At 35.4% G+C, this 142,534-nt stretch overlaps 12 protein-coding genes across 17 annotated transcripts in view; 8 read left to right on the forward strand and 4 right to left on the reverse strand.

Moving 5' to 3' along the window:
* Positions 1–2,019, reverse strand: part of LOC115956247 (uncharacterized protein At2g29880-like) — a 6,160-nt gene extending 4,141 nt beyond the window's left edge. Inside the window, exons 1-3 of the mRNA XM_031074680.1 lie at positions 1,708–2,019; positions 716–1,299; positions 24–129 (exon numbers count right to left, since the gene is read on the reverse strand). Coding sequence (XP_030930540.1) covers positions 24–129; positions 716–1,299; positions 1,708–2,019 — 1,002 coding nt within the window. The remainder of the gene's footprint in view (positions 1–23; positions 130–715; positions 1,300–1,707) is intronic.
* A 9,101-nt stretch (positions 2,020–11,120) lies between these two features.
* Positions 11,121–19,107, forward strand: LOC115957254 (EH domain-containing protein 1). 2 transcript variants are annotated; one of them, XM_031075453.1, is made up of 16 exons: positions 11,121–11,504; positions 11,637–11,716; positions 13,054–13,122; positions 13,223–13,280; positions 13,448–13,503; positions 13,590–13,632; positions 13,714–13,772; positions 14,576–14,689; positions 14,876–14,978; positions 15,082–15,131; positions 17,055–17,183; positions 17,289–17,540; positions 17,624–17,703; positions 17,974–18,100; positions 18,337–18,480; positions 18,567–19,107. In XM_031075453.1, exons 1-16 carry the CDS (start codon positions 11,420–11,422, stop codon positions 18,750–18,752), a joined length of 1,635 nt encoding a protein of 544 aa, XP_030931313.1. In that variant the 5' UTR covers positions 11,121–11,419; the 3' UTR covers positions 18,753–19,107. The 2 variants fall into 2 exon arrangements, with proteins under 2 accessions (XP_030931313.1, XP_030931314.1); XM_031075454.1 differs by lacking the exons at positions 11,121–11,504; positions 11,637–11,716; positions 13,054–13,122 and having other exon boundaries at positions 13,223–13,299.
* Positions 19,108–31,202: 12,095 nt separating this feature from the next.
* Positions 31,203–32,117, reverse strand: LOC115956249. The gene has a single exon (XM_031074681.1). The coding sequence runs from the start codon at positions 32,115–32,117 to the stop codon at positions 31,203–31,205; it is 915 nt and encodes a 304-aa protein (XP_030930541.1).
* Positions 32,118–34,836: 2,719 nt separating this feature from the next.
* Positions 34,837–37,347, forward strand: LOC115955094 (upstream activation factor subunit UAF30). Its single transcript, XM_031073146.1, has 3 exons — positions 34,837–34,976; positions 36,008–36,209; positions 36,938–37,347. Exons 2-3 carry the CDS (start codon positions 36,036–36,038, stop codon positions 37,064–37,066), a joined length of 303 nt encoding a protein of 100 aa, XP_030929006.1. The 5' UTR covers positions 34,837–34,976; positions 36,008–36,035; the 3' UTR covers positions 37,067–37,347.
* Positions 37,348–37,859: 512 nt separating this feature from the next.
* On the reverse strand, positions 37,860–40,453 carry LOC115957602 (GDSL esterase/lipase At4g26790). Its single transcript, XM_031075892.1, has 3 exons — positions 39,945–40,453; positions 39,016–39,505; positions 37,860–38,118 (listed from the first exon to the last, which is right to left on the reverse strand). The coding sequence occupies exons 1-3, from the start codon at positions 40,308–40,310 to the stop codon at positions 37,922–37,924; spliced, it is 1,053 nt and encodes a 350-aa protein (XP_030931752.1). The 5' UTR covers positions 40,311–40,453; the 3' UTR covers positions 37,860–37,921.
* A 9,180-nt stretch (positions 40,454–49,633) lies between these two features.
* Positions 49,634–53,291, forward strand: LOC115955152 (mitochondrial pyruvate carrier 4-like). Its single transcript, XM_031073206.1, has 5 exons — positions 49,634–49,793; positions 50,570–50,668; positions 50,822–50,874; positions 52,537–52,610; positions 52,875–53,291. The coding sequence occupies exons 1-5, from the start codon at positions 49,739–49,741 to the stop codon at positions 52,918–52,920; spliced, it is 327 nt and encodes a 108-aa protein (XP_030929066.1). The 5' UTR covers positions 49,634–49,738; the 3' UTR covers positions 52,921–53,291.
* A 136-nt stretch (positions 53,292–53,427) lies between these two features.
* On the forward strand, positions 53,428–57,222 carry LOC115955154 (mitochondrial pyruvate carrier 4-like). Of its 2 annotated transcripts, XM_031073207.1 has the most exons (5): positions 53,428–53,766; positions 54,933–55,031; positions 55,170–55,222; positions 56,384–56,457; positions 57,028–57,222. In XM_031073207.1, the coding sequence occupies exons 1-5, from the start codon at positions 53,712–53,714 to the stop codon at positions 57,068–57,070; spliced, it is 324 nt and encodes a 107-aa protein (XP_030929067.1). In that variant the 5' UTR covers positions 53,428–53,711; the 3' UTR covers positions 57,071–57,222. The 2 variants fall into 2 exon arrangements, with proteins under 2 accessions (XP_030929067.1, XP_030929068.1); XM_031073208.1 differs by lacking the exon at positions 57,028–57,222 and having other exon boundaries at positions 56,384–56,461.
* A 15,190-nt stretch (positions 57,223–72,412) lies between these two features.
* LOC115958235 (grpE protein homolog 2, mitochondrial-like) lies at positions 72,413–75,849 on the forward strand. 2 transcript variants are annotated; one of them, XM_031076632.1, is made up of 6 exons: positions 72,413–72,741; positions 73,953–74,175; positions 74,254–74,447; positions 74,622–74,789; positions 75,204–75,332; positions 75,549–75,849. In XM_031076632.1, the coding sequence occupies exons 1-6, from the start codon at positions 72,598–72,600 to the stop codon at positions 75,633–75,635; spliced, it is 945 nt and encodes a 314-aa protein (XP_030932492.1). In that variant the 5' UTR covers positions 72,413–72,597; the 3' UTR covers positions 75,636–75,849. The 2 variants fall into 2 exon arrangements, with proteins under 2 accessions (XP_030932492.1, XP_030932491.1); XM_031076631.1 differs by having other exon boundaries at positions 72,426–72,741; positions 73,953–74,447.
* Positions 75,850–78,134: 2,285 nt separating this feature from the next.
* Positions 78,135–81,499, reverse strand: LOC115954855. The gene is made up of 3 exons (XM_031072817.1): positions 81,028–81,499; positions 79,990–80,112; positions 78,135–78,614 (listed from the first exon to the last, which is right to left on the reverse strand). The coding sequence occupies exons 1-3, from the start codon at positions 81,361–81,363 to the stop codon at positions 78,456–78,458; spliced, it is 618 nt and encodes a 205-aa protein (XP_030928677.1). The 5' UTR covers positions 81,364–81,499; the 3' UTR covers positions 78,135–78,455.
* Positions 81,500–109,426: 27,927 nt separating this feature from the next.
* On the forward strand, positions 109,427–115,879 carry LOC115955633 (65-kDa microtubule-associated protein 1-like). The gene is made up of 11 exons (XM_031073838.1): positions 109,427–109,614; positions 110,554–110,603; positions 110,700–110,794; positions 110,895–111,098; positions 111,274–111,531; positions 111,628–111,843; positions 112,714–112,869; positions 112,960–113,271; positions 114,084–114,171; positions 114,928–115,076; positions 115,248–115,879. Exons 3-11 carry the CDS (start codon positions 110,723–110,725, stop codon positions 115,554–115,556), a joined length of 1,764 nt encoding a protein of 587 aa, XP_030929698.1. The 5' UTR covers positions 109,427–109,614; positions 110,554–110,603; positions 110,700–110,722; the 3' UTR covers positions 115,557–115,879.
* A 4,180-nt stretch (positions 115,880–120,059) lies between these two features.
* LOC115956250 lies at positions 120,060–121,008 on the forward strand. Its single transcript, XM_031074682.1, has 3 exons — positions 120,060–120,143; positions 120,206–120,287; positions 120,482–121,008. Exons 1-3 carry the CDS (start codon positions 120,060–120,062, stop codon positions 121,006–121,008), a joined length of 693 nt encoding a protein of 230 aa, XP_030930542.1.
* A 1,925-nt stretch (positions 121,009–122,933) lies between these two features.
* Positions 122,934–125,482, forward strand: LOC115957838 (putative uncharacterized protein DDB_G0282133). 3 transcript variants are annotated; one of them, XR_004084411.1, is made up of 2 exons: positions 122,934–124,166; positions 124,961–125,482. XR_004084411.1 is itself a non-coding variant. In XM_031076170.1 (2 exons), exon 1 carries the CDS (start codon positions 123,063–123,065, stop codon positions 124,077–124,079), a length of 1,017 nt encoding a protein of 338 aa, XP_030932030.1. In that variant the 5' UTR covers positions 122,934–123,062; the 3' UTR covers positions 124,080–124,085; positions 124,961–125,482. The 3 variants fall into 3 exon arrangements, 2 of the variants coding, with proteins under 2 accessions (XP_030932030.1, XP_030932028.1); XM_031076170.1 differs by having other exon boundaries at positions 122,934–124,085; XM_031076168.1 differs by having other exon boundaries at positions 122,934–124,085; positions 125,224–125,482.
* Positions 125,483–142,534: the final 17,052 nt, after the last annotated feature.

The following is a 142,534-nucleotide window of genomic DNA, read 5'->3' on the forward strand; positions in this document are numbered from 1 at the left end:
CAAAAATCCTCACCTGTAAATACCGTATATGCAGATGGTACACTCCTTTGCTCTGAGACCCAAAATGCACCTGATTTATGCAAGCTATATAGACCTGGATCAATTATAACAGACGTGGCTCTCTCATACCTGCAGATTTCATAGAAATTACAATCCTTTTATTAGCCAAAGTTGTATACAAAATTTGCAGACAATTCATGTGCTGCTTTCAAACTAATTCCACCAAAACTACAAATAACTAACAAAAGAGAAAGGATAAGCCAAATGCTCATTCCAGCCAATGTCACTTGTATGCTCAATAAAATACTACATTCTTAAAATAGCTGACAACGTCTGAAGCAGATATGTGACACAAAAAAGAAATTTACAAAATGGAATGCAGCAACTTACTTTTTAAATATATATATATATATATATATATATATCACCAAAGTTAGAAATTCATAGAAGACACAACAACCACAAAACATATTTCTTACATAAATACCATACATGTCCCAAGGAGGTTAACATAATAAAGGAAGGCATAATGCAAACATTGTTCATAGTATTAACATAATACAAACTTTGCGTATTCACATTAAACCAAACTAAGAGTACTAATTAACTTCCTAGGCTGTCTACACGGCGCACATCATCAGTTAACTTCCTAGGCTGTCTACACGGCGCACATCATCAGTTAACTTCCTAGACTGTCAACCACAACCACCACTACTGCAATCCACCCCCAATAAACTCAATCCTGGCCCTTCTTCTATCAACCGTCATGGCAAAAAAAGCGGCTCTACTCTTGGCGTTATGAAGCTCCTGCACGACCTTGCAATACGTGACATGATAGACATCGGTGTGCTGGTTCAGAAGAGTTACAACTGCTGTAACTGACTCATTGGCAGCCCCTACAGCAGAGTCTCCAATGTCGATGGACTTTTTCCCCCGACGGTTCCTCATGTCAGTAAAACCCCATATTGCCTCAGTCATGGATTCAAGGGAGTGCCCTTTCTTCCTTTTTCCACTTGAATGAGACAGTTCAGCTGGCCGCTTTTCAGCTTGCCTCCGGCTTTGGGCTTCACTCGGTGTGGGCAGCTCCTCCACGTCATCCAAACCATCGATGCTGACATTGACATGTACCCCCTCAGATAGAAAGGCTACATCAAGTTCTCTCTCTTCATCACTAATGGGAGCTGGTTGGGCAGATGACATTTGGAGGAAACCCGCGGCTGTGTTTGAATTGAAAAGAGTGCCCAACAGCTCATAGTGTCTCATCCCCTTTCTCTTGAACTCCTTGAATCTATGATTGACCTATTAACAACCATATATATTGGGTTAGATGTTTTATTGATATAAAACCCAATACAAAGTAGATGGCTAATTTATAATAACCGTATAACAGCACTCTTTATTCCAAATTTCAGAAAGCCAAAAAGGTTTTTTAGGAAATTGTAGACATTGAGTAATTTCACAGATGAATAATATAAATAAAATAATATAAGTCAAAGATATAAGTCAGAATTTATAAGTCACATTAAACCCCATTAAACCCACAGAAAAGTTACTATATAAGTCAGATTTTATTCCATTCCTAAAAGTATCATCATGGGAAAATGCTACAAAACAACTATTTAAAGCCACTATTATTAATACACTCATAAGCCAATAAACCTAATATTTTTGATATTTTTGATATTTAAGTCAGATTTAAGGACTTACCGCAAATGCAGCAGCCCAAGCATCGTCACTGGCCGTCACCGTATTTGAAATGGGGTCCCATCCCATTCCTGTACGTATGATGAGCTGGGAGAATGTGTGGTGTCTCTGTTTCAGTCGTTGATATTTTTGTGTAAGTTGTGCCTTGGTGTAACTTTTAGACGCACGCTTGTTAAACTCATTGACAACTGTTGTCCAAGTTCCAGACTTGAACTGGCCTTGGGGCATATTCCCTTTAACATCCTCTTCTAACAAGATATCAATAAAATGTCTCTCAACTGCTTCAGGCCACTTCTTATCCTCGGCATCATCCATCTAAATACATGTTGGTATACTTACATAGACTCGTAAAATGGTCTTCTATGATATGGATTTAAAATCTTTAACTTACTACTAGACCCAAGCAGCAAGCATATAAGAGAAAATTCACCCCATATAAAGGAAAAATACAAAGATACACATTCTATACATATCAGTTTTAGCTCAACTTGTAGTGGCATTGTATATTTATGAAGGCATAGGAGCATATCTTTATCTTGACCTTATATATTTTTCACAAACTGAAGAATATAATTTCAACTCCAAAAAAAATCTGTTTCGTATATAGTTTTCTTGTACATTTGCTCAAAATCTCTATCCAATAAATCTTGATTCTTATTAATGTAACTATACTACTGCCCTCTAGGTTATATGATAAGAAAGATGCTTGTTTAATGATAAGAAACTCTATTTCGATTTAAATTTATATATTGAGGTTACTTCACTAATTCCAGTAGTTTTAAAAGCTCAGATTTGTGTTTTTAATTCTAACATGATACTGTTTAGATGGAATTTAATTAGTTTGGACTTGGGAGTGACACACATCTATGCCAAGGGCACACTCATTTATTTAGCCCATGGTCAGATTGAGTTTTTGATTATTTGACCTTCCTTGACACCATCCTTCCGCTGGGTTGGATAACTTCAACCGACAAGGCAGCCGCTTCAATCACTGGTTGTTGGGGCTCGGCGGGCGGATTCTCAGGCTGCGGCTGCTCTTGAACAGGGTCCTCTTGTTGGATAGCTTCGTGGGCTAACTCTCTAAGGCGCCGAGACACCCGTTCCGCGGACTCGTCTCGCAAAGGGGCTAGCTCGTCCGAGCAGGTAAAACACCGTCCAAACTCCCTCGCCTCCCCAGTTGTAAGTTTTGGTGGCAAGAAGTTTGCGTACCGGACGTCTATGTATGACAGCAGAGGGCTATCAACTAGAAGTGCCTGCTTAAAGTTCTGCCAGGTAGAGTAAACTGGCTCTACTCCAAGGATCAGGTGCGAAGCCCGGAGTTGTCCGTCCCAATGCACGTATATCTCGGAACGAAGAATGAAGTTCAAATCCTTGGCGTGGATGGTTCTGATGTCCGGAACAAACACTTTGCCGTCTGCAAAAGAGCAAGTGTCATATCAGTATCTAATAAAAAAGATTTACTTCAATAAAAAGAAAAGGAAAGGTGGAGGAAAACAATTAGATCAAAGGATTGGTACAAACCCACTTCACGCCGTGAAAGGGGGCAAGGGACGTCCCCGGCAAACCAATTGCCGCGCACCCGAACAAACTCCCCGGCGGAGTTCCTGTTCGAATTAGGTAGGCACGATATCAGCCGTACCCGATTATCTCTTGTCTTTAGGTAATAGTTGGTAGCTTTGTTCCCACAGAGGCTATACATATGGTTAATGTCATGATAATTTAATTGTAAATCAAAGGTATGGTTCAACCTACTGACGCAGCTAACTACCTGGTAAAAGTTGGGGGGAAGCTAGTCGGGACACAGCCCGTAGTACCTAAGTGTATCTGTCAAAAGGAGATCCACGTGGAACCTAACCCCGCCTTCTAAAATTGACATCAAAGGAAAGAAGGCTATACCTAATCCTCGGTGGAGAGCAATATCACTCTCATGGCAGTAAGCCACATCCACGTCATCGGGAATACTAAATGTATCTGTCAAAAGGAGATCCACGTGGAACCTAACCCCGCCTTCTAAAATTGACATCAGAGGAAAGAAGGCTGTATCTAATCCTCGGTGGAGAGTAATATCACTCTCATGGCAGTAAGCCACATCCACGTCATCGGGAATACTAAATGTGCTCCTAAAGGTGGCCAAGGCAGCCGAGGACTCTAGAAAATAAGAGTAACCCATCTATAACGCTTAATGCTATAGAAGGGAACTTGAAGAAATAAAGCTGAAGGAATAGAAAGGGGAAGAAAACTTACTTTGGGTTCTAAGGAGGAAAGGAACACTGGGCAGGTGAGTAAGTGCACAGAGAGTTGGTCGGCAGAGAGTAAGCGCGAAGAATCAGAGGTGGAGGAAAAATGAAAGAATGTTCTGAGGGAAACTATTTATAGAGTCAAAAAGGGGGGCAAAGAAACGTTTAATCAAGCAATAAATGGGCACGATTTACGAACGGCCCTGCGAATACCAAACGTAACCGATACGCGCGCTGCTTCGGTTCACAAACCGTCAGGTAATAATGACAACTGTACCTGGCGTCGCGAAACGGCACGTCTTTTGAGATGAGCATTAATGAGAAACCATAACCACGAGTCCCAGGCCATAAGATCTCCGAGGTCAAAAAGCTCAGCCAGCTCCTTGATTCTTCCCGGCAACCGGGTATGAATCAAGGGGGGGCTAATGTACGGCACCGAGATCCCAAGACCCATATGGGCCCTGGGCCCAGGCCTAAGGGAACAGCCCCATTGCCCTAAGCCCTTCTTGAAACCGCCTTAGTGTAAAAACAAGTTTTGGGCCTTGAATTTTGAGAAGTGTTCGGCATAAGCTTTCCTAAACAAGCGTATGAACCGTGTCCGGGAAAATTATGAAATGCTCGGGAACCTGCATTACTGAGCACAATCGACTAAGCTGGAACCAAGTTCCAAGGCCATAATTGTTGCACCCCACTCTCACCTAAACACCCATTTAAATCAGATAATATTGGACCTTCAATAGCACTAGCGGTGGCTGTAATCATAATCTCTTCACTAACCTTAGCTATAAATAGCAGAAGTTTGGGAGGAGGAAGGGGTTCAGAAAAATAGAGAGAAAACAGTCAAGGAAGAAGAACGATTGAGTGTTGCTTTGAGTCTCTCTGCCGAGAACGACCCAGAGTAGGAAATCTTGAAGCCCACTACAAATAAATTGTGAGCCAAAGTGAGTTAAGGCCCAATAGTCTCATCTCTGGTTCCCACAATATTATTTTCGTCTATAGCCGTGGGAAACATAATTTTTTGGTGCATTCTCTCTCTCATGGTAAGTTTTCTCACTTTTTCTTTCTTCCCTTTACTTTTTCTCTCCTCACACCCTCATTGTCACTAACTCTGGTCTCTACTCTTCCCATAGATCTATCTCTCTCTAACTGTCTCTCGCCTCTCTTTTCTCCATGTCTCGCTTCCCCTCTATAACACAATTCTCTGATTAAATTTTTTTTCCCATTCTTTGATTAAATTTTTTTTTTCCCTTCACTAATCGGTCAATAGCTCCGACTTGTAAAGGAGAACAAATTATTTCATCTCTCTCTACCAAAATCCCAATTCTTTGCTTTGAATTTCAAGCTCGATTTTCTTTTTTCTCTAAGAAAATTTTCAGTTTGATGGATTCCAGGCAGAAGTTATTTCTTTTTCGTACATAAAGTGAAAAAAAAAAAAATTAAAAGAAGAAGAAGAAGAAAGAATGTATGAAGTAAAAGATGAAAATTTTAAACATAGTACCTACATTGCTCTAAATTGCTTTTACATGAGACAATCTTTATCGTGGACTAATAATATTGTTATATAATGAATGATAATTGTTTAGAAGAATTGCATTTGTTGGCAAATACTTTTTTTGTTGGCAGATATTATACAGTGATGATATATTACAGTACATTATGTAAATACATAATTTATAGTAATATTGAAGACTTGTGGTTGACCATAGTAAACAATTAGTATACCAACAAAAAGAATAGACAATTAAAAGTTATTGTTATTTATACTTATTGAAAATGAATTCCCCTGTCAAATTTATATATATATATATATATAGACAAACGGTTGATATATGTGTGTGTGTACGTACGTTACTGTCTATATATATGAGCAAGATGAGTGGTAAAGATTATGAAAATTTGACAACTAATTAATTTTGATTATATCTATTGTCAAAATTTTAGTATGAAAACCAAATTCATTCTTGGTTTTTTATTTATAATGATTACATTAGTTAGTTTACATAATATACATGTTTTAAATTATACAAGAAATATTTAAAAAAAAAAAAATTGCATACCAAACACCAGAAAACATTCTCAAACTCATTTTCAAGGTCGTTACCAAACACTGGAAAATGAGACAGTTTTCTAGAAAATGCTTTTTGAAAAATGAACAATTTTCCAGAAAACGTTAATACTGAAACAAACAAAGTGGTAATACCTTGCTGTCACCATCAATACCCAAAGACATTACCCACATCAGAATCACAGCATTGCAAATTACCACCAACCCTAGCCGAGACCCATTCTACCACCACCAAATCAAGCCACCAAAAATCAGAGAAAAGAAATCTTGCAATTGTCGGCGAAGAACCTAGAATCATTGAACTCTTACCTTTTATCCAGTCAGGCTACTCCACAAAGTATCGCTCTGCTACTGAGATCCTCCTAAAAGCTTTTCTCCTCACTTAGGTTAGGCTCTTTGCAATGTGCTCAGTGTAAGAGAAGGTAGTTTGAACAAGGGTGACGTTGCAGAGGGAAGAGAGAAGGGGCAGAGAAGAGAAGAGAGAAGATAGCTTGAGAAATAAATGGGGTTTGATGTGTCCTTTCTCCTACCTTTAGATCATTTATGTGCCACATGTCATTCATCTATTTTAAAATGGGAGAGAATGGGAGATAGTTGAACGGGAGGGGAGCCGGACCCACACCAAAAGCCATACTAAAACACAAACACAAACACCAAAAATGGGTCAGCGATGGGCTTGTATTGGAGGCGAGTTAAGGAAGAAAAATGGTTGGAGTTAGGCAGGGATGGAGGAGGAGAGAACTGAAGAGCTTGGGGGAAACGAAGAGTCTGTAATGGGAAAAGAAAAAAAAAAAAAAAAAAAAAACATTATTTTAATGGGAGGTTTAATAATTTTTTTTTTTTTTTTTTAAGCTTCTTGCTATAATGCACAACTATAGATGGTTGTGCACCGTAGATGAGGAGCTAAAATTTTTAAGTTTAACTCCACCATTGTAACTTACTTTTTAGAATTGGTGGTGCTAAAAATAGCAATATGGCTTTTTAGCATCACCAATAATAATGATCTAAATAAAGGGGTCCACGTAGTTATTGTGCCTGCCCCTTCTTAGTCGATGAGGCTAGCAAGTTAGGCCAAGTACTCTTAATACCCTTATGTATGGAAAAATATACCCTGTTTCAAGTATATATATCCTCTCTTGCAACAAGTGGATAGTAGGGCTCACCTACTGTGAGTGAGAAGATACATATACTCGTAATAGGGTATAACTTCTCCCTGTATAGAACCAATGTCATAAATTTTTTTTTTTTTGATGGTAAAGAAACCGACTTTATTCTTTATTTAGAATGAAAGACAACAAGTACATTATGGAGATAAGTTTGATCTAAAAAAATAAGAACTCTCTTCAATCCAAATGAAGAAATTGATAATGCTGAGAGCATGTTTAGCTAACAAATGAGTAGGGCGATTGCCTTATCTACATACATGGGAGATCTTTACCTGCCGAAATTCATGCATAGAGGATAACATACCATAAACAATTGGTGCAACAGAAGAAGGAGATGAAGATTATTTACACAAAGCCTTGGAATTAATGAGAGAGTCACATTCCAACATAAAATCATGAATACCGCTTCAAAAGCTTTTGCTGCAGTATCAAGAGCCCCAGGTGGAGCCTTAATTATTATTTTTTTTGCTAAGAGCAGCTATCACTCTTCCTTCCACATTTCGGATAATAACACCCACCCTAGCTTTCTTATGGTTTGAAAAAGTAGCCCATCCACATTAATTTTATAGAAAGGAGCTGAAGGAGGTGACCAATTGACTTCAACCTTCCGAGATGGCTTCGTGGGAACCACCTGTGCTGCATGATATTCATCTAGATAATGACCACACCAATGTATTAATTCCAGCCTACTCTTCTTCTTACCACCATGCCGAATTTCGTTTCTATTAGTCCGAATTGCCCACGCTGTCATGACAATAAAAGCAACACTATCTTCTTCAAAGTGTTCCACCATAACCATGTACCATTGAAAATGCAGGGAACCAGCAGTGGGAAAAACACCGTAGTAAGCCCAGACTGCATGGGCTCGTGGGCAATCCCAAAAGGCCTAAACACATTACCACATAAATTCTCTAGCAATGTCACAATTTATTGTGTGTATATATATATATATATATATATATATTTTTTTTTTTTTCCTTCTTTAAAATGGCAATGCAACTGCTGATTTTAATTTTTTAATTTTTTTTAGATAATTCAATCCTATGATATTTGCTCCTAATTTTTTAAAATATAAAATTGTACTTGTAGGGTCTCAATTCGGGGTCCAGGCCCAACAGGTATGGAGTTCTGGTCCAAGGAGCCCGAAACAATGAATTTATAGAGAGTGAGTCACAGAACTAGGCCTAACGAAGTGCATACTAGTTAACATTGGGCCATACAACAATTGAAAATAAGAAAATCTCCTTCATGTTCACTAGATATACGGTCCGAGGAGACGTGGAGGATGTATCTCTAATCTCTGTTCCTGCTCAAAAACTATGGTTCTCACCCTGTTCTTCTGTTCTAAGTTCCTGTTTTTTCGTCCACTTCTTCATGGGGACTCCCCTCTCTTATATAGTCCCTTTGAAGTCATCAGGGCCTTACATTTGTTGATCATTTGGACCTTCACTTGAGTGTTTGTTCCATCGGACATCTCCCCCATCTTTCTGTGAGTTGTGGTAGCCAAGGCAACACTGTTTGCAAGTCCTCTCCACATTAATGCGGCCAGAAAAGTAGCTGTCATGCATTTAATATGGCAGCTGTAGCCTCTCCCTTGGCATCCTACACTTTCTTCCCTCTTACGGGCTTGTGAGACTCATCCTTGTTACTAATACTCATAGGAGTGGATCCTTATAGCAGGCAGAGTGCATGTTTGAGCCATATTTGGTACGTCCGAGGAGACATTTCTCCTTAGACCGCCTTTTAAATAATTTTGGGCCCATAAGAATTGGGCCAGGAGCCCTTTTGGCACCCACACCTTCTCCTCGGACGTGGTCGAACTTTTATATGGGACCCAAGACCCATTGTATGATCTTGGGCCTTTGCCCCTACAGTACTTTTTTGTTTAAATTTTGAAACTGTGTTCAAATACCCTTAAACCCGGACTCTCCATATAGAGCCTATCATTGTCATGATGGGCATTTAAATATCATCATTTGTAAAATTTTTGTGTTATTACTTATTAAAACAAATTATGTGTTATTAATAAAAAAGAAATGTTGTCTCTCAAAAAAAAAAAAAATGTTATGTTCACAACATTTTTAAAATATTTTCACAATAAATCTTATGTAGCAAATTGTTATGAGTTGTTATAGGTAAGTAAAAAAGTAATTTCAGTAGTAGGTTCAATTTATAATTAATAATAACTAACCACTTATGGTTTGTTTTGTTTCTAAAATAAATAAAAAAACCTATATTTTGTTGTGAACATAGCACTTTTCATTTAAAAATTATTCATAAGATAAAAAGGCTTTTCCAAATCCAAACCCTCTAAACATTTTACATACCATATTTTCACTAACCTATTAAAATTTTAAAAATTCTATTCCAAATCTATCCCATATGTATTTATTTTTTTTATTTCTTTATCTGAACTTGAACCCCAACTTATCCACCCATCCACCTTAGTGATTCTACAAAAATTTGTATTTCTGGAATGATCATCACACCAAAGTTTTGTGGTGGTATACTATCCATATGTATTTGAAAGACTCACAACAGTCCAAATTCATTCATTTATTAAATCATGAGCTGGATTAAAATTTAGCATTTAGATGAGTTGGATTAAAATTTAGCATTTAGATCATATGGGATTTAACCTAAAGTTAAACATCTAAAGTTCTATTTAACAAAATTTAATTATTAGTAAGCCCTAAACACTTGTGCACTAAATTAAACAATATTTTAAGAGAGAAATAGAAGGATTTTTAAACCATTCCCAAGCACAAACCTATCCTAAATGCTAGTGTGTTATAAAATGTGAACCAAAATCCACTCTAAATCCATTTGAAAATTTTCAAATCCTTTTACAATTTAGGCAGTGTTTGTTTCATGTAAGTGATTTTCTGGAAAATACTTATTTTTCGGAAATGCTATTTTCAGGAAAGGAAAATATTTTTAAGTTTTTGGTTGCATTTCAGAAAATGTTGTGAAAAATTTTTTCTGGTGTTTGGTTGTATTGTTGAAAATACCATAGAAAACACATTTTCTCAGCTGCCAAACAAATATATAATTTCATTCTCAATCTAGAAACACAAATAAACCCTGAAAAAAAAAAATTCGTAATCCGGCCAAATTGAGAGAAGAAGGAAGAGAGAGAGGACGATCGGTTTTGGGGTGCGACGATCGCGATCGGGGACGACGAATCGGTGCTGCGACTGCGATCGCGATCGGGGACGACGAATTGGTGCTGCGACTAAGATCGCGATCAGCGCGAAGACGAGATCGCGATCAGGGACGACGAATTTGGGTCGAGGACGATCGGTTTTGGGGTGCGACGAGAACGATCAGTTTTGGGTGGATCGGTATTGGGTTGCGACGATCTCGCTGGTGGTGCAATCGACGTGACGAACAAGCTCGGTCTTGGGTTTTCTGGGTTTGTCGGAGTCGGTTTCTGGGTTCATCGGAGTTCGGTCTCTTCTCTCTCTCTCTCTCTCTCTCTCTCTCTCTGCGAGCGGGCGCGTCTCCCTCTCACTCAGCTCTCTCTCTGTTTTCCAGAAAATGGGTATTTGAAGGTAAAATAAAAACGAAAATCAATTTACACCCGTTTACAGGCCAACTGAAAAGCATTTCCAGAAAATGCATTTTCCGTGCGCAACCAAACACCCGTAAATAACGAAAAGCATTTCCGGAAATGATTTTCACCTAAAACAAACACAGCCTTAGAGTTGAATTGAGTCCAACATCCTCATTTTTAAAGCTCCACTTTTTTCTTCAACCAACCTATTTTTAAAAATTTGAGAGAGAGAAGGAAAATATATTCCGTACCAAACGGCCAGAAGAACGTTGGTTTTCCATTCTGTAGGTGCAAGCACAGCTTATACTTTTCTCTCTTTGGCGCGTGCCCGTTAACATATACAGTTCAAAACCTTAAACTTTTAACCGTAAACTTTACTCTCTCTCTCTGTAAACGCTGTCGTATGTGCATTGAAAACGACGACGTTTTCGTGTAACACACCTCGTCTCGAGTCACGATCATGCATTCACATTTTGCTGTATTCTTTGGCAAATAGGCCTCTCTCTAATTCTCTGTTCCCCACAAAATCCCGAAACAAAAGCTAAGAAATCAGAGAAAGTGTTTTTCTTATTTTTTTAATTTTTGAAAAAAAAAAAAAAATTCATGCTTAAATTTCCATTTATAGTAGACAAAGTATATCTCCCATTTTCAAAATTTGAAAAAATCCAGAAAGTAAAGAATCTACTTTACCATGGAGATCGCTTCGATTCCAATCACTACGTGTTCCAAAGAGCACCAGCAGATCTATCAGGAATGGTTCAATTACGCTGATGCAGGTACGTACTACCCGTACATGAATTTTCATATCCGCTCCTCTGTTTGGTTCCCAAGAAAAAAAAAATGGAAGAAACGAAAAGAAAAATTTTTAATTTTAAATGTTTAAACTATGCGTTTCATTTTTTGTTCAGATACCGATGGCCGCATTACTAGTAATGATGCCACCAAGTTCTTCGCCATGTCGAATCTGTCCAGGCAAGATCTCAAGCAGGTCTGATTTCCTTAATTTTTTTTCTTCGCTAATTTTGATTATATTTTTAAGAATAGGTTTTGCAAGTGCTTTCATTTCTTGTTTTTGCTTTGTTTTTTACTAGTACCAATAGTTAGTATTATTTGATAATTTCTTATACGAATAGCTTTATAAACGCTATTAGTGGTTTAGTTACTGTGATTTTGTAAAACCCTAAGCAAATGTTTGACATATGTTGTAGCAGAGCGAGCTTTATTGGAATCTCATAAACTATAGATTAGTTGATGTAATAGCTTTCTTTGGCTTATATGTTAGATGTCAAGGTTTGGAGAAATTATTTTGTACACCCAGTGCATATGACCTCTCCCGCACATATGAGTTAGGAACATGTGCGGGACCCACGGCTCACATTTATGTGAGAGGATGGTGTAGTATACTAGGTGCATTGAATAATTTCAACATGGTTTGAACGTCTCATTTACCACCTTATGGCTAGAAAATCTAGTACCACAAGTTATCTCAAAACTTCTTTGCCACAACTATGATGTGACAGAGTGCGAGTGGTGTAAGAAAAAAAGTGGGTCCATGTGTAGGTGATAGGCAACCACTTACAATCTGCCAGATCAGAGTTATGGTAAACAGTTCTGAAATAGTGTAGTCTTACAACTAGTCCCTTATGGCCAGTTTGGGTGGAGGGGGAGGTAGGGGAGTAGAGTTGGCTGGAAATTAGCCTACTTTACTCTAATTTCTGGCCAAATCTACTCTAATTTCTAGCCAACTCTACTCCTCTCCCTCCCCCTCCATTCAAACTGGTCATTAGTGTTGGATTGCTTGTGTTTGTTCTTTGAACTCTTTCCATACTTTTTTTGATTGGTAAGTTACACACACACTCCCCCGATGGGTCATGAACCCACAATCTCACCCTCCACCTTGCACTTATAAGGAAGAGGTGCTGGTTGAATTAGAGCTCATTAACTACCATACTAACTGTTTTTTTTTTTTTTTTGGCTGAATCTATTCTAACTGGTTCAAGACTATGTGGATTAGTTTTCTTTGCTTCTTGTACTTCATTTTTAAATTTAACAACACAACAATAACAAGTCCCAAATTTTGGTGTTGGCTATGGATCCTCAACAAATTAGTTAGGGTGGGCTACATGTATATTTTTTTCCTATATTCTATTCTATCCGGAGTCATACTCTCTGCTACTTCCTTAATTGACATGCCTTTTTTTTGTTTATTACTTTTACCAATGTTATTTTTGGTCTTCATTAGTTCATCTACCATTTTTGTTTCCTTAAGTTGAATAAGCTCACTCTTTTACTTAACTATTTATTTTTTTATTTTTTATTTTACAGGTGTGGGCAATCACAGATTCGAAGCGACAGGGATACCTTGGTTTCAAGGAGTTTATCGCTGCTATGCAGGTTGTAATTAGTATGCTTAGATGACATAAACCTAGTCTAGTCCTTTTTTCTTTTTTTTTTCATTCCAGGACCTGACCAGTTCTTTCTTCTTAACATGTAGCTAGTGTCTCTGGCACAAGCTGGTCATGCAGTAACACATGATCTCCTGAATAGTGACGGTAAACTGTTTATGTTTAGGTTTGTCTCTATAGTGCATGATTAGATTGGTTGAGCCCTTGAGCCTCATGTTTAAATTAGCAACTGTGACATGTAGTTATTTTGCATAGAATTATCTGTCTAATGTTGCCATTTAGCTTAAAAGTTGAAATGATTTTATTTATTGCAGTTGACTTGAGCAGTTTGAAACCTCCTGTAATGGAGGGTTTGGATGCACTAATAGCAGTAAGTATGCTATTTTGCCTCAATTTTTGTCTCCCATCAATTTCCTTTTAGGCAAGTTCTTATGTTTCTTAATATCATTCATTCAGAAGAAAAAGCGCAAGGAAAAGACTAGTGAACTCGAATCAAATGGTAAGCCATTTTTTGTTACAGATAAGAAAGCATTTTGGTGTCTTTGGATTTTTTGAAATGCACTGATTTGCAGTGATGCAGGTAGTTTGCATGGGCCATCACCTTCAGCTAATTGGTTTTCATCAAAATCAGCAAAAAATGTATGTTTTCTTGCCTACAAGTTTGTATCTGATGCATTTATTGAATTAGTCTTGTGCTCTTATTTCAAAATACATATATACTTGAATCCAAATGGAGTTGTTCTGAACACAACTTGGTGCATCACTTTTTGGTCATATATATATATATATATATATAGACATATAAACTTAAGTGACTTTTTCTTTAGTTGCATTTTCTCATTTTGACAGTTTTGCTCACTTTATTTCATTTCACTGTTGTTATGTCGGCCATTTTGGGTTATTTTACTTAAGATTTGTTGCACCAATGAAGCTAGTATTGACTATTGTGTAATATTGTTACTACTTACTAATGATCAATTACTTTTATGTTTATAAAAATAGCCTTCTTTCTCTCTGTGATGCATTGTTTGTCTGCTGTTAGTATCTCATTCTTCTCGTTTGGTGGAGGAGGAGGGGATCTGATGTAGGACAAATTAGGGATTTGTCTACGTTTAGTTGTGGTGGGTTTAGGGTAGGAAAGAAGAAGAATTAGTGAGAAAAAAAAAAAAGGAGAAATGATCTCCTCTCTCTATAAAGAGAATAGGAAACTCTGTGAATTGAATATATAATAGAAACGAGAGTATTTATACTTCATTTTGCTTTCATCAAATTTGTCATTTTTTTTCAGCGATATTCTCAAGCAAAATTTCTAATTTCTATGTGGTCCTTTCTGGCCCTTTTTTAACCCTTTTTTTTTCACATGTTCTTTGGTACATTAATCCTTATGTCAGAATCTAGTCATTTATCTTTTGCCTTGCTGATTTTCTTGGGTATGTTCCTAGGTACCACTTTCCTCGGTTACATCAATCGTTGATGGATTGAAGAGACTGTACCTTCAGAAGCTGAAACCACTAGAAGTTACATATCGTTTTAATGACTTTGTATCCCCATTGCTGGTGAGTGAACAATGTACTTTATCTGTCTTGCTTCAACCCACATAAAGTGCTAAACTAGTATTTAATTCAGTTTATTATTTTGTTGGATTTGTGTGAAATTTATCCATAGTACTGTTGATGCCATACTGTAGAACTGAGATGGTGGTGGACGATGAGCTTATTATTTGCTGTTGAACTGTTGTGTAGGCTAATAGTGATTTTGATGCAAAACCAATGGTTATGCTTTTGGGTCAATATTCCACTGGGAAAACAACATTCATTAAGCATCTGCTCAAGAGTGGTTATCCAGGCAAGTTTCTTCTGTGTGTATGTGTGTGCACACGCAAGCAAGCACATTTTAGTTTAAAAGATTCTATATATGTGTAATTGATTTTTCATATTGCTCATCACAGGAGCCCACATTGGACCGGAGCCTACAACTGACAGATTTGTTGTTGTCATGGTACCTTCAAAACCAACTCCCGTGGTGTTATCACCAATGTTGTAGTCTTAAGTTATTTACCTTTAACTAAGACAATGTTTTGTGGTTCATTTTATTTTAAAAGCAACATTTTAATATTCAGAATCAACATCAATTATATGGAGTGATTTTTATTCCTGTTATTTTCTATTATTTATACTCTTTTTCTTTGATAATGTGATGATTTTTGGTGAGTGTTGAACCTTATTTGTTTTCTTTTGTCACTTTTATCTTCTTCTACTTTTTTGTTTTTGTTTTTGTTTTTGTTTCTGTTTTTTTTGCTTGCCTTTCTTCATCTCCATCATTATGGAATTATTTGATTCTGGTGGTGCACTAGTTTATGTATATTCCAATCAGGGGAAATAAACTATTATCATGCATGCAAAGATAAGTTGTAGAAATGGCAATCAATAAACTAGTGGTTTTACTTTTATGTACCTTATCCTCTATTATGTAGGGCCTCTATTATTTAGGGCCTCTTTCATTTGCATGAGGTTTGTTTTCTGTGAGGAACGTTTTAAATTCCCTGAATCCTCAAGGAAAAAATTCTTGACCAAACTGATATTTTTTTGGAAATGCAAAAAGTAATATTACTAAGATGACTAGTATATGAACATTTGCTTGTAATTCATATATTGACATGTTGATACATTTACCTGATAGGTATACAACTTCGGCTACTTATCCTTGCATCATCTCTTTTTTGCTTTTCTTTTCTTAATTTTGATAGGTAAACATAATTCATACACACATATGTGATTGAACCCATGATCTGACTCTCCACTCTTTGTTTACTTGTTTCTGGGTTCAGGATCTGCATTTGGTTTAGAGTCTGTTGACATCCTTTTAGTCATTATCCTTGTGCTTACAATGATTGATATTAATGAGAAATTAGTCAATGTGCCTGCTAACCTAACTTTCACTAGAATATGAGCCTCATTGCTTTATGAGCTTCATCATTATCATGTCCATGGTAAAAGTAGATTATTATTCATTTGTGTTAGCACTTAGTGTTTGTTCTTACCATGCATAGTACTGCTTTCTTGTTTTGATGGAATTTTGCTACCTTGCTTTATTCTTTCTGCCAAATTGTAAATTTCTTTTCTCCAGAAAATTTTGATATTCAAAAAAAAAAAAAAAAAAAGCTCTTATAGCTCCCGTTGTAAATGTTTGCGAGAAAAAAAGAATGTAAACAGAATAACGAATATAACTATACTGATCATCTTACTGGAAAAAAAATGGGGAAGAGTTTGTACCCTTTTTTTTTAAAGTATTGAATGCATATCTTGCTCTTGAAGTACCTTTCTTTTATGAGGTCTGGAACTTGGAGATATTTATTAGAGTTTGACCTTCCATTTTGCTTTCTCTTTTATGCTCATCATAACTGTTAGAAATATGTGGTTAAATGATTAAATTTACTGTATCTCAATAGCTTAAGCTTTTGGTACAATCGGTAATTTAACATGGTATCAAAGGATGATATCCTAAGTTCGAACTTTGTCTCCTCCACTTTACCTCCCATTTAAATTCCTATGTATTGGGCCTCACCTATTAAAAGGTAGTTTCGGCTTACACATGAGGGGGAGTGTTAGAAATATGTGGTTAAATGATTAAATTTATCATATCCCAATAGCTTAAGCTTTTTGGACAATCGGTAATATAACAATAACTAAAGAAGCTGCTATTATAAAGAGAAGGGGAAAAAGGGACACTGTATGAACATTTCTTATTAGTTCCAAGTCCTTGTAGTTTATCTTAGTATTGAAATGGCTGTCTTATTACTATGTGACTGGGTAACCTTTCATACATTTTTTTTTCTTTTAGTATTCTATGTGCATGATATATTTCTGCTACTTCCAAATTCTTATTTGCAATGGTGTTGACTAGCTAAGTTTGCTCTTATAGTCTGGTCCTGATGAAAGAAGTATTCCTGGGAACACCATAGCTGTTCAAGCTGACATGCCGTTCAGTGGTCTGACAACATTTGGAACTGCTTTTTTGTCAAAATTTGAGTGTTCTCAAATGCCACATCCTGTGAGATTTTTTTCTTGAATCACCATGAAGATTCTCTGTATTGTCATTTTGTGGCAACTGAAACATACTCTTTATTTATTTATTTTTTTAAATTTATGTTGGAAGCTGCTGGAGCACATCACTTTTGTGGATACTCCTGGTGTTCTGTCTGGAGAGAAGCAACGAACGCAAAGAGCGTATGATTTTACAGGCGTAACATCATGGTTTGCTGCAAAGTGTGACCTCATTCTACTTTTGTTCGATCCTCACAAGCTTGATGTCAGTGATGAATTCAAGAGAGTGATATCATCTTTACGTGGTCATGATGACAAGATTAGAGTGGTTCTAAACAAGGCAGATCAAATTGATACCCAACAAGTAAGAGTTTTCGCTGCTAAGTGAATCCTTAAATTTGCATATTGGATGGTAGTAATCTGCTTACCCATGTCCCTACATTGCAGCTGATGCGTGTTTATGGAGCATTAATGTGGTCTCTTGGGAAAGTTATAAACACTCCTGAGGTTATGCGTGTTTATATTGGGTAGGCTCTCTATTATTTGGTATCTAACTTACCTGTTACAGTCTCCTGGTATTCCACCAGGCACCAGATATATGTATATCACTTCAAGTTTATTTCCAATGCTTGTTCTCATTTTGGGTATTATCTCCCATAACTTCGTATCTAATATACTATTAATGAACCCATTAAATGTTGTTTATCCCTTTTTTTTTTTCCACTTTCCTTGTGAACCTGAGTTCCATCATGACTTCATGAGTTGTGTGTAGTTGACATCTCTCCTCACTTTGGCAGATCATTCAATGACAAACCTGTAAATGAATCTGCTACTGGTCCAATTGGTAAAGAACTTTTTGAAAAAGAACAGGAGGACCTTCTTTCTGACCTAAAAGATATTCCAAAGAAAGCCTGTGATCGTAGGGTGAGTCACTGCATCATTTCTTTTGGAATTTCCTATTTTGCTGAATGATTTCAGATGTAGTTATGTCGTTTGTGGGTAAGAAAATCACATGTACTAAAAGTAGGCCAAAGTTTAAGTTCCTTTGCGCTGAAATGTCTCCTAGGTGGAACCTCATTATTTGATTTACAATGGTCAATTTCTTGTTTTTCCTTGAAGTTGCTTGTGAAGTGATTCTCTATGGTGTTTCTATCTGGCAGATTAATGAATTTGTGAAACGTGCCCGAGCTGCAAAGATACATGCTTACATTATTAGTCATCTTAAAAAGGAGATGCCAGCTATGATTGGAAAAGCTAAAACTCAGCAGAGACTCATTGATAATTTGTTAGATGAATTTGGAAAGGTTTCAACTCTCTGCCCTGTCTGCTTAAAACTTTGTTGTCTTGTTTTTTTTATCATTCTGTGTATACTTCAATTCTGTCAATCCAGGTTCAAAGGGAGTTCCATTTACCTCCGGGAGATTTCCCAAATGTTGAGCACTTCAAGGAGATCTTGAGTGGCTACAATATTGATAAGTTTGAGAAGTTAAAGCCGAAAATGATACAAGCTGTGGATGACATGCTAGGTTATGATATCCCAGACCTATTGAAGAATTTTAGAAATCCGTACGATTAAAGAATGCCAGTATTTTCCAAGATAACTGGCCAGGTTAAATATTGAGTGGAGTACATGCCATAAATCAATGGTGCGGGAGCCTTGTCAAGTATGGGCAATTTAATCTTCACTGTTTAGATCAAATTTTGATTTTCCAGGTCCCAAACAATGTCCATTGTTATAGATAAATTTATCGGCTGCCCCTTCAATAGCTCTGTTTTCGTATGAAGACCATGGAAGTTAGTATAATAAATTTCTATAGAGATCAGCATGTCTTATATATATTTGTTATGTATATAATTAAGAATTTTCTATAAAGTGTATGGTATTTTGGGCTATCCATGAAATTTGGATTGAACCTACAAGCATTTGCACTTCATCAGTATCAGATCATCTGCTAATGGTATGTGTAGTGGATGATCTAGGTGGAAAATTATGAGGTGATAAGTATAATTAAGAGTTGCAAACAAGAGTCCATTAATTGTATGCCCGTGCCCAGCCAATTTTAGGCCCATGCACTGGCCCATTTATCTGCCCAACAGAAATAAAGTATTCAAGAGACTCAAGACCCATTTCAATCTGACCATGAATATACTGAACTCTCTTGGATGACTAAAATAGAATTCAAAAAATATAAAATTTCTTTTACCTTCTACTTTAATTGTCATTTTTATCTTTGTAATAGGAAATTGAAGATACTTTGAAAAAGCCTTTTTTATTTTTCTGGAGTTTTTTAAAGCTATATATTTTTTGGTTATTTAAGGGACAGTGTAAATACTCAACACTTTAAAGGCGGTGAGTGTCTTATTATAAATCAGAAGGGAAGTATGTGTAATAACAAAAAAAAACCTAAGGAAGAGTGCAATTACCTCATACTTGAGTCTGTTTAGCTTCGGCTTTAGCTTTTGGCTTTTAATTTTTATGTATAATTTTTTAAAACCTCATTTTTTTGGGCATTTTCTCCCTTTTTCTAAATTTTGAAAGGTACAAGTATACTTTTTTAATATACTTTCAGCAAAAAGTTTTCAGTAAAAAACTAGATAAGTTATTCCCAAACGAACACTTAGGCGAAAAGTTTTTCATTGGTTTGTCACTATCACAAACCAATGTCCACTTCACAAGGGAGTCAATACCATTTTGATTTGGTTAATCAAGTTCAATACCAATCAATACCAGTGTACTATTTTAGAATTATCACTGATATATATATCTTCATCAGTCAAATTCCATATAATCTATTAACAATATTTAATATTATAAATCCATACTTTATCTAAAATCGTAATTTTTAGTTAGAATGTTATTTCATCATCATCAACAACAACAACAATAATAATAATAATAAGGGTACAAAATGACAAGATAAAATCATTGTTTCTTAGATCTTTTAACCTTGGATCTTTCTTTTAGCATCTTGTTCCTTAAATTTAGATTGTTCTCTTTATCAATATTTGGTCTTTTAGTTTATTTTTTTTAGTTCTCCCGTTGTAAACTAATTATATATCCAGATCTCAACAAATTAATTGTGCAAGTGAGAGCTCTTGAGGTTCACTTTAAAAGTTCTTACCCCACCAAATACCGTTTCGATGCTCATTTTGATTTGTCTGTAGAAATGAAATATTTTTTAGTACCTGTCTATTTCAGTGCAGTGATCAAAGTATCATCATTGATCATTCACATGCAGGCTCAAGACTTGAATGCAATAAACCGAAAACGCAACACAAATAAAGGCAATTGAAATTAAAGGAGCAAGGAAGAAATCAGAAACGACTCTGAAGAAGTAGAAAAAAAGAAGAAGAAGGTGGTAAGATTTTTGAAAATTTTGCTATGAAAAACTAACCAAAAATAAAAGCCCCCAAAGAAAAGAAAAATACAATGCTTTTAATGTCTTTCCCGAAAGTTTTCCAAAAATATCTGCATAGTATATTTTTGTGGTACTAGTCGCAGAGATTTTCGTACATATATATTCTTTTTCGAATCTTGTTTGTCCTATTTATGGGGATTCCCAGATTTTTTCCATGTATATAGTATATATTGAATTGCTTGTGTCATGGCCTAGTTTGCTATAAGAAAAAGGGCACCGCACAAAAGATGAAAAAAACCTATTGTGCGTCTCACTTTTCAGAACAAACAAGAAAACAAAGCAAAGCAATTCGATGGCTTGGTTAACCCCTGTAGAAGAAGTTCCATACCCTAAAAAGGTATGGAAGGTCATCACTTCTACGTTCAAATCTAAATTACGTTGTTTAAGGAGACCCAAATGTTTGATCAAAACCACAAAAAGCAATATTCTCCCCCGTTTTTTGGCCTCTAAACCTAGCTGCCACCACCACCACCACCATGTTCACTTGTACTATCATGACCAAGAGCTACCGACTCAAAGGAGTTTTCCTAGCGTGCACGTTCCTAAGAGTTTGCTAGGGAATGTCACGGAGAATCAAAAAGACAGAGCACCTGTTAAGAAAAACAGTGTTGAAAGTGTGGAGACCATGGACAACTATGATGAGGATGATTGGCAAGATACGACTGATCATTTTGATGATGATTATGATTATGATGATGATGATGAGGAGGACGAAGAACAATATGTTTTTGTTGAAACCTCCCTCAATTCTAAGAGCCTGGTATTGTGTGGAGTGAATGCAAAATCAGAAAGCTTTATCAGGAACTTTTATGAAGGTTTGAAGCTTGAAGGACAAAGCAATTGAAGAGGTCTACCAAGTTTTGGCTTGTGGTGCTTAGATATATAAATTTTTATTAGTACCCCGTTTATGAATCTATGAACGGGTGGATGATGCATAGAGATTAGAGAGTTTAGGTTGTTTGAGGATGATTTCTCAATTGTGCAGTGATTTCTGAAACATTATGTTTATGGATTAAAATGCAAATTTCTTACTTAATGCTATCTAACTTTATTAAGTAGTGTGTGCCTTTCGTGCCTTTGTTTGAACATAATTTTTAGCATTATTAATTTCTTTTCATGATGATTTTATTAAGAGAACACATAGCTGCTTTTAACTCTTTAATCATATATGTGGATTTACTTCCAATTGTTTGTGAAGAAATTTAGAATTAATTGTTGATATTGTGGCTTTGCTTTCCTCCAGCATCACACAGAGTCATGGTCCAATTATTAGGGGTTTAGTATGTGGGATGTAGTTCCTTACAAGACGAGCCATATTTTCATCTTTGAAAAGACAAAATATGAACTTAAAACCTGAATGGTGAGTGCAAGTGAGTTATTAAGTGCAGAAATCAAAGAGTTCAAGATTTATGAACTGTAAAAAAAAAAAAAAAACAAGTGCATTGCCTCATGTACCAAGATTTCCTCACCTTCCCCATGTTTGAAACAAAGGAAATTATGTCCAAGCTTCTTCGTAACTCTCTGTGTCTTTGCTCAGAATTTGATAATGTGTAGCAGGTAAGGTATCACTAATCTTGTAAATTATTTACTCTTCGGATCCAAGTTGATTAGCTGTTTGTTGCAGGATTCATCCTTCTAAAGATTGGATTCAGTCCTAGATTCCTGAAATTGTCCAAAATGTTGTTAAAAGCCTCAAGGATGATTATGATGATATGGATGCAGAAACATTTGTCCGAGCTTATGTTAATTTAGGTGGTGTAAGCTGTCATGTCTCTTTGTCTTTGTCACCACGTTGGTTTAGCTTACATGATTTGACTTTTTATGAGGTTCTCATTCTTTTGCATTGTTTTTCTAATAAAAAGGTAGGAGTATTCAATACTACCCATAATTTAAACTCAAATAAAGCAAATAAAAAAGGGTAAATGACTTTTCAAATAAATTAAAAGGGTAAATTTGGGAAGCTTCTTAAAATTGTGTCGATTGAATTTTTAAATGAAAAATATTTTACAGGATCTCAAATGGAATAAAGGGTTAATACAGAGGGAGTACATTTTTTGGCAATCTAAGGATGGATTTCCTCGGAAATTAACTTCTGGTTTGAATTGTTTGATCATTATGATTGTTGGTAAATAGTGTTAATTAATTTATTTATACTGTTGTCTTTGGCAAAATTATTACACTTTATTGCTGCCTTGTGTATATAATTGCAGCAAATTAGTAGAAGTTAAAGTCGATGTTTGTTAATTTTTATCATTAATTGTGGGAAGGGTTGAGGTTTGCTGGTACAAAGATTGGAAATGCACAGGAATTACTGTATGAATATGCTGTCTACTTCCTTAATGAGGTCTGACATTAGGCATGGTGCTTCTCTATTTCAATATAAATTTAACTGTCTATTTTAGAAGTAAATACAAATTTTTATGTCACATCATCGTAATATGCATCACATTAAGGGCACATTAGCAAACCTAACACCCCCAAAAAGTATTGTCTCACTACATTGATCGGGGCACATTGGAGACATGCCTTCACCTAATTGTTCTTTCCCTCTCTGTGGTAAATTGGATTACTGTATTTGGTTTTAAATTTTTATCATTGTTATCATCATCATAGTTGTTGTTGTTAGTATTATTATTATTTTCTTTTCTCTGTCTTGGAAATAATTATCGTGGCTAAATCCTGGTATGAATGTTTAGAGGGAGCAGATTATGGTTGCTTCTTGACATCTACTAACTGTTTAACTGTTGAATTTCTCCGCAGCAGAATTCTGCTGATGAGCATGCCAATTATAGTATTCGGCAATAAGTGTTTTTGTTTTTGTTATTTAAATTTTTTATTACATTATATCTCATATTACCTCTAGCTCATATCATTTTTTTAAATCATATCCTGAGACCTGAAATCCAGTACTGGATTTATCATAGGCTTTTATGGTTTTCCTGGAGCATGTAGAAAAACTTGCAAACCATTATGAGTACAAAAATTTCTATTCAATCAGTTGCATGAACTATAAAGTCATATACCAAATTACCAATAAATGTCTATTACAAGAAATTAGTAAGGATGAATTGAATAGATTGTTTGAACTAGGATAATAGGTTTTGCCGTTTTGGCAGTTCACCAAGCATGAAGGAATAAGATGCTTCCTTTTGTTTCAACCATGTTTTCTAGGATATTGATCAAGTTTGAGCTGCCTTGTGAAATGCCTTCATTTTTTGATGAACATGAAATGCCTTCATTGATTACTATTCCTTCATTTCCATGAAGTCCTAAATATTGCTGCAACCTTGACCAAGCAACTATCTGCTCTCTCCTTCATAAAAAATTTCTGCCTAAGTTACCTCTAATCAATAATTTTTTTTTTACTAAAATCAAATATTTAAGGAATTGTAATATTAGTGGCACAATTTTTTTTTTCACAATTTGATAAGCTGGCAAGTTACAATTAGTTAGCATATGGACTTACTATTATCCTTATTTTTTACTCACCAATTATTATTTAACATCTTATTAAGTTGTAAAAAAAAAAAGCATAAAATATATTATGGTATATGGACAAAACCTAGGTACAGTACCTTAGATACTATTTCTTAAATTCTCATTTTAAGATTCAGCTATGTGGTTATTTAACTAAAAAATACACTTCCATCTCATGTAAAAATATCCACATGGTAGAATCTTAAAAGGGGAATTTAAGGAATAATACCTAAATACTGTTTCTAAGTCTTGCCCTATATATATATATATATATATATATATATTTTATTTAGACAGAAAGGGAATTGACGTTGAAAAATTATAACATGGATTGATGGATAGAAAAGGGAAATACCTTGGTCTGATATTGGTTTTGTGATTTGCATTGCAAGAATTCTATTGTGATTTCATGAATAATTAGTAGTGGGCAATAAATTTGTTTGAATTATTTTTGGCTAAGAATATATTCAATGAAATGTCTTGATTTGAATTTGGGCAGAGTCATGTAAGATGTAACTCGGTCCTAGGCTGATTCGTGGCTCATGTTCAGCATTAATAGTAAAAATAAATAAATTTCTGTCCTAACTCAGTGTATGATTTTCCGCAACAGTGCATTACATGGTCTGTCTAAGATCTATTGGAAATGTGCTAGATTTTTTACAAAAGAAATTTATTGTGAGATTGTTGTTCCTTAATTTGACAATGCTATTTCCATGCAATTGATAGTCACCAAAGAAATTGTAATTAAAAAACGAAAGGGATCTGTGAGATTGCCAAATAAATCCAAGATTAATTTTGGTTTTTGTTATATTGAAATACTACATATTTTTAAATCCTAAAGTAACTTTCATTTTGTTAGTTATTTCTAAAATGTTTAACATTCAGCTTAGACATTATTGTTTACATTATTTATTTGTCACTCAATATTGATAATTCTAGCAGGAAGATTTATTGAACAATGAAATTTTCACAGGCCAAAACAAACGTGAGGAAAGGGCTGTCATGTCAGGGCTTTCATTATGCTGTTTGTAAGGAGTAGTTAATTTGTCTTTGTTGGAATGTGCAAAAACAGTTCGTACTTTTTTTCAATTACCTAGGACTTTTGCATTTCCACTATAAATATGAAAAATACTGATGTTATTAAGGTAATAGTTAATAATTTATTTAACGAAAATTTTATGAAAAAAGAAAAATAAGTAATTAATATTTTGATAATTTTTTTTCATTTTTCATATAAGTAGTGTCAAGATTTTCCTAAAATAGATTGTTAACAATTACCTTAAAAGCACTAATTAGCATAACCTTATAAATATAATGCAATATTTGTACTAGGGCAAAATTTAGTTACAAAATTTGTTGTAACCTAAGGATACAACCTTACTCAATAAAATAAATATTATTACATATTTTGAAAATCTAACCGTTGAATTGCATGTTCTTTACATTTTTAATACACATGTCAAATTTTATGTCAATCTTATATTATATATGTAGGGGCCCGAGGACCGAGGAAGGGATCGTTGAGTTGTTAGTATTACTATTGAGGCATCCAGGGGTGGCTTGATGCATTTGGGGGCCTAAGAAAAAAATTGATTATCTTGTATTAGATGAAAAATTACTACTAATTAATATGAACTACGTAGATTTTTTTTTTTTTTTTTTTTTTAGAAATTTTATAAACAGAAAAAGTTTGACAAAATTTTTCATACTTGTTGATGTGGTGGATTGATAGTGGTAAGTAAAAAAGCGGTGTTAGTAGTAGATTTAGACGAGAACTAGTAAAAGTTTGCTAACTCAACTCTTATTATTATTCTTTTTTTTTTTTTTTTAAAGAAGTGCAACATTCATAATATTTTTTACAACATATCCTAGGTTTTAAGTTGCTTTTTGTTTTCTATTTGAAAATATCACTATAATTATTTTTTTGCCATCAATAACAACCTACTACTTAACATTAGTTGTAAAACTGTTGTGAAAAATATTGTGGACGTTGCATTTTTCTCTCTTTTTTATTTGTTTTTCATCTGTTAAAAAATATTATTTTATTTATTAATTATAAATAACCCTATTGGTTAAAATTTGGGGGCCTTTTTTTTACTTAGGGCCTTAGGCGACCGCATTTTTTCTCTAGCATTCAGCCGGCTCTGGAGGCATCATAAGCTCGAAGAGGGAATCCACCCGAGGAGAGGAGAAGAAACAAAAGACTTTTGGGAGCTCCAATTGGGAAGGATAGGGTGTGGAGAGAGAATCATAGGGGGTAGGAGAAGTTTCCAGTGAGAAGTAGTTTACTGCCTCCACATTAAATGATTGGCAACAGTTTTATCAGCTGCATTGATGAGGAAGTGACTTAAACAGTGGATTTCACAGCTAAACAGCTCATTCTACCACTTCCATCAGAAGCTTAAGAGGGCAGGTGTCATGATTAGAATTTGGGTAGGTGGAGATAAGGGTTCAAGATTTGAAGTGCTAAGAAGTGTATAAGGGAAGAGAACTTCCAGATGAAAAGGATCCAACATAACAGATATCGAAAAGAGAGGAGTTAGAACAAGAACATTGAGAGAATAGCATGAATAGTATATCATTCTGTGTATCACTTGCCTCCTCGGGCAAGCTTGTAACAAGCCATATAAATACATAGTTTGTGTTCTGTAGTCTTTCTTCCCCTATTTTTGTCCTTTGGCTAAGCCCTCTTTTTTGTTGAACCCACTCTCTTATAAATATCTATTGATTTGGGCCTAGTTGAGCTGCACAATCCTCACTATTCTAAGTGGGCTTGGACTGTTTGATTTCTATGTCCTTACAATATATTATAAAATCTATAAGCTTATATTTTATACATAATTTTAAAATATAAAAACTAGTAATTTAAATAATTTATTGATGGCATAGCAATTGATGTTTAATTTTCTAAAAATTTTGCAAGTATGGAGGATATAAGAAGAAGATGTAATCTAATGGTGAAATTTTCAAAATTCACCTCCAATAAAAATATATTGAGTAAGGTTGTAACCTAAGGTTATAATCAATTTTGTAGCTAAACTTTATCCTTTGCATTAAGTATATGGGTGACAAAATTGATAATAGTGTAAATAATGGAAAGGGGCCTTCGGTTTTTTAACTAAATGATCAAAATCATCATCAAATTGATTCTTCATTTCTGTTGAAGGGTTGTAGCCAGGATTTCCCTCCACTTCATATATTTGATACAGATAATGTGGTTAAGAGCACGATAAATTATTTTTCATGTGATTAAGAAAATGATGGCATTGATCTTTGATCCCGAAATTTTTAACTCTCTAATACAAATGCTTAACAAAACAATGTTTTGCTTTACGTATTTAGAACGGCCAAGGATCGTTTTGCAAAATCTAATGCTGCAAATGTGAAATTACGTCTCATCAATGGTAGTATTTGTCAATCTTCACAATACAATGTAGTCACATTTACTATAAAAATATTAACATTAATAATAACAATTTTTTTTTTTTTTTTTTACTATTGTTTAATATTTCCATGTGTAAGCGTAGGTTACATGCTAGTTAGTAATTAAGTGTAAATTATGTACTCATTGGTTTGCTTATTGTAAACCATAGTTGGTAATTAAGCGTATTTTATGTACTCACGTTAAAATTCAAAATAACTTGTGTGTTATTCTTCAATTGATTGCACAAATACAAAGTGAATTTGTTAATAAACTAAAATTATAAAATACTTTATCTTTGAAACATGTAGTCCTTAACCTGTTAAAATGTGTTTTTTGAAACATATTTTTCTTGAAACTTGAAAGAGGCCAAGTTATATCCATCACCATCTGTAGATTCTCAAAAAAAAAAGAAAAAAAAAAAAAGTTATATCCATCTGTATGCTTGGTGCATTATACGCATACCATATTTAATATTTATTAAGAAAAATTACTAGTTTTTTTTTTTGAGAATCAAAACTGTGAAACTTCATTAAGGTAGGCTCTTAAAGTCAGCCAAAAATACAGATGCAAGGTCTGGTGGTACTTCTTCCATCCAGACGGACATATTAGGAGTTATAAATGCTCTCCTTGCAAGTGAATGTGCTAATTTGTTACAATGTCTCTTAACAAAAGATAATGTCGCTCTAGAGAATTGAGACAGTAGGAATAGAATATCAGCAGCAATGTTTCCGTAGTGAGTCAGTTGGCTGCTACCACTCTTCAGATTCTTTATAAGGAGTTCGGAGTCTCCTTCCAATGTTATATCGTCGAAACCAAGCTCCAAAGCAAGTTCTAAAGCTCTTCTTGCCGCCAGCGCCTCCACCTCGATGACTGATACTGGCAGAGGTATTTGTTGAGTCAAGGATGCCATAACCAGCCCGGCATCATTCCGGATCACCACGCCTACCCCTGCCTGATCTCTTTCAGCAAATGTCGTGCCGTCAAAATTGATCTTGAAGCCGTTAGTTTCAGGTGCAGTCCAATGGGTTGTTTCTCGTTCATGGGGCTTCGAAGATGGCACATTGGTAGTTTCAGACCCCTCTATGCGTTCCTGGGCAAACTCCAACACTTTGTCTAGTGGTAAGGCTGGTTTGCCGAGTCGAAGGTTGTTTCGCCTATTCCACAATGTCCAAATAACAGTTGCAAACAGCTCCGATTCTCTGTTTCCTGCAAAAATAAAGTCAAACACGTCAATAAAAGAGGAGCACGCAGAGAGCGTGCCATGGTTCCACTTTGGCCGTTTGCACCACAGGGGCGTCAGTTCTGGGCAGTGCAGCAAGGCATGCACGGCGTCTTCATGGTGCAATTTACAACGATCACAGGTGGCTGTGGCAGTGATCTTACGGCGAACCAGATTCGCTTTTGTAGGTAATGATTCCTTGCAAGCTCTCCAGGTCAGATGTTTCACTTTATTTGGGACATTGAGACCCCAAATCTTCTTCCATAAAGGCTTTAAGGTGATGTTCTCAGACGGACCAGGCTGCTTGCCCAGTTGTTCCTCATGCAGAAATTTGTATCCGGATTTTACAGAGTAAACACCATCCGGGTTGAAGGGCCAAATCAATACATCTTCCTAAATTGTCCTGCATAGGGGAATATTTTTTATTATACTTGCTTCAAAAGGATAGAACATTTGTTCTAAGACCTCCTCCCTCCATATTTTCTGCCCGTGGTCGATCAAGTCACTGACCAGAACTTTGTCACTGTCTTCAATCCTTGGTGACAGCAGCTTCGGATTTGCTTTGCAAGGCAGCCAATTTTCCCCCCAAATGTGTACTGAGTTCCCAGACCCAATTCTCCACCTACTCCCCTTTTTAATTACATCTCTTCCCCTCATAATACTCCGCCATGCGTACAAAGCATTAGCAGGTATTTTGGCCTCCATCACTGATGTTGTGGGGAAGAATTTTGCTTTAAAAACACGATAGAATAAGGAGGTTTTGTCATGAAGCAGCCTCCAAGTGTGCTTTGCCAAGAGTGCATCGTTAAAAAGGGAGAGACTCTTAAAACCCATACCACCTTGAGTTTTAGGCTTACACAAATCTTGCCACCTAACCCAATGAACCTTCCGATTATCCCCTCTTTGACCCCAAAAAAATCTGCATATCATCATCTCAATCTCATGGCAAAGTGTTGATGGGAGCTTAAAGCAAGCCATGGTATAGGATGGGAGGGCTTGTGCCACAGCCTTAATTAAAATCTCTCTCCCCGCTTGGCTAAGGAGTTTAGCTTCCCATCCTTGAATTTTTTTCCAAACCCTCTGTTTGATGTATGTGAAGCTCTCCTTCTTATTACGGCCAACAAGAGAAGGGAGGCCCAGGTATTTTTCATACTGTTGAACCACCGGAACCCCAAGCATCTCCTTTATGGCCAATTGGGTTTCATCTGAGGTTGACTTACTAAAGAAGAGGGTGGTCTTTGCTCTATTTATCTGCTGCCCTGTTGCTCTTTCATAACTGGCCAAAATATTAAGTAAACTTTGGCATTCCTCAATTTTTGCCCTGCAGAAGACGAGGCTATCATCAGCAAACAGGAGGTGTGTTAGCTTAGGCCCATTACGACAAAGTGAGACTCCTCTAATCTCTCCATTATTGGCTGCATTTCGAATCAACCCATGTAAACCCTCCGTACACATGAGGAAAAGGTAGGGAGACAGTGGATCGCCTTGCCTTAGTCCTCTAGTTGGAGTGATGTGACCATGGGGTTCTCCATTGATTAATACAGAATATGAGGCTGTGGTGATGCACGCCATCATGAGTTTCACCCACTTATCATGGAAACCCAACTGCACCAGAACTTTCTCCATATAAGCCCACTCTACCCTATCATAAGCTTTGCTCATGTCGAGCTTCAAAGCCATAAAGCCCGACTTCCCCTTGGTATGGTTCCTCATGTAGTGCAATGTTTCAAAGGCCACAAGAATATTATCAGATATCAACCGTTCAGACATAAAGGCACTTTGGTGCTCTGAGATAATCTGAGGCAAAACATCTTGCAAACGGTTTGTTAGAACTTTAGCAAAAATTCTATATAACACGTTACTCAAGCTTATAGGTCTAAACTCAGACACAAATTTCGGGTCCTTCACCTTAGGGATCAAAGTAATAAAAGAGTGGCAAAGTGCAGGAGGTAAAACACCCGAATTTAAAAAATGCAGGATGGAATGTGACACATCAGAACCAAGCAAAGACCAATAATTCTGGTAAAATAGAGGGGGCATACCATCCGGGCCAGGTGCTTTCAGAGGGGCCATTTGTTTCAAAGCAACTTCCACTTCTTCAATTGTGAATTCTGCCACCAGCTTTTCATTCATCTCATTTGTCACCACTTGAGGAATCAAGTCAACCACCTCCTCAAAATTGCTAGGATTTGCTGAGGTGAAGAGGTTTTGATAGAAATCCACAATAGTGGCATTTACTTGAGCTTGCTGAGTGCACCATCTACCTGAAGCATCATGCAATTGTGTAATATAATTTCTTCTTCTTCGCTGTGAGGCTTTGCTATGGAAAAATCTAGTATTTCGATCTCCATCCTTGAGCCACAAAACCTTTGATCTTTGTCTCCACATTTTTGCTTCTTTATCAAGGAGAATATTCACCTCACCCTCCAACCATTTCATGCGCCTAGAATCCCCAGTCCGAACGGCCCACTGTTCTGCTTCCTTCAATTACTTCTTTTTTTTCTCCAATTCTTTTCGAACACAGCCAAAACTCTTCCTACTCCAACGGGTCAACTCCTGCCCACATCTATCTATCTTTGTTAACACTTTTGTGTCCCATGGCTCAGGAGAATTGTCACTCCAAACAGCCTCAATGGTCTCACTACACCCCTTATCAGTCATCCACATATGCTCGAACCTGAAAGGTTTTTGGAAGCTACAATCCATACCTTCAGGTGAAATACACAGTGCCTTATGATCAGAAGCCGTTCCATCTAAATGCAACACTTTTGTACCCGGGAACATTGAGAACCATTCGTTTGTGGCCAAGGCACGGTCAAGTCTCTCCCAAACTGTAAACTCTGCATAGTGTTTGTGCCATGTAAAAGGAAAGCCAACAAATTTTAAATCCATAAAGCTACATTCATCAAGAGCGTCACGAAACAATTGCATTTGGTGATGGGGTCTTGGTCGACCTCCCTGTTTTTCAGCTAGACTTGTAATCTCATTAAAGTCTCTGGCGCACAACCAAGGGGCTGATCCCCTAGTTTTCAGAGTCCTCAATTTTGCCCAAGCCTCATGTCTCTTATGTGTATCAGGTTCCCCATAGAATCCAGTAAATCTCCACTCTTTTTCAGAATTTTTGTTAATAGTAGTGTCAATGTGGTTCTTGGAGAAAGTTTCAATTTCCAAGGGAAAACCTTCTTTCCAAAAAATTGCTAACCCGCCTCCTTTATTAAACCGGGGAACTTCAAATAAATTTTTGAATTGAATCCTACGTTGAACTTGTTTTAGCCTAGCTTTGTCTGTCCATGTCTCGGCTAAAAACACGACAGAGGGATCTTTTGCCCACACCCAATCTGCAAGCTGATCTTCTGTACGTAGGTTCCCAAGCCCACGACAGTTCCATACTAAAAGACTCATTGCTCCTGGCAGGGCTGGGGACCAGCCTCTGCCAATATCTGTAATTCAACTTCATCAACCTGTGAAACCACGGCTCTCCTCTTTGGTAACTCAGATTGGTGTTTATAATCAGGTAGGGTCCTTTTTGTGCCACATGAAGCAAGCTGGCACGGCTTCTGTTCTACCTCAGCCCTAGGCATACGTTTCCAGGTTGGTCTATTTGTGGTATTTGATGAAGTCGGGGTCAGGTTAGGATTGTCTGGGACGGATGGGTTCAGGTCGTGGTCATCTTTTGTGGTTAAGGTGTTTGGTATGGGCAGGTTAGATGTCTGCTGCGGGTTGTGTCCATATGGTGTGGTTAATGTGTTTGGGTTGGGCTGGTCGAAGGTCTGATGTGGTTTGTGATCCTCAGGTGTTAAATTGGTGGGCCGTTTAGGAGCATGATGTGGGTTATGGGGAGTATTTGGGCTACGTGTATCAGGTATAAGGGGCTTAAGTGTATCCGGTAAGTGTGTGTTGGCAACGTTTGGTGTGGGCAGATCAAATTTCCTGAGATCGCGGTCAATGTCTTCAATGTGTTTTTCAAAAGAGTCCTCAGGTATTAATGAATGCACTAAACACGGGCTTAAATGGGGGCGAACAACGTTATGTGTACCTGAAAGGAAAGTATCTTCAGTGTTTGTAACGGTTGGAGAAATTCCGTGATTGTCGCTTGCCATATTGAGGTTGACCGTGTTTGAGGATTCTGTGGCCGCTGCCCTCCATGGCTCACCGGTCTTCCTCTGTGCATGTAAAGTGGCTTTCTTCGTTGCATAAAATCCCGGTACAGACACCACAGATTTTCGACTTCCAGTCATTGGCGAGGCCCTTATCCATGGTCCGAACTCCCTGTTTGATTCTTCAAGTGTGCCGTCACTCTCTATCCATCGCTCACAATCTCTATCATTGTGTGTGAGGCAACCACACCAATAACAAATGTTAGGAAGACGTTCGTACTTGAACGAGACCCACATCTCCTTATCATCGTCAAGAGTTATCACCCTTCCCCGGCACAAGGGCTGTGAGATGTCTACCAACACCCTGACACGCATAAATCCACCACACTTCTCTGTCTTCGAGTTGGATTGATTCTGTACTACACCTGCTGTCTCGCATAACCCCTCTACCACAGTTGGATTCATGAACTTTATTGGTATTCCATGCACTTGAATCCAGAAAGGGGTGAGATTGAAGTCCATTAGTTGCACATCACTAACTCCATCGTATCTACGTAACACCATAAGGTGTTTGTCAAAGCTCCATGGTTCATTTGCAAGTATATTGTCCACTTCGGTTTTGTTATCGAAAGTGAATAAGACCACGTGGTTCCCAAGGTGCTTAATTTTAAAGCCATTTTTGGATCGCCACAGGGGGGTAAAGGTGGTTGCAATGGCGTCAATGTTCAAAGCTCGCTTTGTAAGGAACTTTGCAGCTATGATGAAAACTGAATTGGCCATGTCATTGTGTAGTCTAAACTTGGGGCCTTCCCTGTGCGAGATAGACAAACCATCCCATTGTTTTGTGAGATCTTCCATCAGAGGTAGATTAAGTGTTTCCCAAAAAAAAAAAACCCCCGAGAAAAAAAAAAACCCTACTAGCCTTAGAGTAACCTTGTTACCCTAAGGAAACCAAAACACCTCTGAAAAGGGACTGCTATTCTACTAACCAGAGAAGGCTGAAAACCCAACCTTCCTACGGCAGAGAAACTGTTATTTTAAGTTTGTCGCAAACAAATTTTTAGAAAAATTACTAGTTGGAGGTCTGTGCACTGCACGTTTTGGTAATTTTAGCGAGTTTTGCTTGATTTTATGATTTGTTTATAATTATGAGATTAAAAGCTATTTTTAAGTCATTTGATAATCAAAACATTTTCTTAAGGATTTTAAATTTATAATCCTCAATTTTACCTCTTTCTTCAGGGAAGAAAAAAAATTTGTGATTTATCTTATAGAATTTCTAATTATTATTAATTAAATCATATCATAAAATCAAACCAATGAGATTTTGACATGTAATTAATTCAAATAAATCCAATTAGGGACTAATCAGAGTAATGTGATAATCACATTGTGTATGCCATATTTGTGGAAAAATGCATATTAACCATTGAAATTTAATGTGGCTTGATCTTTTGATAAGATGGTTTGTTCATTGAACTTGACATGTCGTTTTAATTGTCGTAAACTTAATTATATTTTGGAGTGGAGCTCATGTTCATCGAATGGCTTAATTTTTTTTTTTTTTTTTTTTTTTTAAACTCTTGGATTATAAAATGACAAATTGACCCTTGATTGATTACCTAGTTGCAAAATTGGGTGTCAATGCCTCCCTTAATGTCCAAAAAGATACGGACGAAACAATTAAGCTTTTCAATAAAGTTCCTGCCTTCAAACCTTATGGCATCAAAGAGTTCCAACATAATTGCTTGTATGATTATAAATATGATTATTTTATGAACTAATAAATAAATAAAAATAGCAATAAAAAATAAATCTTGTCATATATTCGGTTATTCCCCAAGTTATTAAACCTGTCATCGGCAAGATATGGGCTAGGTCTTTAGCCCAGCCCAGCCTAGGGAGTGGTCCAACAACTTGGGCTTACGAAATGTCGAAGATATGGGCTCAAAGGCACGGGCTCAGAAAGGCCCAAAATTCCCAGATTTTTTTTTTTTTTTTTTAAATATAAAATAAAATTGAATCCCACGTGTACCCATTGCCTCTGAAGTCTGAAGTCAGTCAAGTTTGCTTTGTTTTGATTCATCAAAAACTATTCGAACTCTTAAAACATCGCCAACTGCAACTATTAACCTCAGTTGCCGCTAAAGTCTCTCCATTTTAGGTGAGCTTTTCACTTTCACTAGCTTTGTACTATGATCCTTATGATCAAAACCCAGTTGCCCTTTTATGGTTTTTTTAAGCTTTCTAAGCGGTAAATGAAGTAGGGGTTGGATGATTTTTTGTATCCCAGGTGTTTGATTAAAGTTCCCAGAGAATCATTTTGGTTCCCCAGAAAGGAAAAAGATGTATGAATCTAAGTCACATAACTGAACAAGGATTAGTGAAGTTGGTTTTCCTTATTTTACTTCCTTTGTGCTGGTTTCTTGGTGATCAAACTGAAAATTATGTCTTGCTAGCCTTTTTAGTGCTAAAATTAAGACACTTGCTGCACTGGGTCATGGGAAAGGCTTAGGGAATATGTGTATCTTAGAATTGGAAGCTTAAGGCTAGTGAATAAGTTGACCCCCCTGATTTAATGTTGAAGCCAACTTGCAGTGTTGCATGTATGCGACACAATCTAGTTGGTGAAGGTATTTCGCATTTGATATGCCATGTGTATTGGCTTAAAATGATATAGAGACAGGTTTGCGTGTTAATCTTAGTGTTAGAGTTTTTCTGTTTTTTTGGATGGGATATATAGCTGATTCATATTATGATGCAAGGGGTGCAACAGTATTTATAAGTGAATTGCACCCTGGCAGCAAAATCACAGCTTTGAGAGGCTTGGGGTTGTATCTTGTTGTGTATTTTGTTTTGCTTTTGAACCTAGCTCACAGTGCATAGCATTAACCCCTGATAAAATACTAAGATGAAATTTTAATGACAATATCAGATATAATTTGAGAAAACTTAGAAGAGTGGCGCATTTGTGTTTGACCAAGTGACTCGTGTTAATTCATAAATTTGGTTGCTTGGGCATATGCACATCAAATGCCTTTCCTGCATAAGTGTAGTAGTTTCAAATGGGAAAAGGAAATTTATGTTTCATCTCGAAATTTTTTACCAAAGTTTTATTTAACTTAAGATTGACTAGAGAATGAATTAGTTGTCCTCAAATATTCAGGTAACAATTTGTTATTTTGTGAGTTGTAGGTCCCAACCAGAGTGAAGACTGATAGCAATGCTGCCACAGCACATGAAGAAGGCCATTACTGATAATCCAAAGAAGCTTGCCAACTTGATTGACCTCATAAATCTTCCTTCAACACTCAGAGAGTTTGTGGGTCAGTCTCAGATTTCTCGTCTGGGCTGTTTTATGCGGGTTTGGTCCTACATCAAGACCAACAATCTCCAGGTTCTTTAACTCTCCTTTAAAAAAGAATGAAAAAATCTGATCAATTTTTTCCCCTTAAAGCTTCAATCTGAAGTAAGGGATATTCACATATCAACTCATTTTTGGCATTGGAATTTTAGTTAGTAAGGGTAATTCTTTATATTGTTTATGATTAGAAATTAATTTAATGTTTTACAATTGGTGATATTAATCTAAGAAGAACCAAAAGACTTTGTTGAAAAGACGAAAGATTTTTTTGAACAAGTGACAGATTTGTATGATCCTGGACCAACTCTTTTATCAAAATATTGGCAGTTCATGCGTCTCTCTCTCTCTCTCTCTCTCGTCTCGTGCGCGTACATTTCTCATCTCAGTTATAATAGGTGGTGATTGCCATTCTCTATATATATATATGTGTGTGTGTGTGTGTGTGTGTGTGTATGTGTGTGCATGTGTGCGCGCGTGCGCGTACATTTCAAGTTCATCTCAGTTATAATAGGTGGTGATTGCCATTGCAAACAGGGGGTTGTTTCTATATATTATAATGATCTCAATCCCAAGTACTTAAATTGGTTATATCAGGATCAGGGGTGACTGAAGAAGCAATATGAAAGAGTATATATTAAAGTTTTCTTGGCCTTTATATTATTGCACTGATTCTGGTTTGCTAGATTTATGTTTATCTTAATGGATATATATGTACTTCCTTACCCTGACATGAAATTTTGGGTGTGTCTTTAATTGTTAAGGATCCAAAAAACAAAAATTTGGTCAACTGTGATGAAAAGCTGAGGAGTATTCTCTTAGGCAAGCATCAGGTTGAGCTAGCTGAACTCCCTTCATTGATCAAATTGCATTTTCCCAAAGAGCCGAAGTAAGCTGTGCAATCAAGGCTAAGGAGCCTATCTTTGTTATTCCTACAGAATATTCTCTTCATGAAGTTTTATTTTTTTAATATAGTTTTTGGCTGATTCATGTTGTACCAAGTTAAATGGTGAGTATTTGTACGTTTGAGTTTGTGACTGGCTTTGGAGTTAGCTTCTATTGTAGTTACTCCGTGGCACTAAAATGATAATCTAAGTAGTTATTGTTGTATTTTTCCATATCCTATGTCCATATCAATGATGGAAATTAATGGGAAAAAAAAATGCTTGTGTAACATAAGAATGTCTGCTTTTCTTAAAGGTCTTTTCTCATCAGGGATGAGAAATGCCTCATGTTTTGTACATAGGCTAGACTTTTCCCCAACGAATTTATTTTGATTGAGAGGTTTGCAAGTGGTTACAAAGTACTATCTCCTAAAAGTGAAACCTTTCCCATTACATATCTCAAGGGATTCAATCCATTTGCTTGTTACACCTTATCTCAGCTTTTAGTGGCATCCCTTCCATCTGCCTGTATACATACATATATATACATACATACATACATACATATATATATATATATATATATATGTATATTCCTAGTGAAGTTTGGGGAGAATCTCAGTTGGTAAAGAAAATTTCAGTATTAAGTCTGTTTGAAATTTTATTTATTTTTTATTTTTATTTTTATTTTTTTTCCATTTCTTATGGAGTTGTTATCAATAAAAACTACAATTGAGAACAGCAACATTTCTCTATCTTTCGTTCAAAAAAAAAAAAAAAAAAAAAAAGAGAGAGAAAGAGCAGCATTGTGAATGAATAGATTAATTCTGTTGTAATTGCACATGGTGCATTATATAACTCTAGTCACCATAGAAACTCAGCTAGACTATTTTTCACCACATGATAAGCAATGATACCATTTGTTTTCTCCGTGGGGTGGAAGGAATCCCAAAATACGTATTTATTTGCATCTGAACATGTGAATGGATTTATCTTATCACACATGTAACTCATCTCGAACCTTCCAGTTCCACAACATGCCTTTGCTGCCTCTTCAAATCCTGCAATGAGGAATCAACTTATAATTTTGGTCTTGCAACTCAAAATACAAGTGATGTGATTAGGAATTTGACATAGACAAGGGCGCCTGCCCCCTCACTCCACTATGAGAGAGAGAAGTTGACAATGTAAAACCATATAAAGTCTATACCAGCAAAATTAAGCTCTTGCAGCAGATACATTGAAAACAAGACACCAAGTAAAAATCAACATTTAAACAACAATATGGAAAGTTTTGCTGCCATTGCTAGATTTGAATGCATGGTTTGATAGTCCCTGTTCATATATACTTTGTTATCTATTTTGGCAGAAAGTCACTGATCAAAAAAAGAAGAATCTAGTTTGGTAGAAAGCTCAGAAACTACAATTGAATAACTGAATGGAAGAATATCTAATTAAAGAGCTGGCTGTGATGCATGGGAAAATTAATACAAAATATTTGCCACCCCAAACCCAAATAAATAAAGCAAAAGAAAGAACGCACACATGTGCTTTGATATCTACAATTGTATATTATCTCTAGTTAAACCAAGTGACATGTAGATCGATCAATTGGCTTGTAACTACGAGGAGCAATTTCATCCATTTAGACTACCTACACCTCCACAAAAAATTACACGTGTTCCCCTTTTTGTAAAAATTAAATGTTTAATTATCAAAAAATAGTTACATTTGTTCCCTTACTTGGTAAGGATTTAATAACACCACTGGCCATGTGATCGCTTGATGCCAGATATTTGTTCTACCATATTGGATCATCAAAACCGATTACATTACTAGACTAGTCATTTGTACCGTTTATGGTAATTGATGAGATGATATATATTATTGGACCTATATGTCATTCACATCATGCAATGTCAAACCAGTTGTGATTGCAAGAATAACAAAAGGCTTACCAAAAAATTCTGGATTCTGAACCATTTCTAAGAGAATATCGTAAGGGTTTGAAAGCACTAGTCGGATTCCAGCAAGCTGCTTGTTCAGATTTGCAATCATTCCCTTCAACTTTTCATTGAAATCTTTGGCCACATTATTGTATTCCTCTATACAGGCACCCCCTAACATGATATTTGTGGTTCTTTCCAATGGTAAACACCCCATTGGAGGAAGCCCAGTTATGGATAGCTTCCGAGCTCCAAGATTGTAGAGCTCTGTGATGAAATTTCCACAAATACCTAGTAGAAAATTCTGGTACCCCTCGATGGAAAACTCTAATGATCTTTTTGGAAGTATATAGTAGTTCTCTAGGAAATCATTGGTTCCAATGCTTAACAGGTAGAGTGCTTCACCCAGAACCTCGTTAGCAATCTCATTGCCAAGATATCCTCTCAGTTCCTGCTGGTATTCCTTGTAGTACTCCAATTCCTTCCATAGAGGCATTACAGACTGCAAGTAATAAAGAGAATAAGCCTATAGCTAACCACAAATTTCTCATTATGAAACTTGATCTAGTAATTTTAACCATGTAACTGAATACACCATATTCTATTTTAGCAGTCTATATTTCCAAAACTGGTAGAAAACCATTAAGAAACTTAATCATAATGATGAGAACTTGAAATGGTAACTGAATTTATTTTGAAAATAAGACTGCAACTAAAGTTTTAGTTGTCTATATTTTTCTTTAGGGTAAAACTTATTACACATTAGTATGTATGCACGCAAGTATTAAATAACACTAAAATTGTGAGTTAAACTCACATTTTCAATTTCGAAATCATGATTTAGACTCACGATTTTAGTGTTATCACACACTTGTGTGGATACACACAAGTGAGTAATAAACACTGCTCTTTCCTTTTTCCAAGGTCAAAGTGTGACTTACTAGCACATCAGAAGTAGCATTATCATAACCAGTTCCAGCAGAAGCAAAGCAAACTCCAGTAGCAAATTCTCTGATATCATATGAAGGATCCAAATATGCAGGTATTACTGGCTTGATCCCAAAAGCTTCAGAAATGAAGTCTGTTGGAAGTCGACCATTGGAAAACCTTCCTGTGGGCTGACCACCAAAGAAATCTCTACCGTAAGGCTGAAAATTGCTCTTTAGGAGTGTAGACATTTGGTTATTGTTCCCTGAATCCACAGTAGAGTCTCCAAACACTATAATCGCCGGAACTCTTGCATATGTGTGTGCTATTTGCAGTAGGAAATGAGTTAAGAAGAAGCAATGAATCGCCTTATTTGCCATCTTTTGTTTCCTTCAGCTTTGGTCTTGATTAATTGGTTTATAGTATGACAAGCCTGGAGGCAGTTGTAAAGTTGGTATGAATGAATTTGAGTGGGTAATGAGAAGAGAGGTTTAAATGGTAAGTTAAAGTGGGCGAGGTTTGTTAAGACTTTTACTTGATTTTGGCACTCTTTGTGCTTAAATTGTGCATTAGCATTTAACCGTACGTAGAAAGAGTGGGTTAGAAACATTTTGAGTTTTGCTAGTCTAAGCAATTGGTAGCCTTGTCTCATACCACTTCATAACGATATTTATGACAATAATTATAAGAAAGATGGAAGGAGTAGGACAATGTTTCTAGAAATATAAGTATTTCTCATTTTGGTTTGAAATTAATGGTGCTAGAAATCTTGTTAATATAAACCCCCTCCCCTCATCTTTCTCTCTTCTCACTACCAACCAGCGAAATTGTTCTATTATTATTATTATTATTATTATTATTATATAGGTTTTTGAAGAAAAAAAAAAAGAAAAAAAAAGAAGAAGTTAGATACTAGCAATGCTTTGGTCTATTAGTTTAACTAATGAACTTGTGGTGATCATTAGAGTATTTTTACATTCTAAAAAATGGGAGGGTATAGGTTCGATCCTCAGGCTTAAACCCCCCTACTTTCTGGGAGGCTTATTATATCTCTTCACTTACTTATAGCACAAGGGTAAAAAAAAAATTATAAAGCATCTAAAAAAGACCACTTTCTTACATCAATTTTGAATCAAAGTCAATTATTTCTACAGTTTCTTGTTGGGTAGTTATTAGATAATAAAATAAAGTTCTCAAGAAAGATTACGCTTTTCTACATTAACAATTGAGAATGCAAAAGAAAGCAGTGAAATTGCTTTTAAAAAATATTGATTCCCACGAGGAAAATGCTTGTTGATAAACTGACTTATAAACAATGAAACTTAGAAAGCTTAAAAAGAATCAAACGTGAAAGGGATTGTTTTGTTAAAAGAAAATACATGCCCTAGCCTAACACCTTCAAGCATCGGTATTCGGTGGGTCAAATCACTTTCCCAAGAAAAACAGCATTACTTTCGGTGCTTTTATAACGCTTGGGAAGACACTGGCTTGTTTCTTTTTGTGTTGGTATATGGCACTGGCTGGTGGCAGTGTCTCATTGAGTCACTAGACTCAACTCACAATTTTAATGTGAAGCACCAGTCCATCTACAAGTGGACTGTGTGGCTGTTTGTGCTCTCTCCAACCAATGATGGGCTTTAAGTATAATTTAAATCGGTCCCCCTTTTGATGGAAAATTAGTTGGTGCTATCAGAAGATGATGACATAACGTTCATTTCTCTTACATTTATGGTGGATTTTATAATGAATTTAATTAATAAAATCCATAATGAATGTGAGAGGAGGGAAATTACATCACCGTACTCTAAAAGCATATAATAATTCCTCCATTTTTATTTTGTTAGGAAAAAAAATATATATATATATATATATATTTTATAGAAAATTGTAGAATTCTCCAATATTGCAATAAATGCGTACTCTCTTATCTCATACAAATGGTGGATCTTACCATAAATTTAACAAGCAAGACTCACCGTTATGTAAGAGTAGAGAGTATGCATTCATTATACTCCCAAAGTATTTTATAAATACCCGATTTTGAGCCACATATGCCATCAAAGAATTGGGGTTGAAGTTTCATTATTTGTGCTATTGAATGCCTATCACAAGTTTGATTACATAGTCGACAAAGAACTCCAAATCAGTTTATAGCTATCTTCTCCAACACATTACATGGTGATTTATAAGATTATCTATGATTATTATTTAAACAATTCACACTACTCATTAAAAAAAGAAAAGTGCTACATTCACAATATTTTCACAACACTTACACAATAAATCATAAGTTGTAAATTGTTATTGGTTCTAATTTGAAACTACAACTTAAATTACTTTTTTGCCTACTTATAACGAGCAATAATAATTTACCACTTAGGATTTGTTATGGAAGTTTTGTAAAAAAGTTGTAGACATAGCATTTCTTTTATAAAAAAAATGTTACGTTCACAATATTTTTACAACAAAATTTTATATGACAAACTGTTACTAGTAGAAAAACATGTTTATAGTGGACCAAAGTTAGGACCAGTAAAAACTTACTATTTAGAATTTATTGTGAAAATATTGTGAATATAATATTTCACTTAAAAACATCATGCCACTAAAACTATGATCTTCAATTGTTACACTCTGAGTTAGAACAAGAATAGATTGAAAACTAAACTTTTTTGTTTGTAGGCACCTATATTGTAAATTTGCTTAAAATTTGTAAAAGATAGATCCAATTTTAATGATCTATATTAAACCTATTCGCACATATCCTATCTCTTTACAATCTAGTCATATCATATGCCTTTCCTAGCCAAAAAAAGTACCGTGTCTTTTCCTCCTTGGGGTTATGGATTCAATCCTTAAAATTGAGGACCGGCCTGTGTCCAATAGTCCAGTTCAATTCATTAAGTATTGGATAATTGGACCAAAGTTTTGCAAAAAATTTGAGTCATCACTTTCTGCATTGAGCCGTAGCAAAAGAACTTGGTTCATCACCTATCTTCCCAACTTTTATCACACATTAAACAAGCTTTTAATTTAAGCAGATGCTAGAAATGTTCTTAAGGCATTACAGAGCTCTTCATTGGATTATTCGTGGCTGGGGAACTTGGTTTTGGAAGCTCGATCTTTGTTCTTTTAATTTACTATGTGTGAAATTTCTATTGTTAGAAGTGAAGCTACAAATGTATTATTCGGTTTTGTAGTTTTAGACTTTGGATGGAGGAGGTACCTAGCTCCTTTCGTTCAAACCCAGTTACCCTCTGATGTACCTAACTGATTTAATGATAGACCCTCTCTCACTCATCCAGTTCAGCAGATTTTCATCACTTTCTCGTGAAGAATTGAAACACTATTGATTGTGCAGGACCATGAAGAAAATGACAAAAAAGTAGCTAGGTTCTTCAATTTTAAGAATCTGGTTTAGGTAGCCAATAAATGAATGTGATCAATCCATGCAAATGGGTTCCATGCAATCCTGCAACACCAATTAAGGAGTGCTATACTGCCTTCTCAGTTCTCACCCCTCATTTTATCTACGAACTGGCATGCCTTTCTCTTCTCTTCTTTCTCTTTCTTCTCCCATTTATTACTCTCCTTAGCCCTTCAGCCGAAACAGCACTTCTCTCTGTCTCTCTTTTTACCTAGCTCAGGTTAGTCCTCCGCTCATTTTAATTCTTTGTTTGCTATGTTTTGCTGACATATCACATGACAGATCTTTTTGTAGTTAATGGTTTTGAGTGGAATTTTTCTTTTCTTTTTTAAATGTTCTGGTTTTTCTCACTTATTAGCTAGGTATGATATGAAGTCTGGGCGGAGAAAGAAAATGAGTCGTAGGTTCCTGTCTACACACAAGCAGATCACATGTTGGAATGGGTGGGCTTTGCAAAATAAAATAAATCCACAATTTTTTATTTTTCATTTTGTTGAATACAATAAAATTGTTTGTTTCGTTTCAAAGTCACAGGCTCATAGCAACCATAGTAGCAACCATAAAACTATCCTAACGAGATAAATATCAAACGATTGTATAAATTAACGGAATATATTTTTCAAAAAATTTCATATCCAAACCTTGGACAAAATGATCCTCCTCAATCCCTCCCTTGAGATTTGTGTAAGTGCGGCAATAATCTCATTCATCAATTTCTTACACGTTCTCTCTCACAACATATCTGCCTAACAAGAAGAGAGAGAGAGATATATATATATATATATAAGGTGAATAAATAATATTTAGTTAATATTTAAATTTTTTTTATTTTTAAAACCATTAAATTTTATCACCTTAAGACTCAAAATGAATTGAATCAACTTTGACTACATAATTGTGGGGGCCAACATGCGAGAGAGAAGATATATACAATACACATTATACTTCTTTGTATAAAACAATTTCCCTTGAACATTGTACAAATAAGTATGAATGTTTTTTTAAAAATGACATACTTTGTTAAAGAAGTAATAATGTTAGAGGCTATAGAATTATACATTGTATTTACAAAAACCTCAATAGAAAAGTTTTCATTTATATAAATGTTTGGAAGGGAGTGCTATTTCCAATAACTTCAAAGAGAGTTAAGTATAATATATCCTCAGATTTTTAGGGTTGGTTTGGATTGAGGGGAGAGGGAGGGGGTGAGGGGAGTAGAGTAAAGTTAGTTAAAAATAGACTAATTTGAGATCAAAACGCGACTATAGGCTAAATCATCTTACAGCCACGTTTTTATGAGCTATAGCTGCGTTTTAAAAACACGACCGTGGGACATTTTTTTTGTAGTGTATACTGCTCCTCCCTCCTCCTCAATCGAAACAGACCATTAATTACATTGTTATTATATTTAAAAATAAACATAATTTAGATTTAATTTCTTAGCTAATGTACTATAAGTTTAATTATCTTTGTGGGAAGATAAAACTTTTCGTGTTGTATTGATTGATGCAGTCATTTAGTATAATTTAATTGAATAACATAAGATATAACATCTAAAAAATTGTATATAAGCTTGCATTTCAATAAGTTATAGACACAATAAATTTCACAGCTAAGATAACAAATTATAATTAATGCAATGCAACAAGGGTTCAATCCCCTGATGGTAAAGTCTCCAATGGTTGAATAAGAGATCTGAGATTCAATTCCCGTCTACACAAAAAAAACTAATTGATATCTTGGTCCGATGATAAAAAACTATTATCATGAGCGGACATTATAGGCTGAAACTTTCTAAAAAAAATATAATTAGTGCAATGCAACGTTGCTTTCACATAAGAGCACACTAATATCACTTGTATTGTAGGTCAACAACAACTCCCTATGCTACCAACAACAACAACAACCAAAAAAAAAAAGAGTGAAATTTCTTTTAAGAAAAAATTTAGCTCCAAACTTATTTAAAGATATTTTGCTCCATCTAATAGTGTGCAATAAAAAAGCCATCCTATATCATTTTAGGCAATCAACTTTATTACTAATCTACGTAACTTATTTAAATAATACAATTAAATTTCTTATAAAAATAGCTCCAAATTTTAAACTTTGTTTCATATGTAAGCACTTGCACCAGTAGGTGCAAAATAGAAAAAAGGCATAATTTTACACATTTTTTGCCCAAAATTTACCCACATCAGCACTTCTATATCATTGTAGATATATATTATTGCTACAGTAAGAGCATCCACATCCGTGGATGCAAAAAATTTTTAAATTTGCACATCTAAAACCTACTTTTTCTATTTTACACTTCTATTTTTACAAAACACCCACATCAATTTGTTTATTATATGCATTTATTCAAATAAAATAGTCATCTTCAAATCAATCCACACCCACCCAACCACCACCATCAACCCACCCATCAACCCAATGACCAAACTTTGAATCCAAAATAGATTTTTGAACTTACAAACTCTACAAACTATCACCCATTTTCCAAACACCAAGCTATCAAATCACAGTCCCATTTTTTTTTTCTTTCTTCTTCTTCACATTTATTTATCAACAACAATGCAATTCCAAATCCAATTTTTTTCACATTTTTCAAGAACTACAATCCGGGCAGCGAATCAAACCATTTTCATTGCATTCCAAGCATCTCTGGACTTTGTCTTCTTCCTCATCAAACACCTTCTTACTCCCATTGCAGTTTGTGCATGGTGCGAACCAGACATCACCGCAGCTGTCGCAGTGAAACCCATTCAATCCCAAACACATTAATCACCCACCTAACCCGAAACCTAGTCAAGCCAAATCATCACCCACCCAACTCGAAACCCATTGATGATTTGATCAGCGTGGTTTGATGATCGGAGAGGCCTTCATTTGATTATTTGATCGACGTGGTTTGATGATTGGCAACAATGGATGATCTGCGTGGTTCGATAATCGGCGATTGGCCTAGTTTGATGATTTATTGGCGGCAGTGGTTTGATGATTGGCAGCAATAAAGGAATGATTTGATCAAATGGAGAAAGGGAGAGTGAGGTGAGAGTGACCAAAAACCCAGAGACAAGGAGAGAAGGAGAGAGAAGAAATTATTAAAACAATAAATGCACATGCTACAATAACCGTGCATATATGCACGGTTATTGTAGCAATTATGCATTTATGCACAATTTTACACTCACTGATGTGGGTTTTTTTTGCTCAAAATGTGTAAAATCAGTTACTTTTTCCATTTTGCACAACTTTGCACATATTGATGGGATGCTTTAATTGCGTAAATTTACACGGTTATTATATTTTTGTATTTTAATTTTTTTTCTCTCTCTCTTAGTTGTACCCTCTCACATCCACTTTCACACTCTTTTATTCCATTTCAGAATCTCTCACCGGAATCCTCTCTCTTTCTCTCATGGCCAAAATTTGGAATTAAGCCCGTTTCCCAAACAATATAGTTAGTAGGCATGGTTTCAAAAGTATATATTTTACTAACATTTCGAGTCTTAAAGACTCGATTTTGGGCTATAAATTAAGTCTTAAAGACTCAGTTTTCATGGTCTGATCACGTCTGATGTGGCATTTTTTTCACATGGCATTCACCTGGAAATCAAGTCTCTAAGACTTGATTTATAAGCCTTTACAAAACAAGTATAATATTTTAAGCACACAGGCCTTTACATCTTCTCATCTCATCAGAGAAGGAAAAAAAAAAAAATAGAAACATGGGTTAATATGAAGATCAAGATTGGAGTGGGTGGCTTCAGATCGGCGTGGGTGGGTGGGTTTCAAGTCGGTGTGGGTGGCTTCAACTCGGCATGGGCCGTGTGTGGTCGTGGGGCGTGGGTGGCTGTCGATGGTTGTCAGTGCTCATGGCTAGCCATGGGTCAGGTTCAAATCGTTATCGAAGATCGAGATCGGAGTGGGTGGCTTCAAATCGGTGTGGGACCATGGGTGGGTGGGTTTCAAGTCGACGTGGGTGGCTTCAGCTTGGCGTGGGCCGTGTGTGGTCGTGGGGCGTGGGTGGCCGTCGGTTGTCGATGGTCGTTGGTCATTGGTGCTCGTGGCTAGCTATAGGTTGAGTTCAGATCGCTGTGGGTCACGTGGGTTGAAAAAACTAAGTAAAATGGGTTTTCTTGGTGGATTAGTTCTCTATAACTTTGTTTTTTTTCAAAATTTTTGGTTTAACCTCTCTTATGTGTTTTGGGTTTGTGGGTATGGATTTGGCGGTGGTGGTGTTGTTGGATTTCAGGTGGTGGCGACGGTTGTTGTGCTGTGGGTGAGTTTCTCTCTCTCTCTCTCCTCGGATTCTTTCTCTCTCTGATCTGATTTGGGTTTTCAAGTTCAGTTTTTAGTCAAAATAGAAAAACCTAGAAAAATTGTTTCATTGTTGAATAAATAGCGAATGTGTGTTTCTGGGATTGTTGTGGTTCTGGGATTTCTTTTAAAAAAAAAAAGGGTATTTCTGAGAATGGCTTGTACATAAGAGACTTAGACTAAAAAAAATTTTGGCTTATAAATTGAGTCTTAGAGACTCGATTTCCAGGTAGACGCCACGTGGAAAAAATGCCATATCAAACGTGATCAGACCATGAAAACCGAGTCTATGAGACTCGATTTATAGCCCAAAATCAAGTTTTTGAGACTCGAGATGTTAGTAAAAAATATAGTTTGAAAACAATGCCTACTAATTATATTGTTTGGAAGTCAGTATTAATTCCCAATTTTGGCCTTCTCTCATCTCATCATCTTCCTCTCTCAAAGTTCCATGGCTGGACGTCTCACCGTCGCTCACTCCCGCTTCCACCTCCATGGTGGTTTACCTTTATTCCTCGCCACAAAGCCCTTTTCGATCTCACCTTTTGCCTTAGCCAGACCTGAAACCAAGCAAACCATGTCGCTCACTGCTGCCACCTCCATGGAGGTTTTCCTTCTTCTATTTTTTCTTTGTTTGATTTGTGGGTTTGGGGATTTAGATTTGACTTTGCTATTAAAGATTTGATGTTGCTTGCATGTGCTTGGTTTGGATTGGATTTTGATTTCAAATGTATTTGGGTTCATCTCAAGGAAAATTTGATTGGGGTTTCGTGTATGGTGGATTTGGTTTGAGATTTCCTTGGATTTGTGTTTTTGGATTTGTTGTTTGTGTTGCTGTGGGTGTGAGCTTTGATATAGGGTTTGCTTCAACATGGGTCAGATATGTTGTATATATTTTGGTGGTTGTAATGCTGGTGGTGGTGGTGGTTATGGTTGAACATGGGTTGGTAGCTGTGAGAGAGAGGGAGAGAAAGAGAACGTTGAACTGTATGCTGAAGGAAGTAATAATTTTTTTTTTTAAAAAAATGAATATTATATTGAAATAAATTTGTAAAATAAATAAGCTGATGTGGGTGTTTTTAGAAAATGGGTGTGTAAAATAGAAAAAGTAAGTTGTTATGCTAGAATAGACAGCAATTTATTCACATACTGATGTGAATGCTCTAAGCTTTTTATCGGTAAGAAAAAAATAGACAAAATTTAGTTACAAAATTAGTCGTAGTATAAGGTTACAACCTTACTCAATAAAATAAACATTACTACGTATTTTGAAAATCGAACAACTGAATTGCATGTTCTTTATACTCTTAATACACATGTCAAATTTTGTGTCAATCGGATATTATTTACTATATGATCTATAAGTTTATATTTTATGCATAATTTTAAACTACATAACTTGTAATTTAAACAATTTATTGATGAAATACCTATTGATCTTTAAATTTTTAGAAATTTTGCAAGTATGGAGGATATAAGAAGAAAATGTAATCTAATGGTAAATTTGTCAAAATTAACCTTCAATAAAAAGATATTAAATAAATGTGTAGTTTTAAATTATAACCAATTTTGTAACTAAATATTGTCACAAAAAAATTGTAAAATTTAATGAATATAAAGAGTAAAGACTTTTTTTTTCTTTTAATTCTATATAAAATAAAATAAAAATTATTTGTTGTTTTATAAAAGTAAGAAGTACTACTTCCATAATATTTTTACAATATTTTTATAACAAATTAAAGGTGGTTAGTTGTTATTTGGTTCAAATTTGAACCTACAACTAAGATTACTTTTTTATTCTAACAATAACAATCAATAATAACCAGTCATTTAAAATTGATTGTAAAGATATTATGAAAATATTAAATTTTTAAACATTTCTCTTATGCGACAAAAGTTTATATAATATTAGAGTGACAAGTGACAACTCTGTCGTTGTGCCACACTCTTCTTCTCTTTTTTTATAACAGTGCCACACTGATCTTCTTGAATCATCCTTAATATTTTACGATAAAATTGAAAAACTGAGTCACAAAAAGCAGAGAGAGATCGATTACCATGGCAGCATCCAAGCTGCAAGCTTTTTGGAACCACCCCGCTGGCCCCAAAACCAGTTTGTAGCTTCCTCACATTTCCAATTTTACTTTTGGACCCTTTTATTTATTTATTATGTTCAGTTTGTAAATTCAACTTGTATGATTTAAAATGAAGCAAATTTTTTATTTATTTTTTTTTTGGTATCTGCGTCTTGTGTTATTTGTGCAAATAAATCATTTATTGTCTAATGGTGGAATGAGTCATTTTTAGTGTTTGTCTTTGGCTGAGTAAATTTGCTGAAATTGAGATAATAATATAGTGAGTGACTGAGTGTTTAAATATTTGTTGAGCTAGTATTTTGTCCTGAAGTCTACTATGTAGTGTAGGAATTTACTTGCAATCAGTATTCTGATGCAGAATTTGATGAGTCTTAACAAAGAGTGGTGGGTCATTCTATAAATGAAACTCTGTATTCATTGACTTCATTGTAAAGGTGGTGAACTTTTTTTTCTTTTTTTTTCAGTTCTTTTTCAGGCGTTGGTGTTTGTCCTTTTGCATTCTTTAGGCTGATAAAACTCCATTGTTCTGTTAAGGAAAGCACTTTTTCTTCTTAAAAGATTAGTTTCATTGAGAATTATTTCTTATTTCTTCCAGACTCTTGAGCAATCTCTGATGGCAGATAGTGTTGATAGGACTGAATACACATTATGGAGCTATAAGAAGTTTTGAAATATACCAAAGCTATTGTTTCTTTGAGTTACCACTTGATCTTGTTGACCAATGTTGAGTTGCTGCCTCTGTATTGCTTGTAGTTTTTGTTCCAATGTGTTCTTAAGAGTCTCATAATTGCAGTTCACTTTTGGGCTCCAACTTTTAAATGGGTCATCTCCATAGCAAACGTTGCAGATTTCTCAAAGCCACCTGAAAAGATTTCTTATCCTCAGCAAATAGGTATGCATCTCATAAACATATGCATTGCAGAATTTTAGCTGTCTGGTTTTTAATTACTGTTTTTAATAAAGGATATACATTCTAGTCTTTCTCCAAGTGCTTTTGTGCCTTATTGTCAAATTGATGTTCATACTAACCACAATTGCCGTGCAGCTGTTACATGCACTGGACTTATTTGGTCACGCTACAGCATGGTGATTATTCCGGTATGGTTCCTTTCAAGCTTTTGGAGAGACTTAAATGCAGATGAATTTTTAACTGTTAAATCTTTATATATTTTTGTTCTGCAACATAATAATATAAGTTTGTTTTCTGTATACATTTTCAATAATATCCCTTCCCTTAATGGTTTGAAGTGGGTTCACTGTTTGATTGTTGTTTCAATGAGATGGGTTAATTTTGCATGACATATATAATTTTATATTCAACTTTGCACACACCATATTGTAAGCACAAAAAAATGTTGATGAATTTTACCCCAAGCATTCTATGTCTATCTCTATTGATAAAACCTCCTGTTTCTTTATCATTAAACTTTTGACCTTGTGTCTATTGGTTTTTAGGCATAATTGATAGGATTTAATGATTTATATATAAGTGTTAGGTGTGTTTTTATGGAATATTTTACGCTCAAGAAAAATACCACATCTGAATTTAGATCTTACCCTTTGGGGGTGTGGTGACCGGAAGTTTAAGTTTCAAAATAAAGACCTAGGATTTCAACTATAAGTTAATCAGGACATAGAAGCCCAAGCCTGTGCAGATGGAGGTGGCTGTAAACAAGTCAAGCTAAACCAAGTATTAAATGTTCAGGATTGTTCATTAAATTTATTTTGAACACAAGCCAAGTTTGAACTCATTACCAAATTAGATTACATTTTCTTGTCAAAGAAGATCGAGTTTGTTTACTAGCTACTTGATTAATTTATTATTTTCTTATATATAATAAAGACTATAACTAAAAAATTTTACCCATTCACAAATATATGCTAATAATTAATAAGTATATTATAATTGAAATGATATATTATTCAAGTTAGATAGAAAGATTTTCCTCTTATAAACTTCTGAAGATTAGATTCACCAACCCTGTATTATTAAAAACATATATGTTTTTACTACAAAATGGATTATTTATATTTTCAATAAATTGCAAATAATAATTTGAAATCTATGAACTTATTTACAAACTTATAAAATCCAACCTCAAGACTATGTATGTTTTAAACATTTATACATATAAACATATGATATTATATATACTTAAAATCAAGTCTCATGTTCGCAAGCTTATTCACAAGCACAATATTATGTTTGAGCTTGGTTTGTTTAATATCTAGTCCAAACTTAGGCTTGAACTTGACTTATCTGCTAAATGAATGAACATAAATGAACTTTTTTCCTGAGCCAAGCCCAAGTTTTTGTTTATAAACAACTCAGTTCATTTACAGCCCTAGATGGAGGGAGATAACTGTAATAAAAGATGGATTATTATTAACTTTTTTATATAAAAGTAGTTCATCTTATCATCTTGGTTAGAGAAATCCTGCAATAGGAAAATGTTTCTATCAGTGGATCCTGTTTTCATACAGGTTCCTGCAGCTTCATTTTGTATTACATATCATACTCAAAGTCATTGTCATGTTGCCAAGTCATCTTGAAGAAAAATTAATCGTAAGTAGTGATGATTGCACAAAGTAGTGCTATTGCCTTTGTAATTCAGAACAAAGTCTTTTATACATGAATTGGTGCATTATGGTTCTTATATTCTGATGCATATGTTTCTGAAGAAAAGTTTTTATTTATCATTATATTGTCCTTCCAAAAATATAAAGTGGTTTAGCAATAAAAATTTCTTGATAATGCAGAAAAACTGGAATCTTTTCAGTGTTAATGTTGCAATGGCTGGGACTGGCTTGTATCAGCTAACACGCAAAATTAAGTAAGTAGCAGCTCAGCCCAAAACTTCCTTTTGAATTGGTGTCTGAGCCTGAGCTTTGCCAGCCCTAACAGCCCTGGGTTAGCTCTGGGTTGAAACAGAAAGGAGCTTGCTACAGACACTGAAGTTTCAGTTACTCCTACAAGTCTTTAGTGGTTCAATTTAATAACTCTTGTCAACCTATCAAAAAAAATTTAATAACTCATGTCTGTGTTAACCAAAATCAAATATATCTATGCTTTTAGTAACTTTATCTTAATTTTACAGGCATGATTACTTTTCTGAGACGGAAGCAGCTGTTGCAAAGGAATGATAACAAAAATCTCAGATACATATATTAAAATGGTTTTATGTTGCCAGCATTTGTATATTTTCAACTCAATTTCATGTCACATTCTCAACATGCCACTTTCTTTTGGGGGGTGTATTTCTGGTAATTCTCAGCTGTAATTGTAGTTTTTTAGTGCTCCTGTTGGGCTAGCATGGAGGAATAGTCAATGATCTGATGTTGAAAATGCCTTGTTCTATGTATTGTTTCTTGCAGTTGAATTGGGTAGACAGGTTCCTAAATGTCTTGGTAAGCTTTGTATATATTTGAGATGATGTTGTTGAAGGATTTCTTTTATACATTTGGCATTGTGGATCAGCCATTTTGGTAGTATTCTGATGTGCAACTTGATTGGAAGTCAACAAGAGATGATTCATTAAATAACTTTTTCTTTTATACATTTGGCATTGTGGATCAGCCATTTTGGAAGTTTTCTGATGTGCAACTTGATTAGAAGTCAACAATAGATGATTCATTATGATAGTCTTTTTTATTGGTAAGTTACATATGTATGTAAGATTGGTGGTTTTGTCCAAGACTCCCAAGATAAGCAACCTTCCTGATTGGTAGTGTTGTGCTATCATGGCTCCCCTAAATAATATTTGAATGACAATTTATTTTCTGGGTCGTATAGAATATATAGAGTTGCACCCTTTTCTTGAATCAGTCAGTTCCAATTGTTTTTTTTTTTTTTTTTTTTAAAGGTGATTGTGAGTTAAACTCTGTCTCCTTTCCCATAGTACCTGAGAAGCCACAGAAGGAAGAGACTGATCCCAATGGCAGGTTCCAAGCTACAATCTTTCTGGAATCACCCTGCTGGCCCCAAGACCAGTTTGTTCCCTCTTTTCTTTCTTATTTATTGAGTTCTGTCATTTTTCTCCATATAGTTTCATAGAGCAGTCACCAAATCCACCGTGATGATTTTAATCATAATATTATTCAGGACTGGCCAAAAAATGTTACATTTTGGCAACTGGGTTTTGTATGTAATTCATGCAAATAATCAAAATATCTAATGGTTGATAAGCCATTTTTACTGTAAAACTGGTTTTGCTTGAATTTCTTTTTTTTTTTTTTTTTTTTTTTTTGAGAATCTCTTGATATAATACTAACAAGGATTTCTCCCTGTCACTCTCTGAAAACATGCAGTAAAATATATGAAATTATACGCCATACTAATGTTACCAGAATGGTTGGAAAGCGTGTTAGTTCTCTTTTAGGTCATTATGGTTCTCTGTATTCTTTAGGCAGATAATACTGCCATGTTCTAAACAGCAAAGCATTGTTTTTCTTATACAAGCAATTCTTTCCATTGAAAATAATTTCTAGTTCTTTCTAGGGGCAATCTGTTGACAGTGTTGGAAAGGAGCGAAGCAGAGAGTTATTGTAGTTAACTACTAGCATAATGAATTTCAATCCCAAGTTCGATTGCAATTCCTTCGATTCAAAACGTGGAACAATTTCATTCCAAAATGCTAATAATGATCCAAAATGTCTGTTCTCTTTCTTCCTTTATGTACCATTTCCCATTTTTGAAAAGGCAAAAAGAAATACTAGAATCTTAAATATAGAGATAATAAACTTTTTCAGAAAAGCCCAGCTACACTGTTAAGTCTTACAGCAGCCTACCTCCATTGTTCTGCATCCTACCTCCACTATTCTGCATCCCGAGATAAGTGCAGTACCAAATTCCCAATTTTGTTCCACATACCATAATGATTCGAGTTCCCAAGTAACTTAGAACCTATTATCCCTTCATTACTACTGATTACTGTCAATCCTAAATTAATTATTCATTGATGCCTTATCCCAACCGTTTGATCAAGTTGCCTCCTTAATAATGCTGACTGATGCTGAGATAGCTGGTTCAACAATATAGAACTTCTGCCCTCCTCATTTGCCTTATACAGTGATTCTTGTCTGGTATGGTATAGTACAGAGTCATTGCTTGTAATTTTAGTGTGTACATTCTTTAGAATATGTCATAATGATTGCAGTTTTCTTCTGGGCTCCAACTGTTAAATGGGGCATCAGTATTGCAAACGTTGTTGACTTCTCAGAGCCACCTGAAAGGATCTCTTATCCTCAGCAAGTTGGTATGCACCTTATAATGTTGAATTAGCATATGCTGCATTGACTGATTTCTAATTTCATTTTTTTTAAAGGATCTGGCCTTGTCCCAGACTTTTTGTGCTATATCATTAAATTGATGTCATATCACATTTCTTCTGCAGCTCTTATGTGTACTGGACTTATTTATTCACGCTTCAGCATGGTGATTACTCCGGTATGGTTACTTTTCAGCTTTGAAAATACTGAATTCAAATGCTGATCAATATTTTAAAAGTTTTTCTCTTAAAATTACAAAACGTTTTATTTGTATATTCTTGTTTTATAACATAACAATATAGCTTGTTTTCTAAGCAACTTTTTGTAATGTCCCTGTTCATAATGGCTTGAAGGTGCTTTGCTCCTCAATTATAATAGCTGCTTCATGATATGGGTTTATACTTGATTAAGTTCAATTCAACCATATACTACCCATCCCCATTTGCCATATTCTGTACAAATAGTGTCATTGTCACTTTTCCCCCCAGGCATTCTATCACTTTAACAAGTTCTAGAAAAATTTTGTTTTCTTATTAAGTATATTAGTTGTTAAGCATAATATTTATTGGCCTCTATGTTGTTTTGATTACTCTGAAATTTTTGGGCTGCATCACTTCTGCAGAACAACCATCACTTCTGCATTGGCACTCTTACAAAAGTGAATAAATACGGTACATTGAACCCAATCCAGATTTTCCCATCTTGAAGGAGGATTCAATTAGAATCTTCCGCTTGACATATGTTGGGAACCAAAAGAGACTCTAGTAAGAGGGCTGTAATAATGATATCCCTAAAGATTGGAAATTAACCAGTTTACACTATGTATCATATTTCTCCACTGGTTTGATCTTCCTTTCAAATTTAAAAGATCTTTTTGACCCCAAAAATTAGAAGTTCAGACTTGCAGGCAAAAAAGATGGATTAATATCGATGTTCAAATGGCAGTGTGATAAAAAATTTCATCTTAGAATTTAGAAAGAAGACAAAGAACAACAATAGGAAAAAGTTATCGTTGTTAGATTTTTTTTTTTTTTGGGAAGGTTTCTGAGGTTTCATTTTATCTTGAATATCATCCTTAAAAAATCATTTTCTTCTTGTTAAGTCATCTTTATAAAAAATGTGAGGGAGGAACAGGGATAATTACGCAGCCAGTAATGCTTTAGCCTTGATCATTGGGAACATGGTGGTACTTATATTCTCATGCTAATTCTGCTGAAGACAACTTTTCATTTGATGCTTTTCTTTGTACTTTTTTTCCAATAAGTTTTCCTTTCCCAATCCATATATAATTTGGACTAGCTCGTTCTAATTTATTCATTATACTGTTCTGATGTTACAGAAAAACTGGAATCTTTTTGGTAATAGTATTTTTATGGCGGGGACAGGATTGTATCAAGTAACACGCAAGATTAGGTAAGTATTTCAGTTTCACATGTCAATTGCCATATATGGTTTAACAAATACATCTACTGTTATTCCAACTGTACTATAATTAGTCATTTGAGTATGGTTCCTCTTAGAAGACATTATATTAAAACGATATTGGCTCCCAAAAAGATTAAAAGCCTCAATTTGCTGAGACGACACAACCATATGGCCTAGTCAATGAAAATTCTTTTAAAATATTTTGGAAGGCAAAATAAAAGAAGATCAAGATCAATTGCTGCTTGGTTTCAGTACTTGTAACTAATATCATGGAAGACTTGGAACACATTTGGTACTGTCAATTTTATTCTGTCCATTTTTCCTTTTGTTTATTATCACTCCTCTCTCTCTCTCTCTCTCTCATTTGATTCTGCCCAAGTTTTGTTCTTAGTGCAAATTCAGGTATGAGCTGGAACTCAACCAGCTCTAGCATCCCTGCCTTAGCTCCAGGTTGAACCAGAAAGAAGTTTGCAATAGCTGCTTATGTTGAAGTTAATTAATCGTATGGCTACGAATTTAATAACGGGTTTCAATCTTCTTTTTATTTTTCTTCCTTAGGCACGATTACATGGCAGAACTAACTGAGGCAAAAGAACAATGACAAAAATCTCTCAGGAGTCAGGACCTACATTGAAAATGGCTTGATTTTGCTAGCTTTCGTATTTTCTCAACTCATTGTCAATCTCAATCAACCGAATGTGACAGAAGGGACTTGTTCTGTTACAGTTCTAATAAGTTAATTAATCCAATGAATTGTAGCATCTCCAATGTAATTCTTCATTGTTTGTAATTCATTGGAGATTTTTTTTTTTTTGGGTGAAATGGAATTTTAAACCAAGAAAAAAACAAGTACAAAACAGTTTGGTGTAACTACAATACCATGCATCAGCTAGTAATTGGTTTACGATAGTAGTTAGCAGGGTTCAAATGCAACGCACAAGATTTCCTTTAATTACTTCCTACCTTTGCCAAAAGGCCAGCATAGTGATTTCTTTCTCAGTTTGTGTGGGTGGATGGATGGGGGTGAAGGGTATTTGATGGAAGCTCCAACAAAGAATGGTACCTGCACATGTAGAGCAGGACAACTCTTGTAGGGGGTGGCAATGAGCACTTTGAAGATTAAGTTAGTAGAGGAAATTGATGCTTTAAGAAAGTTGAGATTTTCTAGAGTTTCATACCTCAATTAAGGATCATTGGGGGGTATTTATTCCCCTTGTTGGCACTTGCTTGAGCTTATTTTACCATCAATACATGCCCTTCCTACTTCCTAGCAAGCATGATGTGTCCCTGCCCGTTTTGCCAAGCTAGGGCATGTTTTTAGATGGTGATCAAGACTCATGCTAGTGATAGGTCTAATCACATTAAATACTGAGTGAGTGGTTGGGGTCATAATTAACGCGATGGTCACTGTTTAGACGTTTTGGTCTACCTTGTAAAAGAGATTTATCTAAATAGGCTAATAAGAGTCCAAATTGATCTTGGTGCATTTTGATATGTGCAAATACCCTTTTACGCCTATTTATCGTTCTAACCCCCCATAGGCGATAGGACCATAGAATGTATGATGAAGTTGCACTACCTCAAAACATGGGAGGAGCAATATGCAAATAGAAATTAAAGCACTATGTGGATGGATGAGATGTCAACTGAATTGTTGTGTATATGACATATCTCCTCTTTTTAATAAAATTTTATTAATTTTTAAAAAACCAAAAAATTAAATTAGTATCCCAACTTTTGATTTTTCGTTTAAAAGGACAAAAGGTACTAAACATTTAATTTGGTTCCAATCTGGCTAGGAAAAAAAAATCTCTTTGTCAACAAATTATTTGGTGAAACTTTTGGAAAGGAAGGCAATGCAATTCAGGATAAACAAGGAATTGAGGACATGAATTATATGATTATAAGACTGCAAACATGGAGAATGGAATGTATGCACAAGTAAAATTAAACCCTAATTTATTCTACGATGATTGGGGAGGGGGATTCGAACGCAATTATTATAAGATTGCAAGCCTGAAAATGGCATGCATGTACATGTAAAAACTAACCCCTCCTCTTTAGTCTATGGTTTATTATTATCATTATTATTATTATTATTATTATTATTATTTACAAAAATGGGAGAGATGGATTCAAGCCAAGTTTTGCTCTTGTGAGGGGGATCAAATAGTGCAACTAAGAACATTTTCTCTCTCATTTTTTACTGTGGGGGCCGGTTAATCAATAAATATTAAAACTGTGTTAACTAGGCCTGTGACCCATCCGAGGATATTAAACCATCCGAGGAGGCCCATATAAGATTATAAGGGAAACCAAATGAAAAGAGGAGTAGATATCACATGAGATGGATCCAGTATGCGTCTGAGGACAAAATCCTTCTTGACAATATGTGTCCAAGGACGACCTGGAGGCCATATTGTTACAAACACACTTCGAAGCTACATTACCACTAAAGGTGGGACATGGGACCAAGGGTAAGAAAGAAAAGATAAACAAATATCTTTAACAACTGTTGCCTCTGCATTAATTGCCTCTCAACCAACTCTCTGGCCGCATTAATGTGGAGGTGATGCCTGAACAGTAATGAAGCAGCCTTACAGCTGCTGGTTGAAGGTTCTAGGAAGTGTTAGATGGGACAGGAAGGGATCCCCCGAATCCAACCTACATGTGTGTGGTGAAGATGACACCAAGAGGGCAGTATATAACATGAAAGAATGCATTGAGAAGGGGGATCGGAACTTCTAAACGAGTAGTGCCTAGAAGAAAACCTTATGAAATAAAGAACTTAGCTTGTTTCAAGGAGAAATTGATCGTAATATTTGTGTTAATCCATCTAGAAACGTTGGGTTTAATCATTTTTCTTTTGAATTTTATCTAGTTCTTCTATATCCACGCTCTACAAATTTATTGTTTGGGTATTTAGCGATCGAACCCAATACGAGTTTGGGATCGTTACAAATTGAGTCCTTACAATTGGCGCCGTCTGTGGGAAGAGCTTGATTTAGATTAAAAGAAATCCGGTTCAACGTCCATGATGGAGGAAGTAGGTCCACATCACTACACAGCAGGATCACATCAAGTAGATGCCAACCCACACCAAGCAGAGTCAAGAGGCTCCCAGCATGGTAATCCGCACCGGAGCCCCGAACGGAGAGAGGGCCGTGAGGGGAGTGTGCGCACAACTCATACCACCAAAAGTCGCTCTCATGGGAAGAGTCATGTTTCCCATGCAAAGAATAACAGGGACCTGCAACGTGAAATTAACGGGTTGAAAAGAGAGCTGCGCCACGCTAGGCGGGGACGTTCCCAGCCTAGCTCCGAACCATCATCCGAGGAGACGGATGGAGCTAGTTATAGGCGGAGATCCAGAACTCCGCCTAGTGAGACTTTTTCCTATGAAGAGGAGCACAGCCGTCGACATAAGCGCAAAAGCCCGCCTAGCAGGGGCTTGGGGAATAACACCATGAACAAAGCGTTAAGCCAAGTCTCCAAATCACCCTTCACAAGGAATATAGAAGATGCAATTCTTCCTCAGCGATTCCACCAGCCTACATTCACCCTATATGATGGCCGGTCAGACCCAGTAGAACACGTTAGCCATTTTAGCCAAAAGATGGCTATCTACTCCAAGGATGAGGTCTTGATGTGTAATATCTTTCCATCAAGTTTGGGTCTGGTGGCGATGAGATGGTTTAACGGTTTAAGGGCCAACTCTATTAAGTCCTTCAAAAAGCTTACCCGGGCTTTTGGCGCTCGCTTTATCACTTGCAATAGGGTTCCTCGGCCTTTGGGATCTTTGCTGTCTATATTCATGCGAGAAGGCGAGACTCTCAAAACTTATTCAGATAGATATTGGGAAATGTTTAATGAAATAGAGGGAAAGCATGATGATGTGGCCATAAGTACTTTCAAGGCTGGTCTTCCAGTCGAGCATGATTTAAGGAAATCTCTAACTAGTAAACCTGTTACCAGTGTACATCAATTGATGAATAGGATTGACAAGTACAGAAGAGTAGAAAAAAACCAACTTCAAGGAAAAGGAAAGGCTAAGGTAATCCCTCAAGAGAAGAGGGATTTCAAGTTGAACCGTTACAATAGTAACCGACCTCGGAAAGAATTTGCTGGGCAATCAAGTTCTGCTGACACCCAGGTGATTAATGCAGTGTTTCGGGAGCCAGTGCAGCAGGTATTGGAGAAGATAAAGAATGAGCCATTTTTTAAATGGCCAAACAAGATGGCAGGAGAGCCTAAGAGACGCAATCCGAACCTTTATTGCCACTATTATCAGGATCATGAGCACACGACGGAAGATTGCAAGAATTTATGGGACCATTTGGAGCAGTTGGTCCGAGAGGGGAAATTGAAGCAACTCTTGCATCATTCCAGTGGTAGGGGAGGCCAGGCAGGCTTAGAGATGTGTGGGGACGCTTCTTCAAGACTCCCCCTTGGCACAATAAACGTTATTTTTGCCGCCCTAGGGAGGACTAGATCTTGTCCTTTCAGGGTACTGTCGGTATTCCGACCTCTGGCCGAGGATCATTACCAAGCGTCAAAGAGAGCTAGGGTGGACGTCCCCTTGATTTTGGGCTTTTCGGATGAGGACAAGGTTGGAACCATACAGCCCCATGATGATGCTCTGGTGGTCACACTAAGAATTGGTAGGTACGATGTAAAAAGGGTGACGATTGATCAAGGCAGTGCTATTGATATAATGTACCCAGATTTGTATAAGGGGCTAGGTTTGAAGCCTGAGGACTTAGCAGTCTACAGTTCCCCTTCCAAAAAGACAGATCAGACTACCTATGCAAACCGGTATGGATGTGGTAGAGGTGAACTTCATTGTTGTAGATGTTTTCTTTCCATACACGGCTATTATGGGCAGACCTTGGCTTCATACCCTGGGAGCAGTCTCATCTACTCTACATCAGAAAGTGAAATACCCATCTAGCGGCCAAGTATTGGAGATAGTAGGAAGCCAGGTTGTAGCTTGGCAGTGCCTGGTAGCGGCTATACAACATCGGCTAGAGATAGAGACCTCGACTACCGCTGATAATGGATTATAGCAATTAAAACCCCCAGCATTACCCTTAGATGGACCAGCCGATAAGGTAAAGTGTGAAGATTTGGAAAGGGTAATTGTTGCTGATGATCTTGAAAGATTTTTCCAAGTTGGGGCTAAGCTGCCTTTGCAAGAGAAGGAGCGATTGTTGGGATTCCTCAAAGCAAATGTAGATGTGTTCGCATGGAGCCCATATGAAGCCCCAGGTGTAGATCTGAATTTCATTTGTCATCGACTCAACGTGAATCCTTCCGTTATTCCCAAAAGACAACCACCTCGACGACCATCAAAAGAGCACGTCGAAGCTGTCAGAAGTGAGGTGGCCAAGCTCAAGCAGGCTGGGGCTATTAAAGAAGTTTTTTACCTACAATGGTTAGTCAATACGGTAGTGGTAAAGAAGAAGACAGGAAAATGGCGAGTGTGCGTGGACTTCACGGACCTCAATAAGGCTTGTCCCAAGGATCCTTTCCCCATGCCGAAGATAGACCAGTTGGTGGATGCAACCGTTGGTCATCCTCGGATGAGTTTTTTGGATGCCTTTCAAGAATATCACCAAATACCGCTAGCATTGGACGATCAAGAGAAGATGGCTTTTGTCACCCCTATTGGAAACTATCATTATAAAATAATGCCCTTTGGTTTGAAAAATGCAAGATCTACCTATCAACGGATGATGACTAAAATGTTCGAACCACAACTGGATAGAAACATTGAAGTCTATATTGATGACATGGTAGTGAAGAGTAAGGTGGTGTCCGAGCATGTGGAAGATCTCACGAACATCTTTGGAATACTGAGAAAGCATAAGCTACGCCTGAATGCTTTAAAGTGTTCCTTTTGTGTAGGCTCCGGGAGGTTCTTGGGATACATGGTGACTCATAGAGGAATTGAAGTGAACCCAGATCAGATTAAGGCCATCAACGATTTACAAGCACCTCGGAATCCGAAAGAGGTGCAAAAACTGACTGGAATGACTGCTGCTTTGAACCGATTTATCTCCAGGTGTCGTCCCTTTTTCCTTTTATTGCATAAGTGGAAAGGATTTGAATAGACCGAGGAGTGTGCTATGGCATTTCAGCAGTTGAAGGAGTACCTGTCCAGGCCGTCTATCATGTCTAGTCTTAAGGTGGATGAGGTCCTGTTTGCTTATCTGGCAGTTGCCTCTCATGCAGTTAGTTTTGTCTTAATACGAGAGGACAGTGGCTTCCAAAGACTAGTTTATTACGTATGTAAGTCCCTTCATGAAGCTGAGGTGAGATACTCATCATTGGAAAAGGCCATCTTGGCGGTGGTCCATGCAACATGCAAACTTCCACATTACTTTCAGGCCCATACTGTGGTTGTTTTAACTCAGCTGCCTTTCAAGTCCATACTTAGAAATGCAGATTACACTGGGAGGATTGCTAAGTGGGGCACAATCTTAGGTGCTTTCGACATCAAGTATATGCCTCGCACCTCTGTGAAAGGCCAAGTCCTTGCCGATCTGGTAGCTGAGTTCGCCGAGTGTCCAGAAGAAGCTAACATGAAGCAAAGTGACATGGATGAAAAATCGATTAGTCTGATATCCACACAAGGCGGTTCCTCCTGGAGAGTATATGTGGACGGAGCAGCAAACCAACAGGGGGCAGGATTGGGGCTAGTTTTGATATCCCCTGAAGAGATCATCATTGAGAAATCCTTGAGGTTGGGATTCTCGGCTACCAACAACGAAGCAGAGTACGAAACTTTGTTGATGAGAATGAGTATGGTCTAGAAAATGGGTGGAAAAGTAACAGAATTATTCTCGGATTCAAGATTGGTAGTCGGCCAAGTGAAAGGAGAACTAGAAGCCCGAGATCCAAGAATGTAGGGGTATTTGAGTCAAGTTAGGCGTATGCAAATGAAATTTGAATCTTTCGACTTGTCGCATATCCCCCAAGGTGAAAATACCCACGCCGATTCCCTGGCAACCCTTGCCACCTCTTCAACACGGAACTTTCCTCGGATGATAATCGTCGAAGATTTGTATACTCCCACACCACCAGAAAAGGACGTATGTCAGGTTCATCAAGTCAATCTAACGCCGAGTTGGATGGATCCCCTATTGAAATACCTCGAAAATGACACATTGCCCGAAGAGAAAATAGAAGCGGAGAAAATACGGAGGAAAGCTCCTCGGTTTTGGTTATCTGAGGACAAAAAGTTATACAAACGGTCCTTTTCTAGGCCGTACCTACTTTGTGTACATCCCGAAATGTCAGAGTCACTCCTAGAGGAGCTGCATGAAAGAATTTGTGGAAGTCATACAGGGGGAAGGTTCCTATCACACCGAGCCATTACTCAAGGATATTGATGGCCAAATATGCAGAAGGAAGCGCATGAGTATGTTAGAAAATGCGACCAGTGTCAAAGGTTCGCTCCAAACATCCACCAGCCTGGAGGAATTCTTAACCCTCTGTCCAGCCCTTGGCCTTTTGCTCAATAGGGGCTAGATATTGTCGGCCCTTTTCCTAAAACCTTAGGAAACAAAAAGTATCTGCTGGTCGGCACAGATCATTTTACTAAATGGGTCGAAACTGAACCTTTGGCTAATATCAAAGATGTAGATGTTAAGAGGTTTATTTGGAAGAATATTGTTATGCGATTTGGAACTCCGCGCACTCTTGTCTCGGATAATGACCTTCAATTTGATAGTAAGGCCTTCAGGCAATACTGTTCAGGCTTAGATATAAAGAATAGATATTCCACTCCGGCCTATCCTCAAGGGAATGGGCAAGTTGAAGTTGTTAACAAAGTAATAGTCAATGGACTTAAAGAAGAGACTAGATGATGCAAAAGGAAAATAGGTGGAGGAATTGCCACATGTTCTCTAGACCTATCGAACAACGCCTCGACGATCAACAGGAGAGACTCCTTTTTCCATGACTTATGGAGCTGAGGTCGTCATCCCTCTGGAAACCGGATTCCCAACGTTAAGGACTAGTACATTTTCCTTGGACAGTAACAATGGGCTGTTGGGAAAAAGCTTAGACTTGATCGAAGAGCAAAGGGAGAATGCAATGGTCCAATTGGCTTACTACCAGCATAAACTCAAGCAATGCTATGATATTAATGTAAAGTTAAGACCGTTAATGGTAGGAGATCTGGTGCTGAGGAAAGTTCTGGGAACCACCAAGAATCCAACTTGGGGAAAATTAGGGCCTAATTGGGAAGGGCCTTATCGGATTACTTCAGTAGCCGGAATAGGAGCCTATTATCTGGAAGACCTAGATGAAAAAACTGTACTCCATCCTTAGAATGTAAATAATCTCAAGAGATATTATTATTAATAAAAGTAGTCTAGTTTGGGTTTCCTTTAATTTATGCTGATCATGCATCTTGTGTTTCCACATCTAATGACTCTATTGAAGTATTAAACAGAAATTAAGTTATGTCAGGTCCTCAAACCACAAGCTTAGTGGAAATTAATGTCCTATGACATCTATTGAAGTATTAAACAGAAACTAAGTTATGTTAGGTCCTCGGACCACAAGTTTAGTGGAAATTAATGCCCTATGACATCTATTGAAGTATTAAACAGAAACTAAGTTATGTCAGGTCCTCAGACCATAAGCGTAGTGGAAATTAATGCCTTATGACATCTATTGAAGTATTAAACAGAAACTAAGTTATGTCAGGTCCTCGGACCACAAGTTTAGTGGAAATTAATACCCTATGACATCTATTGAAGTATTAAACATAAACTAAGTTATGTCAGGTCCTTGGACCATAAGCTTAGTTGAAATTAATACCCTATGGCATCTTGTGAAGTATTAATTAGAAACTAAGTTATGTCAAGTCCTTGGACCACAAATTTAGTGAAAATTAATACCCTGTGAAATCTATTGGGTCACTAAGTGGGTTCCTTAGAAACTAATACAGCTTCTTGCTATTAAAATGCTAGGGCCACTTGGGCTTATGCATTTCAGGATAACAAATTCTCAAATATCGTCCTAAGATCACAGGATTTTTAATTACCTATTGAAGATATAAACCCCACTAAGCCTATGAACATCATCTAATGTATAACTGAAGTACTTTAGACCCAACTTTATCCAACTTTTGAACATTCCCTTAAGTTTCAATTTATTAGAAGGAATGTATATGTATCCAAAATGTCTCCCTGAGATCTCATAGTATTAATGTTTATCACCCATTTTTTACCGCCAACAGTTAGTGTGTATAAATTATTTTTTCTCTTGCAAACAAAAAACAGTCAAGATGAATCCATTCAAGCTAAGATAACGGAGTAAACAATTACAAAAATGAGATAAAACGGCAACAACAATTAGCAAATAGACAAAAAATCCTTACAAAAGTCCTAATCAAATTATAAAATAAGTCCTATTTTTTCAACTTAATTTGGAGCTTGGGAGCTTGGTTGGTTGATTTATCTGCCTCCAAGGTAGTAACTCCCTTCTTGTCCTTAGTAGCTCCGCCAACGGGCATGATTGTGGAAGCCAAGTCCTGTTGAAAGCCTTGAGAGGCTACCTCTGCCTCAGAAGCTACTGCAGTCTTGTCCAAGGAGGCTTCTGGAGGGGCATTAGCCTCTTTAGCTGGTTCTGGTTGGCCAGGAGGAGGAAGATTTTGAGGCAAAACCTCTTGATTAGGATTAGTGGTTGAGGGAGTGTCTTCAGCTTGACTGGATGGAGGAGCCGAGGTGCGGATTGCTGTAGGGTAGAACACATTCTCTGCCTTCCTTAACTCGGATGAAGCCTCAACCCCAGTTCGGTTAAGGACTTCATTCCAAGTTTGGGCGCAATAAATGCGGCACACCACAGGCACTTCTACCCTTAGGGTCTCCTCCGTCTCAGCCACCCCGATTTCGTAGCCTTTCTGTTTGACCTCATTCGCTGCTTGCTCGGCCTCAGCCTTTGCCCTCTCGGCTTCCTACTTGGATTTTTCAACTTGCTCCCTTAATTTTTGGGTTTCCTCCAAGTGCTTTTTAAGAACTGCCACTTGCTCTCGGGCAGCCTTCAACTCTTCATTTGCTTCGCGCAAACGCTTTCTCTGGTCCTCAGCTTGCTTTTGGAAGCCTTCTAAGGTCGAGTCAGCACTTTTGCGAGCTTGCTCCTCAGCGGCTAATTTTTTCTTTGTTTCCGCCAAGTCTTGCTCGAAAATTGTTAAAGTTCGTACGGCTGACGACTGGCTTTTCCTTTCATCTTCTAACTGATTGTAGCAATTATTGAGCATCTCATCTAGTCTAAAAGTGTTTTGGATAACCTAAAAGGAAGAAATTAACACTATAAGTCAATAAAGAGTACACATCAGTGAGTAATGATCATAAAAAGGAAAAGAAGAGAGTTAGCACTATACCATTCCCAAATATCTTTTATTATTGAGGATGAGTTCATTCTTCCTTGCGTTTTTTATTTCGGCCATGTCCTTTGGGAGTAACAAAGTCTCTTCTATAGCCGAGGCTATGTGACACCCAACGCCACCGTCAAAGTCCCTAATAGATGCATCATCTCGTAGAGGCTCCCCACCATGCATGGGTGCTAGTAGCTAGGCTTGAGGCTTAGGAGGTTGAATGTCAGACCTCTCCTGGCCTCGCTGAAGAGGATGGCAAGTTTTCTGTTGCTTTGCAACTCGTTGGGCATCTTCCTCACGGGTCGGACGGGACTTTCCAGCATCCACCACGTCTTTCCCTTTCTGCTCCCTGTGCCTCTTCAATTCAGCAGCATCAGCTCTGACTGGCTGGAGAGGTTGATGAGAAGGCTGATGAGAAGCAGAAGGAGGAGACCTGGTGGGAAGAGAAAGAATCTGGGATTGCGATGATTTTCCCGGCGCATTCTTCCCAGGCTGATTCTTTATCAACTCCAATAGACTTTTTTGGGGCTTCCTTTGTATTCCCATCTCGTCAAGATCTTCCTCAAAGCGTATAGGTTGATCAGAAATCCCAAAATCGTCCGAGGAGTCTAAGAGTTCTACAACTTCTTCTTCTTCCTTTTCAACTTCTTCTTCTTCTTCTTCTTCTTCTTCTTCTTCCTCTTTCTCTTCTACTTCCTCTTCCCTGAGGGTAGGCTAGGATGAAGAGGCTCCTGTTGAGATAGCGGCAACAAAAAGGGGCTTAGTGCGGGAGGTGTCCTTAGGAAGTGAAACACCTTCTGGAACGATGAACCCCTTGTAAGCAACGCTAATACGGTGAAGCCGAGGGTCGCGAGCTTTGATCATGCACTTCGGTGCTTGAAAAGCAAACGAGAGGGGGGTGTAGTCGAGGATTAAATGGGCTGCCCGAAGTTGGCCGTCGGCTTCGTTCACGTATATCTCGGCTTTCAATACCCTGTCCAAACTTGCTTTGTTGACTAAACTAAGTTTGGGCTTGGTAAAACGTCTATCTGCAAAATCATTGAATTAAAATGAAGCGTCATTAGAGATAAGAATACTAAGACTCAAAAAAAAAAAAAAAAAAAAAAAAAAAAAAAAAAAGGGGAAAACATGTATGTATAAACCGAACGTTATGGAATCTATGACTGCATTCCCACTTGGTTCTCCTTCCTCCATGGGGTATGGCAGACCATCATGCCATTCCCCAGAAAAGATAAGGAAATTCTCCTTTAGGTTCTTGTTTGAAGTGGGAAGGTACTGAATTAGCCTCACCGCGGGATACCTCGACTTGAGATAATATCCCTGCCCCTTCAAATGGTTGAGGTTGTACACCCAATGGGTCAGGTTTAGGTCCATCCTCTCATTCAAGACTTCTATGCTTTTCAAGACCCTAAACATGTTTGGGGCACACTGAGTTGGGGATAACCTAAAGAACCTAAGGTAGCTCCTAGTAATCTTACCTATGGGGATGGTCATCCCGCCTTCTATGAAGGCAATAATGGGAATAACTACTTCCCCTGTTCTTCTAGCACCGGCCCATTCCCCTTAGGTTGCGTACCTCATACCCACTGTTGAGGGAATCCTATACTTAGCGTGGAAATTTCTCATACCTTCCTTGGACTCAACCAGACATCGAAACTTACCCTCTTTCCCCATTTTCCTAAAGGGTTTAGTAGAGAAATTAACGAGTTTAAGATGAAAGCTGTAAAGGTTTTAAGAAGACTTACAGGTTTGAAAGAGGGTCCTCGGACAAGATTTTAGTATTTGTAGATACCTAGGAAAACGACAAAAAAGGAGAAAGACAGGTTCACTGTATGAGCTCTAGAATTGTGTGATCGTTGAAGGTAAGAAAGAGAGTTGATTTGAGAATTCCTTTATAGTCGTGAAGAAGTTATGAGCGGGAAATTTCCCGCTCACAAAACGAGACAGACCCCCCATCATTCGATTTACATCTTACCGTTGAACGTGGAAGACAGGGGCGTCGCCAAAATTTAATGCTACCGCGCTCGAGACGCTGAAGCGTCAGGAGCATGCCCAAAACATAAAAGGATATGGGCTTATGACATCAAAATCAATCTTTTCTCCTGAGGAGTCGAAAAGCAAGATTTTGAGGGGCTATTGTGGGAGCCGGTTAATCAATAAATATTAAAACCGTGTTAACTGGGCCTGTGGCCCATCCGAGGACGTTAAACCATCCGAGGACGTTAAACCATCCGAGGAGGCCCATATAAGATTATAAGGGGAACCAAATGAAAAGAGGAGTAGATATCACATGAGATGGGTCCAGTATGCGTTCGATGACAAAATCCTTCTCGGCAATATGTGTCCGAGGATGACCTAGAGGCCATATAGTTACAAACACACTTTGAAACTACATTACCACTAAAGGTGGGACATAGGACCAAGGGTAAGAAAGAAAAGATAAACAAATATCTTTAACAACTGCTGCCTCCGCATTAATTGCCTCTCAACCAACTCTCTAGCCGCATTAATGTGGAGGTGATGCCTGAACAGTGATGAAGCAGCCTTACAGCTGCTGGTTGAAGGTTCTAGGAAGTGTTAGATGGGACAGGAAGGGATCCCCTGAATCCAACATACACGTGTGTGGTGAAGATGACACCAAGAGGGCAGTATATAACATGAAAGAATGCATTAAGAGGGGGGATCGGAACTTCTAAACGAGTAGTGCCTAGAAGAAAACCTTATGAAATAAAGAACTTAGCTTGTTTCAAGGAGAAATTGATCGTAATATTTGTGTTAATCCATCTAGAAACGTTTGGTTTAATCGTTTTTCTTTTGAATTTAATCTAGTTCTTCTATATCCACGCTCTACAAATTTATTGTTTGGGCTTTTAGCGATCGAACCCAATATGAGTTTGGGATCGTTACAAATTGAGTCCTTACATTAACGTTTTGTAATAAAGTTTTATTTCGTAAAAAATGAAAAGGAGAATTCGTCCAATATTCTTCTTCTTCTTCTTCTTTTAATGAATACTTTCTAGTGACTTTCAAAAGTTCACATATTGGCTAGCCTAGTATCACAACATTACAACTAGTTCTATTGCCTATCAAATATCTTCCTTTTTTTTTTTTTTTTCCTCACAACAAGGTGGGAGATGGTAATTCCAAAGTCCGTGTGATGATTTTTTTTTTTTATTATTAAGCCAATATATCAATTGGTTTTTTATATAATTAAGATTTTAACCTCAAATCTTTTATTCAAGATACAAAAAACTTTATTTAATGAGCTAAATGTAACCCATAATGAAAATGTAAATATGATAATGCTTAAAACAAGGAACTGAAAATTTTGAGAAGCCAAAATGACCATTAATATAGAGCATATGGGGGCAAAAAAACTCCTCACCTTTAACACTGACTTCACCTTGATAAAAGCTTATGGTAAGGTCGGTTGTTATCTTCCTCTTTTTATTTTTTCTTTTCTTCCCCCCCCCCCCCCCCCCCCACCTTCCTTCTTTTTATTTTTTGAATAGTAGATAGTTAGAAAACGAGGATTTGAACTTTAAATATTTCTATTAAAAATATCAAAATGTGTCAATTGAACTATAAGACTTTTGACATAATGTTACTATTATCTACTTGTTACTAAAATGAACTCTATTTTCTCTTCTTTTCATTTTTATTTTTTTGCTGCATTATTAGTAAAATGATTTATATAAGAGAAATTATTCAATTCATTAACTTATTATATTTTTCTCTCACATAAATGTGAGTTTCATGTGTACATCCACACATGAAACTCACATTTATGTGAAAAGAATAAATAATAATAATAATAATAATAATAATAATAATTTGAATAATTTCACCCAATGACAAACAATTGTACAGATACCTTTAAAAAATTAATAATTATAAAAACCCTTTTAAACGGTGCCGTTTGTTCTGTGTTACAAAAAATTGAACCACTTGTATGTGTCACGTGGCTATATATATTACCTCGTAGCAACACAGACATGGAGTTCTACGAGTGCGACTTCGAGTCTATCCTCATGAGCCACTGTTCTTCTGGAGCCTTCTAAAAGCCAAAGTAAAAACCCAACAGGACTTTTAACCTACTAATATCCCATAATGCCCCCCGGTTTACCTAGCAAATAATAATTAAAAACTCATCGAAGCCAAAGCAATATACAATCAAAAACACACTCTTAACTTTAATAATAATAATAATTTTTTAAAAAGAAAAAAATTAAGAATAGTTATAATGCGCATAAATTTGGATATATTTCTTATTATCTTCGTTCTAAACTTGTTCATTCCATATAACAATTATCAAATTGTCATACTTTATTGTTAAATGATATCACTAAACCGGCTTTTCTATGTTGTGAGTTGTGTGATATTAAATTCAGGTTCCCACTCTCCTGTGTGTGTGTTTCAGTCCTGTGTCTTTCTCAAAAAAAATAATATCACTAAAATGTTATCTTTTTTAAATCATTGATGGGTAAAGTGATTTTTTTTTTTTTTTTCACAAGAGAGTAATGTGTTATGTTTTAATTTTACATGTGTATAAATTTCTAAATCTATATAAGCCGAATCTCATTCCTTTTGGTGAGTTTGAACAAAAATCTTATGTCTCCTACTCATTAGAAGTGGTTCACTTGAGAGAGAAAGAGTATTCTACTTAATATATTGTATTCTCTTTTTTTATTTTATTTACTTATTGAAACTTGAATTTGAATATGGGTCCTTAATTTATTATAAACAAAGTATTTTTAGCTTGAAGGGTCATGGTACAAAGACTTTGAGAAATGAGTTTGAACTATAAAAAAAATAAAAAATTTGTGCATCTAGTAGTCATGTTCTTGTACTCATGAGTCTCTCGCAAATGACAAAACTTTTGTGCAAGCAAAACATGAATCAAAAAATTGCATTGAAAGCTTTGATCCATAAAGCAAGTAATTAGCTTTGATCCAAAAAGCAAGTAATTCATGAAAATAGACTAAATTATCTACAACATAGTAGAGCTACTTTTCCAAAATAGCTATAATCCTAAAAAAAAAAAGATTTAAGTGCAAAGTGGATCCAAAATCACAAAATAGAACTTGATCTAAACCATACTATAATTTCTTCCTACTTTATTTAAGTTACTTAAAAAATTATAACTAAATTTTGCCACTAAAAGGATTCTACAATATACTCTTCTTCTTTTTTAATGCATGGTACATGTAATAGTTAATCTTGTGTTACAAGTAAGCATACATATAAATTATCCAAAAAAAGGTAACAGGTTTTTTTTAAAGCAAAAATTAAATAGACATAGTACATATATAAAATAAAATAAAAGGTAAATATAAAAGTGTCTTTTGCTTTGAACTTTTTTTTTTTTTTTTTTTTATGAGAAAGTTGCTTTGAACCTTTTGATCATTGTAAACCGTTGTTGCAGTAATAACTAATAAGAATAAAATTTATTCAAAAGATACAGAAAAATTATTTTTTCAAAAAAATTGAAAAAAAAAAAAAAAAAGAAGAAAAATAAGAAAAGGGCAATTTAGTCAACCAATAAATGGTATGCCAAAACCCCGGATTTTCCAATCTTGATGGTTTTCTTTCTCCCCAAGCACAGAACCGCTGTTTTTTCCGATACTTTCCTCTCATAAACCCTTCCCCAACACTCTCTCTCTCTGTTCCTAGAACCTTACCTCTTTTTCTTGTTTCCCATTTTGCCCTTTCCTCTGATTCATCTTCATCCTCCGGCCATGTTCTCTAGGGTTTTGTCACGCGTGCCCAGGCGCGTCGTCTCACGCGGCTCCTTTCTCGCCCTCTCCTCTGTTCCTCAAAAGCAACAGGCTCCGATCCTCTGCAACCAGCTCCACTCCCTCGTTCGTGCATCCCCCAACGTGGTACTCAATTCAAACCCTCCGTTTTTGTGAATAGTTGTAATCAGGGTTTTGCTAGGGTTTTAGGGTTTTTCCTGTAAATTAAGCCATTGCAACTGCCCCTTTAGATTCAGGTCTCATTTTGATGGTATTTTTTTTTTTTACCTTCTGAAATTTCACTTACCCAGAAATGGAAAACATGTAAATTTGTGATTTTATGTGTCTTATTGATCAAAGCTAATCAATTGGAGTTGAAAGTAGGTTTTTATTTATTTATTTGGATGATTTATTTTTGGTTTTTTGCTTACAATAGGTATATAGATGCTTGAATTTTATTGTTTATTTGAATCAGGGTTTTATTAGAGTATAAGGGTTCCTGTTATTTTGAGGAGGAGCTGTTAGGTTCATTTTGCTTAGCTTTAATGCTAGTCTTTTTTTAGTACTACTTAAATATGAGATTTAAGGTTTTTTGAGTTTTGGGTATTAAAAAGCTTAGACTTTTGGATCCTTTTTTATTTTATTTATCAGGTTTTAGCATTTGTAGATGCTTGGATTTGGTTTTCTTTATGTTTGAAAATTAGTGTTTCGATTTACTGGTTTGAATGTGTAAAAGACTAACAGTGTGTTTGCATGCTCCCATTGAGTTGGAAAACACTTAGTACTGTTCTGCATAATGTTTGAAACAGGTATATTGTGCTTACGGTAGCATTATGTTTCAAGCACATGATTAGAAGCTAAATTTTTTTGGTAAAAATAGTTGAATGTTTGATTTGATTGTCTAATAAAGTAAAACTGGATATGTTGTCTTGAAGGAATACATCTATTGCACCCTTATTTACCTCAAGTTTTAATTGAGATCGAGTAGCTATAGCGGATCCATTTAGAGATCAAAACCTGTTCCGGGTACACCCATTTTAGTAGCAACTGCCCCTAAGCCGGTTTCATTTTTTGTTGATTTCTGTACACCCCCCCCACCCCCCCAATGCCCACTTAAAAAATAAATAAATAAAAAATTCTGAACACTTGAAGGCATTCCAAAAACGATTCAGGTTAGTGCTTTGCAGTTTTATTTTTATTATGGGTACTGTGGTAAAAATTTTCTATTATTTTAGAGCCGTCTTTACTTGGTTGCTCTGTTAACTTCTGTTTTCTTATTTATAATAATTTGTGTTTGCAAGTTTTTACAATGTAAATGGTATTCTCAGTGAGTTGCTCATCTGAATTTTATTTTCCAGTCAGTTCCAGGTCAGGTGGCTTTCTTACATCATTCAGCAACCTGCTCCATCTTCCAAAGATTTGGAGTTTCTTCATCTGCCTCCCCTGAGCCTACTGACAAGGAAAATGGGAGTACTGTAGATAATAACGGTGCTCCTACTACTAGTGGAGATGCTAAACTTGCCGATCAAGCTGAAGATTCAGGTCCTGGACAGAGAAAAGCTGCTGGGGCAAAAGAATCAGGTCAATCCCAGTCTACAATGTCTGGATCTGTCAAAAGACAGAGAAAAGTTACTAAACGAACTGCATTTTCTGATTCAGATTCAGAGAGCAAGGGTGAGCTGTCCATGGATGATTTGGTTAAACTAGTGACAGAGAAGGAAGAACTTTTGATGTTGAAGCACCAAGAGATTGAGAAAATGCAAGATAAAGTTCTCCGTACTTATGCAGAAATGGAGAATGTCATGGACAGGACAAGACGCGAAGCAGAGATCACAAAAAAATTTGCCATACAGGTCTGTATTTTTTTTCCACGTATAATGGCTATGTAATTTCACTTGAATTCCGGTTCATTATGCAAATTTTTTTTCCTCTCTCTTTTTTTGTTTTTGTTTTTTTTATAAGTAAAATTTTATCTAGTTTCTTTAGTAGTCTGAACTCTGACATACTCAGTAAAAAAAAATGTCCAGAATTTTGCAAAGAGCTTACTGGATGTTGCAGACAACTTGGGAAGAGCTTCTTCAGTTGTCAAAGAGAGTTTTGCAAAAATTGACACATCCGAAGATCCATCTGGAGCTGTGCCTCTCTTAAAAGCACTTCTAGAAGGTGTTGAAATGACCGAGAAACAACTTGTGGAGGTAAGTTTCCTATAAATATTAGTATGTCACCAACACTCACAACTGAGCCTTGCAGTTTCCTGATTACACAAGAATTTGTAGCTGTCAAACACTTTCAATCTTATGTTTTACCTTTACATATTTCGTAAATAAAAAAGTACAAACAAGAATCAGATTGTCATCTTTTTTAAAAATTTCTAATGCTATAAATTTTTAATTAAATATGCGTTGCTGCAACAAATAGAATTTTAAGGACATTGTTATTAATTGTAAATTTCTTCTCTCTCTCTCTCTCTCTCTCTCTCTCTCTCTCTCTCTCTCTCTCTCAGAAAGCATAGCTTTCTTTACTCAACATTTGCACTTTTATGCGATGTAGCAAGATAAATAAGAAGTTATATCTAATGCTTTGAGGTTTATGAATGCTTTTGCTTTCAGGTATTTAAAAAATTTGGATTAGAAAAATTTGATCCTACAAATGAGCCATTTGATCCAAATAGTCATAATGCAGTTTTCCAAATGCCAGATGCTTCCAAGCCACCAGGCACTGTTGCTGTAGTTCTTAAGGTATCAATTTTTTAAAGCCATTTATTCATCATGTATTCTTTTCAAAATGAGTAGTTATGCTGATACATTTTTTGTTCTATTTGCATGTATAAAATTTCAAAGATCTCTTAGCCACTTGATCTATTTTGATTCATATATCTTTTCACTGCTTTGCTAAGTGTGACCTATTCCTTGAAACAATGTTGTAGTTATAGCTTTCTTGTGTTTGAATTACAGTCAGGGTACATGCTTTATGATCGAGTTATTCGGCCAGCTGAAGTTGGTGTGACTCAAGCAGTGGAGAATGATGCAACTGAGGATTAGTGCAGCTTACAAGGGCTCTCAGGCTTGAAGAAATTACTCGGTGGAGTTTTTACTGCATATCATCAAAAATTTTGTGCATGTTTGAGAGAAGGATTAAATATAATGTTGTTTTGTTTGATTAGTTCTAGCAACTGTTTTGAGCACAACATATAGGACTGATTATTTTTTTCTTCCAGCGTAATTTATCCTTGTTAGCTATAATTTTGTCAAAAAATACCTGTCATTATCCTTTTTATTTTTTAATAATCGATATGGATGGCCATTTACGCGCCATTTGTTTTAAAATATTTTACACTGAAAATGTTTTCATTTTACAATGTTTGGTTGTGCACTTGCAAATGCTCAACGATTTATTTTCCAGTGTTTCTACATGGTAAAATGAGGATTAAAAAAAAATCTTCAATCAGAAACAACTCAAACTCAAAATTCTATGAATCAAACTCAAACTCAAAATTAGGTATAAAAAAAATAAAAACCAGATTTGCCCAAGCACAGATTTGCATGCAAATAAACCCAGTTCTCCACCCCACCCCCCCACAAAAAAAAAAAAAAAAAAAAAAAACCCGGAACATGAAAGAACCTTCGAATTGCTTCTCAAATAGTATTTTTCTTGTGGCATACAATTAATTGAGTTGTTGAAGTATTGAACATTGAAAGGCCTCTACGCTGGTAAAGCCGTAGAAGATCAGGAAATGACGCCTAGGAAAAATAAGATAGGTTCTTGTCCGTAGGATAGAGACTTTGGTATGAGTTTCCACCATCTTCTTCTATCTTGGAGAAACTACTCCGTTGGGTGTTGCTAAAGGAGGTGGAGCCAGTAATGGCGGGAAGAGAGGGATCAAAGGTGGCTGGGTTGTGGAGAGAAAACTAAGAGGGAGAGAGAGTGTGAGAGGGGTATCGGTACTAAGAGGGAGCTGCCAATGTAAAATGTTTTACCAAAATTTCAAATGTAAAACATTTTGCACAAATTTGACTAGGTTGATTTAGTTGACTGAAAGTATTTTATTGCAAAATAAACACTATAAAATGTGAAAATATATTAGATGCTAATGATTTTCACTTATCTATTGTTGCCAAGTCCTATTACGTAGGTTTATAAAAGAAAAAGCCCCCTTTAGTAGATTTCTTTATGTATAGTGTTTTTTATGGCCCTCAAAATTTTCTTTTCCCTAAAATTTGGTTTAATTTCATCTTGAAAGATAAAAACGTTGCAATCCTTGATATATTTGAAGCCTCAAGAGCAATAATTTCTTCTATTCTCAATTTAATTTATTCTTGGTGGTCAGTAAAAATATATCACATATACAATATCTTTAATAGCAAACTGAGATATTGATATCTTCTTCTTCTTCTTCTTCTTCTTCTGCTTCTTTTTTTTTTTTTTTTTTTTTTTTTTAATTTTTTAATTTTTTAATTTTTTAATTCAATAATTGAAAGAGAGAAGATTTGAACACCAAGAAATGTCAGTTAGTTGAATTATAAGACTCTTAACTACCTTCTAGTTATTCTAAAATTAAATTGCAGCTTTTAAATTTATTGAGTCAAATTTAAATCAAATTTTAGATAGTGTTTTTATCTTTTAGGGGGAAACATGGATAAAAGAAATTTGTGTAAGTTTATATATTATGTAATTGATATACCATTTCACTAATGTCATATTTTTGAAAAGATTTTTATATCAATCCAGTTCTTAATGGGGTCTACAACTGATACCAATTACATGCAACATGTAATGTTGACCTTGTATTGTGTGGACCTTATTCACTTGTGAGATCCACACAATGTGACAGAGATGATGCATGTAACTTATACATGAGATCCAACATATATACCACCTAAGAAGACCTATAGCACTCAGGAGTACGGGAGTCACGAGTTCAACAGGTTCAAGTTGTGACAAGCCCCATTGGTGTCTAGGTGGGTCCCACATTACAATGGAATGTAAGAATTTAAGAGTTCAACAGGTTCAAGTTGTGACAAGTCCCATTGGTGTCCAAGTGGATCCCACATTACATCAGAATGTAAGGATTTAAGTGATACGAGGACTGTGAGGGCAGTGAACATATCTATAACTCCCCTTTTTGGGTTATCCTAAAAAAAAAAAAAAAAAAAAAAAAAAAAAAAAAAAAAAGAAAGGAAGAAGAGATACTGCATCAATCAATCATCAACGGAGTACAATCCACCCTGGCCTTAGCGTTCTCTAACCCCGTGTTTGGATAAAGGGAGATGGAAGGAGACATCAATTATAAACAGTCTCACGCACTGTAGCCCTGCTGTAGAAAAGTGTAAATATTATAGGAAAAATTGGCCCAACAATTCATCCATACTCCAATACCGTTTAATGTTTATAACCTTTCACCTTCATCCGTCTCAATCATTATTAGTGGCATTGGGTACTTATGCTCATGCCATCAAAGTACCTAATGCTCCTAATAATGATTTTTTCACCACTGTTGTCTTGCAGACATCCCACAATAACACTAGATTCACAACCATGGCAGCAAAGAGAAAGAGGGGTTTTGTACTTTTTATGAGGACTAAGGTACTCCATGGCATGAGCATGGAGGTGTTAACTAGCTGCAGAGGTGAACAACATATACAGGCAATAAAACAGTCAAGCCACCATTTGCTTTTCATTACATACTACTAAAACTTACTAGCCTAACTATACATAAGGTGATGCTGGATTTACCAAAGGCTGTGACTTAATTACAAGATTAACCAGTATCACGTTCACATAGAGATTGTACGATAATAGTGCAGTGGTCACAAAAGTCTCCAAAAGCTGACTTCATGTTATTGCATTAAGCAATTTTCAGGTCAGTTTGTCTTCAGAAAATTCTGAACCTCAATGTGTTGACCAAAACCACTTGAGCTGGCACTCTCCATTTGACTCTCTCTGTTCTGGCCAACAGAATCAACGTTGCTATTGGGGCCTGTTAAGCACAAACCCAAATCCAGATGGCTTATATGTGAATCCTGCAAGCCAAATAGATTCTGGTAAGATTCTTGCATTACAAGACAAAACTATTGAATTTTTGTCGCATGATGTCATGAATAAATACTTAACTAAAATTTTTGTATTAAAATTAGTAAACTATCTCCCAGAATCATCAGACTTGCTAGAAAGGGGTGATAATAAGAAGAGTTTTCACTTTCACATTACTGTGGGTGAATTTTAGATATCTGCATATTGGCTTCTATTTGAGAACCAAAAAACATACCCTAAAAAAATTTAGATCCTTTAGATAGTAAGTTCATAAAATTTGTTAACGAATTCAGTGGGGATGCTAGCATATAGGATGATACAGCCTCCAGAACAATTTCCTTGGTACAAAACTCAAACAACTTGACTATTGCCTATAGAAAGAAGTCCCAGAAAGAAAATTGACGTGTAGTGGAATGATGAGTCCTGGTTGTAGGCATAACAGACCACTACACCTTCAAACATCTAGCAGAATTATTCCTCATATCAATCTGTTGGCATGATGATCTTATCCATGGATCATATTATGTTTATGAACATATTACACTGCTCCTAAAATTTATGAACATATTACACTGCTTAACCCCCTTATGTTTATGAACATATTACACTGCTCCTAAATTTTATTCTCACATGAGTTTTGTCAAATGTTGTCTATCGGAAATTATCATATAAATGCATTGTCAAATCCAGAAATCCTAAATCTAACTGTATAAATCCCATGCCGTGTGGTTGTGTAAGAATTTAATATTTCTGCCTAGGATAAAACTTAGGTGCAATACATTAGGTTCCCAATTAAATTCAGAGACATGGTTGCATCGACTAATAAAGCACAAACTGCGTTATCTTTTCCAAGGGAAATTAAATTCAATGCCACTATGTGTTTGAATTTAATTGAAGAACTTAATGTACTACACCTAAAAGATTGTAACTAAGTTTTACCCTTCTGCCCATGTAGTAATTTATAATAACATAATACCACATAAAACTTCAAAAAACATATATTTGTTTTTTTCCCCCCTCTTATTGTGTACTTTTCCCAAAATATGAACAAAGACCAAACCATAATCAGTTATTCATTTTATCACACTTAATAGCTTTAGTTGAGAATTACTTCCAACTTCCAAAGATGAGCCCTGAACTAGGAGAACATCCTTGACTATAAGACAAAAAGAATATATACCTAAAAGCAAAGGAAAGAACAACTTGCACTAATCGCCACGGGGGGGGGGGGGGGGGGGGGAGATGTACTAAATTGTAGAATAGAAAGAATAATATGTGGATTTTTTCTACCTCCGTCTGTTATTCTCCTAAGGAAATGAGATATTAGAGAGACACAAAACTTAAATCAGAGTTTGACAGCATTACCTGAGTTTCTTCCTTCAAAACTTCATCGCTGTTCGGCCTCATAGATTGGTTGGTCTCACTTGTGATAGCTTCGTCTTCAGCCTTTTTTACAACTGCCCTTTTCTGCTCTTCTAGCACCGCAATCTGTACAATTGTCAGTCATTAAACTCTTGTACCAGAGACCCAACAAAGGAAAAGAGACTGAAATTTTCAACTTTGTTTTTTATTTCAGAATACTCTAAATAAAGCTCTAAAATTGAACTATCTACAAAACAACAACATAAATACATAATGGAATTGAAACCATACTAAATGAGCGAAACTTCACAACAACCAAACCAAAGAAAGAATTTCACTTATAAACTCAAAACCCATATTCAAAATCATAATTTTAACTCAAAACCAGGTCAGAGTATTAGTCTATGATTCAAAACCAAAGCATTAGTCAAAATTTCTCGTACTTTTTTGTAACCACTATCGATGAAGCTCTTAAAACTTCCCACAACACAAAATAATGAACAATCTACAATACAACAAAATCACGAAAATGAAGCCATACTAAAAGATTGAAACTTTACAACAACCAAAAGAAAAAGGAATTTCACTTATAAACTCAAAACCCATATTCAAAATCATAACTTTAACTCAAAACCAAGTAAAAGTATGAGCCTATGAATCAAAACCACAGCATTGATCAAAATTTCTCATACTTTTTAGTAAACACTCTCAACGAAGCTCTTAAAATTGAAGAATGCACATACCAACAAAATCATGGAAATGAAACTATACTAAAAGAGTGAAATTTTACAGGATAAAAAAATTGCAGATATGAACTCAAAACTCATATTCAAAATCAAAACTTTTTTTGCTAAACTAAAACTACTAGCCTAAAGGCCCTAAACCACACAACATATAACAAGTCATAGAGTCCACCTTTGCTCAAAAGAATCAAAACCCACCTTTTATTTTCACTGAAGAACCCACAGAAAGTCCTCAAACACCGACACAAACCCAAATCCCCATGTCCACAAATACATGCACAAACATATACACACTTACTGGGGTGTAGCGGAACTTTCTTCTGGGGGGCTCGTCAGCAGAGCCGGAGCCGGAGTCGGCGGTGGCGGCGGCGGCGGCAGCAGCGGGGGTGGGAGAGAGAGGTGTCCACCGGCAGAGGATGAGGCGAGAGCCACCGTTGTTGTTGTTGTTGATGGTGGTGGTGGTGGATTGGGATTGGGAGTAGGAGTGAGAGTTGGAGTTGTTTTGGTAAGTGAGGGTGGATTGAGAGACGTGGACCCACTTCTTCTTCCACTTCCTGACTGGGCCGGTGAACACTGCGGTGGCTGTGCCGTACCGGGATGAAGCCCGGCCCAGTCTCGACCCGACTCCCTCCATCACGCAGAGTGAGTGTGTGTGTGTGTGTGTGTGTGTGTGTTTGTGGTGGGTAACAGCAGAGTGGCAGTAGTGGCAGGAGTACTACTAAATAAAGTACCAGGTTTCTCTCTCTCTCTCTCTCTCACTCAAGACAAAAAGGTGTCATTGCTAATTGGATTTGGAGGCCGAGTGCGCGACACTTTAAGAATTAAAAATTATTATAAATAATAAATCTATTAAAAAGTATTCCGTTGATCAGTTGATGGCCAGGAAAATCAGTTAAAAAAAAAATTAATGGAAAAAATATTGAAAAATAATTTATGATTTTAGTATTATTTTTAAAAATTTCATAAAAATTGATACCATTCTGTTTTCTAGAATGCTTATTTTGGGTAGTTTATTTTTTTTAATGTGAGAAAAAAAATTAAAAATTAGATTATTATTAAAATGCTGAAAATTAATTTATTTAAAATAAGGTGAGACAAAAAATAGTATGAGGTTTGCAAAAAGTACAAAATGCTAGCTTATAATAATTTCCCTAGTACACACTAATGGATGCCACTTATTTGGTAAATAACCATCCTATTACTAATAAAAATTGATAGTAGAGTTCAAATGAAAATTTTAAAACATAAATAACCAAAAAAAAAAAATCTCAAATTTTAAAAAGTCAAAAAGTGTTCTTTTAGCCTAATAATACAAAATTTTCAACTACTTTTTTCTGAATTGATATGGAGTGATGGCTACTGATTAAAATGATAATATAATTTATTCATATTTAAAATAATGTTATTCTATCTATTTACAATTTGTTATGCCATCAATTATATATATTTATTAAGTCTAATTTGATCTCTCTGGATTATTAAAGTGTCAATTTTGTGTTTTGATTTTCAAGACTAAGCCAATTTCCTACTCGAATCCCTCAACTATTAACCTTAATAGAGAGAAAACTCAAGTATAAATTTGAGTTTATTTGAAAATTGATGGACTATATAGACAAAGTTCAGTTTAGTTTTTAAAAAATAGTTGTGCTAATGGTTAAACACTTTAACTACAAATTTGGTACATATATTAAGCACATTTCAATTTAATTGCTAACTTTTTGTGGTGGTAAATTATGATTAGTACAACACTACTTTCATATAGACTTTGTATTAACGTTACACTTATTATGATCACGAGTTAATGCCACCAAAAAAAATGTACTACTTACTGTTTTATACTTAAAAAGTATGATAAAAAGAGTCTAAAACCTCCAAATAACACCCACCTCCCAACAAAAAAAAAGTAGAAGCAAAAGAGCATCATCGAATTGATAATGCCTTATCATTGATTCAGCATTTCTCTGTTCCTGCGTGACTGAGAAGTTATCATTCAATCTAGCAAAAGTTGAGCTATGCCTACAACCCCCTGGTCAATCGGGTTCTGATTAAGGCTTTTTGTTAACGAGGTTGACTAAAATAGTAGCACCTTTTGAGCTAAGTGTTGTTCAACATGTAAAAGTTAGTTAATTTTTCTTGTTGAACCCGTCCCCATATGTACAATATATATCATTTCCCATTGTCAACGTTTCCTAATGCTAATCAGGTAAACTCACTGATGAAAGATAAAGCAGCAGTTTATGATCAAAGGACTCCAAAATTTAAAATCTGATCACAGGTTTGTGCTTGGTTATGTATGAACCTGGCTTAAAGCCAGCTCCATCAACTGCTGTAATATCAGTGGGCAATAGGTCTAACGCATTTTCAAAATATTTCCCATGTTCTTGATAAAGTACCGTGTACTATTGCACGCCTATTGTAGTATTGATTATCTTATACATCCGGTAAATGCTGCATGTCTCAGCACATGGAGACTATAGCTGTGTATGACCTACATGCAGTGAGAGGATACCTTCTCCAACTGTAGTGTGTATCACCGCCTTTTACTTTAAGCAATTAAGGCTTATGATTAGACTGATTAATTGAACTTCCTGTACCTGATTTGGTAACTGACTATTAAGTCAGAATGAAAATATGAGAAAGTGTGAGATACATAGCATACTCATAAACATCTTTACTAAATCACAGAATAGAACCCTATAAACTTGATCCCTGTTACCAAAATTTCAAGTGGACTTCCTCGTCTGGAAAACACAACAATGTAGACATAGCATAAAGGATAAAAAAATTAGGCAAGAGAGTGGACTACTTCAAGATGATCCAAAATTCGCCTCTTTGAAAATTTGGCCATGCTTTCTGTAAGGGCTCCTTAATATCTACAACATTAAGAAAATCAAGAACTATCCATGGATTTAACAATGACAAGATTTTTGCACTGATCTTCTAAGGACATTTAAAGTTTTAAACCATGTATGGGAAAAACAAAGTGGAATTCTCTCATTTCCTGTGATGAAAAATGTCTCCAGTAAGCACCGATTGAAAAGTTTACCTGGTCCAAAATCATCTCAACTGAGTAGTCTTGGGGAACAATAAATGACTAAAGATAGATGTAAGCAAATACAGCCATTACCATCTGGAACTATGCAATACACACAGTGAATACAATACACACAGCAATACGTGCACAAAATTCTGGCATCCTTATTGTTAAGATGCAAAACAAGGATCAATAACTTAACAAGATTTCCATATTTTGGAGTTCATCTGGCAATCCATTCTGTCAGTAAATCCACCATGTCAAATAAACAGCCTCCAAAAGGTGCTATAATTTATTCAAATATACCCAAGCACAAAGCATGTCACTGCAGTGGCAAAACCGGTGTCTCTTTCCAAAGGAACAACAAGTATTACTAAAAGAAAGTTATTATCTTAAATTCAGCATACTTTAGACACAAAATGGTTTACATAAATGACCTACATGACTACATCTAAAGAAATTAGAGAGATCCAAATAGCTCTTTAATTTTATGTAGAATTAATAGCATAAGTCTACAAATATACAGGGATAAGGACATAAGGTGCAAATCTTGTTCCTCTAATGCTTTCCCTGTGGCTTTTATCCTAATTAATGCTAGTATAGTGATTTTTTTTTGTCTCTATTTTATTTTATTTGTTTAGTTTAATGTTCAGAATTTTATTTTTGTGTTTTTGTTCAATGAACATAAGTAGAAAAATTTTTATTTTAAAGTTCAGGATGAAACTTTGTTAAGGATTATTAGTACTATTATGAGATTTATTTTTTTTTCCCCACAATAGTTGTTCTTTAATAATTTTAATTGTTCTTGCTTCATATCAATTGACAAAGATAGGATTCTGAAAATGAGTTCAATCATGTTTTTCTCATGATTTAGGATTTATCTTAATTGATTAAATGCTTGGTTTATTATTTCTTGTTTTTAAAATTGGATATCTCTTATGAATTGTTTGTTAACATATACAATTGATGATTTGGTTTTATATTTAGGAAGCATATAAGAGCATGTTTTAGATTTTAAAACAAGGGTTTTAATGTTAATATCTTCCATGATAATAAAATTGATTTCTAGATTATTATGTAGTAATTTAGGAAAAATTAATAATCATGATTATATATTGATATGAATTAACAAGGTGGATTCCAAAGCCTTAATTCTTTTATTTAGATTGTTTAAATCTCTTTACTGTCTATGGTTCGTGCACTTGTGAGTATTTATAAATTTCACAACAAGTTTTTGGCACCGTTGTCAAGGACTTGGTTAGGAAAATAAATTAGATTATAATTGAATTTTTCCTTCTACTAGTTGAAGTTAAAATTACAATTTAAAAAATATATATAAAATTACAATTTAAAAAAAAAAAATATATATATATATATATATATTAGGTTTTTTGTGGTGTATGAGAACTTAGATTCGTGATAAAAAACATCATCTCGTTAGTTTTGATTTTCCATCTAAAATGGGAGATCTTGTGAATGATTTAAAAACTCTTAGAGAAATGTTCTCACCCATATCTACCAATCATCTATCTTGTATTGTGTTCCATGCAACCATTGCCACACACTTTGAATTGAAACCACAAATTATCCAACTCCTTCCTACTTTCCATTGGTTAGATAAACAAGATCCTTACATGCATATAAAGGATTTTCTTGAAATTTGTGCTATATGTAGGTTCTAAAACTTCATTGATTATTTTGTTCACTTGCAGTTTTTCCCTTTTTCTTTCAAGGATAAGGCAAAAGCATGGCTTAACTCTCTATCACCTAGATCTATCACCTCATGGGAGCTTCTAGTCATAAAATTACTTTCTAAATTCCCAATGGCCAAAACCAATTTTTTAAGGAGAGAATTTGCAAAATTTTATGAAGATGAACAAGAGAAATATTTTGAGAGTTGGGAGCTATTAGGGTCATATTTTTATGTAGTTGGCATATTCTATGACAAAACGCACTTTACTTGTATTTAGGTAATTTTAAGTGGATTCAAAAATATCATGAAGTACGTTGAATAAACTTTACAAGTGGTAGTATTGAAGACATGAAGACTGCACAAAGAAATAAGTGGTAAAAGCTGAATCTGTAGGTCCCGATACCTATTGATTTATTGAAATTTAATGAAGCTTAATACCTCTCAATCTATCGAGGTACGAGATTTAAGAATATAGCCTGCAACGTTTGGATTCTAATTGGCTATTGTTTATGGGTTTGTGTAAAACTAATAGGAACGGGAGAGCCCATTTAAAATTTCCATTAAGCTCCTATATAAATAAAGTGGTAGAGAAAGAAAACCTTAACCCTAGAATGCTTTATAAGGTTTTTTTTTTTTTTTTTTTTTTTTTTTTTTTTATTGAAACCCTATCCTCCATCTTTTGAACCTGTGAATTCAAAAAATAGAAGAAAAAGATTTTGCTGTGACTTTTGTGCGCCTTTGGGTTCTATACCAAGCAAAGTCTCTGGCACCAACAATTGAAGATCTTATTGGTGTTTTTATGTGAAGCTGCTGCAAATTAACTACAATAATCAAAAGAGTTGTTATGGAGTTAGTCACGTACTGAGAAAACTATTAGTCATGTACTGGGATCCGTGCAAAGAGAAGAAGTCTCAACAAAATCAAGTCCAATTAGTGATTGGCGTAAGGAATTATAGGTAGGTTGTCACGACCCAAATCCATGGAACATGAATTTAGATGCATGACTAACTTACTGAACTTATATCACTCAATAAACATGATTAATTTAAACATAATTCAAAACTCCAAATAAACAATGCTATTGATAAATCTCTTACAATAACTAAAATCCACAAATTTAGAATAATCTCCAAAATACTGTGAAATCTAAAGCGGAATAAAAAAAAAAAATAACTAATAATCTTTTAAGACTTCAAGTATTATTGACTTCGCCTAAAACTCCCATGCTCTACTTTGCACCTTACGAAGCAATCCAAAGGTTCTGTTCCCTAACTAAACTTTAATCTGAAAAATTGTAATTGATGGGGTGAGCCACACATCCGGTAAGTAATTATACAGAATACACAACGGAATAGAGTCAAGTACAACACGTGTATTTTGATTTTGATTTTTTTTTCACAACTCATTCAATGATATCAAAAATAATTATTCCAAAACATATAATGAATCACTTAATATGATTGTAATCACATCTTAAAATCAGTAGAAAACACATACATATAATTGATCAGAGCACAGTGTCACATATACACATCACATATTCTCATATACAATCCTGTGAGCGGATTTACACATATATTTGATATATCTGATTAATTCTAAAACACTTATTTTGAGTCACATATCACAAAGCAAAGTTTATACGAATATAATAATTTCCTTGATACTAACAATTTCTTTTCAAATACAGAGACATATCAAAGATCACAATATCGAATAAAACATAAATCAAAGGATGCTTGACTCTCATGGGGAACGAACAGAACTGAGGAGTTTATGTGAATATATTACAATTCTTGAGTAAATCTGAAAATTAAATTTGCTAAAAGAAACATTTTAAATACCATTTGGAGAATAGGAATATGACCTTGAAATCACTTGGTTTTAACAAATTTAAAGAACAAGAACCTTTTTAGAAAAACTTACTTTGAAACTCAATTATTTTTTTGAAAAATAGTTTAGTTTAGAAATCATCTTTAAAATGAGATTTGGACATTCAAAACATTATTTAAAATTTGAAGTTTCTCTTTAAAACGATGTAAAAATAATGCTTTAGATAAACTTTAGAAAACGTAAGCTTTAAAAACATATCTTTTGAAAATCTTTAACTTCTAAGAATCTAAAGAATAAAACTTGTGCATATTATGCATAATTACTTACCTCTCTTGCTAATATATCCGAACACAGCCGAGCACTTTTAGTCTTCCGTAAACTCTAAACATAAAATTCCTTTAATCAATAAGCATGAAAATTCATTATCATAAACTACTTCCTAAAAACAATATAATCCTCCATAACCTTCTCTTTTTCCTAGAGTCACAATATAGGCAGAATTATTTCCCATACGTAGAAACATCTAATCCGAATATGCCTATTAGTTATTCTATAACAATCGACCAATATATCAAATATCATATTAAACCAACTACAAGACTTCATGTTATTATTGAACACCACCTTCCCTTTAGGGTCAATCCTAAACTAGTAATATAATCAAAGTATTCAAAGTCTAGTCTTGTCCTTCATACCAAATCTTTCACGCACTAAAGTATAATAACCGAATTAATCATGGCTGCGATACACTTGAACAGATATTCTATTCATCTTTAATCACAGGCCAAATACTACATGACAATAGCTCTAATAAAAACTATAGATCTGCCCCTGCCAAGACTAGGAAATGATTACCTGATGAGAGATCAATCTTTGAGCGCTAACTATAGTCTATAGATGACACCTCCAACCGTCCATGCTCTTTTTTTTTTTTTTTGGTTAATGCGTATAATGAAGAAACCCTAGAGCCTTCCAAGATTTTATAGCTTCTAATTAACCTTAATTTAAGGTATTATTAACTACTGGCCTATTTAGGTAAGCTAGAATTCCAAGGGATTCCAATAACTCTTAGACTTGTTATCCAAAAAGGTTTTTATTCTCTCAGCCTTTTCCTTAACTGATAAGGAGAATAATGCTTTAATTCCTTAATCTTTCTATAACTGAAACAAAATAAATGAGGACTACACGTTACCTAATTGTGCAGTCTATTGTTTCATCTCTTACTTGGTAGTAATCTTTGTTGGCCACAAAATTACACCTCACATGTAGCATACCAAAAACTAACTATGTAAATAATCCTATCATGACACTACATGTTTATCCACATCACTTGCCAAAGCTAAAATAATAATATTAATAATGATGATAAAATCGGGGTATTACATAGGTACTTTGAGATAGGCCAAGAGGGTAAGATTCATTATACTTGTAATCTCTTGGTTTTGATTAATGATTCTTGAGAGTGAAGACCTGAAAATCACCCAGTAGGATTTTTGCCTTGTGAAGGTTTTCCCTATTAGTCAACAAATCAGCGTATCAAATTTACTTTTAGTTACACTCTAGATTATCTGGTGATTTGTTTGTGCCTCCACGATATTACATGTAATTGTTGATTAATTAGATCAAATTACATGTAATATCGTGGACGTTCAAACAAATCACTGGATAATCTAAAGTGCAGCAGAAAGTAAATTTGACACGATGATTTTTTGACTAATAGGGAAAACATTTACAAGGTAAAAACCCCACCAAGTGATTTTCAGGGCACCACTCCCAAGAATAACTAATCAAAATCAAGGGATTACAAGCACAAGAAATCTTACCCTCTTGGCCTATCTCAAAGTACCTACCTATAGTAGAATCCTTATGCCAATCACCAATTGGACTTTATTTTGTAGAGACTTCTTTCCTTTGCATAGATCCCAGTACTTGACTAACAACTTTGCACAAATCTTAATACATGACTAACTCCACAGCAACCTTTTTTATTGTTATAGTTGATTTGCAACAGTTTCATATAAAAACACCAATAAGATCTTTATTTGTTGGTGCTAAAGACTTTGCTTGGAACTGAAGCAAAAGGCACATAAGAGTCACAACAAGGTCTCTTTCTTCTGTTTTCTGAACTTACGGGTTCAAAATAGAGAGACTAGGGTTTCAATAAGAGAACCTTATAAAGCATTTTAGGTTTAGGGTTAGGGTTTTCTTTCTCTACCACCTTATTTATATAGGAGTTTAATGGGCCTTTTAAATGGGCTCTCATATTCCTATTAGGTTTACACAAACCCATAAACAATAGTAAATTAGAATCCAAACATTACAGGATATATTCTGAAATCTCGTAGCTTGATAGATCAACAAGTATCGAGGAAGTATTGAGACCTGCAAATTTAGTTTTTGCCACTGGTTTCTTTGTGCAGTCTTCATGTCTTTAATACTACCACTTGTAAATTTTATTCAACATACTTCATGATATTTTTTTAATCCGCTTAAAACTACCTAAATACAAGTAAAGTATGTTTTGTCATAAGATATGCCAACTACATACAAATATGACCCTAACAAGAGCGATTTAAGGACTTGATTTTAAAGTGTCCACACCATGGTTTTGAAACATGGAGATTAGTACAACATTTTTATAACAGTTTAACTTAGATGAACCATAACATGATTGAGTCCATGAATGGTGGTAGCTTTTTGAGTCTTACAGATCGGCTCTTGCAATTAAGAGATGAGGATTTTATGAAATTAGTGAAGACTTAGACATGAAAGCAAGGTTAGACAATCTCACCTGTAAGGTTGAAGCTCTCTAAGGATTTGTCTAAGCTTCCTCTTCCTAGAGCCAAAGCTTCATCCTTATGGGTGAGATTGTCTAAGCTTGCTTTCATGTCTAAGTCTTCACTAATTTCATATAATCCTCCTCTCTTAATTGCAAGGGCTAATCTCTCTCTATGGTTGGAAAAAACCCATTGCTGGGAACTCTATGATAAATCCTCAAGAAATTTATATGCCTTGTCATCTATAAGACTCAAAAAGCCACCACCATTCATAAACTCAATCATGTTACAGTTTGTCTAAGTTAAACCAATTATAAAAATGTTGTACCAATCTCCATGTTTCAAAACCATGTGGGGACACTTTAAAATCAAGTCCTTAAAAATCTCTCATAACTCTCAAGAAATTTATATGCTTCATCATCTTGATGAAAATCACAAACTCTCCTTAAGGCATTGGTCTTGGCCATCAAGAAAATTTTAGAGAGGAATTTTGTGACTAGAAGCTCCCATGAGGTGATAGATCCAGGTGATAAAGAGTTCAGCCATGCTTTTGCCTTATTTTTCAAGGAAAAAAAGGAACAATTGTAAGCAAACAAAATAATCAAATGAAGTTTTAGAACTTGCATGTGGCATATATTTCAAGAAAATCCTTTATATGCATATAAAGATCTTCTCTATCTAACCCATGAAAAGTAGGAAGGAGTTGGATAATTTGTGGTTTCAACTCAAAGTGTGCGGCAATGGTTGCTTGCAACACTATACAAGATGGAGGATTGGTAGCTATGGGTGAGAACAGCTCTCTAAGAGTTTTTGAATTATCCCCATGTTCTAACATTGTGGATGGGAAATCACAACTAACGAGATGATATTTTTGATCATGCATCCAAGTTCTCATACACCATAAAAAACCTTTTTTTTTTTTTTTTAACTGTAATTCTAACTACAACTAGTAGAAGGAAAAATTCAATTAAGAACTAATTTATTTTCCTAACCAAGTCCCTGGCAACATCACCAAAACTCATTGTGAAATTTAAAAATACTCACAAGCGCATGAACACTTGTATGAATGTAGGAAAATTAATTAAACATTGAATAAATAAATCCTAATTTAGTTTAATAAAAATTGATTATTTTGAAATTAAATAAAGCTAAGCAAAGAGATAATAAAAATCAATAAAGAGATGTAAACAATCTAGAGAAAAAAAATTAAGGTTTTGAAATCCACCCTATTAATTCACATCAGCATATATTCATGATCATTAGTTTTTTTGCAAACTACTACATAATAATCTAGAAATCAATTTTGTTATGAAGGAAGATATTTATCATTAAAACCTCTATTTTAAAATCTAAAGCATGCTTTTATTCGTTTCCAAAATATAAAATCAAATAATCAATTGTATTAGTTAACAAACAAATTACAAGAGATATCTAATTTTAAAATCAAGAAATAATAAACCAAACATTCAATCAATTAAAATAAATCCTAAATCATGAGAAAAATATGATTGAACTCATATTTAAAATCCTATCTTAGTTAATTGATATGAAGCAAAAACAATTTAAATTATTAAAAAACAACCACTATGGAAAATAAATAAATAAATCTCATAAAGTATTCTAATAATCCTTAATAAGATTTCATCCTCAACCTAAATTAAAATTTTAGTTCCTCATGTTCATTGAAAGCTAGAAAACACAAAAATAAAATTCTAAACATTTAACTAAACAAATAAAATAAATAATCACTATGCTAGAATCAGGAGAAAAGCCACAGAGAAAGCAATAGAGAACCTTATGCAACACTGTTTACACGTTCAACTCCCTCTATCTCACGTTTCGTTTTTATTTTTCTGTTTGCTCTTTGTTTATATCATGCCAAGTTGCCGACTTAAGAATTTCAAAAGACAAAAACCTAAAGTGGCCCAAAAGTGTGAGAAATTATACGATTCTATGGTGGATCACATCACTTGTCAACTATTCTACTAAAAAACTCCTACCTGTTTAAAATTACTGAGTCAGTAATCAGTTTTTATTTTAAAAAAAATTTTGACTCAGCAATTTTAAAAATGTGAGAATCTTTTAGAATGAGTTTTGTTCAACTTTTTGAAAAAGTAGAGTTTTCAAAAAGTGCATAATGAAAAAGTGTTTTTTCAAAAAACTGAGTATTTGGTAAAAACTGTTAAAAAGTGCTTTTTGAAAAAGCTGAGTGTTTGGTTAGCACTTATAAAAGTGGCGGTTTGAGTGATAAATTACCAAAAAGGACAATGTATATATAAAGTATTCTGAAAATATTTTCTAATTTTTTTTTTTATAAAACTTTCTAAAAAATTATTTTAAAAAGAACTTTCAAAGTTTCTAAAAAAATTATTTTTTTCTCACCAATATTAACTAATAATAACCTACCACTTAAGATTTATTGTGAAAATATTGTGATAGCACTTCTCAATTTTAATTTCTCATTTTTTATTTTATTTTCCCCTTATTTCTTTACTTTTTTTTCATCCATATTTCCTTCTTTTTTTCTTTTTTTTCCCCTCTTTTTTTCTCCTCCACACACGTATCCTTCTCTTTTTCTTTTTTTTTTCCCCTTCTTTCCCCTTTTTCCCTACCACTTCCTCCAGAACATTCTAGTTTTCTTTTTTCCTTCTTTCCCTTTTTCACTTACCACTTCCTCCAGAACGTTCCACTTTTCTTTTCTTTTTTCTTTTTTTCCTTCTTTCCCTTTTTTCCCTACCACTTCCTCCAGAACGTTTCACTTTTCTTTTTCTTTTCTTTTTTTCCTTATTTCTCCTTTTTCCCTACCACTTCCTCCAGAACATTCCAGTTGCCGCAGAGCTCTCTCTTTTTTTTTTTCTTTTTTCTTTTTTGACAGTTCGAAAGCTACAAGGAAAAGAGAAGAAGATGATGATGATGATGAAGAAGATGAAGATGATTGAAACATAAGGAAATCCCTCATCTCTCTCCTTAATTCTCAGATCCCTTAAATCTCTGCCACCATTGGGTTTGTATTTGATTTTGATTTTGGGTTTGGGTTATGGGTTTTTAGTTGATGGTTTAATTTTGAGTTGATTTTCTATGGATTTTGGGATTGATTTTGAGTTGATTTTGTTTTGGGTTGATTTTGAGTTGGGTTTGGGATGGGTTTTCCAATGGGGTTTGAGTTGATTTTAAGTTGTTTTGTGTTGATTTTGAGTTATTTTTGGTTTGGTTTTGTTGATTTTGTGTTTAGATTATCAAATGTTGAAATGGGTTGTGGTGGTAGACTAGTGATAGTTGGATGGTGCTGTGTTTGTAGCAGCATGGAAAGGGCAGAGCAGAGAGAAGAGATGAGAGGCGTGAGTAAGCTTCAGGGCAAAGGGCAGAGCAAAGAGATGAGATGAGAGGAATGAGGAATAGGCGTGAGAACGGAGGACATGAGCATGATTTATTGAAGGGTAATTTGGTAATTGCTTGAAGAGTCCAATGGATAGTTGATCAACGTGCATGGACTTTTTCTAAAATGGACCTCCAGAGCTCTTTTATGGCTTGCGCGTTCTCAGCCTTGGCCCAAAACACAACTTTTTCCAAAAAGTTGCGTTTTATACCTAACCAAACGGGCTTTGTGGTTCAACTTTCTTCAAAACGGGCTTTTTGGGTCGAAAACGTTGAAACAAACAGGCACTTAGTGGAAGGGTGGGCCACGTCACTTATCCACCATGAGAACCTTATAATTCTCCAAAAGTGTTGGTGTTAGAGGTGTGCATGAGTCGGGTTGTGTCGGGTTGAGGGGATTTTTTGACCCAACCCACCATGGTGGGTCAAAAAAAATTCAACCCATCACATAAGTCCAACCCAACCCACATGGGTTGGGTTAGGTCAGGTTGAACCCATGGGTTGGACAATTTTTTTTATTACTATTATTATTAAATTGAGCAGAAAAAAACATATCACACTTGCCACCTGAGTTGATAAACAAAATATATATTAATATATAAACTAATATTCCAACTTAGTTGTAAACAAAATATGTTTAAGTATCCAACTGAGTTGATAAACAAAATATAAATGAACTAGTATCCTAATTCACTTATAAAAAAAATATACATGAGTTCCTAACTCAGTTATAAACAAAATATATCTAAAATTTTTATTTTTATTTTATTAATTATATAATATATTTAAATATATATTAAGAGAACTAATAGAATTTTATATTATATATGATAGTAGGAATTGAGGAAGTGCTCTACAGCTAGTTTTTTTTTTTTTTTTTAAATTTATTAAATATATAATATATTTTAAACATATATTAAAATATGAGTGGGTCGGGTTGGGTTTGGCGGGTTTGTAATTTTATGACCCAAACTCAACCTGATCCGTTATAAAAAAATTTTTTTGTAACCCAACCCTACCCACCAAGCCCTAAAAACCAACCTAACCCGGCAGGTTGGGTTGGGTTGGGTCGAGTCGGGTTTGGCGGATTGGCGGGTTTTTTGCACACCCCTAGTTGGTGTTTCCGTAAGTAATAGGGAGGCCCACCAAACAAATGTTTATTTAAGACCTCAAGCCCACAGATCTCTTCCACATAAACAAACTTCTAATTAATATATATATTTTTCTTTCTTTTACTTTTCTTTTCTTCTTCTTCACTAATTTCACACAGATTTTCTTCATTAATTAGAATCTATCCTTATGCCTTAAATAAATCCCACCAATATGTAAATTTATAAAATATAAATAATTCAAAAATAGTCATAAATTAACATAAAAATACATAAAATAAAACTAAATATACATATATGAGAGTGTTTTATTTTATATATTTCATGAATGTCAAGTTTTTTTTTTAAGCCGAATGTCAAGTAGTTAAAAAGGTTAGAACCATTATATATACGACAAAACGTAAAAAGCATCTTTTATATATCCTTTTATATTTTTTAGTTTTCTTTATGTCCTACGATGAACATTACTGCATTAGTATTGATGGTACTAAAAAGTTATATTGCTATTTTTAGCACCACCAAATACAAATTTATAGCTACATTGATGGACCAAAACCAAAAGCCAAAAGTGGCTATGCACTGTAACTCTTAGGTAAAAAAAAGGGGCAAAACTTAGGTACAGTACCTTAGGTTCCCTACTTAAAATTTTGACATCTGTCCAATTTAATAACCCAAACAAACGACGTTAAAACTATTTTTTTTTTTTCTTCCTTCTTCCTTCTTTTTCTTGTACTGCAACTGCAAGAGAACCCATTGGCTTAAAATCTCCAGAAAAGAAGAAAGAATCATAGATCAGAAACGAAGAAAGAATCATAGATCAGAAAAGAAGAAAGGAAATAGATACACGTACACACACACATACACACGCCGAGAGAGAGAGAAAGAATCATAGATCAGAAAAGAAGAAAGAATCATAGATCAGAAACGAAGAAAGACTCATAGATCAGAAAAGAAGAAGGAAACATATACACATACATACACACACACTAAGAGTGAGAGAGAGAATCATAGATTAGAAAAGAAGAAAGAATCATAGATTAGAATCATAGATCAAAAACGAAGAAAAACTCATAGATTAGAAAAGAAGAAGGAAACAGATACACATACATACACACACACCGAGAGAGAGAGAGAATCATAGATCAGAAAAGAAGAAAGAATCATAGATCAGAAACAAAGAAAGACTCAGAGATCAAAAAAGAAGAAGGAAACAGATACACACACACCGAGAGAGAGAGAGAGAGAGAATCATAGATCATAAAAGAAGAAAGGAAAAGATACACACCGAGAGAGAGATATGAGATATTCTTTTCTTTTCTTTTTTAACGCCGTTTGCTTGAGGTGTTAAATTGGACAGATGTCAAAATTTTAAGTAGAGAACCTGAGGTACTGTACCTAAGTTTTGCAAAAAAAAAAAAAGTATTATTAGAGTGCGTGTTCACACTACTTTATATTAAATATATTATTTTATTCACGTGTTCACACTGCTTTGTAGTGAATATATTATTTTAGTGTAGTGGATATATTATTTTATTGTATTGTTTATATAATTTTATTGTGTTGAAAGCTAAAATAAAACCACTGATGTTGGGTGGTTTGTAAAGTGAGAAGGTAAAATAAATAAAGTAGCTTTTTGTAAAGCCATATTGCTAAATTTATGGTTCTACCAATTTGGATGCTCTAATAAGTCTCATATAGGTTAAAGTTAAACTGAGCTCAATATAATTGAGGTGCTGTGTGTATCTGTATGTGTGTGTGTGTATATATATATGTGGGTAGGTTGGGCCTAAGAAAACAGGTCAGCCCACCTAAACAAAAGTCTGACACTAGGCCCAAGGCCCATCGAGTGACGTATGCGCAATACGCCAAAAAAAGGTAACCCTAGAATCCGTCACAGCGTGCCCGATCACTGGTTGAGTATTGGGGATTAATGCGACCACATCCGAGGGTTGCCTAGAGGTCGGTGGTCTAAACGGATCACAAAGGGAGTCTGTATGTAATCCTCTGAGATGTCGGTCACCAAGAATTAACGATTTTGAAAAGAATCCACTCCCAAACACTATCCAGCATCTAAAACAAGTTCTAGGGGAATCCTTTGAATTCGTGAGGATCCCTTGAAATTCTGGGGGATGTGGGAATATGTGAGTGAGTGGGGAAAGAAATGATGGCCACCCCACTCACGGAGGGCTATAAAAGGAGGAACAAAACCATAGTAGAAGGGGAGGACAAGGGAGAGAGAAAGAGAGAGAGAGAGAGAGGATAAGAAGAAAAACAGCAAAGTGTTGGAAAACCAAAGGGAAGTGAGGAAGAGGGTGAGAGGTAAGACATTGGCAAGAGCATATTAGACTAAGGTTGGAGCCCCATCAGTAGGATCGAGAGAAAGCCCACATATAAATAAATTGAGGGTCTAAGTACAAGTACGTGAGTAGTATCGAGTGCCCACAATATATATATATATATATATATTGTTAAAAGGTTAATGCATTACAGACCAAAAGCATCCGAATTCAAAATAACACATAGTTCAACGGCCGAGGGGGGGGGTGTTTAAAACAACAGAATTCGCAGATAAGGAGCAACCTCCATTAGCAAGGGTGTCTACACACCTATTCGCTTCCCGATAAACATGGTTAACCTTAATTTGCTGGAAGCGGCCGAGAACGACCCTGCAGTCATTTAGAAGTGAAGAATAAGCTCTGTTAGAAGTATTCTTGGAGAGCACAAGATCAGTTGACTTGAGGCACTACCATGATACCATCTAATGGTTAGAGCAACTTTTCTATATTAAGGATCTTTTTGGAATTCGCTTATTTTGCTAAAACTGAAAACTTTTTGCTAAAAGTACTGTGGATAAATGTAAAAGTTAGCTGAAGTAGTATAATGGAACTTATGAATAGTACGAAAAAATGTAGTAGGACCCATGAATAGTAGCAAAAATAGCTGAATAGTAAAATAAATTAGCAAAATTAATCATACCAAATGGATACTAAAACTGTATACCAACTTTCACCCATTCTTTTTTCTTCCTCTACTCTTCATTAATTAATCACAACATTTCAATATCTCCCACTCACCCATTGAAAAATCCATCCTGGTAATGAGTGATACTCCGACTTAAATAGTGGACCAGGATCACAATGAAGCCAACCAGTCAATAAGTCCTTCATTTTGAGCATCATTAAAAATAGCACAAGCATGTTTCTTTGACTGCATTATGATTAGTTGAGCACTCACCTTTCTTGGACATGTGAGCCACTGAAAATGGCCCAAGTTGTTCGCAAAATGCATAAAAAAATGGCAAAAACATCATGCTGTTTGGTCTCCAATTTATACCTCTATGTCACAAGACAAAAAGAGCTCTCAACATTCACCTTAATCCTCTTGTGTTGAACTGTGCACATTGAAGGAATCAAGGGATAACCAGGCAGCTTTTTTCTATGGTTTCATTTAATTAAGTAAAATTCCTAGCTGAAAAGCTCAAAGCATGAATTATGAATTACAAAACAGAAAATTCTTTTATGAAAATAATAGAAAACCAATGATAAGGGCTGTTACAAACAAGGCTAACATGGTAAACTCTAAATTTTGATGAAATATACTTTAGAGATCACTAATGTCTCTAAAGACACAAATTACTCTTCAGAACCGTTCCTTTGAGAAGTCAGGCAGACATTGCTCTCCAAGAAAATTACATTCAATACACTGATGACATCTTTTCACCTAGAATTGTGTTGCCTACAAATTACATCAGCTTTGGAAAAAGGCATACAGTTTACAAACACATACTTGATTTTTTAGCATTTTGCACCAAACTTATTCTAGTGCACTACGTATTCTCAGCAGAGCTGAATGTTTTGACTTGATTTGACTCCCAACACAATTCTAGCTCAGTTACTCTAGACAATGATAGGACACTCATGACAACACTACATTTAGTCTCCTGCTCAACAGTCCATGGATCACCTATACATAACAAAAATGAGCACCAAAAATACAAAAGGATCTGATAAACAAACTTCCACAAGTAAAGAATCCTCAATCCTCAGAGAGTCAGAATTTCCATCATATTCAAGAAAATTTTGTTTGTGACTGTTGAACCATCAGTCCTCGTTGAGTAAATGGGGCTAACCACAAATGCTGAAAGCCTGAAATCATAGTTACAACTGAAGCTCCAATAAATCCTCCCATTTTTCTCTGAAGACAGTTTGATTAGGGGTGTTCTCCCAAAAAAGAAACCGAAGACGCATGCAGCAACATCATTGATAACAATAAGTGATGCAGGGAAAAGAAACCTGCATCAATATGTAAACTTATCAATGATGCATGAAAAGAAAAATTGAAACTTTCTTGGCAATGCCAATATCAACAGGCCAACCCAGCTTAGCTAAGAACACCACCTGTGACTTTCCATGTACCATAGACCAGCAATTCAAGCAATACTTTAATTTCATCAATAAAGCTATTTCTTTTACAATATATTCACAATATATCATCTCCAACCTCATAATAAAATCAAGTACAAATTTAACTCTGTGATATGACAAGAAATATGAACATAACACGTTGTAAGATATTATAATAGAAGCCTGGTGAAAATAGCATTACTCTATTCAATGGGAACAATATGAACAACACTGGCTCCACTTGACTAGGAGTGTCCTAGCAAACTTTGCTAGGCAAAGTTGATACAAAAATTGCCAACCAATGCTAGCAAGGCACTTGTCTACCCAAATTTAAGTCCTTTCATAACCATTCTATGAATGTGATCAAAAGTTTGATATTTTATGAGGTTATATCTGAATTTCATAACATATGTAACTCCTGGGTTTTGATCCAAGATTTTCAATCGCTTAAGAGTGTAGAACTGCACTATGAACTCTCATTCAATCTAAAAATAGAAATGAAATATAAGCACATAAAAAAATGGGTTCTTACTGTGAATCTGAGAATTTCCAATTCCTTTGACAAAGGATCAAAGTATCAACTGGGACTGGTTTTTTCTTTTGCTGTCCCCGGTTCTCTCACATATTCAAGGAAATATGAATTACCCTCCCAAGTCCAAGAGCTAAAACATGGATAGTTTCAGTTTGGGTTGGGTTGGCCAGATTGAGGCTAGGTTAGCCCACATTCCAGACCCAACGTGAAATTTTAAGTTAAATCCAATATGGGTTTTCATTGGACTGGCTTGGCCCATTCTTTTCATTTCTAACACAATAAATTAGTGCTACACATATAAATGTCAATCATTCGTTGGCATTCACTGTTTTATAGAAGAAAGCTATCATTATAGCTCCCACAACTAAGGTTTCAAATAAAACACCATGTTTGTTTCATCCAATGTGAAACCTAGGAAGTAACAAAAACTTAAAAACAATTGAACTTTCTTATGTAATTAAATTAAATTAATGCACGAAAAGAGCTTTTATAAAGTATTGAAATCTTTTAAGAGTTTGCCAAAGCAAATTTATAACTAGCTTTTCTGTTATCTTTTATTAACAATTTCATTGCACGTCTTTTGCAGGTAGATGGGTGTGTTTTTTTTTTTTTTTTGGGTTGGGGATTGAAAATGGAATTTGGCATGGTGTTTAAGAGAGAGAAATTACTAAACTATTAATTTTTAAAGCAAATAGAGAACAAATTAAAAATAAAAGAAAAACAGAAATGGATTGACGTATAGAACTTTTAGCAAGTGCTTGAGAGCCAGCGTGTCTCATGGCTTTTGGAGCTCAATGGTCCCTCCACTTTGCTCGTACTGCATTTTTTTGGTTACAATTGAGTATAACAGCAATATTATACTCTCTCTATCAACGTATTTTTGAAATTCTTTTTTTTTTTTTTTTTAGAGTTTCGTCTTATAGCGTCCGTTTTTTATGATTACGTTCTTTATCATCAAATCAAAATATCAATTAAATTTTAGTGTAAGTAGAAATTGAATTTCAGATCTCTTATTCAATTATCAAACACTTTACCAGTTGAGTTAACTTAGATCCACACATTTTTTTGAATCTAGTTGTTAATCCACCAAAAATGATCTATTTTAGGTGGTCATTAATAATGAAAATGTGACAAATCATAATTAGAGGAGCACATTGATATTGTTGTAAGTTATAATAGTTGAAATTAATCCACAAGAATTTTGAAAGTTGAAAGGCCAGCTTAGAAGAGATCCCAAACTTAGATAAGCTAAACTACATTTTATCCTTTATTTTTTTGGAACAAATAGAATACATGGAATTGCTTTTAAAGTTTAACACAAAGCCTAAACTCATGCAGTTGTTCATATTCATAACACACATGAATCAAGAAGGAAAAAAGTGTCCATACACATGCAAATTAAATATGTTGGTTATTTACCTGCACTGCTACACATGGCAAAGATGATTGCAAACCCTTTCCATAAAAGGACCATGATGAAACCGTACCATGCACGCTGAAAACATAAATTTGCTCCACACTTTTTTTACGCATGGACCTACTAACCATCAATTAAAATCTTCTAGTTAAAAGTGCATGGATATATGAATAAGCAAACATAAGGTTCAATTTTATATCATGCTTTGCAGATGCCGAACCCACCGAGCAAAACACCTTCAATTACCACAAGCCACCAGCATTTTGAATGAAACCCTAAACTACCTACCTATTTCAATGGCCATCAATGAAAATATGAATGGATAGCCATTAGTGAATTTGTGCCCCATGTAGCTGATTGAATTTGAGAAATGGAGGACATATGGTAGATTAATTAAGAAAAACCAATGTTCTAATTAGGTGTTTAAGTAGCCTCCAAAAGTTATATGATAGCAAGAGTATGCTCAACTTTGACTTATTACTAGCTGTAAACAAAACAATCCAATAAAAAGTAAGCTCTCCCAACTAAATTAAGTATTTCTAAATTCATCTTTTGGATCAATTTAGTTTATTAAATGTGACATGAATTAGTTCCAATATTCCGGTGTACATGAGCTAACACGATACAGACACATGGCACCGCATCTTTACTAGAGCTAACACAATATAGACACATGGCACCGCATATTTACTAGAGCTAACACAATATAGACACGTGGCACTGCATCATGTTGCCTCTAATGCACTAGAGTCGCATCATGTCAGCTCCAGTTTATTAAGAGTTAACACGATATAAACACATGGCACCGCATCATATTGCCTCTAGTGCATTGGAGCTGCATTATGTCAACTCTAATGTACTGAAGTTAACACAATACAAATATATGGCACTACATCATATCAACTCTAGTGCACTGGAGCTAACCCTTACCTTACTTTATTAAATATTCCATGATTTCATAGCATTAAAGATTACAGAGTTTTACCCAACCAAATATTATAGAGTTTTATTACCCAACCAAAAAGAAAGTTTGAAGATTAGCTTTAAGTCGGTCAACTATTAATAAAGAAATAATTCTTTTTAGGGTCATGGACTAAACAGTAATGTTAATAGAGGGCTTATATTTATCGTCAAGCTCATTCGGCATTCCATTTCTTATCATTTTTGTCATGACTGACTGGTGATTGTAAATGAAACTATAGGAGGATGTGATTATGATAGTCCAAAAGGCATGTGAGGGGTTTGGCTGATTCAATGTACCCAAACAAGACCCATGCATTCCCTGTCGGGGCCACATGAAACAAGGCCTACACAGTTGCTCCTATTGGTCTCTTGCTTTTCGATTTTCGGACATAACATGATCACCCTATAAAATCCATCTAGGTGGAGTCAAGTCAAATGCATTGTCGAATACTTTGATCTTAATAATTAGGCCTCTATAAGTCTAACCCCACCTTAATTTATTGTAAATCTTAAAGTAACCCACATTAAAAGCAACCAAAACTTATCCCCTTGAGAATAGAATAATTACAACTCGAATCGTATAAGATCTAGCTAATGTAGTGTATACATTGAGAGAAAAATAACAAATAAGTTAGCTACTCAATCATCATAATAAATTCCGTCAAAATTTATGACTTTGATTAATACTAAAGTGAATCATAAAACTTAGTAATAATTTTTTTTTTCATTTGATATAATTTTCTCTTATAAAACGAATTAAATGAATATTTATCTAAACTTTTAATTACATAATTTATTTAAAAAAAATGTAAATTGTTTAGTTTTTCTGGTGGGAGGGCAGAACAAAACTGCACCACGTAACTTATTTAGTTGAGTTAAACAAATATGCATAGATAATCATTTGATCTGTCATGTAATAATTTGGAATAGATTTTGCCAATCAATTTTAGAAAAGAATTATGTCCATTAGTATTTCAGTTTCAAATTATTTGTCTTTTTCATGGTAAGTCATCTTAAAAAAAAGGGTGTCGTAGGCTTGTAGCAAAAATTTAGAGCGTTCAAATAATACTCTTTTTCATTCTTATTTCATATTTCAATTCCTTCAAATTTTTTGAAAGCTAGGTTGATTGATACAGTGGTACTTTACTTGTGCAATAAATGAAACCGGCCTGATCATTTAAAGGGACCAATACGGACCTTACATTTATATATGGTAAGGAAATGATTGAGAAGTGCATTTATCTGCTAGGAGGCTTTGTTCTTCAAATATAAATGAGGGGGTTATAACTTATGACTTACATGTTTCATGAAATTTTTCTTTTCATATTTTGTGCCCAAAAAAAAAAAAAAAAGTTCGTATTATCTTATTTTAATTCAAGGTTTCAAGCTCAAATCCTTCATTTTATTTTAGTCCTTATTGTAAACTTGGGGAAAATTTTTAAATATATATATAAATATTTAATCATAAATTCGTAGAATTTGTGACTTTGTAGCCCCCAAAATAAAGCTCGAGTGTATTACTTATATATCACAAAAGTTGAAGATTTGTGTCTTCTCTGCTCTTTTTGCTGAATATATGTGCCTTCTCTGCTATCTTTAAACTTACTCTTTCTTATTCGTTCGCTTTTTGAATAAAAAAATAGACTCAAGCCTACAGGCTACAGATGTGCCTAATGCTTCTTTATCGAATTTCGAATTAGTTACCATATCCAATTGAGTTAAAACCAAGGCCAATGATTCATCTGTGTCTTTTGCTTATTCTATAGAAAATGTTCGTCGTGTACGAAGTGGCACTTTACATAAATTATTGTATTTTCAATTCAAAAATTGGTGAATTGGGTCCATTATGTCAGTTATCCAGAAAAGAAAAAAAAATTATTAATAACAATTTTAAACCTATCTTCTTCTTCTTTTTCTTTTTTTTTGAGAAGAAATTTTAAACCTATCAAGTTGGATAATATTTGACATAACAAAAGCCTATGCAATCTTAATTCATTCAAATTTAATGATATTCTTTTATTTTCTTTTTTTATGAACACACCGCAATGATGCAAACCCAAACTCTCTACTTGAAGGAATGTTAAAGGTATTATCCATCAAACAAAATTTAACTTCAAATTAATTTGTAACTATTTCATTAAAATCATTAATTATATAATGGTTTATAAGATTATTTATATGTATTATTTTAACAAGTGCACGTATCAAGAAATTAAAACTATACATTAATGATCTTTTCAATCACTACACGGTGGATTAGAAAATGATGTTAGTTTAGAGCTAAAATTTTCCATCCCGACTAGAGGTGGGATTGGAATAGTATGATAATAATTTTATTGTCATGCATAATATTTTCTAAGTAATGAAAAACTTCAAATTTCAAACCATATATGTAGGTCTAGTATGGCTTTTATTAATATTTTCTAAGTAATGAAAAACTTCAAACCATAAATGTAGGTCTAGTGTGGCTTTTATTAATATTTTCTTTTCTTTTCTTTTTGGCTACATATGGCCAAGAATGAAAGTGGATAACAGCTTTGCTAATGGATGAGATTCTTTAGTTTCGCAAATGTTAATGAATAATGATAGCTAGTCTAAGTGTCTAAACATTATATAATTTTCTAATAATGAGTATCTACGTGACCCCTCATTTTAATGGAAAAGTAATGAATTATGATTGTGAGAGAAAAAAAACCAAAATTAATTATGTGACCTCACTCAATTATAAAAGTCCAAAATATCAAAAGCTTTGCATGCTAATGTGTTTAGGATAGAGACCTATGTGATTCGTGATGACACCCAAAACGTGACAATGACCCTTGCTCCCAAACCTAGTTTTGCTTTACATACACCAATACTTTATGTTATGTCGTTTTGATGTTGAGTTTTTGCCAAAAAGCATATGCCCTTCATCTTGAGTTTAATTTCACAAATGCCAGTTCCATCTCAATTTATCACTTAATACTTAACATGTCAAGTGGTTTGTGTATATTCTTTGATTTGCCAACACGTTTTGCTTAGGAGTTTTTTTTTTAGAAAGTTTTTGCTTAGGAGTTGAGGTTGAAAAACTGGACTAACGTTATTTTAAGACAGGGTAATGTTCTTATCAACCAAAAAAAAAAAGGGGGGGGGGGGGGGGGGGGGGTGAGATAGAGGAAAGCCAAATGACACGTCCTTTAAAGTATTCCACTTGAGGTTTGTATAAAAAATTTGAATATCTATATTTTGAAAATTGAAAATTCCACTAGGGTAGTATTATATGAGAGAGTACAGATTTATTATCATGCTCGTAGTTAATAAAATACAATACATGTATAGTATGATAAGTATACAAACGGATATAATTTGGTATCTTTAAGAAAAATATGTTTTAAAAATTCACCAGAAAAATACAAAAACAAAGAAATAACGTTACGTGTATAATATGTTTATTATTAAAAAAATTGCCACTAAAAATACGGAAACATTTGTCATATACTTTTTTTGAAATAAGTACAATATAAATATATTTATATATATATATATATTTTTTTTTTTGAAACTAAACAATTCATTCATTCATTAATATGTAAAAATCTTGATACAAAGCATCCACAGTAGGTGGTGGAGAGTCTTCCAACCAATACATTTCATCACTAATATTCCTAGCATGTCGAGCTAAAGAATGTGCAACCATATTACTACCCATTTTAATGCAACTGATTGAAGCATATTGCAGCCCACAAATAAGGTTTTGGATGTCTTCAAAAATGTGTCCCAGCAAGGAGTTATTCTCTACTGAGCATGATATTGCATTCATCACCAATGCATTATCCCCTTCAATGACCAACCTTGAAAAACTAGCTTCAATGGAGAACTCAACAGCTCTCCTACACACCAAAGCTTTAGCTTTTGCACTGTTATGAACAAAAGGACCCTTGACCGACATCCTAGCCATCACCTCACCCTCTTCATTGGGGATAATTGCCCCAACTCCAGAGCAGTTCAGATCAGAAAAGGTAACTGCATCAAAGTTCAAATTATAGACCAATGGAGGTGGAGGTTGCCAAGAAGTTCTAGTAGATGCCATGCCTAGTATAGCTAGTTGAACTTGTGATTTTTTGTACTCATCGAGGTAGTCCATTACTCTTTTATTCAACCACCCTGGATCCATCATTTGTCCTCCATGCACCACCTTGTTTCTTTGATTCCATATAAGCAATGATTGAACAAGAAACAACTCAAAATCTGCATCAAATAACCAGTCAAAAAGAAATTCAAATAGCTAAATAACATCACATTGGTTAGTTGAACACTTTTGCAGATTGATTGAACTTCCTACCCACACATCTTGAGTAGCACCACACTCCCATATAGCATGAATAGTAGATTTCGGAAGAGATTTGTAGCAATGACACACCGAATCTGATATGATTTTTCTTCAAGCTAGGTTGACACGAGTTGGTAAAATTTCATGGCAAGCCCTCCATCCAAAAACCTTAATTTTATTAGGCATCCATAATTTCCACAACTTCTTCCAAACGTGCAAATTACCAAGACCCCTTGAACTTTCTGCCCAGTCCTCTTTTCACATCACCCTTCATGCTATATGATACTCGGACCTGATTGAATACACACCCTTCCTATTGTGCAGCCACACCACAAAATCAGGTACTTGTCTATGGCTCAAATGTATTTTGCAAATAGTTTCAGCATCCTCCCTATGGAAACTAGACATGATAACATCATGCCTCTAGCAGTGTGATACTAAATCAATAAGCTCGAACACCAGCCACTCCTCACTTTCCTCCTAAGCTAGATGAATAACGAAGATTCTCAACAATTTAATTTCACATAATCTACTTAAAATGATTTCAATAGACATTAACAATAACATTAATATTCACTAAAAGCTAATAATTGAATTATTACAATCATCTTCTCAACAAGAAAAAAGAAGAAGGAATTATTACAATCATTTATAGCTATATTTTATGAATTATTTAATCATTTATTGCCATTTTTAGGAATTGTAACAAAGTGTTAAGTGTTTCACTATTTTAAGGGCTATTTTTTAGGAGTTGTTTAATCATTTGCTACAACAACATTATTTCTTTAGCATTTTATCATCATTTAAGCTTGTATGTAACTGCCCTTTATTAGTTTTGTGCGTAACAAAAGCAAATGAAACTTTAAATTCCAAAATAACACATACTTTTATGTACAATTGAAAACAAAATAGTATATGTGAGTTTTATTAATTGTTACATATGTACGCAAAACACTTACACGTAATTACTAACTATGATGGTATCTTTACAAACATTAAAAATAAATAAAATAAAAGTATGTCGTTTAGCCTATAAATTTGAAAGTGAGACATTTCATGAAATCTCATATAAAGTTGATGTAATTTACTAAAATTATCTTTATTCTTTACCGCCAAAAAAAGTCCCACCAACCAAACTCTCAGTACGCTCCTCTGCATCCAGCCAAAATCTTGACTTGGAGTCTTGAACTACTTGAAAAGTTGAAAGCAACTCAATCTATTCCTTACCTAATAAAAGAACAATAAACAAAATTAAGGGTAAATTTAATTTGTTTTATTGTTTACCAACCCACTCTGTACCACATTAAAAGTTTTTTAGATGGGTAAAAAGTAAAAGGTATCATAGTGTTTAACCCAATTCGTCAGCGCCACGCTATGCTTTTCATTGCGGGGCTTAAAATGTGGAATTGGTCCCACAAAATTGACCCACTTTGATGATTAGTCCTCTCATGTGGTCCCTATATAGGGGCCAATGCATAGGTAAGTATTAAATATCATACCAGAAAAATAAATTAATTATTAACTAATTGTATGAATTATTTGTCTTTGAGTGCCATTAGATATATATTATTAATTTACATATGTATTGGCATTTGGCAACTATTGATAATAATTAAAAACAGCTTTGGATGGCTTTCAAAAAAAAAAAAAAAAAAAAAACAGCTTTGGATGGGATGGGACTCCTTAAAACACTCTTTCTCCTTAAAAAAAAAAAAAAAAAACTCCTTTGAGTCAATTTATTAACTATTGAATTAAGCTTGAGTTTTAATTTAAAACCCAATTAATTAAGAAATAAGCTTTGAACGAACCAAAGCTTGGGTTGATATTTCCATAAACACTTGAGTTTTCATGATTAATTATGCACAATCTCATAGAAAATTTTGTTAAAATTGCATCTTTTTAGGGTAATATGTATTAAGAAAGGTAGAAACATAGGTTTCTTAATTTAAAATTTAAATATACTTAATGAATTCCATAAAGGAGTTTAAACTTATTTACAATATTGAATGGAAACTTAAATATAAGAATTGAGCTTAACATTAAGCTCAAAATCCATACAAAATTAAAAGCCAATGAAAATAATCTCATAGTTTAAGATCCATTAGACCACCGCGCACCTTTGGTGCGGTAGTCACTCTACAAGTATAAGTACTTATAGGGTATGGGGGGTAAAGGCCGAGATTCAAGTCTCCAGAAGGGAGTTTTACACACATATACACTTAGATTAGGTTAGAGTAGAAATTCTATCTTGTATAACAAAAAAAAAAAAGATGCTTTAGAATTTTTTTTTTTTTAACATAACTTCACTATATACTTTTTAAAATCATATTTATTTATTTTGAAATGATTTGATTTTTTTTTTACTTTATTTTAAATTTGGAGAAGTCAAATTTAATAGTTTTCGAAGTTAATTGATATCATTGCGCATCCTTAGTATTATAACCACTTCATAAGTACAAGTTCTTATAGGATGAGAGCAAAAACTCTCTAAAAGGAAGTTTTACAAACATATATATACTTCGATTAGACTATAATAAAATTTCTATATCTAATAAAAAAATGGATAAAGTTTAGTTACAAAATTAGTTGTAACTTTACTAAATATCTTTTTATTAAAGGTAAATTTTGATAAATTTACCATTAGATTATATCTCATTTTTATATTTTCCATACTTGCAAAATTTTTAGAAATTAAAGATTAATAACTATATTATCAATAAATTTTTTAAATTGTAAATTTTTGTAATTTAAAATTATGTATAAAATATAAATTTATAAATCATATAATAAATAATTATTCAATTGATACAAAATTTGACATGTATATTAAGAGTATAAAAAACATATAATCTAGTAATTATATTTTTAAAATATATAGTCATATTTATTTTATTAAATAAAATTATAATTTTAAATTATAACTAATTTTGTAACTAAATTTTGTCGTAACAAAATTTATTGATAGAATTATTGTATACTTAAAAAACTATCTAAAATAACTAAAGGAGATGCTGATCCAATCCAAACTCCTTGTTTTTGTTTGATTGTGAGAGTCTTTTCTCCTAACTACTACTCAGCACCGGTCAAAATTGTCAAAACCAGCAAGCAGCAAACTCTACAAAAAGTCACACACACACACTCAGACACAGTGTCATATTCGTAAATAAGCCCGGAAACACAGGGCATCACAGAATCAAATATTTTCCAGACAATCACATATAGTCTAAAGTGGGCCCCACTTAGTCTGTCCTTTTTTTCTCTGCACACACACACTCTCTCTTTCTCTCTCTCTCTGTCCTTTGTTGGCTTCTAAAAAACCAAGTTCTATCACTCACTCCTTTACTCTGTCCCTCACAAACACTGAGGCCAAAGCCCCTTAGATCTGAAACCCACAAACCCCAATAACTCTTAGCTCCAAAGAAACCATCTTTGGGACCTGGGTAAGCATTTTCTCAGCTCAAGTTCTCAACTTTTTCACTCTTTGCTCACAAAATGCAGCTCTTTAATGTGCCACTCTGTGAAATCTTATTTTAATTGCTGTTTTGGTTTCTGGGTCGTGTTTATCTTGATCCAGAACAGAGAAAGAGAGATCTGGGTGTTTTGGAAAAGCTCTTGTTGTTCTTGATTGTGTGAATGTAGGATTTGTGATTAATGGTTGATGGTTAATTTTTCTTTTTTGTCTTTTGGGGGTGGTGAAAATATGGGTTTTGGGATGTAAATGCTTGGATTTGAAGTGAATTTCTAGTGATTGTGTTGGTGGGTTTGTAATAAGTTGTAACTTTGCTTGAGCTTGAGATCTTCTTCTGCTTGAAAGTTTGTTTTTGATTGATGGAGCCTGTGATTTTGGATTTGGTGTAATTTAACTTGGTTAACTAAGTAGGTTTTGAGTGGATGACGATAAGAAAATGTGGGAATGTGAAAGAAATTGTCCTTTGTGGGTAAATGTGTGATCAGGGAATACTTGATCTGTTCATTATTGAGGTCAATGTAAGATGAAACTTCAATTTATGAACACCTTAAAGGTTTAAACTAACAGGTGAAATGAGGTTGTTGTTTTGTTGGGTCCAGAATGATGTAATGTTTTATGTGGTTTTTGTGATCTGTGCTGGGAACTTTACTTTTGTGCGGAACTTCATCGCCGAGGGCTGAAGAAATGGCGTTAAGAGTTTTTATTTTTTTATTTATAATCTCAGAATTAGACAAATAAGTGTGTTTCTTTAATGAAAGTTTTTAATCACCAATTTGGAGCCACCATTGATCTCTTTATAAGGGTTGAGTACAGTTTCCTGTCTTATTGGCTCCTTTATTTAATTTCTTTGTGATTAAGCATACTCAGAGCATTCCTACTGACTAGTTTTCTGTCTTTATGACTGATGCAGACAGTTGTGTATGTTGTCCACTTAAGTGGTCCTTCTTGCTCGTCAATAAGGTTTGCAGATTTGGTTTTATGTTTCTTATGTACTTTCTTGATCCTGCATAAAAAATTATGAAATGGCTTATGTTCCTTAGACTCTTTGTAATGCAGGTTAGGTTGTAGTGTTGACGTGAATGGCGGTGACAGATGCACAAAATCCCCTTCTTGGAGAAACCACATGTGGTTCTTTGCTGCAGAAACTGCAGGTACATTTGTTTGCCTCATCTTGACTGCTAGCCTGTGTTTACTGCTTATGTATGTGGTCTATGAAAATTGGCTTACAAATCAGTCTGTCATTTGCTGCAGCAAATATGGGATGAGGTTGGGGAAAGTGATGAGGAAAGAGACAAGATGCTTCTTCAGTTAGAGCAGGATTGCTTGGACGTATACAAGAGGAAGGTTGAACAGGCTGCAAAATCTAGAGCACTGCTTCTTCAGGCCTTGTCAGATGCCAAACTTGAACTTTCCAGTCTTCTATCAGCCCTTGGAGAGAAAAGTTTCGCTGGAATTGTGAGTAATTATAAAACTCATGCTTAGATTGGCTAGATTATTTTAGGAAGTGAAAGTAATTTCTATGGTGATGCGTATCAATGCTACAATTTAGCATATGTTGACAGATGGTGCTGGTTTTCCAATGAATTTCTTTGGTTTAATTATACTTACAAAAAAATAATAATAATTGCAGCCCGATAAGACTTCAGGAACTATCAAGGAACAGCTTGCAGCTATAGCACCAGCACTTGAACAGTTGTGGAAACAAAAAGAGGAGAGAATTAAGGAGTTTTCTGATGTACAGTCACAGATTCAAAAGATATGTGGAGAAATTGCTGGGACCTTGAACCTTAGCGATCAGGCAGGGACTCCTGCTGTTGACGAAGCTGACCTATCCCTGAAAAGGTTAGATGAATATCATGGCCAACTTCAAGAACTTCAAAAGGAAAAGGTAAAACTTTTAGATTAATGAATAATGCATAACTTGATGACTGTTTTGACAACTGCATTGAGTTCATGATTGTTAATCGGTTATTTTATTTGGCAGAGTGAGAGGTTGCACAAGGTTCTTGAATTTGTGAGCACTGTCCATGATCTTTGTGCTGTCCTTGGAATGGACTTCTTCAGTACTGTTACTGAGGTTCATCCAAGCTTAAATGACTCTACAAGTGTCCAATCCAAAAGCATTAGCAATGATACTCTATCTAGGCTGGCTAAGACAGTCTTAGCACTGAAAGAAGATAAGAAGCAGAGGCTCCATAAGGTAACTTGTTTAGAGTCTCTCTCTCTCTCTCTCTCTCTTGGTTCTCTATATCTTTTCACTTTGGTTTTCATTATTGTTACTTGGTGATGCTGCGCATGGCCATATCTGCTACCAGGTGTCACAAGTTCTTGAAAATTCAACCGATAGCAATGCATATATTTTTTACGTAGATTTTTGTACCTCAGGAAAAATATTCCTTATATATAAAATTTGTACTATTCAGCAAAAAAGGAGGCATAAAATCTGTCATGATGACCCTTTTTCTGATTTTCTGGATTTTCCCTAGAAGTTAATTTATTTTTTTGGGTGATTTAGACCATTTTCACTTGATACTTTCAAGAAATTGTATTGTCACATAATACATCTAGCAGAATGTGAACATCTTGCTTCGGTGAGATGAATAAAACTGTTTAGTTTCATGTGAATGTTTTGTTATTGCTTGACATCCCATAGGGATGTAAACCACACATTCTCTCTCCCAGCAAGTAGTAATTGTCAAAGCAAGACTTAGGTACAGTACTTAGGTGCTGTTCCTAAGGTTCCCTTTTTACCATGTGGATTTTTTCTCATGGGAATGAAGTGTATTTTTTAGTTAAGTAGCCACATGACTGAATTTTAAAAGGAGAATCTAAGGAATTACACCTAAGGTACTGTACCTAAGTTTTATCCTAATTGTCATTGTATAGCCATTTATAGAGAATTTTGCTTGATGTCAAAGGCGGATGCTGGGTACATTCCCTTCAATGTTTCAGCCTCCTATTTTCCATGCTCCTAGATATTTTTGTATGCTTTGTTGCTTTAGATTTTGAATTGCTTGGTTTGCATATTCCAATAATTGATATAACTTGGGTATTTATTACTACTCCACAGCTCCAAGAGTTGGCAACTCAACTAATTGATCTATGGAATCTGATGGATACCCCCGTGGAAGAAAGGAGTTTATTTGACCATGTTACCTGCAACATATCTGCTTCAGTAGATGAAGTGACCGTTCCAGGGGCCCTTGCTCTAGATTTGATCGAGCAGGTATTTAAAGTCTGCCAAGTACATGGAACTGTAAGATTAAATAAATGATGGTGGTTCTGTTTACTCATTTTATTGTTATTTGTTATTAAGGCTGAGGTGGAAGTTGAAAGGCTTGATCAACTGAAAGCAAGTAGAATGAAGGAAATTGCTTTTAAGAAGCAAACAGAGCTCGAAGATATATTTGCCCATGCTCATATAGAAATAGATCCTGAGGCTGCTCGAGAAAAGATTATGGAACTTATTGACTCTGGTGATGTTGAACCTGCTGAATTACTGGCTGACATGGATAATCAGATAGCAAATGCGAAAGATGAGGCTCTCAGCAGAAAAGATATATTGGACAAGGTTGAGAAGTGGATGTCAGCCTGTGAAGAGGAGAGTTGGCTTGAAGACTACAATCGGGTATGTATTGTCTCTCTCTCTGGATTTTCTATGGTTCAACCACTGGGATTTGGACAAACAAGCTCAATAATGTAGTCCTCCACTCAACATAGCACCATGAGATTGAAATAATTTTTTTACACAATCACCCTTTTGCACTTCAAGGGGATGAAATTTGTCATTATGACTTTGCACGTTTACAACTAATTCATAATTAGATTAATTTGTCTTACAATCCATTCCCAAATACTTACACCCATCCTTGCCTTTCCTTTCCATAGTATTTAGTTGTTGAGAACAGAGTCAAGATCAGTGAAAAGGGAATGAGAAATTCATTTTGTTATTGAATGGCTATAAGAGTATAAGGCAAAATTCATTTTGTCATTGAATGGTTACAAGGGCAAAAAGTTAAATAATGTCAGTTATTGAGAAAGAATTGGCTATGACATCTTCAGTGCCCATATCAGCAAAGTAAATTCAAATTCATTTTGCATCAAAAATGTGTTTAAAGAGTTCCTTCACCAGTTTAGTTGAGATATCTTTACTCTAGATATTCAGATATTCTCTGGCACCCAATAGGCCCATTTGAATAATAGCCAGCTTTTTAACAACATATAAACATGCAGTCCTGAATTTCTTAGGAAAAAAACACATCTGTTTATCACTGACTAGAGACCAGCAAAAATTGATCTTAATGGGAAGTGGATGAAGAAGATTATGGAATGAAGGTAGCAAATATTGTAGGAGTGAACTTCCTTGTGAGTGCTTTAAGTTTTGTTTATGTCATTGGTGAGTGTGGTGTTTTAAACTCTGACACTGCTTTGATGATACAGGATGAAAACAGGTACAATGCAAGCAGAGGCGCACACTTAAACCTCAAGCGTGCAGAAAAAGCCCGGATTTTGGTGAACAAAATTCCAGGTAAGTGCTGAACCAGAGTACTACCAGAGTCATAGAGGCTCAGTTGAACTTGCAGTTTGTGTTTTGCAGAAGCTGAAATGCATGTGATGCCAATGAGCTCTGGTTCTCTCTCAAAAATGTGGGTGGGGATGAGGTTTGGGTTTAAAACCCATTGGGTGCATATGTAACTTAGCAATAAAAAAATAAAAAATAAAATAAAAAATAAAAACAAAAAAACAAAACAAAACAAAAGGAGAGATGAAAAGGAAAGAAAAGAAATGCATTGATGGATAGAATCTGTATGAGCATCTCAATGTGCCATGGTCTTTTACTGAGTCAGCCTCACATATTAATATATTTAGCAATTGGTTGCAGGTCATAAGACTTCCTTATGAGCGATTTCATTCGAAACCCTTATTTTACCTTAAGTGGGATATCACAAGACTCACAGTCACAAGCTTGTAGATGAGATGAGTAGATAGGTTAGACACTAAAATTAGATCATGAAGAGAATTTATTGTCTAGATATCTTTAATCTTCTCACTATAAATTAATGTAGATCAGTTGGTGGGTCTGATGGAAATGAAATTATTATGCAGATTGACTTATTAAGATGTTAACTAGGTTTTTATGTGGACTCAATATGTTGCAACTCCAAGACCTAGTTTCAGCCACTAATAAATGGCATAAGATGTTACAATTTATTTCTCCATATGAGCTCTGCTTGAATGCTATGTACCTTGAATATTCAATTAATTAGTTTTTGTGGATGTGCAGCACTCGTTGAGACATTGGTTACCAAAACTCGGGCATGGGAAGAAGAACGTGGCATACCATTTACTTATGATGGTGTTCCTCTTCTTGCCATGCTAGAGGAATATGCCATGCTCAGGCATGAACGAGAAGAAGAGAAACGGAAGATGAGGGTAAGTTTTGATTGATAGGAATGATTTAGTGGTGATTGACAATGAAATTGGTTCAAGCATGCACCCTGAATTGAACAGCATAATGCCTAGCACAAGCTTTTAGCTAGAGCTGCTTTTCATTTATGATGTCTTTCGAATACTGAATGGGATCATAACCTTTGTGCTTTATAGGATCAGAAGAAGTTCCATGAGCAGCAAAATACCGAACAAGAAGCTATATTTGGTTCAAGGCCCAGCCCTGCTCGACCTGCTGGCACAAAGAAGGTAGTGGGTCCTCGTGCAAATGGTGGTGGTGGTGCCAATGGAACCCCCAGCAGACGGCTATCTCTTAATGCTCATCAAAATGGGTCCAGGTCAACAACAAAAGATGGAAAGCGGGATAATACTAGACCAGTTGCCCCTGTGAACTACGTTGCCATATCAAAAGAAGATGCTGCCTCCCACGTTTCTGGTTCTGACCCAGTTCCGGTTTCTCCATGATGATAATAAGAGACGGATAGAGAGAGTGAGAGAGAGAGAGAGAGAGAGAGATCTGTAGGTTACTGATTACAACTTTGTCGTGTTACTGTTGTTACTACTTACTTACTAGTTTGTGCTGTAGGAATATGATCTATGAATCAATGAGTAAAAATTGGAGATAAAACAAAACTGCTTGTAGCTTTGTATGTGATATTGACATTTGGAAGCTTTTTCAATCATGTTTCTCTAGTCTGTTCAAGTTTTGATCAATTGTAGCAATCATGGTGGATGTCTAAGTACACATTTGGCTCGGGGATAAAAGCTGCCAATGCTTTTTGTGCTGAGGATTTTCTGCTGCTCTTGCTTTCTTGATAAACTTTACTGGAATTCAAATGCATACCATACAAGCCTTAGGAACCAAGGAATCTATTACCTGCATAGAAGAACTAAAGCAAAGTGTGTTATATTTGGGCTTCACCGCTTCAGCACAGGCAAAGCTTTCTTTCACTGAGAATCGGTGTTATGACTTACGAGTCATTGTAGTGGGTTTTGTAAACGCTTATTGGCAATATTTTCACTTCAAAACATGCATACTTTAGAAGTTTAAGCCCACTGATTAGAGTAGATTTGAGAATTTCCCTACCATATGAGTGTAATGGGTCTTTTTGGGCAGTTTGTTTATTTAACAAATGATAAAAACTCAACCTTAAATTTAATAGGTTAGACCATAATTGTACTAGGTAAGTATCAAATCAAAATAAAAAATTACTGTGTACAGGTGCATATTGTGCTCATGAATGGTGGTGATTCTAGCCTTGACTCCTATTTTTTAAAAATATTTGGCAATATGCCCTTGTTTTGAAATTATATAGGTTCGTGCCTCTTTTTTTAAACTCAATTTTCTTAAAATTGAGTTTCAATGAAAAGCTTGATTGGTTTAAAATCGAGTTTCAATGAAAAACTCGATTGGTTTAAAATCGAGTTATGCTTGATCAAACTTAAATAACATGAATGGTATGATTATAGGGTTTAATATGTTATTTTCTGAAATACTTGATACACAGTTTTGACGGGTGAGATTGTATATCTATGTTTTACTCCGTGGGTCCAAAAGGCTATGCCTTAGTGAGGTTTTTCTTCATTGTGTTAATGAGCACAATGGCTTGGGCATGCGACAGTGTCATAGACCAATTCGATTTCAATAGATGTTTGTGTTTAATAGCATCTTATAAAAGGAAGTAAGAACTTGTTCAGAGTCTCTTCCTCATTTGTATTTCTATATAGGTAATGAACTTTTGGTTCTCCAATGAAATTTATTTTTACTTCATTGTTACTAAAAGTTTCACTAATAAATGGTAGTTCAATAAAAGTTCCAAAAGTTTCACTGGCTTAGAACGACATTTTCATCTCCACGTAAAAGCAAATTTCATTATCTCAAAATATCTGGAAATCAACTTCCATAAAATTAACAGTGGGGGTAGGTGGTATTTTCCAACCAAGCACAGTTTTAATTTGTTTGAAATGAGGATGAAGATATTAAGGAAAATGTGGGTTATAGACAAAGTTACAATTTTGCCCTTTTTCACACACTCATTTTGTCTCCCCATCCTACAATTTATCGGCAACCAAAGACAACTACACACAATTTCACATTTTTGTTTAGAAAGAAGAAATACTTGCAGTGAGGAATCAAAAGAAATTTATGCTTGGCAAAGATGAAAATTTTTAGCATTGTCGAAAGGCTTTGTAGACAGAAGTGACAACATTGTCCTCAGACCCCTTACTCGACTGGTAGCTCAACAACATCATCATCATTATCTTCTACTAGTCGTAGAATGGATAATTATTTTGTAATTGTGGCATAATATATAATTTGTTATTTAAAATTTGTTGAAGATAATTCATTCTCCTTAAAAATTAATTAATTTCTAAATTATTTTACATCTTTTTATTTCTATAGATATAATCATATTATTTTATGTGTGTTTGATTGATATTATTCATTTTTGACATGGTTCATATTCTTCAAAATTATATTATAGTGCGCTATGTTTTCCTTTTCTTTTTTTTTGGGTACAATTAAACTTTTTAAGTTTCAAATAAATTATCCAAATTCCTCATTTTCTTAAAAGTGATTATCAAAAAGCATAACAAAATTATGCTTGATACTACTCAAATAATTGATAGACACATTCAAATGTATAGCCAAAATTATGTTCTTATATAAATTCAAATTCTCACTTCCAAAATAACTAAATATTAACTCAAATAAAAATCAAATCAAAGCTATAAGAGGGGGAGAGACTATTTGTGATGAGAAACTCTAAAACCCAACACCAAAACATATTAAATCAAAATAGAGTTATAAAAAACACAATGATTCATCAACCTAAAATAGAGTTGCAAGAAAGAAAAAAAAAATCAAGAGAGAGGGAGAGAGAGAATAATCATTTTTTTCATGAGAGAATGTGAAAGAGTAACAATTTTAAAGAAAATAAGATGAGAATAAGAAGAGTAAAAATAAAAAATATAGTAATAAATACCAAATTGTCCAAGTCATGTTATGCAATAAAATAATATTATATTCTTATATACTTTTTTTATAATTCAATAGGATAACATCTAGCGATCAAATAAAAAAAAAGACAACTTAAAAACACTAAACTAAATTGTATCAATCCAAAGTAGAGTTCTAAAGAATGCAATGATTTATCAATTACAAGTAGAGATGCAAGAAAAATAATAAAATCCACAAAAAATGAAAAGAATTGAGAGAGAGAGAGAGAGAGAGTATTTTTTGTTCAGGAAAAATATGCATAGAATGGGAGATAGAATAACAAATTTATAGTAAGAGGATTAGAGTAATATAAGCCAAAATAAAAGAAGATAAAGAGATAAAAGAAGAGTGACATTAAGATAAAGAGTAGTGGGAAGATGATAGTATATATGTTATGAAAGTTCAAATAGTGTATAAACACCCTTGAATGTTTAGACCCCCAATTACAAAATAACCAATTCAAGCTTTATGACAAACAACTAGTATGCGGAAAATGAACATAAGCTATAAACAAAATTGGAAATCAATCTAAGCCAATTATAAATCACATCCACAGCAGAAAATAAAAGGTAAAGATAAAGGGAAGAGAGATGCAAACACAAGGACAACACACGATGTATTATCAAAGAGGAAACCGAAGCCCTCGGCGTAAAACCTCTCTGCCGCCCTCCAAGCAGTAAACAATTCACTAGAAAATGTAATTGGGATACATGAACTGCAATAGACCCTCCAAGCCTAATCTACCCGATGTACCTAAGCCCTCCAAGCTTCTTGCTCCAACGAGGTTGCGCCAAACTTTTTTCTTTTCTAACTTACCGGATTCTGCTATAATCCATAGCATCCGCCATCCTTGGCATCTTCCAATACTTCCCAAAGGTCCAAAAACACTCAACACTCTAAATGGGTGTGGGTAGTGTTTGGATAGAAATCTCCTCTCAATAGGTATGACAATGAGAGAGTGAATGAGAAGAGACTACAAAGATTTCTCTCTAAGAATGAGTAGCTCTCTCTAATTGGGTGGGTGTTTTAAAGAAACCTCTCTTAGGGTTTTTCTTTCTGAATAGCCACACCTATTTTGTGGGAATGAGGGGTATTTATACTAGTGTGAGAATGGAACGCAAAGAGTCAGTTTTTCCAAAACAGGGCTGGCTGGCGACTTGACCTCGCGACTTGACTGAGTCGTGAGTTCAAGCCGCGAGCTAACTGAGTGGCCAGTTTGGATTTTTGTCCTGTAGTGCTCCAGTTGGCATGACTGTTCAACTCCCCTGCATGCTCTGCGCGTGTGCAACTTTTGGTGGCTTGCAAGCCGCGAGCCTCTCGCGAGATCCAGCCGTGAGTCCCTGCTTCACTGCACAGTCTTAAGCGTTTCTTCACATTCTCTTACATATTACTCTTACATGATTCCCACCTAAATACAGGGTTTCTAAGTGCTGTATTACAAGCAAATATGTCATGGAATCAAGCCAACACATGGTTGATTAAATTCAACCTTACATGTTAGTTATTCTAGCCCACTGGATTTAGGCCCAATACACTCTTATTACTTGTATTTAACACATATTATGCCTATGTAAATGCCTTTTTATTATAGTGTTACACACAAATAATATACAAAATATACAGATTATTCTATGTCTCTTTGTCTTTATAATTATATTATAGGTCATGCTAACGAGTGCCCTTAGAGTATTGATTAATAATCCATTTTTGGAAAGTTATGACACCACTTTTATGGGAAACGAAAAAAACTGTCAAAACATTAATTGCTTTTTTTTTTCTCCATAAAACTTTCTTTAAATGGATTATTAACTAATGCCCTAAGGGCACTCGTTAGCATTTCCCTTTTATTATTAGCAAATGAAAAAGTAAAAAAGGAGTGAAAAATGTTGAAGAAAGTGTAATAATAAAGCAGTAGGGTGGTTTCTCTGCGGACTAATACTGATATTCTCTATGTGAAGGACTTGTTCATGGCTGGTAGAAGAGTTTGGGATCCGGGTTTAGTGGATGAGGTTTTTTTACTGTGGGAGGCTGAGTTGATAAAGAGGATCCTGGTGAGTGAATGGTGGGTTGAGGATTTGTTGATTTGTCCCTTAACTCCTACTGGGGATTGTAGTGTGTGGAGCGCCTGTCGAATGTTGGAGACAAATGCAAGAAGCTTAAGTCCGGGTACTTCTTCTTCAGAAGGGCAGAGCAAGGTTTGGAAGGGGATTTGGAAGATCAAGACACCAAATAAAGTCCGTCATTTTATTTGGCGAGCTGCGCGTGATTCTCTTCCTACAAAAGTGAATCTCCAACATCGACATGTCCCTGTTAAAGCTTCATGTTCAATGTGTGATGAGCCATTGGAGTCTTTAATCCATTGTTTGTGGTTATGTGATCTTTGAAGTAGGAAAGTTAGAAGCTGTGACGCGTGGTATTGTTGCTCCTGTGCGTTGGTTTCGACCTCCAGATGGTTTTTATAAGGTGAATTTCGATGCTGCTCTATTTGAGAATCTGGGCTGTGCAGGTATTGGCATGGCAGTACGGGATTCAGATGGTGCGATAATTGCTGTGTTATCACAACGGATCCCTCTTCCTCTGTCAGTGGAGATGGCTGAAGCCATGGCAGTGCGAAGGGATGTTCTTTTTGTGCAAGAGATGTGTCTTTCCAAGGTGTTAGTGGAAGGTGATTGTCTTCGGGTGGTTTCAGCGATGAATTCTCTGGTTTGCTGCAATACTTTGTATGGGAATGTCATTGAGGAGTCGCGTCGTCAGTCCAGTCAGTTTCAAGCTTGCAAGTTTATCCATGTGCGCCGAGAAGGGAATAAGTTAGCTCACGCCCTCGCTAGAAGAGCAGTTTCATCTGCAGATTTTAATGTTTGGGTAGAAGAACTACCCTTTGATTTGGAGTGTGTACTCCAAAATGATATTTCTTAATTTTCTTTTTATATGATCTTTTCTTTTTCTCCAAAAAAAAAAAAAAAGTTAGGAAATTAATAAGAGAGAGAGAGAGAGAGAGAGAGAGTGTGTGTGTGTGGGGGGGGGGGGGTGTGGTTGAAAATAGAGCCAAAATAATGGAAGATAAATAGATAGAGGTAAAGAGTAGTGAGAAAATGAAAATGTAAAAAAGAGAGAAAAATGTTGGAAAAAATGTAACAATAAATTAAAAAATTAATAAGAAAAAAGAGAGAGTTAAAAATAAATAAATGATAGAGTACAATGAAAAAAACAACTGAATTAATTACTATACTACAATTTTTAGATAGATTCTTTTTCTTCTACTCAAATACAGTGACAATTAAGTAAAAAATAAATGTCATTGGAGAACCAAAAGTTCATTATACATTGTAAATACACCAGACATTAACACTTTTTTTTTTTTTTTTTAGTATATAGAGTTTTTTGAACACGCTTATAATATATTACATAACCAGAGTACCATTACAAAAGTTCCTAACCTTTATAGTAGTAGCCTGGAGTTATAAGGACTGAAACTCTAACACACACAACCAATGTGGGATAAACATTTTTTTTTTTTTTTGTTGAAGGAAACAGTAATACTTATTAAAACACATAAACACAAAAGTAGTATATAGAATTTTTTAAACAAACTTATAATATATTACAAAATCAAAGTACTACTGTGGATTCCAGTTAGTTCAATTGATAAAGTCTCTTATGGTTGATAAATAAACTCGAGTGTATTTGTTTGATCACATACGTGACATGCATATCACATCCCTCTTAGAACAATTCGGTCATTTTTTCTATACTTGTAGCCTTAATCTATCTTGAAAGAAAAAAAAAAGTCTTTTTTGTTTTTTTTGTTTTTTTTTGTTTCTCAAAAAGAAAAAGACTTCAAAAAAATGAAAGACATATTATATCTCTTTTTATTTGTCCTTAATGTACATTGGGATGTATATTTTAATCGGCCAGGATGCCTTTTTGATACTTAAATTTAATTGACACTATTTAAGTTTTTTCTGGGTTGAAACTCTACTCAAAAAAGCTATAAAAATTTTATGAAAGTAGAGCAAATTATTCTATACATAACACTCCTTTGTACAACGTAAGACAATTATCAAAAGTGAACGAATTTTTAACTAAAAGAAACACCACTTTTTAAAGATAAGATTTTTTTTTTTTACCTACGTGTCACAATTTTTAAAATTATTTTTTTATTAGGATCCGGTTAATGTGTGCTTTAAGTGCACACATTAACCATCTATTTTAGAAATTTTTTAATGTAAAATTGAAAAAGTTAACAAAAAAATTTATCCATTTTTTATGGGTAAACTACTTATTTGATTTATATCATTTATACTATATTTTAATTTGATCTCTAACATTTTAATTGTGCCAATTTAATTTTTACCATTATCTCTTAGATGAAAATTACTGACGTAACAAGAAGTTAATATAAAAAATTAATTTTTTATTTAGGTCAGGCCACACTAACAATTTCCATCCAAGAAATAGATAATAACATTAAATACTAAATTGATACGACACTAAAAATTTAGGGACCAAATTGATACAATTGAAATGATGAGAACTAAATTAAAATATAGGATGCGTTTGAATGCCGCTTATTTTACTGAAAACTGAAAACAATAAAAAAATATTTTTCGATTATTATTCGTTAATGAAATTACTGTACATTTGCCTAATTGGTGCATAAGATGTTAGATTTAAAAAAAAAAAGAAAAAAAAAGCAAACACAGAAATTATAATTTCTACTATAATGACCAAATACATAATTTATTTTAATTATTTTTTATTTTAACTTAAAAATTTTTCTAAAATAATTTATTAAAATTCTTCTTCTTCTTCTTCTTCTTATTATTATTATTATTATTATTTTGCCTCCAGAATTTCTCGGGAAAATATATAACAACTGTGCGATGGTTTCGCTTACTTCAGAAATCAAATCAAATACTTGATTATTCAGAGAAAAAGAGCTCAAAAGCAACTCCTCCGGCGGCGGAGTAATGGGTCGTCTGAAAGCAGGTGAGAGTTTGTATAAGCCTCCACCAGTCCCAAAAGCAGCAAGGTTCAACCCCAATTCCAATTCCAAAACCAAATCTCCTCCCTCTCGTAGGAGAACAAAAAAACCAAAATTAAATCTGTACAAGAGAAAAACGAAACAGAAACAGGAAGAGAAAAACGAAGAGGGGGATGTTGACGTGGCAATGACAAAATCCACTGAGGATGAGATGGAAGAGGAGATTAACAGTAACAACAGCAACAACGACGACGACGTTGTTGTTAAAGTGGCAGTGGTGGCCACCACCGGTGACGTGTCCGGAGAAAATACGGGCCCACTCTCACTACTCCGGAAGTTTCCAAACAATTCATCCTCCAACAACAACAACAACAGCAATAATCTCAACCAACTCGCTCCGGCGACGCGTGAACTCTACGCGATGACGGCGGAGTCGTTGAAGAGGCTGTTGGTTTCGGAGCTTTCGTTGTGGTCCGGGGACGTGGAAACGATGGTGGCATCGGCGAACAGGGCTTTCGAAACCTTGGATTGGCTTCAACCAGACTGCACTGAATTCTACGACGCCGTTGGGGATCTCCTCTCTCGTCGCGCTCAACTCTCCTCCTTAGAGACCGAGCTCCGAACCCACCAAAACGAAGAAGAATCCGACGCCGGCAATTTTCAAGCTCGATCGAAAGAAGCGCTGGAAGGGCTGGCTAGATCCGAAGCCGAGTATAAGAAAGCCGGAGAGCGGGTTAGTTGTCTGAAGAGTCGGGTTTCGGAGATCCGAGTGGTGCTGAAAAAGCTCGAGGAGGAATCGAAGAGGGAAGAGGTGATGCTTGTTGATCGGAAAAGAGAATGGGACCAATGCATTGAGTCTCACTTGGCTATTAAGAAGGAAGAGAAAGAGTTGGCTGAGCAAATGGAGGAGAAGCAAAAGATCATCAAAAATATCAAGCGGCTTCGCGATGAGGCCGAGGCTGGTGTTCAAGGCTCTATAAAGGCTTTGTATTCTCTCTGCTAAATCAATGTAATGTTACTCTTATCTCTCCGAATTCTGATAGTAACTTATTTGAGCAATGGCTACTTGGCTAGAGTCTACCAACACTGGGTGAGTTTGTATGTAGCGTTTTGAGTTTAAAATGAGTGGTTTGTAAAAAAGTTACGAAGAGTTGTAGTTGCAAAATTGAGTTTTGAGTTTTAAAAATTGCTCTTTTAAGCTCCCAAAACATCTAACCAATCAGACTCTACCTCTATGGGAGGTAGAGCTCATTACAGTGTCATTTGAGGTGGAGCTCATTGGCAAAGATATAATGATTTTTAGTGTATATTTGCTTCCCTATCTATGAGAGAGAGAAAATAAATTTGGGGAGGGGGGGGGGGGGGGGGGTGGTTCCATAAGTTCTTTGTAAACTCTGCATACAATCATCAAAGTGAAAATACAATTGTCAAAGGGCTGACTTTACAGCTTAATATGATAGAGAGCCCAAGTATGCCAAAATAGATACAGTCAAATCGAATGGTTTGCCCTTCAGTCCATTCAAAATACACACACGCACGCAGGTATTACTTCAATCTGATGCTCATTTTAGATCCTGTTAACTGTTGCAATTTGGCCCTAACCAGGGGCCTGCTGAATACAAAACATGATGGATTTATTTGTGTCATCTGTTTGAATCAGTGCTGATTTATATAAACATTTTTCCACCTGAGTGCTGAAATTGAAATCACTGACATGATATTGCAAATTTCTTTATTCCTTTGTTGGGAGGGGAGAGGGGGGCTAGTAAACGTTTTAAAATTTGTTATCACAGAAATTGTATGTGCTTAATATATGAGAGATGAAATTGTAATTGACTTCACCATTTTTTGTATTTTCTAAGAGAATTGACTTTGCTATTTTAGAGTCCTCTGGTGCCTTTGTTTGATAAGTACTTAAATTTCAAAGACCCAAAACTTCCTGAGGATGCTTGAGGGGTATTCGCATGATTAGAAGAGGAAGTATCAATGGGTGCAGGGTGGGTTTGGCCATCCCTAGTTGTAAGTAGCAACTAGCAACATGCAGTAGATGTGATCTCAGAAATTGTAGACAATGTGGTACAGTTTCTAGCAGTTTACATTTGGATTTACACCTATTCATCTGCAATGTACTTTGTGCTTTTTCACAGGTTGGTGGTGATCGATGGCAACTTGGCTTTAGCAGCTACTACCATGTTTTTGATTGCTTTTTTGATAGAGAGATGGCATCTTGTGATAATATCTATTTTCTGCTTTCTTTTTATATAACTCAAATAACTTGGATAGTTGGAGAGTATAGAGGCTTCTCTTTCTCAGGCTTGTACTGGGAGATGTGCATAATGACAATTTTTTGTAACCCTCTCTTTTGTTAATGCAATCTCTGACTGTTAGTTCTGGTTTTCTGCTTTAGTTTCTGCCGTGGATGGATATAGTTTATGGTAGACAGATTAACAGTATACAAATTTTACTTTTGATTCTTTTTAGCCCTAGTTTGAGTTGGGAGGACAGGGATTCAGGGAAGATTATTGTGGATGGCAGAATATATTTTTTGATATCTTGAATGCCCTGCAATTTGTAGTTTTGGACCTTCTAGGGGCCACTATTTGTTGAATGCGAAAGCTTGCTATGTCTTCTATATATAAAAAGAGTGAATGAGTAAAGCTACAGTATTTTGTTTGGTTTAGTCAAGTGGTGAGCCAAAACGGTGCTGTTTCATTAAAAAATAAAATTTTGAAAAACCACACAGCACACTGGATGAAGCCACAAGCAAGAGAGAGGAGATCGAGTGAGGCAAAATTGCCAATTTTCTTTCACCAGATAGTGATGATGGTTTTCTTGAAGGTTGAGAGAAGGAAATGGAAAAGCAGAGGACTGGTTTGTGGCCTAGGTACACGACAGGTATTTTCTCTCTCTAAATTTCTTGATAGTTTGGTTGATTTCTATCTCTTTTTTATTATTTATTTTATTTTTATACTGAGATACTGATTTCAGAAAACTGGTAGTGAGCCTTTTACATGTTTGATGAAAGCTTTGACTCAAGGCTGGGAATTTCACCAAAACCCAATTCTCTGAAATTTCAGTGGGTTTTGTCATTCTTGTTTTAGATATCCTTCTTTAATCTGTGTTGGTTTTAGGTATTTGAATTTTGCCTGAATTTTTGTCTTCATTTTCACTTCCTTGCAACTTTGCAGTGGTTCCATTGCTGATCTGTGAGGAAATAGTAGAGTAATACAAACCAGAGTTTGCATGTGGTTCCAATTTTATATTTAAAGCCTTAAGATTTTGGTACACAGAGAATTCCATAAACCCAGAGAATCCTCCAAATCCATAGCCCAAAACCTTATGACAACACTATGTTCAACACTCCATTGATATCTCTAAGATGTCAATGAAATACTTCTTTCTCTTCTCAAATTATCGTTATAAGGTATATTTCTTCCTTGCTCATCTCTTTATTTAAGATGTGAAAAAGTTTCTCACTTTTCAATTAAAAAAGGTGCAGTGAAACAACGCGCCTTAAAGCAAATATTTGTTAAAATAGGAGGGAGGCTTTGTTCTTCGAGCTATGAAAATGGTGGAAAATTAGACAAACTCATATGTGATTAACACTAGAGACAGTGTGATGGAATCAAATCTCATGCTAAGTTGAGTGAGCTCTAAACTTAGTTCCTTGAAATTTTGGTATTCGATATTTCAAGTTTTTTATTTATAGTGAGTCTGAACTTAAATTATTTTATCTTAAAAAAATAGATGTGTATTAGCTTATTTTATTGTTAATGAGCTTCTTTTTTTTTTTTTTGGGACTTGTATGGGAGAAAAATTGGTACCCAATTATATAGCTACGCATATGATAATTGTTCTTGATTTTACCTATTTGAAAATTATGTATTTTGATACAAACCCCATGGTTTTGGGATTAAGATTTTATAAGTTTACCAATATCTAGAGAAAATTGCAAGACTTTTATATAACTTGAGGTGAAAAAGCCCTATGATGTCAAATGTGATATGGAATGATTATATATTTATTATGATTTAAGGAAGTAATTAAAGTTTAATGTGCCTTTATTATTAGTTTTACCATCCCAACCAAAAGAAAATATGGGCAAAAAGAAAAAAAAAAAAAAAAACTAGAATCAACTGCATTTACCTTGTTTAAACCATCTTTGATGACGTTATCCCACCAAGAAATGGATGGCATGGTATTCCTCATAAGCTAATTATTCTTTGTCTTATTTTATTATTTGGGAAACACTTTTATTTTTTTGATAGGTAATAACAATCTTTATTGATAATAAAAGTAAAATGAATTTATGATAGTAAGTTCACTGCACAGAAATGAATACAAACCATTCAAATGGAAACACTAACAGAATTAAGGAAGTCAAACAAAGAGAGACAATGCGTAAACTCCCAAATACGAGATCACTCAAACAAAGTTTTAAGTAGTAAAGACTTCACACAATCTACAAGTCTCTTAATTTCCTCAAAAGTTCAGGCATTGTGCTCCTTCTAGGTTAACCACATAAGACACGCTGGTACTATATTCCAAACATTTGAAGAATGAATTCCCAACCAATTCCACCATGCAAAGGGAAGAGAAACAAAAGTCGTTGGCATCACCCACTAAACCCCAAACGAAAGGACTTCACTCCACAAGGTATGAGCAAACTTACAATGGAGCAATAAATGGTTCATAGTTTCCTCTTCACATCGACATTGGCAACACCAATTAATAAGAGGTAAATTCTTCTTAACAAGGTTGTCTATTGTAAGAATCCCACCTCTAGCAACTGTCCAAAAGAAAAAAGCTACCCTTATAAGTATCTTAACACACCAAATGCTCTTCCAAGGAAAAGACATTTACGAAGCTTTCAACAATGAAATATAGAAAGAGTGCACATCAAAAACACCACTACGATTCAATTGCCATATCATGGTCTCATCACCCCTTTAGGTAACATGGATGAGATATGCACAAAGAAATCATAAAAAATCGTTGTCTCCCAGTCTTGAAATTCACGATGTAAAAGTAAGTTCCAGCTTCTACCACCCCCATCAGGTGCAAAATTAATTATATCAGAAATCCTAGCTTCTTTATCCACAGCAACAACAAATATTTTCGGATATAAATCTTTCAAAGCATTAGGGCTACTCTAAGGGTCATGCTAGAATCTGATACAAAAACCCTCATCCGTTGCATACAACACATGACCAAAGAAGCTCTCAACCCCCTTCCTAATGTTCTTCCACATGCCACATCCATGTGTCCCTCTAACAACTCTAGTACATCATCCCCCACTGGCCTCCTCATATTTGGAAGCTATAACCTGTCTCCATAAACGTGACCTCATTCCCAAATTGCCAGAGCCACTTCCCAAGCGAAGCTTGGTTGAATAGCCCAATCTTCCGGATCCCCAAACCACCTGTCTCCATTGGCCACACAACCTTCTCCCAAGCAACAAGCAAAAATTAAAGATATCAGTATATCTCCCCCAAAGGAAATTCCTCTGATTCCTCTCTAATCTATCCACCACATGTTGTAGAATAGTAAACAAAGATAAATAATAAGTGGGGAGGCTTGATAAAGTACTCTTCAATAAAGTAAGTCTACCTCTTTTTGACAAATATAACAACTTCCAACTTGAGAGCTTTTTTTCCATCCTTTCAATGATAGGGTTCCAAATTGAAGAATCCTTATAATGAGCCCCCAAGGGCATACCCAAATAAGACATGGGCAAACAGCCAACTTTACGACATAAAATACGAGCTAAGGCATCAAAATTCCCAACCTCACCAACCGGTGCAATCTTACTCTTACAAATATTTACTTTCAAGCCTGTGATAGCTTCAAAGAAAATTAAAACCATACAAATATGTAATAATTGTTCCCTAGATGCATCACAAAAAAGAATAGTATCGTTAGCAAACAAAAGGTGAGAGATATGCAAACCTTCACCTGCATTGGGGCTTGCTTGGAATCCACTGAGAAAACCTCCCTCTTCTGTCTTTTTAAACAACCTACTCAACACTCCATTACCAACAAGAATAGGAGTGGAGATAAGGGATCCCCTTGGCGGAGACCATGAGAGCTACCAAAGAAACCAGCTGGAGACCCATTAATAAGCACTGAAAAGCGAATAGTAGAAATGCACACCTTCATCCATCTCCCCCCTTCTCCCCAAAATCCATCCTCTCCATAAGGTAAAATAAGGCACTCCAATTCACATGATCATAAACTTTCTTAATATCCAATTTAACAATCACACCCGGAATATCACTCTTCAATCTACTGTCCAAGCATTCATTTGTGATAAGAACAGAGTCAAGAATCTGTCTTCTCCCCAAAAAAGAATTCTGGGTGTTGGAAATAAGTTTATCCAAAACACAATGTAGTCTATAAGCCAAAACCTTTGATAGCAGCTTATACAAACTACCCACAAGGCTAATAGGGCGAAAGTCTCTAATATTAACTGCATAATCTTCTTGGGTATCAAACATAAAAAGGTGGCATTAAGAGATTTCTCAAAGATACATTCTTTATGGAAGCCTGCAAAAAAAGCCAAAATCTCCCTCTCAAGTACACACCAACACTTTTGGAAGAAAGCCATAGTAAAGCCATCTAGACTAGGAGCCTTATCACCCTCAGCCCCCTCAAGGGCTGCAGTGATCTCCTTCTTCTCAAATTCCCTTTCTAGTGAAAGCCGATCGATTTCATCCAGATTTGCAAACTCTAATCCATCAATAATGGGCCTCCAAGATTCAGACTCTCGATACAAAGACTTATAAAAACCCACCACTTGATCCTGAAATACAGACTCATCCTCATACAAAATGCCCTCAACCTCCACACCTCTCATAGCATTTGTACATCTATGAGAATTAGCAAGCCTATGAACAAACCCAGTATTAGTATCCCTTTCTTTTAAAAACAAAGCCTTTGATTTCTGCCTCCAAGAAATCTCCTCCAAAGAAGCTAAATACTCAAAATCAGCCTTTATCTCAGATCTTCCTGCACTATCTGCCGATGAAAAATATTTCATCCCTTCTTTCAAATCTAATTCCAAGAGCTCAGACAAGAAACATTTTTTCCTAAAAGACACATCCCCAAAAACATGTTTATTCCAATGCTTTAAATCTCCCTTAAGAGCCTTCAATTTGCAAGCTATAATGTAACTAGGAGGCCCCACAAAATTGTATCCATTCTAGCAACCCCACAGAAGATCCATAAAACCCTCCACTTTAAGCCACATATTCTCAAATTTGAAAGAAGTCTTCTCCCTTGACATACCACCTACCTCCACAAGAAGAGGACGGTGATTTGAAATCACACGTGGAAGAGGCCTTCGAGTCACATCCAAAAAGTGATCCTTCCAATCAGCGGACACCAAAACTCTATCAATTCTAGACATAGAAGGGTTCTCTGAGTCACGAAACCATGTATACTCACCTCCCACCAAAGGTAGATCAACCAAAAAATTCCTCTCAATAAAGTTCGAGAATTTGAACATGGCTGGACTAAGAGAAGTACAACCAAGAATCTGATGATATTGAAATCACCAAAGACACACCAAGCTGCACTCCACCTTGCTCTCACACTATCAAGTTCAATCTATAAAACATCCCTAAGACCAGTAGCAGTCGGACCATACACCCCCGTACATATCCAAGCAAAATCATCTACCACACCTTTTAACAAAATAGAAACAGAAAAGCAACCAACCACACAATCAATTTTTTCATACACCCTTATGTCCCAAGACAAGATAACCCCCCCTGCTGTATGAATGGCATCCAAAGCTACCTAATCAACAAAAGGGCTACCCCAAAGACTTTTCGCAATAGAAGAATTGGTAGAGTCTAGCTTAGTTTCTTGGAAACACACAACATCACATTTCCACTCCTTGAGTAAGTTCTTCACAATATCCCTCTTTTGAGGATTGTTTAATCCTCTCAAAGATAGGATTTTCAAATTAATGGACAACTAACTGAGCCACACCATAGGAATTCGCATTCCCTCTGGTTCATCAACCAGAATGCCCATCATACTTGACAGAAGAAACTAAATTTCTCAATTCCCTCGTACCTTTTTTAGTTGAAGAGGCAGTGCGACGAAAACTATCTGCAGTAGCTTGTTTTTCCCACACTTTCTCAAGGTTTTGAAAGAAAGCAATGCACTCCTTCTCACATGAATCAACAGGAAAGCCCACAGATTTACCAAAGCCTTTAATCATCCTATTCACCCACATTGAAGGTTCCAGATCATCCTCCATAAAAAAAAATCATCCAGTGCAGCCTCCTCTGATACTAATTCCAAACCCCCGTAAGGATCTCACTTAGCCAAAGGTACAACATCCAAAGCATTCCTACCATCCTTATTCTTACTTGACCCTGTGGAATTGACCCAATCTAGCAATAGCATGTCATCTTCGTTAGAATCAAAACCCAACTTTGGAGAAACATCGGGCTTGGTGCTGTTAGACTGCCCATCAGAGTTTGGAATAGCCTTAGAGTTTGGAAAGTCCTCCGCTGGACAATCGGCGACAAAAACAGTGCTACCTATGCATCCCACCTTAGCCCCGCTTGATTTAAGGCCCACCAAAGGACCACCGACAACCACAAACTCATCAACACACCCTTCAAACCTCGGAAGGACTCCACCCATCTCACCAGTGCTCAGAGACACCAACAAAGGCTTCTCAACTGAACCGTGGGAGCCGCTGAAGAAGCGCGAGTCACAAACTTATCCATACACCCATCGGACCTTGGGAAGTCTCCACCCAACTCGCCGGTGCTCTGATGCACCTTCGGAACCTTCTTGATTGAGACATAGGACCCCAACCCTTCGCCCACCTCCTATGAGCTACTTTCAATCAATCTTACCAAGTTTTTAATGAAATCATTTTGGGCTTTAGTGGGTATGGCCTGATAAGCTTGATCATGTTTAACCTCAGGCTCTAACATTACTGGGCCCAACTTAGCTCCTATAGGTTGGACAAAATTACTCCAGCAGATTGTACGTTGTGTATCCCCATCAAAAGCAACAGTAATTTTTAAAGAGAAATGGGCCTGAGTCCATTTGGTAGAAGGACCACGCAAGGGGCGGCTATTTATGGGATGAGTTAGATTATTTGAATTTTGAAGAAAGTCAAATTCCCCAGAACTCTCCTTCTTATTTAAATTCCCAGTAATATTTGGAAGCTGATTCTCCAAACATAACTCCCTTCCTGATTTCACGTCCCTATTAAGATTTTTCCAAACTTGATTCCTTGAATTGCTGGTGGATTTTTCAAGCCTACCACCACCAGCAACCACCTCCTTCCCCGACCTAGAAGTTGATTTTCCCCAAAAAAATACATGTAGCTTCATTTCAAGGAAAACCCAACCTCCCTTGTTCCTCCCTTTTGGGACATGCAAACAACCACGTCTTGCCCCAGTATGGTACTCAGAGATCTCTACAAAAAGACCACCCTTGTTCAACCTACTAGAAAACTCCAAGATTTTATGGTGCTCATGAAATCGTTTGAAAAAGTGTTGCTTGCTAAAGTCCCACAAGCACAGCTCTACCAAGCAAGCAATGGTCCAATCCAACCTCGATCTACCAACCTGGATAGAGCTGTGACGTCTGCCCTGTTTTTCAGTAATGGAATATGCATCCATACGACCCCCATCAAGAGCCAAGAGAAATGACTCTGAATCGATTCAAAAAGAAAAAGAGTGCTTCCCCTCTTACACCCCTGGTTTGGTAGGAAAGGGCTTGGGAGTGGGTTTTGGTGGGTGCTATGTAGGCTTGGGATTTAATACTTTTAAGGGTAAGGAGGGTTGGGCTGGGGTATAACTAGGAATGTACTAACCAAACTGATTTGGCTAGTAAAAGGATTGTGGGAAAGAGCAAGGATATGGGGAAAAAAATTGTTGTGGAGTGGGGGAAAAACTTGGGGAAGTTAAAGGTAGGATTGGAAATGTTGCTGGTGGAGGATGGAGTGGCAGGGAAGAAGAGAAAGGTGGTAGTGTTTGTGGTGGAGGGAGGGGGTAATGTGGAGTGGGGGAGGAGGGAGGTGCCCAACACCCTTCATTCTTTTTCTTTTATCATTATTTTCTTTCCTTTTTCCTTCACTCTATATAAACCTATAGTATCTCTCTATGTTTGGATTCATAATCCTTGTGAATATTTTTCCTAGCAGTATTGTGGACTCAATTGATGTAGACCACTTTAAAACTAGCTTTTAGAGAATAACTAGTCGCAGACATGCACAATGCGCGGGAAAATTTGACGTCATATTCTTTTTTGCCAGGTAAAGAATGAGAATAGTAGTTGAGAATTATAAGTAATAGTCCCAAACTCATCACACAATAATGTGATTACATTGTAATATATATAATATATTTTATGCAAGTAAAGAAGTCTACATGTTGATTTTTTGTATAAATATTTTTTTTTTTTGGCAAGGAAACATGTTGAATTTTACTTTCAATTATTATATATGACAATATTTGCAATATGTTATAATATAGTGAGATATGCATCAAAATAGAACACAATTAAAAAAGGGAAAATGCATAATTTTTATTAGAACATAAAAATGAATCTTGAAGGTTTCATATGAAAGCTAACATTATTTTGCATTTTTTGAGAAGTTAATGAGAAATTTATTCAAACTTTGTTTCCACTTTATCACATAAGAACTATTAAACAAAGTTATAACAATTTATATTTTCAGAATCACTAAACTTATATATGAGAATAAACTATTATAAAAAATTCTCCCCAAAACATATACTGATTTCTATTTTTCCTTTCCATACAATTTGAAAAATGTGAAAACTAAGGAAGCTAAATGTGTAGTTAACCTTAGTCAATCAATAAATAACATAAAAGGGGTAGAGGAAAGCAAACGTATTCACGGTATAATTGTTTATATATGTTCATATTTGTTTTTGTATATATTAATACTCTTGATTTCTATAATTTTCATGTAGCAACTATATCTTGTTTGATATCTCCCACCAAGTCTTCAGCTATAGGCCAACTCTCAGCAAAGAAACTAATGATCATGAAAAAGAATCTAGCAAGATGAAGTCAAACACAGTTTCTAAAATTTAAAAATTTTAACAAATAGAAGATCAAGATTATAGAGAAATTGAAATGAGAGAGAGAGAGAGAGAGAGGTACCTTTGATAGTAGATATCAAAAACAAACACGTGGTGATAATTAAAAAAATTTCCATCACAAATACTATGCTTATTGGTTTTAAGAGAGATTAAAAGAGAACAAATATAAATATAAAAGTTATGTAGGGGAAGGGGAAAAGGTATATACAATACATAAGTGTTGAGGGAGGGGAAGGTTAGGGAAGAGGAAGAGACTTTGTATGTTTTGGTAATTGAAAAATGTATTTATAACTGGTAAATTGCATAGTTAATGTGATGATATATATATATATATATATAGATATATGTTCTTATTAAAAAAACTCATCAAATCCAATGTGGCAACATAATAATAAGTCTGAATAAAGGACTTTTGGGCTACCATATAAGTTTATGAAAAATTTGAGACTTTCCTTCATAAATGAGAAATTTATGGTGTTTTTTTTTTTTTTTTTTTTTTTTTCATCATTAGATAGAAGCAATATATAGATAGGGAACTACTTTTTCCCCCAATTATACTAGAAGGAAAATTGTACGTAGAAATTAATTGTTTTAACTCTTGCCTTCTAGGTTACTTCCACCCCCCTCCCGTCCAAAAAAAAAAAAAACTTTTTAGTCACTAAAAAAATATATATGCCTCTTAGGAATAATTTAAGAGGAAAATTATACCCACTTTAGGGGAAAAAAATTGGTTATGCATCTAAAGAGCTAATATTGAATATTTAAGTACTTATTATTTAAGAATTATTATAATAGTGGAATTTGTAGTATGCATTTAAGAATTTTTTTCTTAAATACAAAAAAAAAAAAAAAAAATTCCCAGTTGATTTCCTATTGTATTTATCTAAATATTATTTCTATCATATTTATGTATAATTAAGGAGTATGATGGATTGAAGCGCAACATATCATAGCCAAATTGAACATAGAATAAGATATAAGAAATAAGTTTAATTCTTCCTCTCAAGAATTAGATAAGTTTAATTAAGCTAACTAAGGTGTTGAGGACCAAAATTTGACAAGAAAGCCCATTCCATGAAAAGTAAGGAAATACCAAAAAGGACCATGAAGGTCTAAAGTCTCAAAAAGAAGGAAAAAGAAAGAAATAATAATAATAATAATAATAAAAGTAGAGGACCCATACTTGGTTAGGCTAGAGGACATGCAGCAAGAAGAGGGATCTCGGTCAAGCAAGAGGACATGCAGCAAGAAGAATCAACATCAAGGCCCTAGGACCTTGATGTGCCCTTTTGAAGCCTTGAGAAGAGGACCTTGGCTGACACATGGCAAAGCCAAGTTGTATGTTCAGATTTCCAGCAAAAGCCATTAAAAAATCCAGCAAAACCAAGTATTATCTTTGTAACCCATGGTCCAAGCCCACGGGATTCCGAGTTGGTAGTAAGGGAGAAGTGGTTTGGTTGGTAGGGGAGTGATTTCTAGTGAAAGGAGGATCCCAAAGGTTTCCCTTGGTTCATATATTTGCTTGGAATACATGAGCCAATGGAAAACTCAGTTCCTCCGTGTGCATGACATCTCCTCACAATTTCCTCTCAGTTGTCATTTTTAATCAAAGTTGTCATCCATTGTATTGAGCAGCCCACCCACTCCTTTGACTTTTCAAGAAGGAATCTTCCATTTGTAGATAAAGCCAAACACCGCTTTTGAGTTATAATTGCCTAATTAAGCTAAACCTCTGCCCAATGTACTTTTCCAAGTTCTAGAGGACATGGTTTTACCTAGCAGACCAAGGACGTCCTCGCCCGGGGTACTAGACCATGTCCACTATAAAAGGAACACTAAAGCATAGTAGGAGGGGGGGGGGGAGAAAAAGGGGGATTTAGATGGAGGAAAAAAGGGAGAGTTTAGAGGTTCAAAATGATAATTCTTAGAGCTTTAAGAGCCTAGCAAGGGAAAGGGGAGAGAAAAGGAACAAAATAAGAGAGCTAAGGAGGAGGAATTTGTCCTGTATCCTTGAGATCATTCGAAATATCACTTAGCCTCCAAAGAAACATATGCCAAAACATGCACATATCAGATATCACTCTCTCCCACAAAATCCTCCTCACCTGACTATCTTGGAAGGCAATGCCCAAGCAAAGCTACTTGGACTTGAGTTCCAAATCCCACAAGTCTTGTGCAAAGGCACTAAGTCTGTGAGAATTGGGGCCAGGATCCTCGTAGTTGACTCATTCTTATTAAATTCATTTACATATATGTATATGTATTAGAATGTATATCATAATCTGAGGAACTAACAATTATTTGAAGATATGTGTATTGTATAGTTTTTGTGAAGGACCTATAGTGGTAAAGGGAAATGACAAAACTCCATTGCATAATAAGCTTGGAGAAAGATCCTATAGTTCAAAGAAATAAAGATTCTGGGTTCCATGGATTATAGACCTAGTACCTTTGGGGGCCATGACATCACGTTCGGAGTACCACGTGTGAGGGATTTCACAATTCGCTCCAATACCAATGGACTTGGTCTGCGATCGAATGCTATAAAAAATTTGTGCCTTCTCATCCTTCACCAATTGGTCGTTGGATGGATAGGTAAGGCACACGGTCTATCAAGTGGTATTAGAGCAGGCACACTTTGATTAGGGTTAATCTTTGCTGTGTGATCCATTGACCCCTATTTGTTATGGATAGAAGACAGTCTCTTATTATACCTCCTTTATTTGATGGCACTAACTATGCATAATGGAAAGTAGCATGAAAGTTTTCTTGCAGTTTTTAGATGAGAAAGTGTGGCAAGTTGTGGAGATAGGCTAGACCAAGCCTACAGAAGCGCCAGCCGACTGGGATGATGCTAAGATCAAGGCGGCAAACTTCAACAGTAGGGCATTAAATGCTCTATTCAGTGCAGTCACGAATGAGGAGTTCAAGAAGATATCCTCCACTGAAATTGCTAAGGAAGCATGGACCATCCTCTAGACAACCTATGAGGGAACCAAGGCTGTCAAGGATTCAAAGCTTTAGAGGCTCATTACAAGCTTTGAAGAGATCAAGATGGAGGAGAATGAGTCGTTCGATGAGTTCTATGCCAAGTTCAAGGACATAGTGAACTCTTAGCCTTTAATCTTGGGGAAAACATTCCTGAATCTAAGATTTTGAGAAAGGTGCTCAGATCTCTACCCGAGAGATTCCATGTCAAGATCACTGCCATTAAGGAATCAAAGGACATTGACAAAATTCCTTTGACTGAGCTGGTTGGAAATCTGCAGACCTATGAGTTGGGTTTGACGAGGATAGGAAAATCAAGTAAGAGCAAGAGCAAAAGCGTGGCTTTGAAAGCCAAGAGCAGTGACACTGATGAGTCTTCAGACGATGAAGATTCTAAGATGAAATCCTATATCACGAGACAGTTCAAGAAGTTTATGAAGAATGCTAACGCGAAAGGATTTGACAAGAACCAAAAGCAATCCAGTTCTTCGCAATTTAAGAGTCAAGACAAAGGGAAGAAGGATGCTAGGGATGGCAATTAGTACATTGTACCCTCAGGACCAAAATGCTTTGGGTGTCAGGGTTTCGGTCACATGAAAAAAAAGTGCCCTATGTATCTTAAGACCATTGGGAAGAGCAAGACACTTGCTACTACGTTGAGTGACATTGAGCCTAAGGATGATTCGGATAATGAGGATGATGGAATTCTAAATGCCTTCACTACCACTATAAATCCTATTGAAGAGATTGTTGAAGATGTGGATGAAGAAGAGGAATTTGTGGAGTCTAAGTTTGAAAAGATGGATGAGCAAGATGACATCCACACAGCCTATGCAAAGATATACAAGGTCTCAGAAAAGTATGAGAAGTTGTATAGGTTGGCCACCAAGAAGCTTAGTGATGTGGAGCTTGAGTGAGAAAAAATCTCTACAAAGTTTGATGAAGCCAATCAGACTATTGGAGCACTTAGATTTGAGAATAATTTCTTGGTTGAGAAGACCAAGAAGCTTGAGGCAGAACTATTCTAAGTCAGAGCTCAGTTGGAAAGGACTTCAAGGGCTAAGCTCGATGAGATGCTCGATCTTCAAAAATCTACTTCCGATCGAACTGGTTTAGGGTATGATTTCTCTTCTCTTAGTATTGCTTCTACTAGTACTACTATTTTTATTCCTCCTGCTAATAATGTTGAAAGTGAGAACAATGATGTTAAAAATGAATTAGCTAGTGAGAACGTAGACAAGAGTAAATCTATCTTAGGAGCACCCCCTAAGCTTGATAAGAGAGAGATTAAGAACTCTAGAGCTAAGAAGGTAAATACTCAAAAGCCCAAATAGAAAAAGCAGCATTTCTGTCATCACTGTGGCGTAGTTGGACATACTCGACCTAATAGCTATAAGTGGTTAGCCACTCAACAAAGCAATAGCATGATCACGTCGGGAGACCAGAATTAGTTTCCATTGTCTTTTGCTCCTCCTGGAGATGTTTTCAAAGCCCTTATGTTCCTTTCGAACTTAAACGGTTTTAATTCTTCACCTTAACCGCCGGATCAAGGGTTTGCTAAACGGAAAGGTTCTTCCAAGGTGTGGAAGGAAAATGGCTCCAAGTGATTCTGTCACTTATTCTCTCTCTCCCCTTCGTGTTTTTGTTTTTGCATTACTTGTGTGTTTTGCTTTCATGTTTTGAGTTAGTCTAGTTTTATGCATTGCTTTGTTTAACATGTTTTTGTTTATTTACTTTTCAGTTTTGTTTTTTTTTTTTTTTTCATATAAAAATAAAAAAAAATTTGAAAAATCAGAAAATTACAAAAACAGTAAGTGTTTGTGTACATTGGTACTTGTGTACCTTGGATGGCCATTGAAACAAAGTTTTCTAAACTTTGTATCTTTTGTAGCTTAGATGAGCATCTCTATGCACAACTAAGCAAGTGAGCTTTGTGTGTGTGTGTGTGTTTTGGATCTATGTGCTTAACATTTTTCTTGTTGAGAGATGATTTTGGGAGCTTAAAATGTTGTTTGGATCTTTGGTTGAGTAGCATGCTTGATTGCATTCATATCTGTGTTTTTCTTTTCCTTGAAAAATTGTTTTTAAGCAATCTCGATATCTTCTCGATAGCTCTCGACAAATAAGCTATCTATCGAGACCCTTCATCTACTTCTTATCGCATTCTCGATAGCTCTCGATAGCTAGTTCGATCAATCAAGAAACTTTCTGTCTTCTTGATAGCTACCTCGATCCATCGAGCTTCTTTGCTGAGGAAACCTCTTGTTAGATTCTCGATAGCTAAAACACGCCTTTTTAAATCTTGATAACTCTTGATAGCTCTCGATTGATCGAGCTTTATGATTTTTCTATAAAAAGGCGCCTCGCGATTTCTCACTCTTATCCTTCGATCTCTCTCAACAGTTTCTCTCTTCTCTCACTCCCAAACTCCTCAAACTCAAACCCCTCACATTCCTCACTTGATCTTCGGCCTAAATCAAGTGTTCTTCATCTAGTATGATATTTTCTCACTCATTAAGCATGCATTTCATTCTTTTCTGACCTGAGTTTTGGTTTTTGAAGAATTTTTGGGGGATTTTTCAAAATTGATGAGATTTTATAAAAAATTTTGGGTTGGATGTTGTTTTAATGAGTTTAAAACTTCATGCATTGCATCACATGTGCATTATAACAATGTTTCATGCATTTTAGATATGTGTTTACTTTGTTGTTATGTTGTGTGCTGGTAGGTTTGGATTGGGTAAGCCAATGATGCATTTAAATTTGCATGTCACATGTTCATGCATTCGTACCTTACTGTTTTTATCTTTTGATATTAAATATGTTTGGTACTTTTCTAATTGTCTCTCTCTCTCTCTCTCACGTTAGTTGCATCATGGCACCTAAACATAAATCCATTCTGTCCCGGAACCCTTTTCGTTTTGGGGCATCTTCTTCTTCTTCTCCTTTTGACCCCACTCCATCTCATGTACAGTTCTGTGATGAAAAGGCCAAATTGGACTTCTCGGAGAACTTTACACGATGAGACATTCATTCAAAATGCCAAGTCGTTCTGTGAGATTTTTCTGACACTGACCTACCCATTGTCATCCACATAAGGGTTGGGATTCACTATGTGGCGTCCCGGTCACGTGCCTTTTGTGATCATACATGATTTCTACTCCAATATGCATAGATTTAATTATTCTATACCCCAGTTTGTCACTCGCGTTCGGGGTATACACATGGTAGTTATTCTGGATATTGTATCTGAGGTACTACATATTTCCAGGCTAGCACATCCTGACTACCTTGGTTGTGAGCGTCTGAGAATAGTGTCCAAAACTGAACTTGTGTCTCTCTTTTGTGAGACACCATCATCTTGGGGTGAGCGTTAAAACACCCTTTGCTCGGCCTTTGCAAAAGGTCCGAGATTCCTTAATATGGTGATAACATTTATTCTTTATCCTTTGTCACACTATAATACTATCACAGAGCCTTGTGCTCACTTTTTGTTATCCCTTATTAAGGATCTTTCTATTGACTTCCCTTCTCACTTCATACTCTCCCTTATAGATGTCTATAAGGATATGACAACTCGTGATAAGCTCATTTTTCCTTCGGTTATCACGCGGCTCCTTCACCATTTTTCTATCTTCTATCTCGAGTCTCCCCACTTCACCTTCATATGAGCCATCAATGCAGCTACCGTTCGACGGAGTGCAGCACAGCTTCGATTGAGGCAACCCCGGACAGACATGACAGCTCCTCCAGCTTCTACCGCTCCATCCACCTCCTCTCCTTCGTCTTCAGCGGGTGGAGTGACACTTGAGGCTATCATGGCACAACTTGTGCGTATGGATGCTCGCCTTGACACTCTTGGCGATGAGTTGTGTCAGGTGAACACCCATGTTGGTCGCATTGCACGACGATAGGCTGTTATGGGTGGTTTCATTGTGGTTTCCTCTCCTTCTCCCAAGGCATTTGAGGATGAGAGTGACGATGGCTCCGGCAATGATGATGCTGATGAGGCTAGCTTGCCTAGTGATGATGAGATGTCTACTTGATGTACTTACCCCTTTATCACTCGTGACAAAAAAGGGGAGTAGTTTTGAGATGAGAGTAGTCATACTCATAGGGGGAGGGTTAGTATAGGAGATAGGGGGAGTGTGCATGAGGGATGTAGTGAGGATATTGTATCTTTTCTTTTCTTTCTATTTTAGATACATTATTTCTCTTGTATATTGGTCTTGTGGCCATTTGACATACATTGTACTTATATTTGGTTTATATATATATATTGATGTATGTTATTTCACCTATCTTTCCATGTGTTGTTTCTTTTCTTTCTTTATACATATGTTTCTTCTTTATTGTATGCAATCTATTATTTTTGTTTCACACTAAGATGCCGTGATGAGTTTTGTTTAAAGTGTTTCAGAAATACAGGTTATCAAAGTCTACTTGCCATAAACTCTCTTCTTACAAAAATTTTCAAGAGTTTGTGTTAGGAAAGATTTTATTGTATTCAACAAGTGAATATGAGTTGAGTGATTTATGGCTTCTCATATATTTTCATTTGTTTGTTGTGGTTTTGTCATGGATTGCCAAAAGGGGAGATTGTTAGGACATGTGATTCAATGTTAGGAACATATGTCACTATTTTATGTAATTGGCTAATCTTTTGACAAAACACACTTTACTTGTAATTGAGTAGATCTAGGATGTGTTTAATACTTCAAGGAACAAGGTTTCAAGTTCAAGTGTTAAAGTCATGCAAGTTTGTACATGAAACAAGTGAGAAAGTGCTGGATTTTCTGGATTTTTAAAGCTTGACAGCTAGCTCTACAGCTAGTATCTATCGAGGTTTAAAAACTGTTGAAGCCCGTGGCTTGACAGTTAGCTCGATAGATGCTATCTATCGAGGTTTATGAAACTCAGTTTTTCAGAGTTATTTTTCATCCAATTCGTGAGTATGTGTTTAGGCTTTCTTTTCTCACAACCTTAAACATATATAAGGAGTATTTTGAGGGCCGTAAATGGTTACACAAGTTGCACAAGTGTGAAGCAAAGTCTTGTTCATGTAAATTGTGATCGGAGACAGAATTTGCCTTAGTTCATCTTTCTCTTGAAGAAACTGCTGTGTTTTGTACATTGTAGGGTTTTGTGACAAATGAGCTTCTTGATTTTCATTGTGTGATGAACTAAAGAATTTTGAAGCCAACATTCTTCTCAAGTTGGTGATTAAGTCACGTACTAGGATCCGTGCATCTTTTGGTTAGTCACGTATTGGGAGTTGTGCATTGAAAGGAGATATTGTCACTACAGAACAAGTCCAATTGGGTATTGGAGTAAGGGTTCAACTGTAAGTTGGTATAAGGTA

This window comes from Quercus lobata, chromosome 8, assembly GCF_001633185.2.
Source record: "Quercus lobata isolate SW786 chromosome 8, ValleyOak3.0 Primary Assembly, whole genome shotgun sequence".
NCBI classification, from domain to species: domain Eukaryota; kingdom Viridiplantae; phylum Streptophyta; class Magnoliopsida; order Fagales; family Fagaceae; genus Quercus; species Quercus lobata.

Excerpts from the sequence above, each read along its gene's own strand:
- LOC115957254 (XM_031075453.1), top strand. The coding sequence starts at position 11,420 with ATGGAGATCGCTTCGATTCCAATCACTACGTGTTCCAAAGAGCACCAG. Across the intron at positions 11,717-13,053 it reads CCAGGCAAGATCTCAAGCAG|GTGTGGGCAATCACAGATTC; the intron begins GTCTGATTTCCT and ends TTTATTTTACAG. Across the intron at positions 13,281-13,447 it reads TGATCTCCTGAATAGTGACG|TTGACTTGAGCAGTTTGAAA; the intron begins GTAAACTGTTTA and ends TATTTATTGCAG.
- LOC115956249 (XM_031074681.1), bottom strand. The coding sequence starts at position 32,117 with ATGAGTCTTTTAGTATGGAACTGTCGTGGGCTTGGGAACCTACGTACA.
- LOC115955094 (XM_031073146.1), top strand. The coding sequence starts at position 36,036 with ATGCTGCCACAGCACATGAAGAAGGCCATTACTGATAATCCAAAGAAG. Across the intron at positions 36,210-36,937 it reads TCAAGACCAACAATCTCCAG|GATCCAAAAAACAAAAATTT; the intron begins GTTCTTTAACTC and ends TTAATTGTTAAG.
- LOC115957602 (XM_031075892.1), bottom strand. The coding sequence starts at position 40,310 with ATGGCAAATAAGGCGATTCATTGCTTCTTCTTAACTCATTTCCTACTG. Across the intron at positions 39,506-39,944 it reads ATGCTACTTCTGATGTGCTA|TCTGTAATGCCTCTATGGAA; the intron begins GTAAGTCACACT and ends TATTACTTGCAG. Across the intron at positions 38,119-39,015 it reads TCAGAATCCAGAATTTTTTG|GATTTGAAGAGGCAGCAAAG; the intron begins GTAAGCCTTTTG and ends TCCTCATTGCAG.
- LOC115955152 (XM_031073206.1), top strand. The coding sequence starts at position 49,739 with ATGGCAGCATCCAAGCTGCAAGCTTTTTGGAACCACCCCGCTGGCCCC. Across the intron at positions 49,794-50,569 it reads CCCCGCTGGCCCCAAAACCA|TTCACTTTTGGGCTCCAACT; the intron begins GTTTGTAGCTTC and ends TCATAATTGCAG. Across the intron at positions 50,669-50,821 it reads TTCTTATCCTCAGCAAATAG|CTGTTACATGCACTGGACTT; the intron begins GTATGCATCTCA and ends ATTGCCGTGCAG.
- LOC115955154 (XM_031073207.1), top strand. The coding sequence starts at position 53,712 with ATGGCAGGTTCCAAGCTACAATCTTTCTGGAATCACCCTGCTGGCCCC. Across the intron at positions 55,223-56,383 it reads TCAGCATGGTGATTACTCCG|AAAAACTGGAATCTTTTTGG; the intron begins GTATGGTTACTT and ends CTGATGTTACAG. Across the intron at positions 56,458-57,027 it reads CAAGTAACACGCAAGATTAG|GCACGATTACATGGCAGAAC; the intron begins GTAAGTATTTCA and ends TTTCTTCCTTAG.
- LOC115958235 (XM_031076631.1), top strand. The coding sequence starts at position 72,598 with ATGTTCTCTAGGGTTTTGTCACGCGTGCCCAGGCGCGTCGTCTCACGC. Across the intron at positions 72,742-73,952 it reads TTCGTGCATCCCCCAACGTG|TCAGTTCCAGGTCAGGTGGC; the intron begins GTACTCAATTCA and ends TTTATTTTCCAG. Across the intron at positions 75,333-75,548 it reads CTGTTGCTGTAGTTCTTAAG|TCAGGGTACATGCTTTATGA; the intron begins GTATCAATTTTT and ends TTTGAATTACAG.
- LOC115954855 (XM_031072817.1), bottom strand. The coding sequence starts at position 81,363 with ATGGAGGGAGTCGGGTCGAGACTGGGCCGGGCTTCATCCCGGTACGGC. Across the intron at positions 80,113-81,027 it reads GAAAGTTCCGCTACACCCCA|ATTGCGGTGCTAGAAGAGCA; the intron begins GTAAGTGTGTAT and ends ACAATTGTACAG. Across the intron at positions 78,615-79,989 it reads TTTTGAAGGAAGAAACTCAG|GATTCACATATAAGCCATCT; the intron begins GTAATGCTGTCA and ends TTTGGCTTGCAG.
- LOC115955633 (XM_031073838.1), top strand. The coding sequence starts at position 110,723 with ATGGCGGTGACAGATGCACAAAATCCCCTTCTTGGAGAAACCACATGT. Across the intron at positions 111,532-111,627 it reads AAGAACTTCAAAAGGAAAAG|AGTGAGAGGTTGCACAAGGT; the intron begins GTAAAACTTTTA and ends TTTATTTGGCAG. Across the intron at positions 111,844-112,713 it reads AGAAGCAGAGGCTCCATAAG|CTCCAAGAGTTGGCAACTCA; the intron begins GTAACTTGTTTA and ends ACTACTCCACAG.
- LOC115956250 (XM_031074682.1), top strand. The coding sequence starts at position 120,060 with ATGGCTGGTAGAAGAGTTTGGGATCCGGGTTTAGTGGATGAGGTTTTT. Across the intron at positions 120,144-120,205 it reads AGTTGATAAAGAGGATCCTG|TGTGTGGAGCGCCTGTCGAA; the intron begins GTGAGTGAATGG and ends TGGGGATTGTAG. Across the intron at positions 120,288-120,481 it reads CTTCAGAAGGGCAGAGCAAG|GAAAGTTAGAAGCTGTGACG; the intron begins GTTTGGAAGGGG and ends TCTTTGAAGTAG.
- LOC115957838 (XM_031076170.1), top strand. The coding sequence starts at position 123,063 with ATGGGTCGTCTGAAAGCAGGTGAGAGTTTGTATAAGCCTCCACCAGTC.